Here is a 144,179-nt window from a genome sequence, read left to right as displayed (position 1 = left end):
GTTTCTTTTCGTTCTTTCTCTCCTTCCATTATTTTCTATTTTTTCGTTCTCTTCCCCTTCATTCTTCCCTTCCATTCTTTATTCCTTTCTTCATTTTTCCCTTCTTATTCTTTTCCCTTATTTTTATTTCTTTCTTTTGTTTCTTTCTTTCTTTCAAAGAATGAAGGAAACATGTTTATTTCCTTCATTCTTTCTTTCCTCCTTCTTTTTCTCACCTTTCCCCCTTTAATTGTCTCCTTTATTTTGCGAGACATTTATTAATCTTCCCTTCCTTCCTTTCTTTCTTATATTCATTTCAAAGAATGACGGAAACTTTTTTTTATCTCTTTTATTATTTCTTTCATCCTTTTATTCTAACTTTCTGTTATTTTTTCTGTTTTCCTTTATTTTCTTTCCTTCCCAATCATTTCTTTTCTTTCTCTCCTTCATTCTTTCGTTCACCTTCCCTTCTAATTCTTTATATTTTTTTAAAAAGTCTTATTATTATACTATGGATTCTCAGAAGCCCACACTTTGTGTGGGCTTCTTTGTTGATCTTCGTTTGTCAATTGTCCCGTATTTCATTTTGTGAAATCTGGTCACCCTGAGTGAAATATACAAATGACGCTACAGTACAACCCCGGGGTACAATACACAGAATGATAATTCCTAAATGCACATGACAATTGGCATATACCGGTACTAGTACACTGGCAATCTGCTACACGAAAATTAACCTGCACGAAACACAGCGCGCGCCTTTGAGTCGAACCCGGAAGAAGCACGACACAATGACGTCATAGAATCATGATTCAAATCACAATATCGTTTATACGACCCTTTTCGTTCGTGATTCTACAGAAACGTCTTTCCAAACGCCCCTTTTTCCGTGTTTCATGTTTGTGATTTGAAAGACGTTTATTTCCACTTTCGACTAAACGCAATCGTGATTCTGCAGAATCGTGATTTGAATCATGATTCTAATCATGATTCCAGGGTAAAAAAGTGTCGAATAAACGCACCCATACTTGAAATGTATCATTTTCCATTTATCAGGTTTTTGAGGTTAACCATAATAATATCCCTGTAATTGATCTCTTTAGAGCAAGAAGGATGAATGATTAAATTCTTGATGCATAGCCCTTCTTTCTTGCCACAAAGGGACTATGAGTGAACTTTTGCATAATTATGCAAGATCTGAAATAATCATGACAATTGATATGTCTGTTTCGGATTACTACAGTTTGATACAAGGACGTACAGATGGGGGTGGGGGGCTTGGGCCACTTGTTTCCAACCCCCCCCCCCAAAAAAAAAAAAAAAAAAAAGTTGTGACCAAGGAAAAAATGAAGGGTGAAATTTATCATTTTCTAGATATTAAGTCAAAATCTATTACAAAATTAGATTTTTTGTTTACACATTTTCGGCATTACTCTTATTTGTTTAAGGTCGGTATGCTTCATCTGTAATGAAAATCATAAGTCAGAAAAAAATTTGGATTTTTGTATTAAAAATGACAAAATTTTGGCTTGCTCTCTCGATAATCAACTTTTTGTAAATGTTGCCTGATACGTCATATCTGGTCCCCCCTCTCTCATAATTTTTGGCTTATTATGCCACTGGTTTGATATACTGTTTGATTGTTTGCTATTAATAGTTGTATGACATTTTTGAAAATATTGGTATCAGACAATTCAGATACTTAGATGGTTAATACTCATGAATTAGATTATGAATTCAAGCTATGTATCTCATAATTTAAGGCCTGTAGGCCTACATGTACCTTACTTTGAAAAACACCTGGGAGTTCTCAAATTCACTTCAAATTTCGGTCTTCATCGTGAATTATTAAGAGTGGTCAACAATCCTGTGCAGTGGTTGAATCAGTGCATATTGTCTAGTTCGGTTTGTGGTTTAATCACCACCATCAGTGTCAGAAATATCCCTGGAGGATTGTGTTGTGAATAATAAAGTAACGGGTAGTCATATGCATAGAATCTTGGGACAGCGAGAGCAGGGGGGTGTTTCATGAAACAAATAATCAGTGATATTCACTAACAAATATGCTATGAGCCAATCAGATGCAAGGATTTCAGTAACTTATAACAATAGTCAGTGGAAATCAGTGATAATTTGTTTCATGAAATGCCCCTCTCCCCGTAACCCTGATGGTCAATTTGAACAGGATACCTCTAATTACCGGAGTCGTCCTTTCCCTCATCTTATCAGGGGATTTAGGGCAGGAATCCCAGAGTTGATGACACATATCGAGGTATTAGCTTCTCTAATGGTTCTATTCTACCTGTTAAGACGTTTGCAAAAGCTAGGGCATAAATTGGTGTACTAATACTATAAAGGTGTGGGGTATGGAGGCTCTCACCTCAAATAAACTGCGTTAGTAGCCCTGCTTCATCATGAACAAATTACACAACTGACCAGGGGCCACGGAATTGTGTACAAAAACGTAAAAACGTAAAATTCACCATATGATTGTGATTTTTAGCATGGTCAGCCCCCCCCCCACTTTGAAAACTGTCCCGCGGCCCCTGCTGACCAAGCAAAGAACTCAAAATTCAACCTAACCAGTGGGTTTCAATTGGGTATGTAGTTGGCTTCATCACAAAATGCTGTAGTCATGCCAATAAGGGCCGTCTGCACGAGCCTGAAATTTTTTCAAATTAGCGCGCTATTTCTGATCCTGCAAATTATCACTATCTAAACAATCTTGAGATTAATTGTAATGGAGATTAGTGATTGGAGATGCAATTATCGCGCTAGTTTGCTTGATTAATCTCAAGATTGCAATCCCAAGTTAACTTGGCATTATTTGCAAAATAGTGCCCTTTTTAACGAATTATCTTGCTAATTCGCAGGTGGACGCACTCGGGATTATTTGTCCACACCATCACACCATAATGCATCGATGCCTCGCTCGAGCAGAAATTCGCTCTTCTTGCGATGGCAGAGACAGGGTTTCTTGAATCTCGAGATAAATAGTGAAGAGGGCCGATCGGGCTAAAATCTCGAGATTACGCAAACTTGGGCTGGTGCAGCACCGCCTAATGTGACTGACTTGAGTCTTGAGAGCAATCAAAGATATCATGTTATTTCTTATGGCATATTATCAGTCTGTTTGGCGATGGTTATGTTGGTGTGACGTAAGTATTGGGTCTGAGCCATTTGATATAGACACAGGTTTTTAAAGGTCAAGTCCACCTCAGAAAAATGTTGATTTGAATCAAAAGAGAAAAAAGAGGCGAGCACAATGCTGAAAATTTCATCAAAATCGGATGTAAAATAAGAAAGTTATGACATTTCAAAGTTTCGCTTATTTTCAACAAAATAGTTATATGAACGAGCCAGTTACATCCAAATGAGAGAGTCGATGATGTCACTCACTCACTATTTTGTTTTTTATTGTTTGAATTATACAATATTTCAATTTTTACGAATTTGACGATTAGGACCTCCATGCCTGAAGCACAAAATGTTAATATAGTGGAATTTCACGTGTTCAGGGAGGAATGAAACTTCGTTTCACATGTCAATGACGAGAAAATAAAAATATTTCATATAATAAAGTACAAAAGAAATAGTGAGTGAGTGATGTCATCAGTTCCTCAATTGCATACCGACCGAGATGTGCATATAACTGTTTTGTGAAATGAAGCGAAACTTTAAAATGCCATAACTTTCTTATTTTATATCTGATTTAGATGAAATTTTCAGTGTTATGCTTGTTGAATTTTTCTCTCTTTATTCAAATCAAGTTTTTGTTGGGGTGGACTTGTCCTTTAAATACACCATAGAAACTGTAACATACATATAAAGTTTCTGTTTGAGCTTTTCATAAAAATTGTTGAAATGGGAATAAATTTTGATGAAGTTTATCATTCTAGTTTAATGAGACATTTTAGCCAGGATTAAATGAACTGCTGCACACAAGTCCAGGGCCCAGTTTCATTATATTAAGGTTTGGCACAATTTCTACTATCAGCCAATCAAATTGAAAGATTTCAGTGGCTTTAAACTTCCATTGCAAATTTGTTATTATGACATGTTCTGTGAAACGGGGCCCCAGGTTTTTATTGGGAAGAAAGAATAATGTTGCTTGTGGGGATGCATACGTGTACCTTAAACTACATATGAGGGTAATGAGAAGGCTCCTGTTTTATCAGCCGACTAGTGATTGCATTAGTGTAGGGTAACAAGATTGTCAGTAATATACCCTCCGTCCTTACTGTCGCCAATCTTGTATCCTCCTTTCCTTCCCATCTCATCTCATTATCAGCTCAATGTATTAAAGAGTTTTCAAAAACACATGATAATTAACTAGGGCACCAATCGAATCCTGGCACTTGTTAATGCATTTCATGTGATTGAGAATTAATTAAAACTTTTTTATTTTGTGAAGACTTCAAGTAGAATCCTGTTTATTTTACTCTTTTCTTCATATTTCAGCCAGGAACATGTTAGCACATTCCATGCCAGGTATATAGACAATGATATAGGACTACATACTCTTTTGGGGTTGGTCTCATGATTATTATCATTAATTTGTTTATTTATAACTGCTATCAAACCAGGGAAGTGGGAGTTACAATTCCCTGATTTAAGACATACCTGATATTGAACAAATTTTTAAAGGCTCTCATCACTGTGGCAAATAGAGTTCTGGTAAATACCATCGGGAAGGCGTGAATGTACTGATAAAATAGAGTGAAACTCTGAACACGTCTAGGCTATTTTTATCAGAATTGTATATTTGTGGCATTGTTGGAATTTCACTTGAATATTTTCTTCTCTTTTTTGTGCATTGGATGTCCCAACACACACCAAATGAATATAATTTCTATGAAGTTTTCTTCATTGGGTCTAGATATTAAAGTAAACAGTGTTGATTCATTTCTCTACCTGCCACTATGAGTCCCTTTTCATTTGACAGGCTAAATCTTAATTTATTGAATCTTCAACTAGAGCCTGTGTTTGATAATACCCATCATCCTTTGACCACCCCTTCCCCTCCCCCATTTGTCATTAGTTTATGATACCAATGTTTGTTTTCTCTATCATTCTTTATAAACGAGACATGTTTGTTGTGTCTGGTTTTCTGTGAGATTGAAGGTCGTGCTGCAAATTTATGAGATTGAAAAGGAAGCGTGACTCATTTGTCATCCAATTTCAGAGCCTTTGATATTTTTTTTAAAGAAATTTTTATTATCTTCATCTTCATCATTATCATCACCACCACCACTACCACCATCATCATCATCATCATCACCATCATCATAATCATCTCACCATTATCACCATCATCATCATCACCGCTACCATTGTGTATCAATTGAAACTCGCCTGGAGAAAAAGGAACAAGTGACTCATTTGTCATCCATTTTCAGAGCCCCTGAATGTTTTTTTTATATAAATGCTATCATCTTCATCATCATCTACATCATCACCATCTACATCATTATCACCTACATCATCTACATCATCATCTACGTCATCTTCATCATCATCATCTACATCACCCTTTTATTAGCTTTATATAGTACCAGCCATGTGTTTAAACCTGTTTTCTATTGGTCACCCAAATTTGAAAGTAATATCTGATATTGAACCTGTCTTTAAAGGCCACCTGCCTTCAGTGGCCATTTTTTCTGTTTCACTTGGGTAGCTTTATCAGACACATGTCACGCTCATATCAAGAAGACTGATTATGATCTTTAAAAAAAAATACCATGAATTGATGAATTACCAGGTCTGTTAATCTTTCGATGTCCCTACGTCATAGCGATATCACCATCAGTCTACACTGTAGACTCTACAAGGACCTTCATTTTTATTCAGTCATGACAAGATATCTGCATATGAGTATAGTTGATATTAAATCAATCCATGTCCTTGATCAATAACTCATTGTAATTTCTTTAAGCAGCGATCGTCATTGTCCTGTGTACAATCTTGGAGTGTAGTCACTTCACGTTCACCTCAGAAAGAATTATTTCCATAGCAACGGGGCTAGGGTAAACAGAGTTTATGTTTATCTGGCATTGTAATAGTTTGCTTTGTGTCCAATCTCAGCATGTTAGTCAAATATAACTTGATGTCACCATATTATGAGGTGTGAGGATATCGATGGAGCTGTCATATCAGATATTAGTAGACAGTATAGAAAAGCAATCTGCCAACAGAGTTGTTCTTCTCTTCAAGGCTAAGGGTGTTGATGATGCATTTTGAGGGTGTTGTGCTGGCTCTAAGTTGGTTTTGATAAAAGTAGAAAATGATACAAGGGCCTTGGTGAAAGTTTAACAAGAAATCCATGAAAAAATGAGATAATAAATTTTCAAGGGTTTGATTTTGTGACATCATTCATACTATCTTTCCAATAAATTGTGGTCAGGGACCTATCGAAAATCGGATCATAATTTTTAGCTCATACGGCCCGAAGGGCAAGATGAGCTTATGCCATGGCGTGGCGTCCGTCGTCCGTCATCTGTCGTCCGTCGTCCGTCCACAATTTCAAAATGCTACTACTTCGCCATTTCAATTCTGTTTGCTTTATATGATAGCACTAGGTGGCGCATTCAAAACTTCTACACAGAATTTTGAAATTCATTAAATATGCTAATTTATGCGCATTTTTCAAAATTCACAAAAAATGCTACTTCTTCTTTATTTGTTGACCGATTTTATTTTTTTGCTTCCATCTGGTAGAGCTTCATGAGGTTCACCAAACTTCTACACAGAATTTTGAAATTTTGAATGGAACAATTTTATGCTAATTTATGCATATTTTTAAAACTTCAAATAAAATGCGCTTCTTCTTCATTCGTTGACCGATTTTGATTTTTTGTCTTCCATCTGGTAGAGCTTCATGAGGTTCACCAATATTTAACACAGAATTTTGAAATTTTGATTAGAACAAGTTTTAGGCTAATTTATGCATATTTTTAAAAATTAACATAAAATGCTTCTTCTTTATTTGTTGACCGATTTTAATTTTTTTTCTTCCGTCTGGTAGACCTTCATGAGATTCACCAATCTTCTACACAGAATTTTGAAATTTTGACTAGAACGGCGACCGTACACCTTACGACTGCTCAGCGACCCGATTTCAGAATAAAATGTAGTAGAATTTGATGCTAATATTGAGACTTGGAATATCTTATGTTCTAAATCATCGTACAAATACCTATGATCAAATCTGTGACTTTGCTATCATCCTTCTTAGAATAAAAGCGAATTTGATATCTAGTCGTAATAACGTCATATCAGACATACGATTGGCTATGATATGAAACTAATTTGGTCTTTATTCCAAAATAGAGGCTTTCAATCTTTCAAAATGGTTATATTATTATTCTTCAATTAATTTAAACCTCAAATAAACTGATATGTTCCCTTCACATCTTCAGAAAATGAGCAAACTGCGATTTTTTTCCAAAATCGGATCGCAAACAGTCGTAAGGTGTGCGGTGGCCTTAGGACATAAGAGCAACCATGTATCCCTGAATATCCTCATTATCCTGTGCCTGTCTTCAGGTCAAATGACCAAGATCAAAGGTCATATAAGCTGTAAGGTCAATAAACTTTTGCCATGTAGGGGGTATTGTTGAATTGGCAAATACTTTGAAAGTTCATGAAACACATACCCTTTTCATAAACCTATCCTCCAATTAGCCGCCTAAGAGTAATGCGGATAATTCAATAAAATTTGCGTTCATAAACTCCGAAAATAAGCTGCATTATTTTTACGAGTGCCCGTCCTGAAAAAGGCGGATAATCGCCATGACAACTGGACACGCCCCCTCCGATGCGGTTATGTTGGAAAAGGGTGACCTTGTGACCACACCATGGCAATTATCCGCATTATTTGGAAATGCGTTCATATTATGCGGATAATAGCAGCATCAGAGTAATGCGGATAACTCTTGTCCTCCTCCAATTTTACGACCAAATTATGCTGCTATTAGCCGCCTAATTCATAGTAATTGGGTTTATGAAAGGGGTAACAGACATAAAGGTAATCAAGTACAAATGATTGTTTTGCACACATCTTGGGTCTCATGATCATGGTCAAAGGTCATTTTGGGTCAATGGACATAGTATTTTTTTATCATATGAATGTTTTCTTTTGTGAATAATTATTCAATAGGCCTAGCTGTTGAAAGTCAGCTCTGCGGCTATATCGAATCGTGTATTAATGCAGGCAAGACTGCCAGAGGCATTCCACTTGTTAATGGTTCATAATGACTAAACAATTTTATGCTTATCTAGTGGGGCTTATGAAGTTGTAAGTACATTTTGAATCATTGACCATAAAAATTGGGATGTGAATTAAATGGTGAGAAATTGGAATTTCAGAATTAAGTGGAAATATTTCGTCTGTTTTGAGATAAGGCTTACACTGACATACACCTGGAATCTTTGGCTGTCATGACAGGTAAAATATGCATAGCAACAGTGACAAGAGAGAGGTATTGATAGCTGCCTTATTGTGTTGTTACATCTTGTGAAGATAGCCGGAGAAATCTATCCTCTCAAGGTCCGTCTGCACCAGCCCAAGTTTTCAAATAAGCGTGTTTTTTCTGATCCAGCTAATGATCCCGATCTGAACAATCTCAAGACTATTTGTAACGGAGACGCAATTATCGTGCTAGTTCGGTGGATTAATTAATGGAGATTGCAATTCCCAATCCTCAAGTCAACTTGGGATTATTTGCAAAGTGGCACGCTATTTTACAAATTATCCCACTTAATTTACTCTGGATTATTCACACACCGCGGCAGGGCATAATGCATTGATGCCTCGCTATGGAGCAGGAATCGCTCTTCTTGCGATGATGGAAACAGGGTTTCTTGAATCTCGAGATGGATCTCGAAGAGGGTCGATCGGGCTAAAATCTCGAGATTGAGCAAACTCGGGCTGGTGCAGCACCACCTTCAGTGAGTTGACAGAAGATGACACCCAACCAGCCATAGTAATTAAAGCCTGTAGCAATTAGACCATGGATCATCAAACTTGGCTTTCTGTCCCTCATCACAAGGTGGCCTGATGAACATACTCCTTAGGGGACTTCAACCCGGCTCAAACTCCAAAATCCCTGCAAAATTTAAGAGATATTGTTCCGGCCTCAAAGTAATCGGTAATACTTATTTTGCAATCATACCCACCCGAAACGAACCTTTTTTTTAGTGTAAGTTCTTGAAGCTGTGGTCATCAGTAAAATGGCCTGTGTCCTCTCACGTCCCTGGTGTATCAGATGAGGTGCATATTTTAAATTTGCAAGCTCAGCAAAACAATCGAAGCACCCTACAGTGCCCGTACCCAACATACCTGCTGTAAGGGACAGTCTCGTAATTGCTTTCACACTACAAGAATATCCATGACTTTGGGAATATCCTTGCAAAAGTTCTTGTAATTTTGACGAGTACCCCCTGTTTAGCAGGTATTTTCCTTTGGAAACTTTGCCCCTAATTTCCTTATACGCTGCTGAAAATAGCTGGTAGTTTGTGATTGGAGAAGATCAAAGATTTTTTTTCCTGATCAGAGAATATCTGGTATTTTATGTGTTTGAGTTGGTCTAAAAGCACCTATCTGCCGTGATTTAGAGATTCATTTCAGATGAACTCTCATGATGAGTTCGTTCCTGTCTCCGTAGGTGAGGTTTGGGATGCACTAGATTGAGACGAGATTTGAAGCTTTGTCGGTAACAACCCTATGGCTTTAATCGCTCCCAGTTTAATTATTTTAATGATGAAGTTGTTGTCATTCCATTTGGTAAAAGTTCAAGGAAATTCTTTCAGGTCAGCATTACTTCAGTGCATTCATGAAGATGCAGAGGATATTTGTGACGCATTAGGTGGTTTCAGACCGCCTCGAAGTTCGCCAGTTCCAGGTATTCTCTGATCGGGAAATTTACCCCGATCAGAAAATACCAGGTATTTTGGTAATGTGAAAGCAAACTACGCGTAATATCCCCGAAAGAAAATACCCGCTAAATAGCAGGTACTTGGCGAAATTACGAGAACTTTCGTGGGGATTTTTCCAAGGTCGCAGGTATTTTGGCGATGTGAAAGCAAATTACGGGAACTTTTATCCCAGCGTGTCGTTGGGCGCGGCGGCGTGGGTGGCTGCTGGGCTAGTGATTTTGAATCTCCCACCTTGCCTGCTTATCAGACCACACTGCGCATGCTCGTAACTTCGGGAACTTATCCCGAAGGATGTATTTCGGGGCGGTGTGAATGCAGGAATAATTAACGGGTATTTTGTAGCCTTAAAAAGTTCTCGTAATTTAACGGGGATTCTTGTGATCGAGGCGGTTTGAAACCACCTATTGAATGAAAAGTATTATGCGTTTTTAAATAAGATTTTAAATATTTTTTTCACTATAATCAACACATCTCTAGGTGGTTTCAGACTGCCTCGAAGTTCGTCAGTTCCAGGTATTCTCTGATCGGGGAATTTACCCCGATCAGAAAATACCAGGTATTTTGGTAATGTGAAAGCAAACTACGCGTAATTTCCCCGAAAGAAAATACCCGCTAAATAGTAGGTACCTGGCGAAATTACGAGAACTTTCGCGGGGATTTTTCCAAGGTCGCAGGTTTTAGCCCAGCGTGTCGTTGGGCGCGGTAGCTGTGGGTGGCTGCTGGGCTATAGTGATTTTGAATCTCGCGCCTTGCCTGCTTATCAGACCATACTGCGCATGCTCGTAACTTCGGGAACTTAGCCCGAAGGGTATGTTTCGGGGCGGTGTGAATGCAGGAATAATTAATGGGTATTTTTTAGCCAAAAAATGTTCTCTTAATTTAACGGGGATTCTTGAGATCGAGGCGGTTTGAAACCACCTTCTGAGTATATTGTCCAGTTTGATATGATGACGGTATCAAAGGGATCATAAAAGTGGGCTCCTTGTGGCTTAGCTCAAGATAATTACTACATGTAACTCCTTTTGTGATTCCAGTGACGGGAAGAGAATAAAAAACAAAGGATGAGAAGATGCAAATAGATTTAATAATTTAAAATGAAAGAAAGAAAATTGAGTGGGCGATGACATTCAAGGAATTTAAGGAAGTAGAAGCTTATTGGAAAGAATCGAAGAACGGAAAGATGATAGACTCTGTCCAAACAGAACAACTCTGAAAAAAGTCAAGCTGGTTGAAGCGCACTTTGATGTCAATGATGCACGATGATGTCTCCATGACCAAGGCTATGGGTGCTCATTAGACATCATGCATGAAATGATAAAAGCTCATCATCCTATATCTCATTCCAGCTTTAATGATACTTATTCCCCAGATAATAATTTATCCCGTTTCTGTCATGATACTGTAAATTCATTCTCACCCCACCCCCCTCCTCCTCCGGTCTCGTTCTCTTTTCCATTCTCCCCGGTCATCCTTCCATTACCCCTTCCCTTCTTATGTGCAACCTACACTCACCCCTTTTCTTTTTTCTAACTCCTCCTACCCCTTTTGTTTGTCATCTTCTTGATGTTATTACCTTATTTTCTTCAGACCTTTTGCTTTTCCCCTTTTTTCTCATTTGAAAACTGCTATATCTTGAATTCTCAATGTTTACTCCTAGTCCTTTTCACTCCTTCCTTATTATACCCCCTGTTTCATAATCCTTTCTCTTCTCTATTCTTTCTTTTTTCCTTCCTTCTCCATTCTTTCTTTTTTCCTTCCTTCTCCTCCATCTTTCCTTCCTCCTCCTCTTCACTCCATTTCAGTTCACCCTTTTCCTCTTCTTTCCCTCGAATGCTTGGGTAACATTCTCAAGTGCAAGTGGGCTAAGGTTTCAGAATGATGCTGCACTGCATAATTCATTGGAACTCTTTGTAGAATCCCATCCGTGTATGACATAGGTTATGTCCACATTCGGTTTTCCATTATCAAACAAGATGTGGGCCAATGCAAAGTGATCATACCAAAAAGAACTACCCTCAATCATGAAGGTCCATGCTTGAGTAATTTACCATGAACCATGTGGAAGCGCTGTGATGTAGCGGTTCTGACTCTCGCTTTGTAAACATGGGGTTGTGTGTTCGAATCCCACCATGGCCTAACGTCCTTTAGCAAGACGTCAATCCACAATTTGCCACTCTCAACCCAGGTGTTAAATGGGTACCCGGTAGGATGTGAAAGCCTATGTAGTATGCCTAGCAATTGAGTCTTGGAACTCTTGTTGGAATGCTCCCCAGGGAGTGGAGAAGGTGCATGCATTGTATGCAGGCATGCAAGGATCTGATGACCGGTGTAACAATATATCTGTAAAGCGATTAGAGATGTCGCTCCTATGTGTTAAGCGCTATATAAATGCGAAATGCGAAAAGCATCACGAATTTAATGGAAATATGCAGTTTTTCTGAACAAACAAGCTACATGCATAGACCTCATTCTAACATACTCTGACTACTTTTATTTATTCATGTGCATGAATGTCATGAAATGAAGATGGGCAATCCGAGTTAGACATTGATCTTCTAATTATCTTGTTCTTAGTATCCTAGGATTTGTGAAGATAGGGGAAAGAACATGCTGATTTTAAAGATCAAATGCAATCACATTGAGAGCAAAAGGTTCTTAGAATATTTCATTATGCATCGCAGACATATATAAGAAAAAAACTTTATATAATTCAGGATAAGAGTCATAACATACAAGCACTTGGGGCTGTATAGTTTTCATTCCACATATTGAGAGCAAAAGTTTCTTAAAATATTTCATTATACATCGTAGACATGATATAAGAAAAAAACTTTATATAATTCAGGATAACAGCCATAACATACAAGCACTTGGAGGCTGTATAGTTTTCATCCCACAGTTATTCATCCGTTAGTAGCTCCATGATCAAATGTATACCAGGGAAGTGGGAGTAATCATTTTGCCTTGCAAACACTTGTATAGAATGACCGATGTGCTCATTACCATGGCAACCAAACAAGTATGCTACATATTGCTATCTGCATGTATTCACTTCACAACTTGATATGTGCTTTCTAGTGCCCCTAATACAAATAGATTCAATGAAATTTGTTTTGCTGGATTTTGTCACAACCCAATTAGATAATTTGATATTTTTACATTTTTAATATTAATTTAATTCATTTTTTTTATTGTGCCCTCTCCAACTGATCAACATAACTTTTGTAATGGGCCTATACACCTGTGGTGTAATTGTTGCAACTTGTCTTTCAATCACAGGCTTTGGTTTCAAATCCCATTTCATACGTTCATTTCCTCCGGCAAGAAATTTATCCATAATTTGCTGCTCTCAACTCAGGTGAAGTAAATGGGTAACCACTGTTACTATTCCTCGAATTCTCTTAGAACTGGTACAGCGGCAGCTATATCACATCAGTGACATCACAATTTACAATACAATATCATACATTGTAAAGTGCGAGAGAGTTTCTACATGTTCTAAGGCCTATGTAATCCCATAGAATTATAGATACACACTTTATAGATGATTGTTAAAAACTCCTTTTTGTTTGCGTTTATTTACTGTCCATGAGAGAGCCGTGAATGATTCAAGCTGTAGATGACCTATTGTTCAGACTGCTGCAACGTTTTCTTTTTGACCTTCTATTTAATATGACATAAGAGCATCAGTGTTCAGGTTGATCAATCCCTTTATCTAGTTGTAGTGACAACATGCTGTCAGATTTGTCAAAGAGATTGCATGACCATTCATATGGATCGTTGATTCATTTTCCATCGGCTCAGCCAACGGATAGGAAACAGTATTAAATATATTGATGGATAAGATCAATCAGAATTTTCCATAGTTAATATATAGTTTAATCTGTTCATACCATGTGGTCCATTTACACAAACAAACAAGATTTGTTTCCTTTTATCAACGCTCGGCCCCTTGGAGTGTCAGTTGTCTTTGTACACTGGCTCTGTTCATTTTTCTATTGCCCCAGTCACATCAGTGGGCTCTAGGCCGATTACACCTATTCCAATGAAATACAATCTGTCGGTTGGGTCTTGTTGGTGTGGCAGCAGCATAAAGGATCACTCCAAAATGAAATAAAGTTTTAAAAAGAGCTTTTACCATTCTATTTACTTGTGGTTCAGTCAGAAGTAAATATGTAGGGCCTTAACTCCATTCAGCTACCTTTTAAACAGTGACAGTAGGTGGTTTCAGACCGCCTCGAAGTTCGTCAGTTCAAGGTATTCTCTGATCGGGAAATTTACCCCGATCAGAAAATACCAGGTATTTTGGTAATGTGAAAGCAAACTACGGGTAATTTCCCCAAAAGAAAATACCCGCTAAATAGTAGGTACTTGGCGAAATTACGAGAACTTTCACAGGGATTCTTCCAAGGTCGCAGGTATTTTAGCAATGTGAAAGCAATTTACGGGAACATTTAGCCCAGCGTGTAGTTGGGCGCGGGTGCCGTGGGTGGCTGCTGGGCTAGTGATTTTGAATATCGCACCTTGCCTGCTTATCAGACCATACTAACCGCCTCGATCACAAGAATCCCCGTTAAATTACGAGAACTTTTTAAGGCTACAAAATACCCGTTAATTATTCCTGCATTCACACCGCCCCGAAACACATCCTTCGGGATAAGTTCCCGAAGTTACGAGCATGCGCAGTGTGGTCTGATAAGCAGGCAAGGCGGGAGATTCAAAATCTCTAGCCCAGCAGCCACCCACGCCGCCGCGCCCAACCACACGCTTGGATAAACGTTCCCGTAATTTGCTTTCACATCGCCAAAATACCTGCGACCTTGGAAAAATCCCCACGAAAGTTCTCGTAATTTCGCCAAGTACCTACTATTTAGCGGGTATTTTCTTTCGGGGAGATTACGCGTAGTTTGCTTTCACATTACCAAAATACCTGGTATTTTCTGATCGGGGTAAATTTCCCGATCAGAGAATACCTGGAACTGGCGAACTTCGAGGCGGTCTGAAACCACCTATAGTGCATGCTCGTAACTTCAGGAATTTATCCCGAAGGGTATGTTTCGGGGTGTTGTGAATGCAGGAATAATAAATGGTTATTTTTTTTGTAGCCTAAAAATGTTTTCGTAATTTAAGGGATTCTTATGATCGAGGCGCTTTGAAACCACCTAGTGGTATTTTCTGAATGTTCGTATTGACATAATCATTGTACATGCAATAGAATTGATCATATAGGTAGGCCTACATCATCATTTTATTTTCAAACATTGAAACATTGAAACTTTATTTACCACAATCTTCATAAAAACATACAAATCAAGAAGTATAAATATTTCAATAAAATAAATTATAACAAAAGTGAGTATATTTCAGAATAGTGGGAGGATCACTGAAAAGTTATAAGGAACTTATAAGTTAATGATCCTGAAATTAACACAAAACAACACAATTAAAAAACAAATGCAGTAAGGAAATACAGAACAAAAAACATAACAAAAGTATACAATTGTATCTATATCAGTATTACTATTAGTATTAGACTTTCTGCATGAAATATATTTTTAAATGTCTTTTAAAGCTTTGAAGGGTTTTGCACTGCTGGATATTTTGAGGGATCTTATTCCAAATAATGGGACCCCTACATAAAAATATGTTGTTTGAGAAAGAATAATGGCCATATATTGCACATGAAGAAAATCTCACTAATTTGCCTACTAATAATGGTATGGGCATACTATTTGATCAAAAACATAAAACTGGAAATAGTTTGTAATCGTAGAAAAGCATGATACACTCAAGGGGTTTTTGTTTTTAGTTTCGTCCATCAGCTGAAATCCAACAGCTGGCTCATCGTTCAAAAGCTTGCACCAGACCACCCTTTTGAGCCAACACAGGACTTCAGGTTGAGCGAGATTGCAATTTACAAGGGTGGAACTGATGAAGATGCAATTGCACGCTTCACCTGCGATTAGTCTGAAGCGTGCAATCCGCTTCAGACATCTCTCTTCAAATGGATGACAACCCATCTATGCAAGTCATTTAAAGATGAGCCATTTCCCATCGTTAGCGTTATTCACACCAAATAAGTGGACACAACAGGAATTGAAATGCTCCTTAGTGTTAAAGCAAGGAGTTCCTGAATAAAGAGTGAATCATAAAGTACTAACCAGTCAGTGCCGTAATGAGCCAAGGGAGCCAAGCGTGGCAAATTGGGCAAAATTTTCTTCGAGTGAGCAAAGTGAGCGAACAAAAATTTTGACCTTTTTTATATTGAAATCTAAATTTGTAATAGATTTGGCCATATTTTCAGAAAATTATATCGTTTCACCCTTTTCCTTTTAATTTTCTCCTTTTTTTCTCGGTCATGAAAATTGGGGGGGGGGGGGGTTATGTCCCCAGGCCCCCACCATCTGTATGCCAGTGTATTCAGTTATCTGTTGTAAGGTTGGTACCATCATGACGTATGGTCCATTGAAGCTCCTTGGTTTGATTCACACCAGCAGTTAAGCAATCTGTTTACAAAAAATGGAACATTTATCTAATAGCTACTTGTTCACAGACACTTATGCTACATCTTTTTCACACTATTCAACCATGGATATACAACTAACTGCCTTTCACACTGTAAAAAAATCATAATTTGAATGATTCCAGTGAAAACTAAGGCTGATTATGAATTTTTAGCACGTGTGAAACCAAACCAGGACATGATTATAATCACGAACGCTTATCACAAATTCAAATTTTACTCCAGAGGTGAATTCCAGTTAAGTTTCACTCAAATCACAGTTTTCGAGTGAGCATGTGAAAGGTCCCATGATTCGAAAGAAAAAAGGTTTTCAACCACAAATTAAGGATATTTCGTACTCGAAATAATTTGACGAGCAAAAAAAAAAGAAGGTATTCACCTCTGTGTAATGGCATTTTTACATTTACAATTTTTTTCATTTGCTTCTCAAAAGGCACGTGCCCCCCCCCCGGATTCACGCCTGCCGCTGAAAATTGTAATTTCGCCCTTTAAATCGCTGGATCGTACCATATTTCCAGAGTACTTGATGGCTTAGTTCAGGTTTAAGTAGTGGGGTTGCTGAAAATATGCTAAAATGAAAAAATCTGTGATTTTGTTCCAAGATCACGAGCTTATCTCCTCGGCAATTTAGGATGGTATCTTCAAATGCAATAAAAAAGCAAATTTACCGAAGTTACAGTGAAACACTGGTGCCGCATTATCCGCATTACTCTTAGGCGGCTAATTGGAGGATAGGTTTATGAAAAGGGTATAATTGAGCCCCACTTGACAGCAGTCTGAGGGATCAAACATTTCATTACACTCAGTACTCGTATAATCTCATTCAGGCCATCCATCATTGTCAGCATCCATTGATCAATCATACTCTATTAGCACCCCCAATTACAAATTTATCTCTCATTACTTTGACTAAAATGGCTGTTTGATAGTCGTAATGGAGGTTTTATTACTCATAGTCTTTTGTAGAATGTAACAGCATTGGAATGATCGATTGCCATTAACGAAATATCAAAGTATGTTACCTTTGACGTGTTGGGGCAATTTTTCTCTTTATATCAGATTAATTTATGTTAAGTATTGATATTAATTAGATTAATTCATATGGCAACCAATTATTTAAATGCATCCTAAATGGAGTGATAGGTTATTTCAGATTAGATGCTTATTCTTTTCTAGTTCACATGCAGTCAACATTGATTTTATATTTTGGAGTGACACTCATATAACCCAGTTACATTTATTTTTCTTTTATTGTTCAATATTTCTAAACTAATTATTCCTTTATCACCTTGATTATATTAAAAAAAATATATGCTGTATGTCTGATGATCAAACTATCAGAAAAGAACAGAAATTCAGTAATAATTTTTGATTCCAGCAATATTACTGAAATGAATGCAAAATTGTGCTCTTGATCATAATCTGTTTGTATATCCACTTGTCCAAGGTCAAAGGTCATGAATTATAAACTGAAGGACTTGATACTTTCGATACCAGTATATTTATCTAGTAAAGTGGAAATACGGTGTTCAACAGCAATGCCACTCCAAGTTGAAATTTTATTTCTTTGCAATATGTCTGGATATTGAGGAAATAGCTTTGCAGTTAAAGGTACTTACATGTAATATTCTTACGAGAATTAATGAAGAAGAAATTGTTTTTAATCGTACAATCTTGGTGCTGTTGTCCCACTATCTTATTTTGTTGAAAACCAGTGTTTTTTTATATTGCTGGCATCGGCGAATGTAGTGGCACTGTGCCTACAAACGTATTATTGTGTATAATAATTGTGTTTTATGATTAGGGATGTCTATTTCCATGTTTAACACTTGTATGCAGTTTAGGGAGCAAAAGAAAACTTAAAAAGTCATATTGGTTTGATTTAATCTAGTATGTACCACCTTTGGTTAAAAAAAATGGTTTAAGGCCTGGTCACACCGCCTGAGCATTGTTGGAGCGGTCGTGGAGCAGAGAGAAAAAAGTCATCACCGCTCGCTACAGTTCACCATTTTCGATTTCGATCGATTTTTTTTGTTTTTGATTTCGTTTTTGATTTTTTCCCCAATTTTGTGAGCGAAATTCGACCCTCTTTCCCTACCGCTCCACGACCGCTCCAACAACGCTCGGGCGGTGTGACCAGGCCTTTAGATTGGATATTCCATTAATGTTAGTGTTTGTATGAGGTATTTCTTCTTTGAAAATGACCCTGGCCCCTCATTAATCACTATGCTGAGTTAACTTCCCCTATCAACAGAGCTATCATTGGTTTGACAAATTCACAAACAGGTCCCCCCCACTCACATACCCCTTTCATAAACCTATCCTCCAATTAGCTGCCTAAGAGTAATGCGGATAATTCAATAAAAATTGCGTTCACAAACTCCGAAAATAATCCGCACTATTTTTATGAGCGCCCGTCCTGAAAAAGGCGGATAATCGTCATGACAACTGGACACGCCCCCTCCAATGCAGTGGTGTTGGAAAAGGGTGACCTTGTGACCGAACCATGGCAATTATCTGCATTATTTGGAAATGCGTTCATAAAGTCAAAATCTGGTCCCGATGCTGCTATTATGCGGATAATAGCAGCATCAAAATAATGCGGATAACTCTGGTCCTCCTCCGATTTTACGACCAAATTATGCTGCTATTAGCCGCATAATTGGGTTTATGAAAGGGGTAACAGACACCATGTGTAAAAATTTCTTATTTTAAGATTTAAAATGAGTAGGAAATTCTTCACATGTTAGTATTAAATGCTCTCATGATTAGCTGAGTGAGAGCAAGGAAATCTGGCAAGTCTAGTTATAGAGGGCCCCTTTGAAATAAAATTAAGATTAACCTTCAAAGGAGACAAGCAGACAATAGCAGAATGTCCATGTTGCCTTCTTCTCAAGGAAAGATATGAATCATTTATCTTACTGAAATAATCACGATCCTCCCCTAGGAAACAGCCTTTTTTACGAATCTTCTGGATTTGGGGATTTCTTTGATCTCTGAGGGGATTATCATTGGATTGAACAGGGAGAGTGTAAGATAAGCTACTGTGTTCAGAATTACTAGTCATTATCATTTATCCCACAGACCAGCATACACATTTCAAATAAAAGTCTGACATTTTCCTTCCTGTTTGAAATATTGTGAAAACAATTTTTTATACCATGCTTTACAAGATGTTTGTATTCTTATAAGGCTTGGTATTATTTTCTTTCCGTATCAGCAGTTCTATGGACTTACTTAATACCTATTACTTTGAGGCTGTTCTCACTACGCTCCTAAAACTACTTTACTGGAAACCGATTCAGGAAACCACTTTGGAAGATTGCTTTGCTAGCGTTCTCACTTGATCACACGAAAGTGGTTTTCAAAATCACTTCAAGTAAAGCGCTCTTGTTGCTATGGAAACGCTCTCAGTGGGGTGACACGTTTCGCGCGAAATTCGAAACCGCAGCGTAGGCATTCTACACCTGTCGTGTGGAGTAGCGCGCTCAAAATGTGCAAAGATCGCTTCCCGAAGAACGGTTGTGTCCTCACTTACGCTAAAACCTGTTTAACGAGGCAAAGTGATCTTGAAAACTACATCGCGAGGTGGTTTTCCAAACTGGATCGCTTCCAAGACCGCTTTGACCGTTCTCACTACGTGTTAAACTAGTTTCCACTAAACTAGTTTCCAGTAAACTAGTTTTAGGAACGTAGTGAGAACAGCCTCTTTGTGATCGGTCAGCTATTTACATCTCTTTATAGAAGAAAAAACATATTTTTATTGCAATGTCTTCAAACTCTGTAATAATGATAATAATAGACACCGTCCTTACTACCAACCTAAAACCAGTTTACTGGAAACTAGTTTAACGTAATGAGAATGGTCGATGCGGTCTTGGAAGCGATCTTCCAAACTGGTTCAGAAAACCACCTTGCGATGTATTTTTCATGATCACTTTGCCTCATTAAACTGGTTTCAGCGCAAGTGATGACACAACTGTTCTTTGGCTTTGGGAAGTAATCTTTGCACATTTCGAGCGCGCTACTCCACACACTGTGAATCAAATTTCGCGCAAAGCGTGTCACTCTACTGAGGGTGTTTCCATAGCGACAAGACCGCTTTACGTGAAGTGGTTTTGAAAACCACTTTCGGGTGATCAAATGGGAACGCTAGCAAAGCGATCTTCCCAACTGGTGTCCTGAACGAACCGGTTTCCATTAAACCAGTTTTAGAAAGTATATTGAGAACAGCGTCGTGGCGATCTCCTCCATTATATTGATTCATATTTCATTCAAAATTGATGCTTGTTTTTATGGTGTGTTATCTGAGTCAATATGAATTCAACCATGTCTTCACCATTTTGCTCTTTGTGTAAGATGAAAGTTATCATCTTTTTATTCCTGGTGAAAATCATTATTGTGATCCTTGAGAAAATAAAACTAGCTTGATTAGTTGACTGTCCATTCATATGACAATAATAGTACCTTATCCATATAGTCAAGATGTAATTGAAAGCGGTTGCCATGCCATCGCTTGACCATTCACTCATCTTTCTTTCTCTCTTTCATTTTGCTTCAGATGTCATAAGAAAGCCTACGATGTCTCAAGGCTACCTTCAACGTCAGTCATCATAACGTTCCACAATGAAGCTCGGTCGACTTTATTAAGGACAATAGTTAGGTAAGTCTACATATGATAGCAATTAGCTTTAAAAGTCTGCGAGCCATAGATAAATACCATAAAATCACATTGAGATATGACAGATCTTCTCTTAAAAAGATGCAAAAATAATTTAATGTGCTTTCAGATCAAATCACAAACCAAGAGTATACCAGGGGCCTGTTGCAGAAAGAGTTGCGTTTAAACGCAAGCCAAAAAATCAATCGCAAGTCCCAAATGCGCGCTGTTGATTGGTTGAAAATCAAGTTGCGCGTGATTTTTAGAGTTGCGTTTGATTGCAACTCTTTCTGCAACGGGCCCCAGGTGGGCATTTCATGAAGCTGTTTGTAACTTTACGAATGACTTTCATTTTACTCATGAAAGGTGGGCCTTTCTTATGGTATATGATTATCCATATAACTAACCTAGCAACTAAGAACATCTTCGAGTCATTCATAAAATTTGGCGTTACATTACAAGCAGCTTTATGAAATGCCCCACAGGTAAGCTCTGATCAGGAATATACCCATTTAATCCCAATTTGAAAATACCTAATATTTTTCTCCAATGTGAAAGAATATTACTCGCAATGTTCCAAAAAGAAGGTAACGGCTAAAAAGAAGATATACAATAGGATAATTTTTGCTGGGACTTTTTCAATGCATTGGTTGTATCAGTGCTCCGAGCTACACTAACACTTTTTTCTACTGGTGCCCCAAATAAATACAAACATTAAAAATTATTATGCTTTCGTTTATTGACTTTATTCCCCCCCCAAAAAAAAAGTAACAGTACACACTCACAACATTGTTTATGAGAGCAATTTCTCAATTTTGGAGAGCCATTTTTTATAATTTACAAAAAAAAGGAGAAAATATCATTTGTATCAGTATGATATATTTTTACTGATCATGTTGGACCAGTAAATCTGGGTATTTCTGAAAAGTTACTGGCCCAACAGCAATTTTTACTGGTCTGGGACCGTCGGACTAGTGCTAGTGTCGTGCTGGTTATATTTTCGGTATGGGAGCAAATTGCAAAAACTTTCCCATCCCAGCCAGGGTTAGAATAGAGTGATGGTCTTACGATCCCCCTTCTATGAAACAAAGAACTTTACATCAGACAGAATATTGACGTTTCACATAACAGCATCAGACTCATAAGGATGAAGACGAAAGCTACGGCCTCCGCCTCGATTAAAGGCTAGGTTACGAGTTAAGAGACAAATTTCTTTTGCAGATTTGTACCCAGTTCTCTCTAGGAACAAGGAGATTGTTTTTATACAACATGAAGTTGCAACCTGCTACTATTGTCATGATTGTTATGGGGTTTTTTTTTTTTTTATAGCTTTCTTCTCTTTTTTTAATCTTAAAATATGTGGTATCAAAAGCCAAGCGACAGTTTGACAACGTAATTGTAATGTCTTATACTGATATTTCTTTTTTCAGTGTACTGAGTAGAAGTCCTCCACAGCTTATTGAAGAGGTCATTCTGGTTGATGATTGCAGTGATGACGGTAAGCTCTCTCATTTCTAATCCTTATTGCTTCTTAAATCCTTCAATCCTCTTGGAGTCCATCCATTCCAAATCCTCACCCTCATCGGTATCCCTATCCATCCATTATAGCCATTTTCTCTATTTCTCCATCCAATATTTGCATGCAAAAAGCTTTTGAAATAAGATCTTCCTTCACGAAAGATAAAGTCAAGTAGAATCTTTCTCTTATATTTTGAAGGTCTGTCTATTCCTTGGACTTGACCTTTATAGTTCATCTTTGATTTTCTTTCAGTGATCGATTCAGTTCACCATTGTTTCTATTATAGTATTAGAGATTGGAGTTCAGTATTTTGATATTTGATGCTCATTGCAGGATTTTGACTGATAATAGTGCATTTAGATGAAAGATTTTTGAAGAAAGGATTGAGAGAAAAGTCTATACGAGGAATTATAGACAAGTTTTTTGCTTACAAGTGACCTAATAGTAAGAGTGAGGTGATATGTTTATTAATAAATGAAAATTATTATAATATTCAAGTTTTTTCAGAGTTTCAGATGAAGTCAGTTAGATTATAGTAGAATTTAAATTTGAATTTAGATAAGAATACAATAAAACGTAATAAAATCAATACATTAGATTATATTTTTTTAAATTGAGAAAGAAATTGTATTGGTTCATTGTATAAGCACATAATATAAATAGCCCAGTGGATGGAAATGGTGAAATGAAAACAAAACAATAAATTTTATTGATTATTATTTATGGTATTATAATTCACAATGGAGTCAACATATTACAAAACAAAGTCATGGAGTGAATTAGATGAAAAACAAATATTAGTGATATGATTTGTTTTCATTGCAAACCTTTTCTTGTTTAGTATCCAGTTCAAGCTGATAGATAAAGCACTTTTACAATGTTTCTCGGTGTATAAACACGCTGTCTGAATCACATGAAGGAGAAGAATACAAACAGTGTTATTTGTATTTCTCACTATTTATTGATTATTGCAGATCAAAGTTAATGTTTGTATATGTCTTGTAGTGTATTTGTTTTGCTTAACCTCTTTTTTTCTTTTCTACTAAATTAATGATGCTACATTTGAAAGCATGATCATTTTGTATGTGATAAGATATTCATGTTTATCCAACACAAGCAATTGCAGTGTGATGTCAGTCTGGAAAGGATTCGAACCCACATAATGGTATTGTTGGAGAAAAATGAATATCGTATTACTGGTCTTAAAGACCCAACAAATTAATTATTCGTTTGATATGATCATGTATGATGTGTTAAATTCATTTATCTTAATATCTAGGGCCATTGCAAAGCAAGACATGCATTTGAACGCAGCTGAAAAAAAATTAAGCGCAATGCACTAATATGCTTTTTAATTGGTTGGAAATCAGTTTGTGTTTGATTTCTAGAGTTATGTTCGATTGCAATTCTTTATGCAACGGGCCTCTAGATATACTCAATATTTGAACTTGCTCCGAGTGGAAGTGAAGATTTCAGAATGATTAATTCAAATTTTCCAATTTCTAATTGAAATTTCAGCCACTGATGGAGAGGTTCTAACAAGTATACCCAAAGTAAAGCTTATACGCAACAACCTCAGGGAAGGTATGTACATTAATTGTTTTAACTATGAAAAAAGTGAATTTTGAGAAAATGCAAGGCAAAAACTTAGGTGTTGATTTAACACCAGCTCGGAATCTATATCTGTCCACACCAGAGAAGTGTTGAAATAACACCAGTTTGGTTTTGGTCTCACACCAGATATGTGATTATACAACAAAAATCAGTATTAAAACAGCATCTGTTTGATTCTAAACTGGTGTTATTTCAATACTTCTCTGGTGTGGACAGATATAGATTCCGGACTAGTGTTAAATCAACACTAGAGTTTTTGCAGTGTGAGAGGAATAAGATATAGACGGGTGAGGGGGGGGGGGGCTGAATGAGATGGGGAAAGAGGGGAGGAGGAAGAGTAGGTGAAGGAAATAAGGGAAAGAGCAATGAGAAGGTGGGGTGTGTCTTAACAATGCATTTTGAGAATAACAGGATGACTGAAAAGGACGGGGGAGGGGGGGAGGCAATGAGGATGGGTAGAAGGGGAAATGAGGACGGGTAGAGGAGGGGGGATGAGGGACAGAATGAAGATGAGAAAGGGATGAGGTGGAATGGAGGTTTACAGTGGAAACAGGAGAATAGAGATGGAGGGTGGAAGAAAGTTTGAAGGAGATGAGAAAGAGAGAGAGTGGTAAAGAAAGAGGAGGCGAAGGGAAATGATAGGATGTATGTTTACAGTGGAAACAGGAGAAGAGAGATGGTGGGTAGTAGAGAGTTTGAAGGAGATGAGAAAGAGAGAGAGAGGGGTAAAGAAAGAGGAGGCGAAGGGAAATGATAGGATGTATGTTTACAGTGGAAACAGGAGAAGAGAGGTGGTGGGTAGTAGAGAGTTTGAAGGAGATGAGAAAGAGAGAGAGAGGGGTAAAGAAAGAGGAGGCGAAGGGAAATGATAGGATGTATGTTTACAGTGGAAACAGGAGAAGAGAGGTGGTGGGTAGTAGAGAGTTTGAAGGAGATGAGAAAGAGAGAGAGAGGGGTAAAGAAAGAGGAGGCGAAGGGAAATGATAGGATGTATGTTTACAGTGGAAACAGGAGAAGAGAGATGGAGGGTAGTAGAGAGGTTGATGGAGATGAGAGAGAGAGAGAGAGGTAAAGAAAGAGGGGAGGAAGGGAAAAGATGGGATGTACATTTTCAATGAATGTGGGGAATAACGATTGAGATTGAGGGGGGGGGCAATTGGAGTGGGGTAGAGGAGGAAAAGGGGTGAATTCAGGAGTGAAGGAAAGAAAGAGGAGAAAGGGATGAGGTGGGATGTGTGTTGCCTCACTATGGGAGGATTGAGATGAAGGGGGTAATGGAGGTGGAGTAGAGGGGAAAGTGGATGAGGGGAAGAAAGAGGAGGAGTAAGGGACGAGATGGGATGTAGATTTGTTATGGATTTGGTGAATAATGGGAGGATTGAGAAGGGGAGCAATGGAGGTGGAGTAGAGGGGGAAAGAGAAGGTAAAGTGGATGAGGGAGAGAAAGAGGAGAGGGGGGGAGAAGGTGGGATGTAGATTTGCAATGGATTTGGAGAATAAAGTGGTTTCAGACCGCCTCGAAGTTCGTCAGTTCCAGGTATTCTCTGATCGGGAAATTTACCCCGATCAGAAAATACCAGGTATTTTGGTAATGTGAAAGCAAACTACGCATAATATCCCCGAAAGAAAATACCCGCTAAATAGTAGGTACTTGGCAAAATTACGAGAACTTTCGCGGGGATTTTTCCAAGGTCGCAGGTATTTTGGCGATGTGAAAGCTAATTATGGGAACTTTTAGCCCAGCGTGTCGTTGGGTGCAGCACCGTGGGTGGCTGCTGGGCTAGTGATTTTGAATCTCGCGCCTTGCCTGCTTATCATACCATACTGCGCATGCTCGTAACTTCAGGAACTTATTCCGAAGGGGTATGTTTCAGGGCGGTGTGAATGCAGGAATAATTAATGGGTATTTTTCAGCCTAAAAAAGTTCTCGTATTTTAACGGGGATTTTCTTGTGATCGAGGCGGTTTGAAACCGACTATTGAGGAGGATTGAGATTCAGGGGGGCAATTTGGCTGGGGTAGGGGAGGAAAAGGGGTGAATTCAGGAGTGAGGGGAAGAAACAGGAGGAGAAAGGGACGAGGTGGGACGTAGATTGACAAGAAGGGGAGCAATGGAGATGAGAGAATCAAGGAAGATGGAAGGAGGATGAGGAAAAGACATTGGAAGAGAAGGAAGAAGAGGCGATGAGAGAATGAGGACGTGCTAGTTGGAAATAAATTTCATTTCGTTCAGACAATTAGATGAATTAATTTGTTTGCAAATTTCAGCAGTCTATTCCTTGCCTGTTCACCTTCATCCATTTCAATGAGTGATATATATCATCAATATTTGATTTCAAATATTGTGACACTCTGCCAACCTTGGGTTGATAGAATGGCAGCTAGGGTTTCGTCTTTTGATTTAACTCCATACTAAATCTCTCCTTGTCGCCCTATAGGTGTGGATATCAAGCCAGTAAATATGATGAGTAAGCATGCATGGAGCATTAGTGTTCGGTTGTAAAGTGGGAAGTCAAAATATAATGAAGAAAATATTTGCGAAGAATATCTTAGTGATGTCTTGAGTGGAGGATTAAAGATATGATGGTTTTAGTCTCACTCTATCGGTATGAAATTTTGAAATGGATCTTTCACAAAGTATGGATTTTTAGGATGTATTTTGAGAGTCTACATTCACTATAATCATTCACTCCAATATGCTTTCACACTGCACCTTTTTTCCTTAAAGGTCAAGTCCACCTCAGAAAGATGTTGATTTAAATCAATAGAGAAAAATCAGACAAGCACAATGCTGAAAATTTCATCAAAATCGGATGTAAAATAAGAAAGTTATGACATTTCAAAGTTTCGCTTATTTTCAAACAAAATAGTTATATGAACCAGCCAGTTACATCCAAATGAGAGAGTCGATGACGTCACTCGCTCACTATTTCTTTTGTGTTTTATTGTTTGAATTATACAATATTTCAATTTTTACGAATTTGATGATTAGGACCTCATTGCCTGAAGCACAAAATGTTAAAATAATGGAATTCCACGTGTTCAGGGAGGAATGAAACTTCATTTCACATGACAATGACGAGAAAATAAAGATATTTCATATAATAAAATACAAAAGAAATAGTGAGTGAGTGATGTCATCAACTCTCTCATTTGGATGTAACTGGCTCGTTCATATCACTATTTTGCTGAAAATATGCGAAACTTTAAATAACTTTCTTATTTTACATCAAATTTTGATGAAATTTTCAGTGTTATGCTTGTTGAATTTTTCTCTTTTTATTCAAATCAAGTTTTTGTTGGGGTGGACTTGTCCTTTAACCTGGGAAATTGGTGGGGCTAAGGGGGGGGGGGGTCAGCTTAGCCCACTTCGTTTTCACACTATGTTTTAGCAAAGTGGGCCAGCACGGTAATAGTACGGTACTATCTGGCCCTGCAAAAAAGGAGGGTTAGCCGGCTTATTGTGGTGCTAGGAGATGCAGTGTGAAACGAAACAGGGCTTAGGAAAAGTGGGGCTAAGCAATAGCGAATCACAGAAGTCAAATTGCATGTTAATCACGCTCTGTCTGGTAAAATCATCAATATTCATGAGCCGTGTGATAGTACAGGGTAAAGGCGTTAACTCCGGCTAAGCAAATAATGGGGTTAAGAAAGACAGTGTGAATCGAATAAAAGATAGTGTGGGGTTAAGGAAATGCAGTGTGAAAAACATATGAGGTTGTTTTTTGTCAAGGTTCTTTCATTGGAGACTGAAAAAATACTTAATTATATACTTATCGAGAATGAGCATTATAAGACTGCAACAAGTATCCTATGTTTATGAAATGAAATTTTTCATCCAGCTCATTTTATATTTTGAAATGTGAAGTGAACTCCTGTTTTTTACCTTTACAATGACTTAAAGTGATTGGTTAACATTGGTTTGACTTTTAAAAAATCTGAGCTAGAAGGTCACACTTGTCACCTGTGTCTGTGATATGTTAAAAAAATGAAGCCCAGAAAAAATTGAAAGAAAAAAATTGCGTTCAAAAATAATTATTTGGTGCTTCAAAAATTGAAATATAAAGTGACCGGAAACACCATCTTAATTTCATCCCATACACTTATGTGTACTATTTAGGCGTCTATAAGACGCCTATTTACAAAATCCGGGTTTGCCTTGTAGTTTTCGCTTTTCATTCTCAATAATGGTTGTTTTCAGGGTTTATTAGTTCTAATACATGCACTTGTACACGTTTCATCTTGGTTTTAGATTTTTTTTAATCGGCTGCTCACAAAGTTAAACAATACCTTTAATACTTCAGGTCTGATCCGATCAAGGATAAGGGGAGCGGATGCAGCGAAAGCCAGTGTTCTAACCTTTCTTGATAGTCACTGTGAAGCCAATACAGGATGGCTACCTCCTCTCCTAGAACGAGTTGCTCAGGTTAGTAAAAGACTTTCATCCTTACAGAATATCTTGGGTAAATGCAGGCCAAACCTCACAGAAATTCAAACCAGCCGCTAGCTATTAACTAGCCAGTGGATAGTTTCATAAGCTTGTAATTGTCTTACAGACATATAATTAGGTGATCTCTTAGCAAACATTTATTGATTGCTAGCTTGCAATTGCTTATTAAGTGAGCTACCAGCTATTTTTTGGCTTGTAACATTTTTGAATTTCTGTATGGGACTGTGTAAAGTGAAATTTAGGAGCTATGAAGATTGCTGTGAAGAGTACGTGGATGAGATATTACACAAATATGTAAGAAAGCTCTCTAAACATTTCTCATAAAACTATTACCAACGTTTGAAAAGTTTACGTTACCAAATGAATCATGCGCCAGATACTCTTCTATACAGGGATTTTAGTGACCTCAGGCGTACTCAATGTCTAGTTTTATTAGGATTGATTTTATACAACAGGTTGCTGAGGGAGAGAAAAACATCTCAGAAAACTGGGAAGTTTTAAGACAATTTGTATCACTTTTTAGATTGTAAAATCTCTCATATCAGCCCACAAGGAAAGCCCATATATTGTCATTTGATTTGAAGTAATCTCAAGAATTTATCAACAACATGTTTTTTTTAATTAGCATTCTCTTCTGTCCAATGAGAATAACAAATATCTCAAGTTTGCTTACTTTGATTCCTTCAAAGAGAAAAATAATTTTCAAATAATCCTTTTTTTTTTGTCTTTCATCCAATGGCTATTTTTAGCTGATGCTGAAAGTTTAATGTATTCTTTCTCTCTTGGTAATTTATCTCAGTTTTTGCCATCTTTATTTGTTCTATAGTATCTTTTTAAATAAACAAAAAATGAAAGATGGTAATCTGGTGTATTCTCATGAAATGAGGCAGAAATTGAACCAAATAACAGAATCTAAAGGCTGACACCTGCAAGGTTCTTCCCTTAGTCAATTTGAATATATTTTCTTTCATTTCAAATACGCTGCTGAACATTTTATCTGGAAGGAATTATAAGAGGAGATCAGATAATGCTTCCTGATCAAGATATTTATGGAGGGAAGGATTTACTCAAATCCCGTATTCCCAGCTGAGTCTCTCCTATATACCCATACATTGAAGAGAGATCTGTATTCCCACTTGGGCAATAATTGATTGTGATTTGGTGAAAATCTATTCAAATGGAAAAAATAGGAAATAACAAGTTGGGCTTTCACTAGGCGATGATAGACATAGAATTTTTCAGAACCAGTTTGCATTGGCTGAAAGATGTCGATCCTGTATTGAGATTCTAGCACAACTAGAAATTTGTTTTGAAAGGAGGAATGAAGTATGATCAACTCAAGCGATTGCTAAAAGTGTATGATTTTTCCATAGTTGTTATTGTCTTTAAGACTTTTAAATTGAATGCATACACCATGTCAGCGTGATGTAGCGACCAATTGGTAGTTTTGGGAAGGAATTGTTTCAACTTAAAACGTTGATTATTGTGGGGGAGGGAGGAATGCCAGAGAAGTCAAATTCAGGCAAACAATACTTAAGTTATGACCCCGGGGGGGCCACTTCCATTCACGAGTGGATACCATGCGCGACCATGGGGTCTCGAAAAGCACCCTAAACACGTAATTTCCATAATCTGAAAATGCACCCCCTTAACAAGTATTGGCGTGTGAAACCCTACCCTTAACAGGTATTGGAAACAAAGATACTCTTGGCAAATATTCCCTGAAATGAAACCCTAAACGAGTACAGGAATGTTTTATTGTTGCGGGTCCTTCGGCCGTCGGCTTACCTTATTTGGTTTAGTACGACCCCACCTTCTACACCTGGCGCAAATAGGACTCTAAACACGAATTGTTGGGGCAAAAAGGACATCCTTTATAAAACATTTTAATTTTGTTTTGTCATCCCCTCAAATTCGACCCTAAACACGAAATTTTCATAGTGAAATAGATACCCTTTTTTCATTATTTTTGTGTTTTTGACACCCTTATCACGTTACGTACGTAACGTGCCCTATCGTGAAAAAGACATCCTTTTTACGTGTTTTTTTGGTCGCGCATGGTATCCACTCGTCAATGTAAGTGGCCCCCCCGGGGTTATGACGTTTAAAATGTTATTATCGCTACACCGATATCAGAACCAATGAATGTCATAAAGACTGCTCTTGAATTAGCTCTATAATACAATAAATGACTAAATACCGCCAGGATCCTGTAACACAAAGGTTAGCAATTAATTGCTAAAAGTGATTGATTAACATTGGTTTGACTTTTAAATAATCTGAGCTAAAAGGTCACACTTGTCACCTGTGTCTGTGATATGTTACAAAAATGAAGCCCAGAAAAAATTGCGTTCGAAAATAATTATTTAGTACTTTAAAAATTGAAATACAAAGTGACCGGAAACACCATCTTGATTTCATCCCATACACTTATGTGTACTATTTAGGCGTCTAGAAGACGCTTATTTACAAAATCGGGGTTTGTCTTGAGGTTTTAGCTTTTCATTCTCATTAATGGTTTTTTTCAGGGTTTATTAGTTCAATACATGCACTTGTACACATGTTTCATCTTGGTTTGAGAATTTTTTAAATCGGCTGCTCACAAAGTTAAACAATACCTTTAAGGAAATGGCCTATTGATATCATTGTTGCATGGGCACTTTGCTTCGTTAGATTTACCATTAGCCAATCAGAATTGTTTTTTCATATAAACGGCGATTAATCGATAACCTCTGTCTGACGGGGCCCCAAGACCAATCAAAGCTATCATTTCATTATTCTCAATGACATACCAACTGTTAGTCAGTATGCTGATGTGACTGCAGTATAAATGGTAGAAGTTCTGTTCTTGAATTAGATTTAGATTTTAGATTTAGATTTATTCATTTTCCATTCACAAAGCACAACAAAATCAAACAATACATAGTCAAATTTAAAGCCTGTGTATAGCTTTGGTAAAGGGTCAATAATGTGATTGATATCGAATATCATCTAATATGACAGTCTTACTGAAGCGTAGAGACCATTAGATATTTTTCCAACTGCACTTCTCTGAGAAAATTTTAAATATTCAAATCTTGGATATATAGCGCCCTCTCTCGGCGATGCTTGTTTTAAATTTTAAAAATGGGCATTCAAGTACTTATCTTATAAAGTTAGTGATTAGATATCCAAAAGTTACAGACAAAGAACATATCTTGAAAGTTTCGGCCCATTCCATGATTTGGAATAGGATTTAATTGAAAGACAAAAACACACAGATATTTTAATTTGATCGGGTGACCCGATCAAGTTAAATTTCCATGTAAAATCGCAAAATTTATCCTGTAAAACACATTTTCATTTCATATCCTCCACATCATAACTGTAATAGGGCATATCCATTTATATTAGCTAGCAATGAATTGGAATAGTGATAGGTGCATTTTGGTGGATTTACCAAAACTATACACAAGCTTTAAAGTACAACATCAATCGAAATAAGGTATAAACAATGAGAACTAATGCAACTAAAGTAACTTTGACTATAATAACTATATAAAACAGAACGGATTAGCTCTAATACAAAAAAAAAATTATTAAAGGCGACCGCACACCTTACAATTGGTCTGCGACTCAGTTTTGGAATAAAACGTAGTAGAATTTGATGCTAATATTGAGACTTGGAATATCGTAATATGATGCACCACGCCGTACACCGGGTACCGTAGTACCCCGGGGTACGGCGTTGTGCAGCGCCATCTCGTGTTGTAATAGTGTACAGTTACATTGTTGTCATGTTGATCACGGTCGTACGATCGGTGCGACAATCATGACAATGAATGGGGACAATGGGGGACAATGATCACAACGCCTATTTCCTTTCTTTGATACAATCTAATGCCAATAATGGTAAACAAATTATGTTATACTTAAGAATTTAAGTATACTTTTCGACAGCTAACTTACACAAAAGATTAGCTTATAGTCCCAAAACTCGCCCAGGTACACGCACGCGGTGGGGGTGGTGTTATTATTGAACAGTGAAGATTAGAACAGAACATGAAAATAAGAATAAAGTTATCATTTGCATGCATTAATTGTTACATAAGATCACTAAAACGAAAAAAAAATCTGTACAAAACATTAAAATATACTTGTACACATTTTTTGGTAACCCAGGGTACTGCGCAAAAAATAAAATAAATAATTCAACAAAATGGCGGATTATTATTTGGTACCCCAGGGTACCAAATACTGCATCATATTCAAAATTATTGTACGAATACCTATATTCAAATCTGTGACTATGCTATCATCCTTCTTAGAATAAAAGCAAATTTAATATCTAGTCGTAATGACATCATTGCAGTCATACGATTTGCTAGGATTTGAAACTTATTTGGCCTTTGCTCCAAAAATAAAGGCTTGCAATTCTTCAAAATGATTATATTAGTATTCTTTCAATTAATTTTAACCTCAATTAAAATAATATGTTCCATTCACATTTTCAGAAAATGAGCAAAATGCGATTTGTTCCATAATCGGATCGCGAACAGTCGTAAGGTGTGCGGTGGCCTTAAAATGTAGAAGTCCCAAAGGTCGTTAGTACACTGCAACCTTGGTCCTTAAGCACAGAGAGTATATTAAAAAAATAACCCATTTTCTAAGAAGTGAATAAATTGTGCTATATCTCATGAGGAGTATATTATCCGATTCCATATCCATGCACAGGATACAGGGTGGTTGTATCTGTAGATGAATAGGGGATTAATTTCTTTTATCAAAACCCGTCATCCGAGTATCAAATTGCATGTTATGACTGGTAGGAATTTGGGGATTAGCGCCTTTTATGGTGTATTCATATGGATATAAAAAGCAAAGAAATGGGACGGCACACTAACATGCGTAACCAACCGAGGGAGGTCACAGTTTGACGGATGAGTTATATTTGTTACAGACTAGATATAATAAATTTGGTTCATGGCATAAAAGCTCTGTTGTCAATAAGTATTTTCAGTTGTTATCAGACTACACTTAATCATATTCCTGTCATGTAAACTGTACTTTTCTGTAAACTGTTATTTTTTGTTCCTTTTTTATTTTTTTGCTGAGTTCAGCAAACTGAATATTGATTGTCCTATCCACTATATTCTCAGGTCTTAAATTATAGAAATGTTACTGCTTTATCATATTGATTAAAAACTTATTTTTGCTCAAAATAAACCGAAATAGCATACTTACATAGAAGAAGTTTGAAAGATGAATTCTTGAATGTGATAATTATTTAATACCAAGCCATGGGGTTTTCATGGCATTTTTTAACGCCCATATCTATTTTAACCATAGATCTACATGTGTGAAGCCAGATGCTTTGATATCTTTCTCCTTATTTTCTTCAGGTTTTAAGGTCTTTTTCAGGGTTTTAAACCCTCTCAGAACCCCAAAGTTTCTTTCTTCCTCTTCCCTGTCCTAACAAGGGAAGAACACCTTGACAATAAGTTGTTCTTGATGAAAGCAGAAAAATTAAAGAAAAAATATTGGTGTGAAGTTCTTATGAAGATCCATCAAAAATAAGAGTATAATGTTCTGTATTTTTTTTAAATTTGTGATGTCATGTGCAATCAGCTCTCTCATCTATCATGCAATATGAATTTCATAATTTTATATTTCAATGAAACATGATGGTAAAATATTTCTTCTTACAGAAGGGGATATGAAAGGATGTATCTCATTATAAATCATCCCCCACCCAAAAAAAAGTAAATGAATAATAATAGAATTAAAAAATAAAATGAAATTCTTTTTTTTTAATAGAAAATTCTGTTTTGGTTACATCACAAAATAAAAACTTAAAAAATCATAACTCCAATAATATTTTTTGACTGATTTTCATCAAACCCTCGTCATTATACTTTTTCTCAAATCTTTCTGCTTATTTTAAATGTAATTCACTTATCAGGAGAAACTTTAAAGGGTAAGTTCACCCTGAAGAAAAGTTTGTTGTAAAAAATCTGTTCTGATTAAGAAAGTTATTTTTTGGATTTGTGACATCATAAACGAGCAGCTGCCCTATATGTTATGTAATATAAAATGCATGAATTCTATTTTTAATGGTTCCTGATGACTTTTTTTTTCTCTTTTCATGATAGGGTGTGGAATAGTTTGTCTATTGATATTAAGAAAGGTGCAATATAAACTATCTTCAGAAAATGACATTTCATTGGCTTTATAGGAATACTGCTCACATGTGACGTCAAGAATGAAATAATGAAAATTCTAATAACTTTTTAGTTCTTTGATGGATTTATCTCAAACCTTCAGCAATAATTTTTATCATTTTTTCTGCTATTTTTACAACAAACTTTTTGTCAGGGTGAACTTCCCCTTTAAAAAGTCAGAAGCAATATCTTCCTTACATCGTCTGTCTATATGCCACATATTATCTCCCGAATTAATAGCAAGGAGGGTTTTTTTTTGTACTCGTCATTTTTAGCCTGAGCAATCATCGTCATTTTTCTCTCATCTACTCTTATATTACAATTTGCATCATTCTTTCAAATCTTCTTAGCATCATCACTCCACATTGATTTTTCTATTCCTTTTTAGTGTCTCTCATCCCAGTTTTGTCAATCTTGGTATTTTACAGGAGACCATTTTGCTTCTGTCAAGTAAAATGTCTCTCTTCCTGTGATGCTCATTTGTAGTCTAGCACAATTTTGTGCTTAGATGTTTTTTTTATCATCATTATTATTATTCAATAACCTCTTACTGCGGTCTTCAACCTCTTAATTGCATCCTCGTTCTGTTTGGGGGAAGAAAAACATCACTATTGCAAGAATAAGAATTGCCCCTGCCTGGCTTCACTTGAAAAGGCGGTATTCCTTTACAAACCACGTTTTGAAGAAGTCAACAGGCTTGTTAGAATCATTGTGAAAAATCCCTGATGCATTGCCTTGTTCTGAAAAGCCTACAGACTGGTCCAGACACAGATTGAAAGGACACATGATCTTCTTCTTCTCCTAAGCTGATTATTCTGTCAATATTTTCTTGCTTAAAGGATGATCTGTAATTGAGACTTGTATGGTGTCAAAAGAAGGATAGAAATGAAAAATCATCTATCATCACCTCAGCTAATTTCTTTTTTTAGCAAAGGTCAAATTAGATTAGAATCGTAGCTAATCTATGATTGCTATGACATTAGTATTATTGTTATTATTATTTGTTTGGCGTAACCTGTGCCTGGGAGGCGAAAAGCAAACTTAATCACTATGACCCGCAGGTCTCTCCTCCTGATATAACTGATTGGGGGAATGCAGGTGGACCACTACACCAGGGTTTCCCCCTACTCTTATGTGAATAGTGCAGTGGGTTCTTAACGTGCAAAGGTGGTGACTCTCCTCTACACGGGGCCTCCTTAACGTCCTATCTGAGGGATGGAGTGTTTTCCATTGTAACATAGCCTGCATCTATGAAACATGCGAGAGACGTTTACACACAACGCACTGGCTTAAGTCATCCGCCCGGGGTGGACTCGAACCCACGATCTTTGGTTCGAAAGGCAAACGTGTTACCGACTGAGCCAACACCGCTCTGAGTAGATATGAGTAGATATTAAAATATTTTATTCTAATAAGGATGATACCAAAATCACAGATTTGAAAAAAGGTATTCGTACTCTGATTTAGAATATTACATGGTAAAATACTCCATCTCTCAATATGAGCATAAATTATTCAAAAATTGGGTTGCAGACCAATCATAAATTGTGCGGTGGCTTTAAGACATACAAAACAACTTTTTATAAGTAAGAAGTAAGGCATTAAAGAGTAAAATATTAGATTAATACCTTGGTCACATTTGCTCTACAGCGGCTGTACAGCGAGTCAAAACAACTTTTTTTTTCAATTTATACAGTGGTAAATTTACATGGCCTATGCATATTTTAAGTTATTATTATTTCTCATAACTTTCTTTTCTTCTTTGTTTTTTCTTCAATTCGTGAATAGTCTTGGGGGGGGGGGGCGCATCCCCCATCGCCCAGTCCTTCCTGTGCCCCTGCCTCTAACATCCAATGTATCATGCATTTATGATACATATTACAATGTTTTCAAGGTTTATGCTGTTTGATATTGTTTTTTTTTGTGAGACTATAGGCGCCGCTTTTCCGACGGCGGCGGCGTCAACATCAAATCTTAACCTGAGGTTAAGTTTTTGAAATGACGTCATAACTTAGAAAGTATATGGACCTAGTTAATAAAACTTGGCCATAAGGTTAGTCAAGTATTACTGAACATCCTATTAGAGTTTCATGTCACATGACCAAGGTCAAAGGTCATTTAGGGTCAATGAACTTAGACCATGTTGGAGGAATCAACATCCAAATCTTAACCTGAGGTTAAGTTTTTGAAATGTCATCATAACTTAGAAAATATGTGGACCTAGTTCATGAAACTTGGACATAAGATTAATCAAGTATCACTGAACATCCTGCATGAGTTTCACGTCACATGACCAAGGTCAAAGGTCATTTAGGGTCAATGAACTTTGGCCGAATTGGGGATATCTGTTGAATTCCCATCATAACTTTGAAAGTTTATGGATCTGATTCATGAAACTTGGACATAATAGTAATCAAGCATCACTGAACATTTTGTGCAAGTTTCAGGTCTAATGATTAAGGTCAAAGGTCATTTAGGGTCAATGAACTTTGGCCGAATTGGGGGTATCTGTTGAATTACCATCATATCTCTGTAAGTTTATTGGTCTAGTTCATAAAAAGTGGACATAAGAGTAACCATGTATCACTGAACATCTTGTGCGAGTTAGAGTAGTATTCAAAGTCAGCACTGCTGCTATATTGAACCGCGTGATGCAGGTGAGATGGCCAGAGGCATTCCACTTGTTTCAGATTCATATTCCTTGTAAAGCCAAATCCCTATGATAAGAGTAAGTTTTCAGTCAACATATTCTTCTTCTTCAAGACAGGGCCATGTATTTCTCGTAAAAGTGGGTGGTCATTTTATATAATTTTGGAGCGTTTCTTTGATGGAGTAGGACTGCGTGATGAGAGCGGGACAATAACAGATCTTCACAGCTTGTCAATAGTAATCTTGTCATCTATGCTCATTGTAGAAACCGAGCGGTATGGTGTCAAAACTTGTAATGGAACAGTCAAAAAGAAGCTGAATTTTCAGATTGTAAAATGGTCTATTAATCCTTACCAAACAATAGGTGTACAGAATAAAAGTTACTCGGTCATTTCATGACATCAGTAGTCAGTTGAGACTGTACTTCTTAGCCTCGTTGTTTATTCAACCTTTTTTTTTTCAAAATATCAAGACATGCTGATGATGAACACAAAATGTTTAGCATGGTTGTGTTAAAAAAAATAATGTACAATACTGAAGGCTGATTTGTTTTCATAGGGAATAAGAGAATTATTGGGATTCTTTTGCCTGATGTAGGAGGTTTATTGCATTTTGTAGGAATTTTGTTGTACTACTTGAGCCAGATTTCCCTTGTATAATGTGTGGAAGTGAGAAATATTCGTTCCATGACATTTGTTCTGGCGACAATCGCTCTGCTGCAAATTCAATACACTAATGGAATGACCAACTTCAACCCTGGATTTAACACTAACCCTACACCTAACATAAAACCTTATTGCAACCCTAGCCCCTATATCTTAGATGAAATAAAGCCTGGAGCAAGTGTCGTGTCACAGAAATATTGTGGTAAAATATTCTGAGGTGCTGAGGAATGAGATATTTACAGGATGGGTTTAGATATCACAACAGCAGCAACAACATTTTTATTTTACAATATTCAACAAAATTACAAAGGAAAACATTAAAGGACAAGTCCACCCCAACAAAAAGTTGATTTGAAAAAGGGGACAAAATCCCACAAAAACAAAACACTGAAAATTTCATCAAAATCGGATGTAAAATAAGTTATGACATTTAAAATTTCGCTTAATTTCACAAAACACTTATATGCTCGTCCTGGTCGGTATGCAAATTTGCAGACTGATGATGTCACCCACTCACTATTTCTTTTGTATTTTATTATATGAAATATTCTAATTTTCTCCTTGTCAAGTGAAACAAGTGAAAGTTTTATTTCTCCTTATCCAGGTCCCTTGGAGAGGACCTTAAACTATTGATCCTCTGCTTGTCCTCCTAAGTATTAGCATTCATGCTTTCTTAGTAATTAGAGGATATATAGTCACCACTATCACCAAATATGATGAAAAAGTCATATTGTATACCTCTCTATCTTTTGAGGACAAAAGTAATACCTCGGTCACATTTCCTCTACGGCGAGTCAAAAACAGCTGCTTTAACATATTTTTGTACCAGCTAAATATAGGTGGTTTGAATAAAAATGAACAAAACGGCTGTTTTCGACTAGCCTTACAGCCGCCGTAGAGCAAATGTGACCGAGGTATCAGGTTTCAATTTTGTCATTCACTTTTCAGAGCACGGGGGAGGTGAACAACAGTTGAAAGAGTAGCCTCTGTACCATTAGGTTTCTTGGAGTATTTTTAGGCTACTGTTGTCTACTTGATGTAGTGTTAATCTGTTTAAACTGATGCGCAGGAGTATTTATGAGTTTGGACAATGTGTGCTGATTATACCAAGTCAGACAGGGAGGAGCAGGGGCTGATGGAATAAGAGATGATTACAGTATATATTGGCTTCACGATGAATTGGTAGATATCAAGATCTTTATTAAGTCTGATAGACACCAAGGATTAGTGCCTAAATCTACAATAAGAGCACTATAAATTGTTTCCCTTTTCACAAAAAAGGTATGAAAAATGCACTGCTACAAGCTTTTTCATGTTGTTAGAGGATTTCATGAAGAACATAATAAGTCCATAGATATACCTAGATTTATCCATGAGTGTGAAAGCAAATTACGCGTAATATCCCCGAAAGAAAATGCCCGCTAAATAGTAGGTACCTTGGCAAAATTACGAGAACTTTCGCGAGGATTTTTTCCAAGGTCGCAGGTATGTTGGCAGTGAGAAAGCATATTACAGGAACCTTCTTAGCCCAGCATGCAGTTGGACATGGGCGCCTTGGGTGGCTGCTGAGCTAGCGATCTCGCTCCTTGCCTGCTATGATCGAGGCGGTTTTGAAACCTCCTGTACACGCTGCAATTATTACTTATCTTCAATTTGTGGGCTGTCATGATTTAGGTTAAAAGCGAGTATGTAACTGCATGAAGTTGTTGGTTTCCAAGTAAGCGTTTGGCTGGAATAGGATTGGTTAATGGCCTTTCTCATCTCCTTCACTCAATACCTGTTTACTCTCTCCATCAATGATGTCAAGATAGGAAACCGACTTAATGCCAGATCACTCCTTCGCTCTATTAAATCTGATCTTGCGTGCAAGAGAGACGTATCCATTACAAGCACACACATTTGCTTAGTGCTGCGTTCAGTGGGCTCCGTATACCTCCTCACATCCAAAACTGTCAATTGTTGTATCAGGTAGCGTTCTTGTGGGAACGGTAGCCTCACAATCATGTATCCCATCATGTAAAGCAGTCTCGTTTCCAGGATGAAATTCAGTTGGGACGAACATGAGATGTGATTAAAATGTATAATACATCGGATTTAAATATAGTCTATTCCCCCATGAGCTTCAGGCCTCATCGTTGGAGGATCACTCGTGTAATGTGGTCTGTGTATTTGTCATCTCAAGGCTGCCTACTTGTGGTAATTACTATTTATTTCATGTTGAATCAGGGGCCCATTTTCACATAACTTTTTCTAATACAAAATTGCAATAACAGTTTAAAGCTACTGAAATCATTTGATTTGATTGGCTGATAGTATACTCTGTATAATAGATATTGTTTACATTTTATTGTACAACGCCTACTTAGCTTGTTGTACGCGATCAAATGGGAGGCTGAATGTCACACATTCGTACCGTTGCACACAAGACGTACCATCCAAAATGTACCATTGCACGGCTTTAGAGGTGACGTCACAATGCGATTTCATTGAATAAGGTGACAATGCGCGTACAGCCCGCTGGCTAAATGCGCAACGCTGTCCAAGATCGATCATGTGCGCTTGTGGGATTTTGCTTTTTGCTTTCAATATTTTTGCTCCCTTTTCATAGATTACTGGAGGGAAAAACTCTTGTTTTTTTTCATATTTTCGCTAGATTCCGAGGCGTTGTACAACACAAATAGCGAATATTCTTATTCGTGCAATGGTGCAAGATTTTGCATTCGGTGAAAGAAAGAAACGCTCTATTCAACTCGGCTACCGCCTCGTTGAATAGAGCATCTTTCTTTCACCTCATGCGAAATCTCGCACCATCGCACTCATGCCTATTCGCTATTTGTATATTACAAGTCTTTATGTAACGGAAGCATGACTGGCTATCATCATAGCATTTTTCTTCAATAATGATGATTTTTTATAAATCAATTTCTAGATTTTCATTAAGAATTTACTAGTTTTTTGCCATTGGGTATTCACATGTATTGGGGGGTTTTTTTTTAGAGAATAATATTGGTGTTCATTTTTTTTTCGCAGTAGAATGAGTCATTAAGTGTGGGTTTTTTTCCCAATGACCTCTCTAATTTCAATATGTTTATTCATTATGAGATTACTCCTATTCAATATGACTGACAATTAAATCCTATCCATAAACCAATACATCCATTTGGATTTAACAACTGTGCCATCAATCTAACCATGGATTTATTTGCTGAATCACAAGGATACACATATAGGAAATTATCAGATTATGTTGAAAGAAATATGACTGTTTAGGAGGAAATTAATTGTACATTTCAATTAATAATGTGTTTTATGAAATAATTCAATATAAAGATAATAATAGGCCTATATATGTAAGGGATGGAACATGGATTTACCAAGGGGGGGGGGGAATCCCTTTGGAATCACTTTTCCCATTGAAAAACACAATCTTAAAGCCCCATCATTAAACAAAAAAATATAGATTACCCCTTGAATCACAAAAAATATTAACAACGTTCTCTTCAAGAAATTGTATAAAAATTGAAATTGTGCATTAAACAAATAAAATCAAGACAATCATGGAAATTCATACAATAATGAATGATTATCTCCCATCAAAATAGCTACAGTTACATCAATATTTTTTCCTGCTGAAATATTTTGATAAAAAAAGCTGAATTACTTTATTCTTTAAAAAAAAAAAAACTCATTTGCATTTTGCATTCAGCACTTCTAGACCATGTCCACATTAATGTCATTAAATGATCAATTAAGTGTGTAAAATGGGGGAAATACTTTAATTATGCGCATGAAATGAAGAGTGAACGAGTTTGTGAGCATAAGCATCATCAACGAAACAAAAAACAACCCACTAACGATTCCCAGGACAAAGTAAGAAAAGACGTGAAACTCTAATGAAAATTCATGTGGATGGACGGACGGCTAAGACCCATTATTAAACTTTGATTGCTCCCAGTGGTGATATTGGGGGATGCAGTAACTTTCACAACACTGCAGCAATTTTAAAACCTTCCAATAACTGATAACCTTTGTAGGTTTTGGCTATGTATGGCTGTTTAATGACACTTAAGGCCTGATCCGAGCGTTGTTGTTGCAGTTGTGCAGTGGAAGGGAGAGAGGGTCGAATTCGCTCACAAAATTGGGGAAAAAATTGAAAAAAAAAATTAAAAAACAAAACAACAACAATCGAAAATGGTGAACGGTAGCGAGCGGTGATGATTTTTTTCTCTCCGCTCCACGACCGCTTCAACAACGCTCGGGCGGTGTGACCAGGCCTTAAAACTATGCATGCAAGGTGTTTCTTTTTTGCTTAAAATATCATTCGTGATGGGGTTACCTTAATTACAATATCAAATCTGACAACCATTATCTACAAAATATCTATGCGAGGGAACATTTGGTGTTATTCTAAATGAGAATACTATTGAAGCTGTTTCAGTCCTTCAGTCTTTTACAAAGAGCTCAATAAAATGTCCCTTTTGACTTTATGAGTACAGTAAGCAATGGGTTGTCAAGCTAGGAAAAGAATCAAAAGTTAATAATAATAATAATTATTATACTTGCTTATATAGCGCTTAAACTTACTTTGTCAGAAGTCTCTAAGCGCTCTACAGTATATGCAGCATAATTACCCTGGCTTTAGCAGTGCAGCTGTTACGCACGCTGCGTTTCAAGGAACAAATTCCTGCCAGGTACCCATTTACCTCATCTGGGTTGAGTGCAGCACATTGTGGATCAATTTCTTGCTGAAGGAAATTACGCCATGGTTGGGATTCGAACCCACGACCCTCTGTTTCAGAGTCCAGAGACTAATCCACTGGGCCACAACGCTCCACTGTTAGCACCGAATACTGCACATATGTAAATAGATTTCAGATTACTAAGATAGGTCACAATCATTTTAAATGAAAAATTGATATGAAAGGTAGCCTATATATTGTATTTCTATGTAAGATCTTAAACACATTTAAATGTGTGGGGCTGTTTTTTAATTTTGCTTTATTTGATTAATGTAACCATGAATTTCCCATCAAAAACAGGTTCTTGATATTTTTTCTTTGTCTTTTCCTTTTCACCCCTCCTAAAACCCTATCTATTTTTACCACTTTCATGGTATTTTGCTGCATGTTGTCCATTTATTTCCAATTCAATATCTTTTCCAATCTATTCTCATATGGCCCTCTTCCTGTCTTTACCGCCTTCAATTTTCCTCCAATTTGTGAGGGGGTGAGATAAGTGATGATGTCTTGAAGCTACTCAACACAATTTACAGAAGTAAAGTAATCAACTTGTTATTCAACATAGCTCTGCCTGGGAGATATGTTTCATCAATTTCAGATTGTTTTCTAGGGAAGGGCAAATTACAGTTGAATGAGAAATAAATTTGACCATAGCCTGAAACTAAGACATATAATTGATCCCTGGTTGAATTCAAAGGCGGCCAATTGCCAGTGATGGGCAATAAAACAAACTGATTTGACTAAATTGGCAACCTTTCTGTAAATTTGTGCCTGTAAAAATCAAGAGAAGCTACGCTCTTTAACATGTTTTTGCTTTTTTGAAAAAGGCAAGTTTTACTTTTTAAAAGGGGATATCGCCTACCACAAGACTTTGTAAGAAAAACAATCTTGGCTGGGTAACTTATGAAATACAATAGATATTTAGGGGGAAGTTTTCACTAAACTTACGGAAATTTTCTAATGATGTATCATATCACATATCATACATCAGATCAACATCTCGAAGTACTGTATACATATATTATTTCCCCCAGTCTCACAAACTATGAACTTCTTCACTTCCTGAGGAGCATTTCATCAAGGTTTTACAACTCAATAGCTAGGCATATTATGTAACAATTACCAGGTACCCATTTAACACCTGGATTGGGAATGGCAAGGTGTGAATTGATGCGTTGCCAAAGGACGTTTGGCCGCAGGGGGATTGCTGATAACAAGACAAGAGTCAGAACCACGGTACCATGATACGTCCATGTCCTTATAATAATAAATAAAAGTTACATTTATATAGCGCATTACATTAACATTTCAATGCGCTTTACAATAACAAATTAATATACAGGTATATAATACTTTACAAAAATCTAAGTTCAACATACATTCATAATATAGTCATAATAATAATGAAATTTAAATAACTTAAGTACCACATAATAAAGATATTAAGAAATTAAGGAAGAATTAAACAGAAATGTCTTTAGTCTGCTCTTGAAAGCATTCACAGAAGGAGCATCACGGATTTGGGTAGGAAGTCTGTTCCAGAGCGTGGGTGCAATTGAAGAGAATGCGCGATCGCCGTATCTCGTGCAGGTGCGGGGTCCAGGTGCGAGATCTAGGTGTGCATGTGCTGAAGAACGAAGTGTACGGGAACCAATAGTCGCTTTGGATGTGATCAGTGAGGTGAGATATGCAGGTGCAATGCCGTGCTTGGCCTTGAAGGTGAGGAGAAGGATCTTGAATTGCAGCCTTTGTTGGATTGGAAGCCAGTGCAAGGATTGGAGAATTGGGGTGATGTGTTCAAATTTCCTTGAGCGTGTTATGAGCCTTGCGGCGGCGTTTTGGATGTGCTGTAATGGGGTTATTTGAGTTTTGGGAAGTCCGATCAGAAGGCTATTGCAGTAATCAAGATGTGTTGTGACGAAAGCATGTACAAGTTATAACAGTCTTAATTTATAAACTGGCCCCTTGAGTTGTTCTTTTCTTTACAGTTTGTTTGTTTCAACTTACATTGTACACTGTTTATACTCATGTTTGTTATATGTTTGTATTTTTGTTGTAGGGCCTCCAAGGACAACAGTATATCAATTACTGATGGAGCTACCCTACTAAAAAAAGACTTATAAATAAATAAATAAATAAATAAATAAGTCTTTCCGCACTCGCACTATCCAGATACTTCCTAATCTTTCCTATTTTGGATAATCCAAACCCTGCAGACCGACACGTGTTTCTGATGTGTTTACAGATCTATATTCAGTTATCCCTAAAACTTTCTCATTTCGTAGGCGGTCATCCAAACCGTCATATCACTCTTATGACAGTGCGAACCCTTTTGAGAGAAAATCTACTTCATAGTTTACTATAATTTCCACACGTGAGTTCCCCCTCCTCACAAAATAAAATAGAAAAATACATGGTTGGAAAAATCAAGACAATTGCTTGACATTGGTATCTTTATTTTCAAACAAAACCAGGAATAAAAGAAAATATCGCAGAGAGCCACATGCTTGTAATAGCGGTTCGAGCAGTTTAGATTTTCCCTGTACAAAAACGGCATAGGGAACACAAAACCCCTGACTGCGATTTCATGTGCGAATAGTCAAAACATCAGTGCCGATATGATGGTTTGGTTAGCCGTGCATTTGCATATTTTTTAAATGTGTGCAGCTGTGGGATTTGCGCATTTTATCAACAATTTGTATGGCATAGCCGTAAAAATCCCAACATGTCTCAGAAACTAAAATAATTTGCTGCCTAGAAATTCAAGTATGTATAGAATAAGACTTTTACTTTCAATTTCTGCAAAAATCTAAAAATAGTTTTTTTTCACCCCCCTCCCCTATTCTTGACTATTTCTCATTCCACATCTACTTTAGAAGGGATAGATCACAAAAGCTGAGAACTCATCACTAATCTGATAAAAAAGAAGCTTTGGAGAGATTTTCTCAGGTGGCATTATCTTCCGTATTTGAAACAGAGTAACCTTTTGAAAGGTTCTTCTCATTAAATAAAGATCTAGATTCATGTGACTTTGATACACTAATGGAATTTGGATTGTGAAAATGCATAGATGATTCCTACTCCTTTTCCCCTTCTGTTTTGTATTACCTGGTTTTCCACGGAGCTTCTTAGGCCATGTTTATGCTTCCACTTTTCAGGCCAGAATCAGCATTTCCAAATGTGATTAGTCCAAAACACGGTTGCGTCCATGCTTACTTTCATTTAAATGCTGTTTCAAAACGCCGATCGTAAACTCACACAAAAAAAGATGCGTTTGTAAACGTGGTTTGACGAGAATCAGTGAAAGTATAAACAGAACCATGATCGTAAATGTGTTTAAATGACATGATTTGGAACATGCTTCCGGTGAGATGAAAATCCGCCTGCAAATACAGTCGCATTTTTCCATTTTATCTCCAGGTAATAACAACACTCGGAAAAAAAAAAATTCGAAAAAAGGCCCACTTAATTTGACCTCGCTTTCCTGCTCAATGAAAATTACAAAGCGAAGCCAGCTGGAAATCGTGATTTCGCCTTTGAAAAGTTAAGCATAAACAGCACTCCCAGAACCACGTTTGCAATTGGCGTTTTTTATTGATGTTTGAAAACGCTGATTCTGTCCTCGCAATGGAAGCATAAACACACCCTTAATTGTATATGGGGTTGTCATGATCTAGTGGTTCCGAATCTCCTCTTTCAGTCAGAGGGTCATGGGTTAAAATCCCAGACATGGTGTGTTTTCCTTCTGCAAGAAATTTGTTGCTGCACCCTACCCAGGTGATGTGTATGCGGTCATTTGTCTATTGTATTTGTGATTAAGTTATGATAAATCATTGATAAATCTCGGTTTTGCTTTTTTGTTGGAGGCTCTGTATATATGCTGTGAAGTATACCTAAGTTTCAAGTAAATAAATGTTTGGTATCACAAGATCGTACAATAGCCTTTAAACAGGACATGCTGAAGCTTTTCAGAAGTTTTTAATGCTATTGTACGATTTTGCGGTACCAAACACTTATTTATTTACTTGAAACACAGCCTATGTACATGTAGGTACACTTCACAGCATATATACAGTGTGTCCCACAAAAAACGATACCAAGATTTATCAGTGATTTGTCATAACTTAGACAAATGACTTACCATTGTAAAGCTCCTCTTTCATCTGGAATTACTTAGATTATTTTTCATTTACACATGAGTGAGCAAAAAATTTGAATCGGGGATACCAAAAAGTCACTTGGTGGGCTGTATCTGGGTTTCAAAAAGAAAACCACAATTTTAAAAAGTTCTGTATCTGCTCTTTAATTTGATACTTCATGAAAATGGTCAACAAAGAACAAAGTTCTGGTTATTTGAAATAAGGCTTGAATTTCAATCATTTCATGAGATGAACAGGTTTTACAGGCTAGCGTTCAGACTCACTCAGTGCATTAAGTCTTTTGTTAGCCGTGTGAAAGCTTCTGTGCGAAACTGGGAAAAACATGTTTTTCTAATGAAATGGAAATACAAGCATTGTTTCGAGGGAACAGAACTCTTTTACTTCTTGACGATTTTCTGTGATTAAAGTATCAAATAAAAAACAGATATTGAACATTTTAGGCATGTGTATTTCTTTTTAAAATTCAAATCCCCCCCCCCCCCACCAAATGAGTTTTTGGTATCCTTTCTTCAAATTGTTTTTGCTCACTCATGCGTGAATGGGGAATAATCTGAGTAATTTCAGATGAAAGAGGAGATTCTAAGCTTTACAATGATGGGTCATCTGTCTATTGTATTTATGATTAATTTATGATAAATCATCGCTAAATCTCGTTTTGGTTTTTGTGGAACGCACTGTATTTAAGTGTGATCATTATTGGTGATGTTTGTGTACGGGTCTCCTTCATGATTATATTTGAGATCAATAGTATATACGCGCTAGTATGCAGCTCTATTATACATGATACAAGTGCGATATAAACGTTGCATATTATTATCATGAATATTAATATTATTTTTTTACTTGGTATGACCACGGAGAACAGCACTTACTGAAAAACAAGTCCCATCCTTCATATATTCCAAACAGAGTCCAGATTTGATGCAATGTGGTATCAAGATGTGTTTATGATGTTTGGAGGAAAGGGTTAGGTCAAAGAGTATACCCTACCTGTCTGCTGCTGAGAAGTGATTAGTATCCTACCGATATCAAGAAACAGGTGGCTGGGTAGGTGAAGTTCATCACTTTCATAACTTGCTATGGTTGCAATTTCCAGCCTCATTCATGCCAATAATATGAAATTTGATCCTATGCAGCCCATTTTTGACAGCTGTTTTTAGTTTCACTGCATTTCATTTCATTTATTTATTTCACCACGGTTAAAAGCCCATTCAGCATAGCTGTTCTGCAGGTGTGGGTTCTCGGCTGACCTCATTTATTGAGTGCAATTTTGAATATGATTAATAAGTAATGACATATATGTTTGGATATATTGAATATGAAAATAAATGTATAGGCCAGAATAAAAAAAAGAGGTGTTAACCAGGAGATGGTAAAAAGTCATGGAGTATATACAGATTTCATGTATGATAAAATGTAGCACCCTTTGCAAAAGTGTGCATTAATTATTGGACATTTCTCAGTGAACCTACTGGAGTAAACGCAAATCTGCATTTGCAACATACCCCTCATACATAAACTTCTATATCCACTCACAACCGGTGTGTTGGCTCATTTGGTAGAGCGTCTGTCTCACAACCGGGAGGTCGGGGTTCAAACCCCAGCTGCGTCTGACCAAAAGATGTTTAAAAGATGGGAGTTGCTGCTACCCTGTTTTGCGTTCAATGATGAAAGGGATAGAGCCTTGTCAATCTGGCGCTGCACAGCGGCTGTCGGGCCCATGATCAATTGGGCAAAACAAATTTTCGGAGTATTTCATTTTATGTCTATTTCAAACAATAAAATATGGCTACAAAGCTCCCCAAACCCTGCCACACTAATATCTACCCATACAGATGGAAGTGTGGCGCTTCAAGGTATGCTCATGGTTTAAATCTCTTATGAATTCAGACAATAGAGGTTCATTTCCAGGCTGTTCTTTCATTCCTTAAGGCCTGGGGAGCATTTCATCAACATTTTTGTCCGACAAGATGTCAGATCTGACAACTTTCCCTGATTCTGATTGGCTGAGAGGTGCTGTTACTATGGTAATTGTCGGATAAAACAGGACTTGTCAGATAATATCCTTTCATGAAACGCTCCCCTGGTCACACCGCCCGAGCGTTGTTGGAGCGGTCGTGGAGCGGAAGTGAGAGAGGGTCAAATTTCGCTCACAAAATAGGGGAAAAAATCGAAATCGAAAATGGTGAACGGTAGCGAGCGGTGATGATTTTTTTTTCTCCGCTCCACGACCGCTCCAACAACGCTCGGGTGGTGTGACCAGGCTTTTACTTCATTTGTAAGTTTGAGAATACTTCATTTATAATTTTCTCTTTTCTTTGTCATTGAATTTACTTTGACTGTAATGATCACAGGACAGGTCATCGATTATAGTTGGCCTGTACACTGTTAAAAATAATTAAACAACGCTGTCTACTATGTGAGTCGCATAGTAATTGTTTAAACATTTTAAACAAGTGCTTAAAATCTTGAACAACCATGTTTAAACTGTTGATAATAGATATTTGAATTAAAACTTTGTTTAAGATTCCTAATACTTGTTTAAACTGTTGAACCGTCAAACGATTTAGGTCAAAAATTGAAATCATTGGCCGCTCAGAAATTGGTTGATGATTTCGGGGCGAAATTCAATATCGGCCGGGCGATTTGACCCAGCTTTGGCCTTGAGTAATGGGTAATCAACAGGGCACCGCTCAGCCTCCGATAAGTATTTTTACATCCCACTCAACTTCTACGAAAATCGCTTGGTGATGCCTTAATTCCAGCGGCACCTGAGCAGGCTACTAATCGGTCGGTTGCTGCTCTGAGTTATGACCGAAGCATAACCTAGGCTCATATAATTTGGTGTGTATGAAACTAGCATAGATTCCAGGAATTCTATTGATTTTGATGTCAGAAGGTCAAAGGTAAAATCGCCGCCTTCCACTGTACTTGCTCGACCAATAATAACTCGCATTTTCTGCATTACAGGTGGGCATATTACATGTTCGCCTTAGCGACACTCTTTTTCCTATAGCCCGGATACCCATACCACTATGCTATAATTCCTATGGATCAAATGGTTAATTGCCTCAATGAGATGAGAGAGATAATAGTCCTATCAATAATGTCATCAGTTTTAAGACCCATTCTGTTCAAACCATATCATAGAAATGCTATGTAGGTAATGAGGATGCAGTCACTTCCAAAATTAGATGGTGACATTTGCATCCGAGAGTTTCCGACAATTTTGTTCTATATCTTTTTTTCTGATAAAATTCGACACTTTATTAAATACATGGGCTGATGCAAACCTGATCGCAATTTCAAAATCAAACTACCCATCTCCAAGTTCAGGATTATATTTCTGGTCATGGAAATTAGGATGTTTTTCACATAAAATCGCTATTTTCCGTTCAAATTTGCTGTCTCAGGGTGGAGGTGCCGATCAATAGCTCCTATTTGGTATTCAGCTCATGACTATTGTTTGATTTTTCTCTTTAGCGTGTATATCTCTCTCTGGACATGCATAAAATATGATTTTGACTTTAAGCATTTGTGGACTCGCACTTCATTTGTGCATTTCTTGAGATTTCAAGTGTTTTTACGGCCCTTGATGCTTGCTCTGGAGTAGAGACTAAAAAAGACGAATTAAATCATCTCATATATTCAGAAAATCCCCTTCAGCATCGTACTGCTTGAAAGGAACAACTATATTCATTACAAGAGACAGGAAACCGTTCACTACTTGCTAAAATACATGATTCAATAATGTTTCTTAAAGGGAAAAAAGATTACCATGAAAATAGAAAAAAAGTGATAAAGATATTGTCAAAGATTTGAGAATAAAATATATCAAAGATATAAAAGTTGTGAGAATATTAGAGATATTATAAAATGCATAGATTTAAACCTTTTTCAGATTTTGATTAAATGATATTTCATCAAATTTTTTTACTACAAGATATTGTATGGTATATGGGGAGGCTGCTTACATACGACGTAACAAATAATAAATATGAATTTCCAATAGCTTTCCATCTTCGATGGATTTCCCTCAATCCTTCAATATTTTTAAAAATGTCTTTTCTCCTGTTTTTACAATAATCTTATTGTCTGGGTGAACGTTCTTTTAAACGACACAGTGATGAACTGACCAAATATATGTTATTTTTCCAATGTTGTACCATTGGTCAGCTTGGACTCAGTTTTACCAATATGCCTGAGGCGTTAATAATTATTATGTTGGAATGATACATCTTTTATCCTCCATTACTAGACTTCATACGCTGCAGGCGAGATCGTCAAACTGCTGATGGCTCAGTTTGATAACAATAACGAACATCTTTGATGTTTTGCGTCTCGCCTGCATAGCAGAGCGAGACTATAGGCGCCGCTTTTCCAATGGTTGTGGCGGCGGCGTCAACATTGAAATCTAAACCAAATTTTAGTTTTGTTAATGTCATCACAACTTGAGAAGTAAATGAACCTAGTTCATGAAACTTAAACTAAGGGTAATGGTGTATCACTGAAGATTCTGCCTGAGTTTAGGTCACACGACCAAGGTCAAAGGTCATGCGGGGCCAACAAAATTTGGCCATGTTGGGGGTATTTGTGCAATTGTCATCATAACTTACAAATTTTATGGATTTAGTTCATGAAACTTAGGGTGTGTTTATGCTTTCATTGCAGAGACAGAATCAGCGTTTTCAAACGTCATTTCAGAACGTCAGCAAACGTTCTGGGAGTGCTGTTTATAATTATAATAATAATAATGTGACTTATAAAGCACCAAATCCACTCTGTAGAGTGTTCAAGGCACATAAAGAGCTGAGAGGTAAATAAAAAAAGTTTTTAGAAGATTTTTTAAAGTTTCGACAGAGGTATTTTTTTATGCTTCATTTTTCAGAGGCATTGATGGGTTTTTCTCAAATCTTTTGGCAATTCTTAAAATAATTTTTCTGCTACTTTTACAATAATTTTTTTTTGTCAGCGTCGATTTCCCCTTTAAGCTTTTTCAAGTTGTTTGAGCATAGATTTTGTTGTATTTGACATGGGGAAAAATTGCTCAGTCATCACAACTGAATTCGTGCAAATGATGATATTTATCAAGCACGATTGCATCCTACCAGTATTCATCAGCCTTTGAAGTCTAAAACCCTTTTAAATCCACCCATTATTGTCAGTGTATTTTAGCTTCTGATATGGAGTCCTTGTCTAGGGGGCTTTTTTTTGTCATGTGAAACCTGATCGATAGAACCAGTGCCTCGGCTGTATTTGTCTAAAAATCAACCCTGCAAAGTCAACGCCATTGTCACTCTGTCCCCTTCAACATTTTCTTTTCCGATGAAACATTAGAGAGGAAGCGGGGAGATTCATGTGTGCTTAATTGAATTTTGACGACGAGCGGTTGCAACGCCAGTTTGCCCGTAGGCTTCTTTTGTCACTCGCAGCATGGTCGATGTGCGCCGGGAGTACGATTGCTCTCTTTCGTAGATTAGTAGAATGTGTCGCCTTTGGCACCACTTTCCCAGAACATGAGGTTGTGTCTGACCCTGTTCACATCTCAAAAAAGCTAATAATGTTGGAATCAAAAGTTCATTGAAGTAATGTCCCCCCCCCCCCTCACCCCCTCTCTCTCTCTTTCTCCCATGGGCGAAATTACACCTCTACATATGTCCTTTGATGGAATTTCCTCAGGTGGAGTTCATAACATTCTGGAATTGATTTTTCTTTTACATCACTTCCGGTATTCAAGTGTGAAATAATTGATTGATTCACTCTTGATGCATGGCTTCAAACTGATTAGATTATGCAAAACATTTTTAGAAATACCTCAAACTTAGCCAACAATACTGTAATGATCCCAATGAAAACGTGGTGGACTGGAGATGAATTTGTGATAAAAATCAGTTCTCTATTTTTCTTAATTTCAGAATATTAGTTGAATAGCGCATTGTATGTTTGTCAAGGCAGTGCTATGGCCAGAAGCAACGTTTGTGCATTGATCTGTCTTTAGAATAAGAGAAGAAATGAAGAGATTAAACGAAAACTTTCCTGTTTGAAGTTTGATCTCCATTTTATGAAGTAGGTGTAGTGAAGAGCTAATGTGAGAAGCCCGCCCCGCGCATGCGCCTTGCCACAATTCAACGTGAGGACAGAGTTTAAAAACCCCACGTAGTGCCCACTGGATTAGTTTTCCAATTCTGGGTAAAATTTCCCATCCACTACGTGGAGGTATATAGTATGTAGGTGTGTGAAGCTATAACCCCTCTTAGACCTTCAGTTAACCAAACATGGGAGGGAGTGGAGGGCACATTAGCTCTTCACTACACCTACTTCATAAAATGGAGATCAAACTTCAAACAGGTAAGGACGCAGATTATCCCAAACCAACGGGTTAACTCGAGGAACTAGCAGGTGAGTGGAGTTAGCAGGTCTCATATACTTCTCGCATGTCACTGCCAAATATTTTTCCTCGAGTGGGTGTGTAAGAAGAAAATCAACACTCCGTGCGTGCTCAGATCCGAGAACGTCACCTACCTCAGCAGAGACAGCGAACCTAGAAGCGAACCCAATTTTTTCCTGACCTTCATCAGTTTGCAGGGTATTAGCAGTTACATGTTTAGTCAGTCTTCGTTTCTTGGCAACTTCAACCTGCTGATCTGGAGCAGTGTCAACCGGCTGCATAGTTTCAGAGGATGCGTAAGTAGGAGAGTCTGGGTACCCCATCTCTATATCTACGTCCATTTGAGTAGATCTATCATAATCATAATCATGTTCTCCATAGTCTGCATGTTCATAAACATCCCCATAATCATATTCTTCAGGGTCATAATCACGCGTATGATCCCGCTCAAACCTGTGAGTACGTGCACTGCCTGCACCACCAGGCCTAAATCTAGATTTTTGTTTATCACTCTGAGTCTGAGGTTTTGTTTGTGACTGTGAGCACAAAGTCTCTAACATAGACTTGATCTCTATCCGCTCCTCCCGGGAGCGTTTCAACTCCTCCTCAAGTTTTCCAATCCTGCTTACCAAACTTATATTCTTAGCTTTCTTCATACCTGGCTCCGCGGAACCGGTACTTGCCGTACCGGGCGAGCTTGAGCTCCCTCCCTTGGCGGCAGCGGTAGCTGTAGCGGCGGCTGTAGTCCCGGGCGCACCCGAAGCTCCGGCGGAGGACCCGCTCACGGCGTGGTCCCGAGAAACAATGCCTGACCCCGCAGGATCGACAGACAATTTCTTCTTTTGGCTTGGGCCCGCAGGCTCGCCAGTTTTCCTCTTTGTGCAGGAGCCCGCAGGCTCCACTTTCTCCGAATCCTTCATGATGTTTTGGTCGAAAAAGGAGAAATTTTCTGAACTTTTGTAGGTCCACAGATCTTCAAAAGTGTAGTGGCAAACGCAAAAACGTAGCGAAAGTGGCAAGGCGCATGCGCGGGGCGGGCTTCTCACATTAGATCGAACGTACACCGTTTGAAATAAAATACATTATCGAAAGACCACAAGACCCAGTCACACTTCATAAAATAGCCTGCATACAGTGCATTTCCCACATACAAGCATAGTTTATAGTCACAATGTGAAGGACAATGTAACATGCTCACTTGTGCAGGCTAGTACTTTAGTCTGTGCTTACTGCTTACTAGCTTGTCTAATGCAATTAACAGCGCTTTGTATCCTCTGGAAAAAGCGCTATATAAATCCAATTATTATTATTATTATTATTATTAGCTACAAATTTTCAAAATCATTGCAAGTATAGAGGTAGGAAAACTTTATCTGTTTTAGGGCCGGGACAAAAACCGATACCTGGTCCGGTCCAATACCCAAATTTGCTTACCAGTATAACATACCTGTATTTGATTTGTATTGCGTAGTGTAAGACATGATTGTAACTCATCACAAAAGTATACAAGTGTTATTTTTAATCTCACCAATTATCCTCGAAATATCCATAAATATACAACTTTTTCAAGTGATGATGTGACTGAGATCGTTCAGTCGTCGCCATGTTTCTTTTTGCCGCTTCAGCATACGAAGCGCCAACCAATCACGTTGGTGTTACCATTTTAAGTTCATCATAAACCGAAAATGGTAACACGATGGTGATTGGCTGGCGCATTCGACGCTCCAAAACCCGGAGATCAATCGACTTTGTGCACGTGGCAATAGATTCTTCAAACTCCAAGAATACCGTTCATAATTCATATAAAATATAGGAAAGAGGAATTCTAGATTGATTTTGGTACAAGGGGGTAGAGTATTGCAGGCTTGTTTTGATGGAATACTGCATGGGGCACGGAAGGCTTGCTTATTATTATTTTCATTCATAAATTGGCTCGCGACTGGATGACGTTACCTATGCCACTGTGTTATGCGGGTTGTTCCACCAGTCATATTTCTTGCGACATGATTTTCAGGTACCCGGGTACCTGCCCGAATATTACCACGGGTACCTGAAGACAAAAATACCCGAAAGTCCCGGGCCCAGTCTCTTGACTAGATTACTGCTTTTTAAGTTACATATGTTGAATAGTATGTACTTGGAAACTGGATTCTTTCTTTTGCTGCGCCATAAGGAATAGGCTAAGCCCCACCCTCTTGATAGGGAGGGTGGGGCTTTTTTCATATAAAGTAAATATGAAAAGAAAGAGGGTGAACTTTAACCCTTGATAAATACCAGTTGTACAAACTTTCCTATGGACCTAGCTTGTTATCATCAGAATTATCGATTATAAGCTGAGATTTCATGATATTACTCAGATAAGTATACCAGATCTAGATGTATGATAATATTTTAACAATTAACCTTGATTTAAAAGACTCCCATGAATTAATTGTTTGCTGCAATTACTGTCTTTTACCTTAAATCTAGTCTATAATAAATGACATACGTTTATCTAGGCCTAGAATGAAAAGCAGGGCTGTGATCAGCAATGGAAGCATGCCTTGCTTATAAAAAGTTTGAGATTGAATATGAAAAATATGAAAGGTAAAAATCACCAATCACAGTTATTACAGCAGTAAAAAAATACATTTAGAGAAAAAGGTTAGATGAAATTCCAAATATATATTTAGTGCTTAATACATCTGAACGACGTCTCTAAACATGTAATAGATATATTGGATAGATGTGGTTAATTGGAACAATATTACGATAAAACCATGTAAGGTAAAAGACTATTTCAGTTTTCACAAATATCTAGAGGAAAGGGTACTTGGGTCCTGATTGATAAAGATACAGCTACTGTTCATGACTGCTTTTTCATTCAGAATTAGGCATTGATCAGTCCTATTTTCAACAAAAACCTTTCTTGAGGGCATTAACAGTTTAATGATGTTGTTGAACCGCTGGTGGAATAAAAGCCAACAGTTATTTGCTAATTTCCGCTTTAGAATGCACATTACTCTGGCCAATCCTTGAACATGGTTTTGTATTGTCATGTGAGAGAAAGAAAGGCGTTAAGTCGTTGTCCTATTATGAATTAATGACCTTCTGTCTATGATATCATGGTACGATGTGGGTGGATACACCCTGAAGACAAAATCATAGAAAAGAGATTCAGGTCAACATTCAAGTGCTTTGAATTTATGAAAATAATCTTGAATCTAAAAAAGACAACACCTGCCTACAATGATAATATGGGATTAGAGTAAGTGGAAGGGTGGAACTATCACAATGTGTTTATTTGCCATAACATGACTCTAAAACCCTTTTTAAAAGTTTGGATTGGAATATTTCCAAGTTTTTAGTGTTGTAGTCTTCATGAGTTGTGTTGTTTTTTTTGCTTTGTGTTTTGATGAGATATGAGATGAGATGATGGTGAAGTAATGGTTTACCTGCAATCCTTTAATCAGTATAATATAAAGAGTTCAGAGGAGAGAAGGGAATAGAGGAAGAGAGAATGGGAAAGGGGGAAAGAGCATAGAAATATACAAGAAAATGGATGCATTTTGAATGTTTTTAATTGTTCAGTACAATGGACAATAAATCAACGATCCTACATGATTGCATTTACTAAGCTTTTTATGAACACAGACATAATCCTGTTGTTTCGCTGTCATGCAAATCAACTAATAACAATTTTCCTTACAGAATCAAAAGAATTTACTCCTAATCTTTCTATTTTCAAGAAATTGGCAAGTGATGCAAATTTGTAAATATTAAGAAAAAAAAAATTCAACGCAATTATCTTTAAAAGCAGCGGCAATTGTAATACGACAGGAGAACAGAAATCAAGGGATATAATTTTCTCACTGTTTGTCTTGTGGCAATTCATTACAAGGGTATTTGTTTTTGATGATACAATTTTTGTAAGAACAGTTCATGAATATTTGATATCATAAGGGCCGTCTGCACCATCCCGGGTTTTCAAATTAGCGCGCAATTTCGTAGGATTAATCTCGAGATTGCAATCCCAAGTCAACTTGGGATTATTTGCAAAATAGCGCGCTATTTCACGAATTATCGCGCAAATTCGTAGGTGCAGACGCACTCGGGATTATTTATACACGGCAATGGATCGATGCCTCGCTCGAGCAGGAATTGCTCTTCTTGCGATGGTGGAGACGGGGTTTCTTGAATCTCGAGATTATCCGCGAAGAGGGCCGATCGGGCTAAAATCTTGAGATTGTGCAAACTCGGGATGGTGCAGCACCGCCTATACACTCCCACAAATGTTTTGATGTGAGGTGGATGTTTAGTGCAAGCAAAGTTTATGGATTTTTTTTCTTCTTTTAATCATACAAATTGTAATCTGAAGACCATTGATTTTCTAACTCTTTATTTGTCCATAACTTCAATTCAACCTTGCATTTTGCTTGTGCCAGCTGTTCTTCCAATTTCCAATTAGTGGCAGGTCCATGATTTTATGAACGAGAGGCCTGTAGAAGAGGTCGACCAGGGATAGATCCAGGATTTTCCAAAAGGGGGGGGGGCAAATTTTTCGGAGGGAAATTTTGACAAGCCCCCCCCCCACCCCTCCAAAAAAAAAGGTTTTCAACCACAAATTGAGGATATTTTGTACCCGAAAAAATTTGATGAGCACAAAAACAAAGGTCTTCACCTGTGCTTTAATGGCATTTTTACTCTGGGGTGAGGCCAAACATCTTGTATATTTCGTTTCAACCATTGCAGTTTCTTTACATCTTGAATCATAACTGAAATCGCTATTGTGTTCAATTGATATTGAACATCGACGTTTCTACAATAACTATCTTCCAAACACGCCCTTTTCAGCCATATATGATTTCATGTGAAAAATATTTATTTGTACATGACTGATCATGATAGATTGTTTTCATGCAACCATTTAAATTAAATTAAATGTCTTTGAAAAATGTTTTTTGGTATTAAAAAATGTGTTTTCGGTATAAAAAAAGAGGGTTGATTGAACATAATCCATTACAAATGAGGCAAGCCACCTACAGCAAATATAATTATAGAAAAATATTGATTGTCATTTGGGCCTACTATTCATTTGGGCTCGTCTCTCATGGTCTAATTCTATTTGTCTACAACCAGTTAATCTACTAAACATTTGGTTTAATTGTAATTTAGCCTGTTTAACATTTGTCTTCTTTCCAGATTGGTTATATCTGATTTGTGTTATCCACTGGGTCTAACACACCATTTTTGTAAATGAAATATCAAATTTGAACAATTTTCATCTGACAAACTAAGAAATAACATTTATAAGGTAGAATCAGACTAACGAGGCATTAGACTAAATGAAAATTGGATTTAGTGGGTATTAAACCCAGTGGCCCGTATTCTGAAAGCAGGTTTAACCTAGCCCATGGTCTAACTCTGTGCTATAATTATGGGAAGCCAAAAGTGTCAAAATTGTATTAAATTGTATATTTCTTATTTTTACTGTGCTCTTTCCTGATTTAACGATGGTAAAGGCAATCATCTATTTATAGTTCCTAGACAATTATGAATGACTTGAGAGCAAAATGTGCTGAATGTGATATTTCTACTGTAAGTGATCTATGTGACAATTGGCTATCCATACTTAAACCACGACTTTAAATCTGAGTTTAAGTTAAACCCGACGTCAGGATACGGGCCAGTGTGGTTTAGACCAAGCAGCAATTAGACCAAATAGGTTTAGCCTAGATGGTATTAGACTCTCTAAGAACTAGACCAACTGCTTGAAGTGAATATAAACCTTAAAATATCTAATGAAGATGTGAATATACTATGTATTCATATTTCTTTGTTTCCATGGAGTTTTCATTGGGGTAGAATACATTTGTCATTGTTTTAGTAACATACTAGCAAGAATTACATGAATGTATTTTCAAACAGGTTATTTACTTCAATAACTCCATACATCTACTTGATTTGCTAGTTCAGCCCTCTGGACTGCCATACCCGAATAGAACTCCCAAGGATTTAAAAAGCGCGAGCGCGCCCTCTCCCGTTCAGGCTTACTACCCATGATCACCGCGCAATTAGCGTCCATCTTCCTCTTTTGCTTTCGGCAAGCCACCTGTCAAGACGTGCTCAGATAAGTCTCCTAAGAGCTCAAATCTTTTTGAGCTTTGGTATATTATTTTCGCTTATCTGTGGTGCATTCTCCCTTTTAATTTCAATCTTTCCATTTGTGTGTAAGATTGTGTTCAGAATTACACTTGGCGTGACTTTTTAGACGTGTTTTTGGTGACACTTAAATTGTTTTTCTAACGTTTGAGTTCTCGTCGCGCCGCATCGCTAGCGCGTTCGCGAGGCACCGGGCTTGGCCTGCCTACGTGGCAGCAAGCCTTCACCACCTGTCATGGTTATTGTTCTTCACGTTCAAAGCGTGGTGGCTTTTGGTGCCGTTTTTGAATTAAATTCTAGACAGCCTCTACACTTTGTTGTCGAGGGTGTTATTGTTATTTCTTTTTGCAGGTTGGGATCTTCAAATTTACTTCAATAACTCCATACATCTACTTGATTTGCTAGTTCAGCCCTCTGGACTGCCATACCCGAATAGAACTCCCAAGGATTTAAAAAGCGCGAGCGCGCCCTCTCCCGTTCAGGCTTACTACCCATGATCACCGCGCAATTAGCGTCCATCTTCCTCTTTTGCTTTCGGCAAGCCACCTGTCAAGACGTGCTCAGATAAGTCTCCTAAGAGCTCAAATCTTTTTGAGCTTTGGTATATTATTTTCGCTTATCTGTGGTGCATTCTCCCTTTTAATTTCAATCTTTCCATTTGTGTGTAAGATTGTGTTCAGAATTTACACTTGGCGTGACTTTTTAGACGTGTTTTTGGTGACACTTAAATTGTTTTTCTAACGTTTGAGTTCTCGTCGCGCCGCATCGCTAGCGCGTTCGCGAGGCACCGGGCTTGGCCTGCCTACGTGGCAGCAAGCCTTCACCACCTGTCATGGTTATTGTTCTTCACGTTCAAAGCGTGGTGGCTTTTGGTGCCGTTTTTGAATTAAATTTCTAGACAGCCTCTACACTTTGTTGTCGAGGGTGTTATTGTTATTTCTTTTTGCAGGTTGGGATCTTCAACTCTGTTCCTTCCTTGCTTTCTGGAATTGATTTATTAAGATTTTCGTTTGATTATTGATTGATTAATTCTTCAATTCTCTTTCCTTTCTGTTCTGAATAAATTTCTTAATTGATATTTTATTCACAGGCGGATCTTAAAGCTCAATTCCTTTTTCCTTCTGTTCTGAATAAATTTCTTGATTGATATTTTATTCACAGGCGGATCTTAAAGCTCAATTCCTTTTCCTTCTGTTCTGAATAAATTTCTTGATTGATATTTTATTCACAGGCGGATCCTAAAGCTCAACTCCTTTTCCTTTCCGTTCTGAATAAAATTCTTGATTAATATTTTATTCACAGACGCTTCGGGGATTGTTTAATTCGGCTTACGCAATTATACCTGATGATTGTTTGGTTATTCAATCCCCCCTAAAAAAAAAAAAAAAAAAAATTTTTTTGTTCTTTACAGGTGGGGTCTCCTTCCTGTTAGAAATTTTTTTGACCTGTCCCGGAATTGTTTTCTTCGTTCAATTCCCTCTTCCCTCCTAGTCTTATATATTTTTTTATTTCGACAGGCGGGCTCTACGATTCCCTTTGAGGATTTACTGTGTCGTTCTTCCTCTTGGAATCGTTACTAGAGACGTTCCTCCTTCCTCCTGTTCTGAATTTCTTTACCTTTCCACAGGAGGTTACTTTTTTTTTTTCCTCTTGGAAATTATCGTAAAATTTCTCTTATCTGGAATTATTTGTCTCTCAATCCCTTTTCTTCCTGCTCTGAAATGCTTGTTTTTGTGTTTCTTCGCAGGTGGAAACTTCGTTCTCTTCTGAACTTGCATTCATTTTTGAATTTTTGTTTCGAATTTTTCCTTCGGGCACAAAAAAGAGAATATAGTAGGGGAACCTTGTAGGAGTTTCTTTTTTCAAAGTCTCCGACCTCCTTTTTATTTTCTTACAGGCAGATACCTAAACTATTCTTAGGTTCTTCTTCCTCCCTACCCCTCCCCTCTTGTTTTGTTCTGTTTGCTCAAACAAACTCCTTTTAGGAGGAGGGAAAGACCACTCCGGTCTCCACTTTTAATCTAAGCGAGATCTTTGTAAAAAAAAAAGAAAAAGAAAAATTCTTGTTTTTCCTTTTTCAGGGTAGAGAGAGGTATCTTTGAATGGGACTAACACAGCCCCAGAGGACCTGGTGCCCTCCACGGGGACCGTCCCGATTGCAAGTTACAGAAGTCGGCCGCCTCCAGGCGAGCAGGAGGGACGCCGCGGTGAGCGCCCAGCGGCGGTGAGTATGAGGGTGCGTCGATCAGCATTCCGAATTTGCGGTCGGATGCTAAGAGAAGGAAGGCCGAGACTGTGGTGCCACGGTCTCGGACAAAGGAAAAAGTGGTAGCCAAGGCTTCCAAGCCTAAACTAGGTCCTGCCGCCGCAGCACCCATAGGGCTATGCGACCCACCGGCTACCGGGTCACCAGAAGTCCGGAGGGAGAGTGCGGTTCTCTCCCCCCGGCACAGGTCAGGATCTCTGCCGTATAAGTCGTCCTCCGTTGACAGCATCGGGAGAGATCGCCCAGCCCCTGACCGCGAGAGGCGTCACACAGACTGTAACCACAATCTGATCGTGACCACATTCTGACCCCGTCAGATTCGGGTGAAGTTTCGTTGTTGGCGGCCGCCCTGCCAGGGGCGGCAAATCGTAAGAGATCACCCGTGCCTCTTGTGCCTTCTTCTGCTCCGGCCACGCCGGCGGAGCCCGCAAAATAAGAAGAAGAAGAAGAGGTCGAAGGAGAGGTCGGCCAGCCCTGTTGCCATGGGCATTCCTCCTTCAGACCCTCTTATCGGTGGCCAGATGTTACAGTCATACATGTTATGCTGCTATATTCTGCTACCGCGAGAGGCGTCACACATCGGGCTGTGACCACAATCTGACCCCGTCAGATTCGGGTGAAGTTTCATTGTCGGCGGCCGCCCTGCCAGGGGCGGCAAATCGTAAGAAATCACCCGTGCCTCTCATGCCTTCTTCTGCCCCGGCCACGCCGGCGGAGCCCGCAGAAAGAGAAGAAGAAGAAGAGGTCGAAGGAGAGGTTGGCCAGCCCTGCTGCCATGGGCGTTCCTCCTTCAGACCCTTGTGTCGGTGGTCAGATGTTACAGCTATTCATGCTGCTACATTCTGCTACCGCGAGAGGCGTCACACATCAGACTGTGACCACAATCTGACCCCGTCAGATTCGGGTGAAGTTTCGTTGTTGACGGCCGCCCTGCCAGGGGCGGCAAATCGTAAGAAATCACCCGTGCCTCTTGTGCCTTCTTCTGCCCCGGCCACACCGGCGGAGGCCGCGAAGAAGAAGAGGTCGAAGGTTAGGTCGGCCAGCCCTGTTGCCATGGGCGTCCCTCCTTCAGACCCTTGTGTCGGTGGTCAGATGTTACAGCTATTCATGCTGCTACATTCTGCTTTCGAGTAGTGCGGGTTCACCCCACCCTCGACGTCTACTCACCCCGCTGATGCCCCTGAGCATCAAGCGAGACAAGTGGGCAATAACCACCAGACATCCGGGAAATCCTCGAGCGATTCTGTTAAATCGCCAGCCAGTGCACCGACTAACCGGGTGCCCCAAGATCGCGTGTGCTTTCCAGCATTTTCGTCGATCTCAGAGCACGTGCCCCAGCCGACACGCGGGGCCACCCCGGCGCTTACTGGACAACCCCCCGGTTCAGTCCATAGAGCGAGACTCCCTTTACGAGGACAACCCCTATCCCGCGGTCGACTTTTCAGTAAGCGCTCAGGCGCTGCTTGACAAGTATCTACCTCACATCTACCCTCCGAGCGGGGGTATTGATGAAGCAAGGGAGTCCATATTTTCTCGCCCCGCCTCTTCAGGCGCTCCGAGCTCAATCGGCCGAATTGGGGGTCTCGGAGAGTGACGGGGTCGCTCTAGACGAGGCGGCTCCTACGACGAGGAAGCCGCCAGCTCCGTGGGTGTAAACCCACCCCCGCTCTGCTGCTGCCCGGAAGCGCCAGGCTACGGCGCCGTCGTCTCGAAATTTTCAAGCCTCTCGAGGCTAGCGAGAAGGCAGAGGCAGGGGGGGGGGGGCGATTATTATACAGGTACTCCCGAATTCGCCCTCTACGTCAAGCTCACATACGGCGACGACTCCTTCAGCGGTAACTCTCTCCATTCTTCCCCCTAAGCGGGCCCGTAGATTGGAGGTATGAATCTCTTACATACCGCATGCCGCACTTCTCTCGTGAGAATGTTTGGCTGCTTTGAGAGGACAACCTATCACGTCCGCGGACCGTCCGCCCAGGCGACGGGACCGTCGCTTTTCTGGCCTGAACCTCACTTTCTATTCGAAAGTAAGGGTGCCCTGTCTTACTTAGCTCCTACCCTTGCAACGCCAGAGTCAGGGCTAGTACAGACACCCGTTCTCCAGCGATCGCCGCTGAAGAGAGGGCGACTCTGATATGAGCACCATCACCGCTCAGCGGTATGTCTCACTATCTCATAGCTCTCCGAGCTTATGAGTATGTATATCGGATCTGAATGTCACGGCGATTAAAAGTTCTCCTGTGCTTAATAATCGCTATGCCTTCACCACCCGGTGCATTATGGTTATGTTAACCTATTTGTCTCGTATTCGGGCGGCTCGTACGAACCCTGCCCGAGCTGCCATCACCGGTCGTCCCCCCGGACACCGCCGGCAGCATCCGCACCGAATACATGGAAGGAATCAGCTTTTCATATGCTAGATATCCCTCCTGTTGACATTCACAGCTGTTCCCCGAGTCTTTCCCGGTTGGGTAAACATCATCTCGGAGGAAAGTAACCGCCGTACATCTCATGAGATTGTTGGCTATGTACGCGCGTTCAAACTTGTTTAAAGCCCCAGGATTCTCTGTCGGCATTCTATGCCTACTTTCTGGGCACACCCACCGTACCGGGTCGGCGAGTTCACACCAAACTGTACACCGCCAGACCATCGGTCGAGCTCTAACTGTCTATCTTATAGACTGCCCTCTATGTGGGTCAATCTTGCGGGCGTCTCCGCCGCTCCCTCCTTGTGCGGAGTGGTCTACGGTGGATGTCTTTACCGTGCCCGTTAGTCGAATCGGCTTCTTTCTTAGAAATTTTTTCACGGCACACTCGAGTCGCCCCGCATGCTGCTTTCATCCTCCTTCCATGCAAGGCATGTGGCCAGGGTCACCGCACGACCGAGGATGATGTAACAGTGGATGGATGTATGCTTATGCCTTCCTAACCACGATCACTACGACCCGCCTTCTCTCGGGCCGACTGTGGATGAGCCTCTCCATGTAAGTGATTTACTTCACTGGAGTTCTTTTAGAAATTTAGATTCTCATCCCCCGCTGCTTAGGGCGTCATTTTTGCCGCCCCCCCGCAGCTTTTTGGAGCTCCTTATCTTACCGATATCGGACTGTTCCACGCTGCCGCAACCGGCGCCGGCGGTGCTCGCTCTTACGATCACCTGAGAAACAGGCCTTGTGACTGTTTTCATAAACAACTGGTTCTCACCGCAGACTGATGGAAATTTTGTGATTACTTCCTCAAGTCTTCTTCGCTTGTTTCTTCAAGCGAGGACTTCGACACTCTTAGCCAGTTTCCGTCCCTAACTTGATAGGACAGGGCCGTTGCTACCTCATTCGATTCCGTTGGGAATGTAACGGTTGAGGTATCATATCTGGCGATGTCTGTTCGTTTAGAGCATCTCTTGATGGTCGTTTACACGTAATATTGTGACAGATTTTTTTTCGCCAGCTCCCTCTGGCGTACACTTGCTGCTGCTAGGGATTCCCCCGCCCAGCGGACAGCCATCGCAGCCTAGCCTCACGGGCTCTCTCGGCGATGGTGGCTTGAGCCAAGCCACCTCTTCCACCGCGGGCACTGCACCCTCAGATGGGTGCTTCAATCAGTATGGGAGAAAGGGGATCCTGAGTTCTCTCTCGATCACTCGGTCTAACACACTTTTGTCGTGATGTGTACCGCGCTGTATCCCTGACACGCCCGGTTGAGCTGTTTTGACCAGACTGCTCTATTCTACATAGGCAACATGTCCGCGGCATTCCTTATTAACAGGATGGCACCAGTCGCTTTCTCGACCCTTGTCTGCCTTACGAGTGGTTTTCTTCCTAAATCCCTACTCTCCGTCGTTCCTGGTCCCCTTCGGACCGCTAGTAACTTTTTACCACAGCTCTCTATCAGAATTCTGCAGATTTCTGCCCTCACGCATTTGAGACAGATATCGAATTCTGGGCGCTTTCTCCCACGCGGAGGCTTCCCCTACAGAAATTTCCAAGCTTGCGGGAAGCGTGCGACTAGCTTGCGCAAGCTTGCGGCATGCTAGTAACTAGCATGCGGTTAGCTTAATAAGCGTGTGATATGCGTGCAGAGTAATAGTTAAGCGATCTTTTAGCGAGCAGGGACTGTTCGCTAGCATGCACTCGCTTATTAAGCGAGTGCCCTGCTAGTCGCATGCTAGTTACTAGCAAGCGGCACGCTTAAATTTCGGTAGGGGTTCTGAGATATCTCGCCTTCTCAGATTGGTCGATTGATCACTTACTGAGCCTTAAAAGCTTCAGTTTTCCGATCACGATTCTTGTTGAAATTTTCAACAAATTTCAATTCTTACGCTCTAGTCAGCAGGTGATGTTGTTCTCCTGACACTAGGCCGAGGGCCCATGATACTTAGTATTCCTGAGTATACAGGGCATTCCTCTCGAGGACATTTTTGAGGGCCGCCTTTTGGCGCTCAACTAACTCCTTCACTTCTTTCTACTTGAAGGACATTCCGTCCAGCGAGGCGAGATTTGCTGCTTCGGCGCTTAAAGCAGCTGCGGCTTTTCCCCCTCTCCCTAAATTTCGTTGTTTTTTGTTTTTTCTTTTAAATTTTCTTAGGCTTACAATTGAAAACATGCCTCCCTACGGTTTGAGTCCGTGCTGGTCTAGCAAATCAAGTAGATGTATGGAGTTATTGAAGTAAATTATGAAAATACTTACCTGATTTTCTTATTTACGAGATAACTCATACATCTACTTGATACCCTCCCACCGACCCTCCGCCTTGCGTAGCAACATGTTTCAACGTATGGGCTTGCGAAAGGTGAGGAAGATGGACGCTAATTGCGCGGTGATCATGGGTAGTAAGCCTGAACGGGAGAGGGCGCGCTCGCGCTTTTTAAATCCTTGGGAGTTCTATTCGGGTATGGCAGTCCAGAGGGCTGAACTAGCAAATCAAGTAGATGTATGAGTTATCTCGTAAATAAGAAAATCAGGTAAGTATTTTCATAGTTCCTCACGCCGCTATCTTACTATCGACCTCCCCCCCCCCCCCCTTTAAAATGAAAAGAAAATTGTGAGTTTTTGTCATGATTCTTAAGTATTTTTATCTCAACCTCTGTATTTTCATAAAATCTACTACTCTCTTAGTAGGGACCCCTTTCTCTTAAACATCCCCCCTTTGTTTTAATTTCTGTTTTTCTTTCATTAAACTGGGCGAGCAGAAGCCAGATGTAGTAGTTAGCCCAACTATTGACATCATCAGTTTGGAAACATTCAACTACACAAGAACCATGGAGAACCTTCGTGGAGGTACAGACTTGCGATTTGGTTTGATTGTTGAGAGCCCAAAGGTCATTAACTATTATCTGAAAGTTACTACCTTGTGTCTCTCACGTGGGTATGCTTTTTGGTAACCTCTTTAACGTGAGCTGATCTACATGTGCTTGAGCTGCTGTTCTTAAAACTTGCTTTGTGGGTTTAACATGTTTGTTAGGTAGCAAAGTAAGCAAGCCTTGACTGTTTTGTGCATTCTGCAGAAACTCATTGCTCTTCATCCATGCATACTGTGCTGATATATCAATTACATTGCAATTCATCATTCTATCTCCAAGTTATTCTTCCTAGAATATGTAACTGGTTCAAACAAGTCGTGCATTATATGTTATTCTAATAACAAGCAAATTGTGTGAAGTGTGTGTAGTTGAGATACAGCAAGTGCAAAATGATGTGAATCACAAACGGAGCTAGAAGGGGGCTATGTTTTCAATGACTAATACAGTTATGTTAATATACTTATTGTCATCGTGGTTATGCGGTAGTTTTCTTGCATATGTTAATGACATCCCCGTTCGTGCAGTTGAAGTTGAAGTAAAATACCATTCTCTGTGATTGGTTTTATATCTCTCAAGACTCAAGGAGACCATGGAGTGATTCCAGAATTATGGAAAAATACCTTGAGAATAGTATCCTGAATTTACCTGTCCACACCATGATCCAAGTTATCGTGTTTCGCCTGGATTTTGATATTAAAGACTAATAGGAATCTGTGCATCATGAGCTATTTGAAATCTTTAAAGGCAAAAAAAAAACATTCTTTCGAGGCATTTTGAGCCATTTCTGCTCTTATTTTAAAATGAAAATATGCTTGCCCATAGACCATGAGAGGTAATGATGCAAAATATTCATGTATAAATTTGAAAAATCAGAGTATGAGTAATGATGTGACACCCTTAAGATGGAGAAATTATAATTTTAGTACTCAAACAGAGACATATTCTTGTGATTCAAACATCTGTGCCCTGATTGAGTAAATTTGAAATATTGATTTATTTCTGAGATAAGGCCTTTTACGTGCTTCCATGGGTTTTAAGCTGACCCATTTTGTGTTGATTTAATTGTGCAAAAGATATGGATAGGTCCCACCATAAGTGCTCTGAACTCTTTGATGTTTAGGTGATTGAAATTATTTTTTAGGAGACCAGGATAGGCATGGTGTCTTGGTGTCAGAAATGTTTGTTTAGTATTCATGTATGGTTCCTTTTGAAATATTATATGATAAAATAATTCCAGTGCTTGTCAAACATGATCAGAATGTACAGAACTATAAAAAAAAATAGATTAGGCCATAATTTATGAATAATTTCTGATAAACATCTAAGTCACCTGATACAAGATTTATCAGGAAACCCTCTCAAATGTTTCATGTATAGCCTGGAGCTCAATTAATAGCTCTCCAATTTTAGAGTCAATTATGATTTAGGCACTTTGACAATTGGTGTGATTTTTTTTTCTCAAGTCTTGTAATGGTCAGATTTACACCTGAAAACACAATGACTGGATCAGCACTTTGGTAAAGTCAGAAATAATCAGTGTTTCTATTCAGTTCTGTTAGTTATTGTGAACCATGCAGATGCACAATGCATTGCTGTTCTGTACATTCTAAATTTATAGGACTTTAAAATGAATCTAGAAAAGCGGTGAATTGACCATTGGATTTAATCAAAACTTTGTGGATTTGAATTTTTTTATATGAATAGTGATAAGCAAAACATTAATTTTTGATTGAGATCTTGTGAGGTATAAAGTATTTGAATTGAAATTTTTTGACATTTAAAAAGAATTCTGTTCATATGGAAATATATAAACATTGTTTGACCAGGCTCTATTTGCAATTGCTCTGGATTTATTGAAGTCCTTGACAAATAGAGTGTATTTTCCAGTAGGGCAACACCAAACTAATGTGTTCTAGAAGTGCGTAGTGAGTAAACATAACGCCTCACAGTTCATTGTACATGTGTCTTGGACACCAAACAGAGAGAAACACCCTGGATTAAAGGTGTAAGTAAAATGGTTTCTCCCATGCAGTTATTTGTAGTCCACTGTATATTCCAGTTTCACATTTAAAGTACTTGAATTTAGGAGAAACAATGTTTTCACTTACAAGATGAATGTCACTTCTAGTGCAAGAAATGTTTTCTTATTGTTTGGAATTAGTTGATATCCTCTCTCAATTTGTAATGAAATTTGCTGGAAGCAAAATGCAGGGAGGGATACAGAGAAAATGTGGTATGATTAGGCATGCGAAGGCAGAGGATTTTATGTTCATGAAAAAAAACTGACAAAGAGATAATCAACTGTGCATTATTGTACTGGAATCAAGTAATCATGTGCGTTTGGATGAAACAAAAAGGATTATTGTGGTAGGCTTCTCTGGCAGATGATGAATGGATATTGTTTCTATTAGCATAAAACTTCAATAATAGGTGGTTTCAGACCGCCTCGAAGTTCGCCAGTTCCGGGTATTCTCTGATCGGGAAATTTACCCCGATCAGAAAATACCAGGTATTTTGGTAATGTGAAAGCAGACTACGTGTAATTTCCCCAAAAGAAAATACCTGCTAAATAGTAGGTACTTGGCGAAATTACGAGAACTTTCGTGGGGATTTTTCCAAGGTCGCAGGTATTTTGGCGATGTGAAAGCAAATTACGGGAACTTTTAGCCCAGCGTGTCGTTGGGCGCGGCGGCGTGGGTGGCTGCTGGGCTAGTGATTTTGAATCTCGCGCCTTGCCTGCTTATCAGACCATACTGCGCATGCTCGTAACTTCGGGAAGTTATTCCGAAGGATGTGTTTCGGGGCGGTGTGAATGCAGGAATAATTAACGGGTATTTTGTAGCCTTAAAAAGTTCTCGTAATTTAACGGGGATTCTTGTGATCGAGGCGGTTTGAAACCACCTACTATAACCCTTTACCCCCAAATCTCCTGGATTGTTTACATTTATGTGAGTGCAGTGATCAGTATGTGGGAAGTATACTTAGCTAATACTGTTTGACATTCTCTCAAGAAGCTCTTGTTTTTCTTCAAGGGTTTTTGTGTGAAATTTTAACAATATTTTGTTGTTTGCTGCTTTTGTTTGAAGTGAAAATAAAGGGTTGATAACTTGCCTTGGCTGGTTATTTTTTTTATTCTAATACATCACATAGTGAAATGAATTGCAACTAACAAAGTGTTTGTTCATTTTCTTTTGTATTCCTTACCCCTCCCCCTCTTCTTTCTCTCTCTCATTTTTCCGTTCCCCAACCTACCTTCCTTTCTCTTCCTTTCATGTTTTGCCTTACACCATCACCCATAATATTTCAACTAATTCTACTGCTTTGTACTGTTGCATATACGCATGCATTTGTTTGCTACTGATATATTGGATATATATATATATATATTCAAGCCATGTTTATTGTTTTCTCTATTTCATACCAATTACCATGGTAATCCTTCATCTAATAAAATACACTGATTCCTTTGGAATAATAAACTAATTGCTTTTGGATATATGTTGATATTTGCTTTCATTTGCTCTTTGGTCATGATGAAAAATGATGCAATTTTGTTTGCACTCTGGGATTTATCTCTGCTTACTCTCTCGTTCTCTTGCATTCATTCTTTTATTCTTTTCAATCTGATGGCATTTTATTCAATTTTCACAACTTGTGTTTTATAACCCTGTGTGCATTTGAAATGTCACTTTTCTTATACCATTTTATTACTCTTTTTTCTCTCTATCACACTTGGTACTATTTGTAACAATTTGCTTTATAAATCTTGCTCACTCTCAAAACTTGTAACCCTCTTGCATGACTTTCCGTTTTCCCATCACTTCTCATTTATTTCTTCCTAAAACATACTATGTTTTTAAATCTTTACATCCTACCCCAATATTGCTTCTAGCGTCTTCTCCCTATATCCGCTCAACTTGACTTCCAATTTGTATTTATCCTTTTTAATTTCATTTTAATCAATATTGATGCTAATTGCATTGAAACCAAACCCCCATCTTAATGCATGACATCCAATATGTTCTCATTAAATTATTGAAATTAATCCTCTGTCGACATACCCTATCAAATGTGTTATCATGTATCTTGATGAATGTTTAATATCAATCTATTAAAAACAACGTCCCCAAACACATACCCCATTCATATCCCACGCTGCATGATGCTTTATAACCACATGAAAACATGGTGTACAATATGTTGAACTATCTGTCAATTCACAACATCAAATTGCTTTCATCATGTTAATTTTTCCATTAAAACAAAAACTAATCACAATCACTGACACGCAATGTTGTGTTCTAAATTACGATCCTGCATCTTTGTTTATCTATTCTTTCTAACCTTTACCACCACCACTGTCACTGCCACCTTGCTATCCCATAATACTCCTACCACCCGTGCTCCCCCCCCCCCCCCCCCTGTTTCATTACCCCCCTCTTGCTTTTCCTTACCCCTCAAAGGATCCAACAAGAGTAGTGAGTCCAATCATCGATGTCATCAACACACAAACGTTCAACTATGTTGGAGCGTCGCCGGACCTAAGGGGAGGTAATGTTCATGAATGATGATATGTAGTCGCAGATCCGGGGAGTCAAGAGACATAGTGGGGGAGGGGGTGCGCAACTGTCTTTTTGCTTACTTAGGAATATCATGATCTTACCATAACATCCAATGAAAGAATGAAACCAAGAAGTATTAAATATCAGATGTGACGGTTGTGATGTTTTTTAAATCAACACTGAGTAATTGTTCAGATATAAAGTAAGTATAAATGTATGTTTGTACATTTGTTTGTACATTGTTTCTCTTGTACTTCAGATACCTGAAGAAAGCCAAAATATGGCCAAAAGCTTGTTGTAAATAAACTTGATGCACTAAACCCCGGCAACGCCAATTGCTGTATATATAACATCCTCTCAATTCTATATATATACATCTAATCATTTTGTGCTTTTCCTCTTTCTATTTTCCTGATGGTGTATTTTGAAATCATTGAAATTCCTATCGAGCCAATTTGCATTCACAGCTTCAGGCAGTCTGAAAATCTGAATTTAAGATTGCAAAATGCGTTTGCAATTTTGCTTCAATTGTTTATTTAAAATGGTTGGTTCTATTGAAAGGACAAAGGATATTGCCTTTGCTATCCAAGAATTGTAGAAGTGATATAATCAATGCTCTAAAAGGAAAAAATATGGTGACAAATATTGATGCCTTTTGGTAGCTGCCAACCACTATTATTTCTTTTCATTTTCATTGTATTTCATTATTATTTAATAGTATGCTCTCTCTCTCTCTCTCTAAAAAAAAAGAAAGTGTATTTTCAATCATTTTTAACTCCCATTGGTAGTGACATCAAGGATCACACAATTTGGAGCGAATTTAGAGTGAACATGCAATTGCTTCACACAAATGTCACTTTAAGAATAGGGGTGAAATTCAGTCAACAACTGAAAGACACTATTGATCGAGGGAAATTTATTCACATGATATTTATAAGGAGTATGGTGTGAATATGATCTAGAGAGACTCATAATTGAAAGAATAATTCTCCATAAGTTCTCAAAGATAGTATAAAAAATCAGGGGGAAATGAAATGTGATAAAAAGACATAATTTGGTATGAATTTAAATCTTCTAAGAGATTGAAAAGGTTACCTAATAGGATTAGATTATAGCTGTACGCAGAATTTGTTCGAAGGGGGGGCAGGATAAGTAGACCTTTAAAAAAAAACTTGAAAGCAAGGGAGCGAAGTGGCCAAGCTTGTTATTTGGGCGCTTTTGCATTTTGTAAAGTGAAATTGGAGGATTTTGTGCATAGTTTGGTGAATTTTGTGAATATTTCAGTAAAAAATGCAAGTATTCAAATTTTCTTGGGGGGAATTCCCCCCCCCCCCCTTCCCCACCCGCTGCATATGCCCATTGTTAAGACCTTGAATTACCCTTATTAATTGGCCATCATCTCATCACCATCCTCTTCAGTATAGGTCCTTGAGGTATAGAGCCTTTGGCAACACTATTCTCAAGTACTAAGCAAACACAACCCTCTTCTAAGATATTTAATGAATAACTCCATCTAGTTGGGGTCAAGTATCTTTTTCTTGAACTAAATGCTATTATTATTATATGATTGAATATTGTATCATAATTGTAATTTCGATGATTTGATAATGGTACAGTAATCATGATTTTACAAATTAATAACGGATAAATACCTTCTTGAAAAGTGGAAGAGAATCTAAAATATATTATCATCATGAACACCATGAAAACAATGATTTGAATATGCATGGACCTAATATGGAACAGTAATTTATGAATTTTTAAGCAACAGATGTTAGATATATTCAATGCATGTAACCTAAGATCACACTTAAATTGGAAATGAATCGACCTAGCACACATTTGATTGCTACAAGGTGTTGATTGTATAAATTGAAATGTGCATTTTTAGTAGTCGTTTTATTAGCAACTTTTATTCAGCTCATCAAGCAATTTTTTGCAAATGTAGCACTGCTAGACAGTATTTCAAGTTTGACCTATATCGTTTGGCTTGAACTATATACCATCAATCACGAGAAAGGTCTTGAATTACCGTTATTTACACGTTTTGCTCTCAAGTTTGCAAGTAAACAGGCCGCAGAGCACGAACTTGTCGCTGCAGTGAATTATCGTAACGCGAGCCCGGAAAGCTTGCCATTATCAATCAGACAATTGCATGCTCGGTTCATGAATATGCTCTTGTGCTCTCGTAGACGTGTATGATTCTATTTCCCTGGCGTTATTATGTATTTGCATTTTAGATTTATAGAGGCACTGTGGCTGTGACAAGGGCTTGGAGAAAAAGTCAAGATTTAAGAAAAATATTTTTGATAAAAGGAAAATCTTTTTAATCCAAATCAATTAAAAGGACATTATAGTAGACTATAGAAGAGAAAGAAGACAATGGTATGGAATTCATTTGAGTGGAACAAAATCTTGAAGGCAAGTTTTTATGGTTACCTTTGTTATCTGTTTTTCTAATAACCCTACCAAAAAATATGTATTTTGCAGGTTTCGCACTGACAGACAGGAGTGTATTTATCTATCCATCCATACATCAGTTGAATTTATTTAAGAGATTTCCTTTCAATAAACTTCCATTATGCTTTAATGTGATATTAAAAAAGATGTTGATTTCTACATTTGGAAATTTATAGAAGAATAATATTGCGAAAAATAAGTATGCTTTTATATAGCTTGTAATACCTAAGAATGACATCTGTAAGTGCTTTACAGATTATTCCTTCCCACCTTGGATTCTGACTTGCCCACACACAATACACTCCCTGGGGAGCATTCCAGTGAGAGCATCTGAGCTTGAGTGCTAAGCATATTATCTCAGCTTTCGTAATGACATATGATTGACAGAACTTATAATATAGGAGAACCATATGATTATATGTGTTAAGATATAAGGGGGTTTTTTTAACAGGGAAATGAATTAATATCCATGCTGAGATGTACTATACAGCAAAATGATAAAGAGTATTAAGTTTCTGCAGATTCATAAAGCTGTTCTTTTGTAACCATGCTTTTTGTGGATATCTTTCAACCCCTGTTTTGTTTAATAACCTCCCCTGAGCCAATGTCAGCATGGTGTCCTTTATTACATTTCTAAAATGCCATTTTAATCACAACCCAATGCAATGCTATTTACCCCCTATTTAGTATTATTCAATATATTAATTTGGAAAATGGAAAGTGAGTTTGGAGCTTGGTCCCCTGTTGCTCCAGACACTTCATACACACACTCTCCTCATAACAAGCACTGCTGGTACAGGGGCTACTTTTATCAACTCTATTTTCTGCTCGATGGGGTAGCTCTATTTATTATTTGGGTCAGGAAAACAGTAAGGTTGCAACCAGAAGTGTTTAAGTGCGAGGAAAATGCTCAAAATCTTGCAATCGATAATGTGAAGAGGAAGGTGGATGCGCAGTGTTTGTGAGCGAACTTGGTACTGTACCACTACCAATTTTATTCTGTACAATGCCTGCAATGTAGTAGGTAATATGGTGGTGGTGGTGATGATGATGAAGATGATGCTGTTGGTGATGATGATGGTGGTGGTGATGATGAAGATGATGCTGTTGATAATGATGATTATGGTGGTGGTGGTTGTGGTTGTGATAATGATGATGAAGATGCTGCTGTTTATGATGATGATCATGATGATGATCATGATGATGATGGTGATGATCATGATCATGATGATAATGATGATGGTGATGATGATGATCATTATAATCATGGTTATGATAGTGATGATGGTGGTGGTGGTGGTGATGATGATGATGATGATGATGATGATGATGGTGATGATGATGATGGTGATGGTGGTGTTGGTGATGATGATGATGATAAAGATGATACTGTTGATGATGATGATGATGGTGATGATGGTGATGGTGGTGTTGGTGATGATGATGATGATGATTATGGTAATGATAGGATGATGGAAATGGTTGGGTGCGGCACAAGGTATTTTGTTAGGGAAAGATGGCCAGAAGGTGATGCTCTCAAGGAAGTACTAGTAACACTTGATATACAAGAATTCTCTTAAGAGCTCCACAATAGTACAGCATAATTATCTTTGGCAGAGCGGCTATTACAAGTTTCTGTGTTGCAAGGAATAACTTCCAGTCAGGACCCCATTTAGCTCACTTGGGGGGAGAACAGCACAATGTCAATAGACTTCTTACTGAAAGAAATTATGCCATGGGTCAGATTAAAATACTTCTTCACTTTGTTTATAATCTGTTGATGTGATCATTTTAGCAGTATAAACTTTACAATCTAAGATGTTAGTGATAATACATAGTTTATTTATAAAATGGAAGCATAAACACGGCCTTATGATATATGATGTTATTATTATTACTATTATTATAACAATAGCAGCATTATTGTTAGGGGTAGGCCTATGTGTTTAATCAATTCTGTATAGCACTTAAGAAATACACTTTAAAACTTCAAAAACTTCAATCAAGTAATCATTTTCAGCAGCAACACCAAAGTGAAATGGGGTGATGAACTTGGGAGGAATGTGAATATGTTAAAGGAAATCCTGTAATAAATATCCTGATCAAAAAAAAGTCTTGAAATACCCCCGTATTACAAGAATGCTCTTATAGGATGGTATACATAACTGCAGTGCTCAAGCCCCCCCTTCCCCCCGGTCTACAAGCACAGACTTTTTTTTATACTTAAACTAAAACCTTGTTTAGAGTGAAGTCTAGACTAGTCTCTCTCTCTCTGTCAAATATTTGGTGCATCTTTAATGACAATGATGAAGAAGTTTTAGGAAAAGGACCTTTTCTGGGAATACAAATTTTTGCTGGGGATCGTAATTAGCAGGGGCAAATGTCCTATGCTTCTCACAGAGAAACGTGCAATGACTGCTTTTAGGATGGTATACGTAATTGCCGTGCTCAACCCCCCCCCCCCCCCCGGTCTACAAGCACAGACTTATATCTGACACTTAAACTAAAACCTTGTTTGGAGTGAAGACTAGACTCCACCAAAGTCTCTCTCTCTGTCAAATAACTGGTCGAGCCCGCCACTGTGCATAATGAATCTAGTCTCACAACTTCAGACTCTGCATTTTATCACGATACATCACAAAATACTATACAACAGATGTTTACTTCTTAACTTTGGAATAAGGTAGTTTATATTCATGGATGAATGAGTCCCATCTGGATCACAAACCATAAGACATTATCTATTCATAGATAGATTGCTAATTATGAGGGATATTGTTTAAATGTAAATTATTTTCATGCATCTTTAATGACCATGATGAAAAAAGTTTTAGGAATAGTACCTTTTCTGGGAATACAAATCTTTGCTGGGGAATCGTAATTAGCAGGGGCAAGTGTCCTATGCTTTCTTGCAGAGGCACATGCAACGAATGCTTGAAATAAGAAAAAAAACCTGAAGAATATCAAACTTATTTTCACAGAAATTATGAATATATTTTGCCCCTGTACTCATGGAGTAAATATTTAAATAAGTATTTTGAAAACTAAAACTTTATATTTTCAACTGATCAGACAATCTGCCCCCTTGTATTGTAATTTCCTGTCATGATCACACGATCAAGAAAGGTTCACCATCAAGAAAGTACTCCCAGTTAACATGTAACATTTGAATTGTATCTCCTTTAGCATTCAGATAAAATCCTAGATCCGAGATCACTAATGTTTTGAAATAATTTTATATAAAACTGCACCTGGTTCAGTTGTATGCTGAACATCACAGGGCCCAAGGAAAAATGTTTAAAACAGCTTTCATTGTGAATAGGAGATCCACTGTTGTATAACGAGAAAAACAAAATGCCATCTTGATTTTTGTAAAGAAATTACATGTATCTTTAAAGGTCAAGTCCACCTCAGAAAAATGTTGATTTAAATCAATGGAGAAAAATCAGACAAGCGCAATGCTGAAAATTTCATCAAAATCCGATGTAAACTAAGAAAGTTATGACATTTCAGAGTTTCGCTTATTTTTAACAAAATAGTTATATGAACGAACCAGTTACATCCAAATGAGAGAGTCGATGATGTCACTCACTCACTATTTCTTTTGTTTTTTATTGTTTTAATTATACAATATTTCAATTTTTACGAATTTGATGATTAGGACCTCCTTGCCTGAAGCACAAAATGTTAAAATAATGGAATTCCACGTGTTCAGGGAGGAATGAAACTTCATTTCACATGACAATGACGAGAAAGTCAAAATATTCCATATTTCATATAATAAAATACAAAAGAAATAGTGAGTGTGTGATGTCATCACTTCCCTCATTTGCATACCGACCGAGATGTGCATATAACTGTTTTGTGAAATGAAGCAAAACTTTAAAATTTCATAACTTTCTTATTTTACATCCGATTTTAATGAAATTTTCAGTGTTAAGCTTGTTAATTTTTTCTCTTTTTATTCAAATTAAGTTTTTGTTGGGGTGGACTTGTCCTTTAATGATTGTTTTTGAAATCAGGTTTAACTTTTGTTCAAAAGACAAAAATGCCTACACAGTTAGAAAAAATGGGTTTTAAATTTGTCCAGTTATCCAAAATGTATATACCCCCCTTGTTTTTTTTCCAAGTTTTGCATGTATTTGATTTATGATTATTTTATTTATTTGTTTTCTGGTCAGGACTATTCTGTCATTGATATTGTTCCTTATATTGATGGTCTCATTTATTGTTGAACTCTGACTGAAGATCACAACATGCATTTATCAAAGCCAATAAACAATGGTGATTTATCATTCAACCACCGATAATATCTTAATGTATTATGCATGTGATGTAATGTGCATATTAATGGCAAATTCTGTAAATTATAAATTTGTTTTGAAGATAAAGTAAATTGTTTTTAAGTATCCCTTCATTTAGATTTTTCATTCTTCTTACGATCATAGCCCTCTAGCCAGGGGGGCGGTCGCCCCCCCCCAAAATGTCCCCAAAAAGAAAAAAAAGAAGGGAAAAAAGAGAGGAGAAAAGAAAAAGGGAAGGGAGGAAAGGGAAGAAAGGTAGCTTTGTGTTTTTTTTTCTTTTTATTCTTTTTTTCTTAAAAGAGGAACTCCATCACTCTTGCTCTAAATTTATATATGAATTTTTCTTTAAATGACAATATTGCAATTCTCCATTGTTTTCCCGCACCCTTTCTCTATACCCTGTTTTTCAACCTCAGGTATATGTGTTTCTTACTGGTTAAAGTTCAAATGTATCCATTAGGGCATATAAGAGGAAGGCTACGCCAAAGTATATGAAGTTATCTTTTTTAAAAATTGATTGCGCAATTTCTGGTCGGGTCGGCTCCGGGCGGGTAAAATTTTATATCAATTTCTGCCGCCACCTCCATAAAGTCAACTTCTGCTTTTCAGCTCATTACCAAACAACCATAATTCTGGGGCAAACAGGTTCCTAAAATTCGCGTCGTATTAAATAAGAAGTACAATATTTTTTTTATCAAATTCTATTAAACTTCATGTCATTTCCCTTCACATTCATCTCCTGCCCTGTTTTGCGCCCTCAGTTTGAAATTTTGAATGACACTTAAGTTTCTTTATTATTCAAAATGAAGCACTTCAGGATAAGTCAAAGAAATTAGGAATCCTCTTTTTTTAAATTTAATTTCAATAAATCACAGAAGTTTCAACTTTTTGCGCACTATTTCCTCAAAAAGAAGTTCAATAATCTTAGAAAATCATTTTAATTAGAGCCGATGGTGGTATTAGACGTATCTGCATTATTTTGATGAAACGTCCGCCCTTTGAAATTTCAGAGTTTCATTGCTCTGCGCGGGGCTGAATATCTTTCTCCCGGCATATATACACTTCTTCTCCTCTGTTTTGCGAGTTAAAGATATGCACTGTCGCTAAATTGTTTGTAATCAAATCTGATCTTTCCAAGGGAAGTATTCAATATATCTTTGAGAAGACCCTTTAGTCGGGACCCTTTTCATGGCAAAAAAACTGATAAAACGCTTTAGCTTCCGCGCTTCGCGCGAGGGTATTATTATTTTAATTTCCTCCAATGTATTCCTTTTTTTGTGCGTTCACAATCACTTTTTGAAAACAAATTAAGGTTCATGAAAACACAATGAGTCAACTGAATTGGAGCTGAAATAGGCACTAGAGACAAGAGAGACGGCTCCTTTTCATTTTAATTTATGAAACACCAAAAGCTTCGCGCTGGAGGGGGAAACTCCCCCTCCCTGCACCCACCCCCTAGGGAGCGCACTTTGCGCGCTCTGTAAGTGTTGGCGCGCTTTGTGTGCATTTACCGCCCCCTCCAAAATGAAATCCTGGCTACGCGGTTGCCTCTAGCTTTTCAATTGTGCCCAATTTTGTGTGTTAAAAGGAGGCATGCATCATTTAGTAGTGTTGGTTTGCAATCCGGAAACCCAGGGGCTCGTTTCAGAAAGAGTTACAACTGTTGTAACTTTGCCAATATGGCAATTACCATGGAAGCCTTGATTGTGATTGGCTGCTGCGCTCTGTTACCATGGTAGTTGCAACTTTTTGTCTCGCCCACCAGAGGTGAAGGTCCAAATGTCGTCCGTCATCCGTCCGTCCATCACAAACCTGCAATGACACATAACTCCACAACCGTAAGTCGCTTTTCAACCAAACTTGGATGGTAGATGGACTTGGGGGACCTGCATGTTATGCTGCAGTCTGAGGTCACATGGTAAGGTCAAAGGTCATTTTCAGGTCAACGTTAAAGTTTACATGCAAGACTCTCTTATGACACCTAACTCCGCAACCGTATGTCACTTTTCAACCAAACTTGGATGGTAGATGGACTTGGGGGACCTGCATGTTATGCTGCAGTGGGAGGTCACATGGTAAGGTCAAAGGTCATTTTAAGGTCAACGTTAAAGGTTACATGCAAGACTCTCTTATGACACCCAACTCCGCAACCGTAAGTTGCTTTTCAACCAAACTTGGATGGTAGATGGACTTGGGGGACCTGCATGTTATGCTGCAGTCAGAGGTCACATGGTAAGGTCAAAGGTTATTTTCAGGTCAACGTTAAAGTTTACATGCAAGACTCTCTTATGACACCTAACTCCGCAACCGTAAGTTACTTTTCAACCAAACTTGGATGGTAGATGGACTGAGGGGACCTGCATGTTATGCTGCAGTCAGAGGTCACATGATAAGGTCAAAGGTAATTTTCAGGTCAACGTTATAGTTTACATGCAAGACTCTCTTATGACAAGTGTTATTCCATCCCAGTCATTTCACAATGAAGTTTCGATATAATTCTCTTTTCATAAGTGGGCGAAACACAAAATTGCTTTTGCCTTGTTTATGATACGGGTCCCGGGTCTGATTCCCAATGAGTGTGCTAGTGTCCTTTGGTAAGGTGTTTATCCTCAGTCTCGGGTCCCTTGGAGAGGACCTTGTACCTTTGGTCTACTGTTTGTTTGCTTACAAGAATACATGCTTTCCCAGCAGTCAGGCAAACAACACTTCCACCCAGTGAGCCATGTGTTTAGAGACAGTGGTAGCATCAAAATTATTTTAAGGGGAGAGTTCTTACTCAGCCCCACCCCCTCCCTCTCCCTCTGGTGTTAAATATAGTTCCCATTTTTTTGTGCATTAATAAATGCCTTACTTTCACCAGTGCTCAACGTTCTCCCTTGAGAAGGATCACGGTGTGCTGGGAGGCAGTGGTGGCATCAAGTATTTATTTGGGAGAGAGCATATTGAGGGCAAGCGTCCTAATTGAGCACCACCCCACCCCCCTCCTAGGTGTTGCCACCAGCTGGGTGGAGGGAATCAAAAGCTACTGGCCCTATCCTCCTCCTCTGGGGGGTGTTTCACAAAGATTTAAGTATGACTTAAGAGTCACTCTTAGATGCCGACGCGTACATGAAATGCAGCACGCAATCTTATTGATCAAGACAGAGCAGTGCGTACCCACTTGGCATGATCTGATCAATGCACGCAACTAGGCATTTAAGTGCGGCTCTTTAAGTCATAACTTAAATCTTTGTGAAGCACTCCCCAGGACCTGTCTAATCTTGGCTAGTGATACAACCACTACATCATGACACCTATACCACACCTCGACTTTCAACGAACCTGTGATTTGATCAATCTCGTGGCGTGATATCAACGAGAGAGATACAGAGAGAGAGAATAAAGATAGAGACAAGGAGAGGAGAAAAGGACACAACTCCCATCATCACTTCATAAAGTATTCATGATTTTGCATCGAGGAGCGCCACTTGATAATGAACTTTGGTTTTTGATCGGAGTGATTTAGAACTCTAGACAGTTTGACTATCTATTGATGCATGGGAGATGCAGCTAATCTCTGAGTTATGTTTAATTCAGAAGCGAGATGGACTACATCCTCTTTATTTCAAGGCTTTTTAGAATCAAGGTTGAAACGAAAGTCATCAAGATATTCCCAATTTGCTTTCTGCTATGACATATTAAAAGGACAGTAAGCTTCGATCGGAAATACTCTTGTCAGAAACTTTGCACAATCATCATCAGGCATTCATTATCAGTAACTATATATTCAGTAGTTTGAGATTTCATGTTTGATCTTAAACAATATTTCAGACTATACTTGAGCATTTCAAAGCGTACCTGGTAAAATGATAACTACATTTGTGTTATGTTAATTTTCATTATCCTTGAAAGCTTTGTTGCCAGGGGTGCACACCACCTCCTGAAAATTCAGTTGGTATGCTATAATTATATTATATTGGATGGCTCAGAATGGAATACCAAAAATATTCCAAGAGTTTGGGCAAATATTCTCTGAATGGCAGATGAGTGGAATATTGGCCCTGGTGTTCCATTAAAAAAACCCATCAAATGTAATTATTATCTATCCCACCCCATCCCTCCCCCCCCCCCCAAAAAAAGAGGGAGAAATTAGATAAAACTAGTCATATCACTTATCACATTATGGCTTCATCATTTCATTAGGATCAATTTTGTCATTAACATGTAGTTCATTATGACATCATTGAGTTTCATTGTGCTCTATGCTGCGCATTGCATTGCTTTCATTGTTCTATGCGTTGTATATTTCACATATTCGCGCATGCGCACTATACTGTTGAATACAGTCCAGTCTCAAAGTCGGTTGCAAAACTTGTACAGGCGCTTATGGGACATTCGTCGGATTTCGGTCCTTTTTAGGGATACGCTCTGATACTGCACGGCCAATTGATGCTGACCAAAATACGCGCTTTTAATGCATCACTAAGATGCTCTATATCGATGATAATGTATGATATTTGGCTTTGCCAAATTAATGCAAAGGCCAGAGTTACATACTCCTCTTTGGAAGGGTTTGCCCAGAAATCACCTTCACTGAAACCAGCATCCCCTTTTGGAAAATACTTTCCAGAAACCAGAACAGTACCAGTAATGAACTTGTTCACAGCAACTCATGTAATGATGGTTATGATGTGAAGGAAACGAGAAACAAAATATTAGCAGCAATAAATGCAAGAGACAAAATTTAGATCATAACAATGAAAATATATGTATTTTTTGTAAATATGGAGGTTTCAAGTTCAAGTTTATTTAAAAAAAAAAAACATTACATCATAATCAAAATAGATGTACATACAACGAAAATAAGTACATAAACATACATCACTTAGACTGTCGCATATACGAATTGGTTTTAGGACCCCTTTAAATGCAAAGCTTGTGAGTAGGGCTCTGGAATACTTATGATTATTAACATAAAACATAGGATATAATAATCTACAAGATACAAAGTAGAGGGGGAAAAATGTTTAATAAGGTTAAGATGCTAAAAATAGAATGGAAAACTATTACAAACACACATATAGACACACAACCACATCCACCCACACATGTACATATAAACATAGATTCTGAGTAGGTCATCAACTTAAGTGCAAATACATCAACTTAAAAAATACATATTGAAGGAAAATAATCATGATCTGTCAAGAAAGTAAGTTTTTGATGATATTTTGAACATGAAAAGAGTTTTACTATTTTTTATATCAACAGGTAAATTGTTCCACTCTTTATTATGTGATATATGAAAACAAGGGCCTTTAATATTCCACAGTCTAAATGCAATAATAACCCCAATTAAACTTAGGTTTCAAAGTTTACATATTCACTTTAGTTTATATGCACTTGAACTTGAATTAAGTATAAACAAATGTGAGAATATTTCTGTGAAATCCTATCCAGAAGGGCATACTTATTGATGACAAAATTCTAGGAAGCCCATCTCATGAAATCATTCCCTCAGTCGATACCTCTTAAAATTTGTGCTTTGTTTCATGGGTATATGTCAGTACCTCTATGGGATTGTCTAGTTTGTCTTGGAGAATTAAAAGGAGTGTTCATGAAACAAATAATCACTGATTTTCACTGATTAATTTTCTCTCAGCCAATCAGATGCAAGGATTTTAGTAGCTTGTAACAATACTTAGTGAAAATCACTATTTTTTTCATGAAATAGTCCCTAGGTTTGTCGAGCGGCCCACCTGGGCCCCATCTTAGAATCGTGATAGATTTAAAGGGGATGTTCACCTTGAAAAAAACTTTGTTGTAAAAATAGCAGAAAAATAGTAAAAAATATTGGTGAAGGTTTGAGGAAAATCCGTTAAAGAGTAAGAAAGTTATTAGAGTTCAAAGTTTTGGATTTGTGACATCATAAATGAGCAGCTGCCCAATTTGTTATGTAATATAAAATGCATGAATTTCAAATTTTGTATGGTTCCTGATGACTTAATTTTGTAAGAAAGTTATTAGAGTTCAAAATTTTGGATTTGTGACGTCATAAATGAGCAGCTGCCCAATTTGTTATGTAATATAAAATGCATGAATTTCAAATTTTGTATGGTTCCTGATGACTTAATTTTGTTTTCTATTCATGATCGGGTGTGAAATGATTTGTCTATTGATATACAAAAGGTACAGTGAAAACCATTATCAGTTTTCTGAGAAAATGACATTTCATTGATTTTTAACCATTCACTATGTAGGAATGCTGCTCGCATATGACGTCACAAATCAAATCATTGAAATTCTAATAACTTTTTAATTATTTGATGAATTTTTCTCAAACCTTCGGCAATATTTTTTATCATTTTTTCTGCTATTTTTACGATAAACTTTTTGTCAGGGTGAACTTCCCCTTTAACTCAAATTGCGATTGATCTGATTATGTGTAGTTATGAGATGAGAATTTTAAATCAATCACAATTCAAGTTTGAATTCTATCCATTCAAACCTGTTGTAAGATGGCTCCTTTTTCTCTAATTGGCTACTTTTGTACTCCATTCCAGTTTATAGTTGGTATAATTTCAGTCAGTAATTACAGACAAGCCAAATATCCCAAAATGATGAGGTCGACTCAACCTCAATTTCTGCCAGCTTTTCATTGCCGAGACAGCAATGAATCCCCAATTACCCTCGATCATTGGAGTATAAAATTGAAACATTCAAGCTTGCTTAATATTACTTTGTCATGTACTAATTTGCCAGAAGGGACATGAACTCTATGAATACCCTTTCAATCTTAACAAGTTATCAGAGAGGGTTGCTTGGCTATTTTGATGTAAATTATTATGTGACCACAGGATATTTAAAGGACAAGTCCACCCTAACAAAAACTTTATCTGAATAAAAAGAGAAAAATTCAACAAGTATAACACTGAAAATTTCATCAAAATCGGATGTAAAATAAGAAAGTTTTGACATTTTAAAGTTTCGCTTCATTTCACAAAGCAGTTATATGCACATCTTGGTCGGTATGCAAATGAGGGAACTGATGACATCACTCACTATTTCTTTTGTATTATATTATATTTTTAACATTTTGTGCTTCAGGCTAGTAGGTCCTAATCATCAAATTCCTAATAATTAAAATATTGTATAATTCAAACAATAAAAAACAAAAGGAATAGTGAGTGAGTGACATCATAGACACTCTCATTTGGATGTAACTGGCTCGTTCATATAACTATTTTGTTAAAAATAAGCAAAACTTTGAAATGTCATAACTTTCTTATTTTACATCCGATTTTGATGAAATTTTCAGCATTGTGCTTGTCTGATTTTTCTCTATTGATTTAAATCAACATTTTTCTGAGGTGGACTTGACCTTTAACAAGTTGTCAGAGAGGGGTACTTAGCTATTTTGCTGTAAATTATTGTGTGACCACAGGATATTTCATTTGTCAAAAAAGACTAATTGTTGAATTTCCACATACTACTGTTGTACATTGACCTCAAACGAGTGTAAACCTTATGAAACATGCAACCTGCTTGTTATCCAGGAATAATTTATCACACAAAAATTATGACTAGTATGTGGGATAGGATACCCTAAATGGGGATGACTCTAGAATATACATTTTCCTCTTTGTGTCTTTTATTAAAAAATATAACTTTATTTCTCTTCAGTTTTAGCCAAAATAACATGGCATTCTTAGTTTGTGGGTCATGTGTGTGTGTGTTCATTCATATATAGTGGAGCATTGTGGATCAGTGGATTAGTCTTAGGACTTTAAAACATAGGGTCTTGGGTTCCAATCCCAGCCATGGCGTAATTTCCTTCAGCAAGAAACTGATCCACAATGTGCTGCACTCAACCCAGGTGAGGTAAATGGGTACCGTTAGGAAGTAATTCCTTAAAAAGCTGAGTGCACTATGAACGCCTAGCTTAGCCGGGTAATATAGGAGCGCCTTGAGCACCTAACAAGGTGGAGATGTGCGTAATATAAATACCCTATATTATTATTATTTGGTTGGGTCACCCCCAAGGTGAGCTATGAAATATTCTGTAGCCAACTGTTTCGAAGGAGAATGTACTATAACTTTTAGAAGACAATTTGAAAATTTAGATCAATTTCTGGGTATTTGAATCATGTCTCAAATGATCATATTTTCTGCCAGTCAAGTTCCAATGCAACACTTCCTTTGTAACAACTAAAAAGCTGTTGTATTGGATATTTTTTCAACCAGACAACACACTGTGTTCAACATGTAAACAAATTTGATATTCATCATGCAGGCAGGGTTTTCCATTTCACCAGCTTTCTAAACTTACCCAGACACCTCATAACAGGACAGACAGACAAAGCTTTCCCTCTATCCACTCACCACACCCTAGAGTTCAATTTTGTTTAATATTGATGACGTTCAGTGGCTAATCCTTGGGGGTTATCATGGAAATACGATTGCATCTCAGAAATCGTATCAATCATAATATCAAACATGGTATTGTCGTGAGCATAGTGTGATGCAATGTTGTATTTTTGGAAGGGGAAGAGAAAGCTGGAAGTTGGAAGGTAACGTAAGTTCAGGAGTTTATAGGGCTTCCTCCAAAAGCCATGCAGGTGGAAGACTCCATCATCAGAAAGGCCACTAGATGGACAAAAAGTGTGTATGGGATGAGTGACCTTTTCTATGCCCGTTGAAAACACAAACAGAAGTCTTTTGATGTAGTTTATATATTATTCAGTAAGCACCAATTATTCATTTTTGCTTTGTGGTGACATAAATATTTATATACAAAGATTTATGCCTCTTGCTGGATGGACCTAAAAAAAACGGTGAATTTATAATAAGATTTACATCTCCAGAATGAATACAGTGGTGAAGGTATTGTCACAAACAAGTTATTTATATCGACTGACTTCAGAGGATCTCATAGTACAGCTTAACACATTTTCATCGCAGAAGGATATTTATAGTTCCTATTTTCAGTTTTGATTGCCTTGAACTCTGAAATTCCGTAAGTCCTGGAGTAACGCCTTTTGGAAATTGTTGTTTCTTTCAGTGCTGAAAATCTGCTACAATGTGTGACTCTCGAAGTACTCCCTTGAGATGGAAACATAACTAGTTTGCTGGTGAGAGAGGAAACTTTCCAATTCCTGTCCTAGATCATAAAGATATGATATTAATCTTCAGGAGTCCTTTATAGTCATGAGGGAAAGTTATTCCAAGGACTATAGCTTCATGGTTATTCCCATCAGGAAAAATTTCCTCTTCGATTTCATTGGTCATATATTTTAGGGGGTTCAAAGAGAGTTTTCCCTTTTTGTTCCCTTTAGTTTCAATTGATATACCACACTCGCTGAATTTAATCAGGTTTTGCAGACATGCTGCATTCTCGGAATAAAAGCTGAATTAATGCTTATATCAATTCATCTTTTATTTGAAATTAAACTGTGTTTGATGTAGTTTCACTTTTTTTGAAAATGCAATCGAATTGAATTGAATTAGTTACCCAAATCTGACTGCTATGTACCTATACATCAAAAAGAATATCACATTTGAACAAAAGCACTTGGCTATTAGAGCTAACATTGTTAGTTCAAAAGCATGACATTTTCCCTATAGATATGGGCCTTATTTGCTTCTTTTGTCCCCCCCCCCCCCCCCGAGTTTGTGGACACCCAGAAGTTTCTACTTTTATTAACTATTTTTTTTTTTGGGGGGGTCACACTTGTGCACACCGGTAGAATTCAGACCCCCCCCCCACCCCATCGGCCAACAGATTAAAGTTGTATAAATCTATGGTAAATAATATTGGACACGAGTATTATTGTAAAAGCATGAAAAGCGCCTTATATTACTAGTATCATATTTCACAAACACTCTAATAAAACATTATTTTTCTTTTATACTAGGGTGTGTTCTCCTGGTAATATCTGGAGAGTTTATTTTTCCCTTTTCAACTTTGCCTGTAATGTTTTTATTTAGGGAGGAGGTAGGGGAGAGCAACCAGGAGATTGCTAAAGCACTGGGGGAAAATCATAGAAATTCCTGTGAGTAATGGAGGTCACATGTCAGTCTGCAAGGTCAGGTTTATTTTCACAACATGGTCTCATGGATCAATGTCAGAATCAACTCTCTCTGATCATCAATCCATCACAAGGTGGTTTCAGACCGCCTCAAAGTTCGTCAGTTCCAGGTATTTTCTGATCGGGAAATTTACCCCCGATCAGAAAATACCAGGTAATATTGGCAATGTGAAAGCAAATTACGCGTAATCTCCCCCGAAATAAAATACCCACTAAATAGTAGGTACTTGTCAAAATTACGATTACTTTCGCGGGGATTTTTCCAAGGTTGCAGGTATTTTGGCAATGTGAAAGCAATTTATGGGAACTTTGAGCCCAGTGTGTAGTTGGGTGCGGGTGCCTTGGGTGGCTGCAAGAGCTAGTGATTTTGAATCTCACGCCTTGATTGCTTCTCAGACCATACTGTGCATGCTTGTAACTTCAGGAACTTACCCAGAAGGGTTATGTTTCGGGGTGGTGTGAATGCAGTAATAATTAATGGGTATTTTTTAGCCTAAAATGTTCTCGTAATTTAACAGGATTCTTATGATCAAGGGGTTTGAAACCACCTACAGACACCACCACATTGGTGCTCGAGTCACACCAGCGATACCCACTCCTACCAGACCAATTGTATTTCTTTCAAAGTAAATGTAATAGCTTTTGTGGATCAGGGTCCTGTGACACAAAGGTTAGCGATTAATCGTATGCTTGATTTTTTAGATGAATTGTACATTGTAGTCAATGCAATCAATTGTAAATACATGTTCTGCAATGGTTGTTAAGCTTTGTGTAACTGGGGCCTCTGGAGTCTGTTTCATTGGTGTGACTGTAGCACAAATCAGAGCCCTTCGAACCTAGTCTTCAAACACAGACCCTTGGTTTTCGCAATTTGCATATTGTGCATAATGCCGAGTCTGAAGTAGTGAGACTAGATTCACTATGTACTGTGTGGCTGGCTCTGATACATACAGAGAATTTGGCTCTAGTCTTTACTCCAGACATGGTATAATTGGTGAAAGTGTCAAATGCAAGTCTGTGCTTACAGACTACTTCTCACCATCATTCCAGGCACAAGCGTCCTTGAAGTATGACAAGATTCATTGCTTTCTGTGGTCTTGGACATGACAACTATTGAACAAAACAAAATTAGATATATAGAAGTTTTCAGGTGGCACTGTTGGGGTTCAAGGGACATATGTCCTGTGTGTGACACGATCTTGGATGGGAGTAAAAATTAAGGGAAACTAAAACAAATTTAAAGAATAAGAAGAGAAGTGGAAGGAAACATCAATGTAATTGACTGGATTGATAATGAAGGTGCCATCACATATAAGCATAAGGGTGGGATTTCAGCTCTCTATCACAGCTAGTAGAAGCAAAATAATATAGGGTATTTATATTGCGCACATATCCACCTTGTTAGGTGCTCAAGGCGCTCCTATATTACCCTGCTAAGTTAGGCGTTCATAGCGCACGCAGCTTTTTAAGGAATTTCTTCCTACCGTTACCCATTTATCTCACCTGGGTTGAGTGCAGCACATTGTGGATCAGTTTCTTGCTGAAGGAAATTACGCCATGGCTGGGATTTGAACCCACGACCCTCTGTTTCAAAGTCCGAAGACTAATCCACCATGTGTACATAGGCCTAAATTATATACAATAATAGTAATATATAGCATTTATGACATGCCAATTATATTATTTGCTATTCAATGGCGCGCTATATAATACCCTGCCTGTAGCTCCAGCTGCTAAAGGTGCTTGGTGCATTCAAGGAATTGAACCTGCCAAGTACCCATTCACCTCACCTGGGTTAAGTGCAGCACAATGCGGATAAATTTCTTGCTGAAGAAATACATGCCGTGACTGAGATTCGAACCCACGTCCCTCTCATTGAAAGACGAGATCCATAACCACTAGACCTCGACGTCCCCATAAGACAACCTGGGTGAGAAAGATAAAGAGATATGATTGACATTGATGTACAATCGATAGCAACTGTTAATGCATGCTTTGCCAATGACTGACAGCTAGGATTGATTTTACTGATTGAAAAATTAATTGCATCTTTTATGTTATAAAGCCCTGGCTTACTATTCAAAATCTTGTATGCTTTAAATACTTTTTGAAATTTATATAACAGTAATCAACTTTTTTTTAATAATTATGTTCCACTTATAAGCAATAAATATTACAAATTGAACATTGCTTTTTAAATGTAATTGTTTCATTGTATAAACCATTTTGTACTTCTTGGTGAGATGCTGGGAGGCAGGGTGGGTAATAATTTTAATTTTTAGGGCTTTCTTTTTTTCCACATTAGGGTGATTGCAAAAGATTGCAGAATTTTGTGGGCTATTTTTTCATTTTAAGGGCTACTTTTGGGGGGTAGCAAGAAATTATGCAGTGAAAGCAAAATCATTATTCTGCCATATTTATTGATTTTCTAAAAAACCTTGAATATTGTTTGTGACAGATCTTGGGGCAATTCTAGAAAGAATGATTGCCCCAAAGCATGAATTCTGGGGGGAATTTTTTTTTTTTTTTTTTTTTTTTGGGGGGGCTATTTGGGCTGTCATCAGGGTAAAATTGCCCCTCGCCCTCTTGTAATTCTTACGCTATTAGAAGGGGCTTATAATTATTTCATGCGTGCCCCAGGTGCTGTTTCCCCCAGATACGCCACTGGAAGTTATTACCGTGCTCTTGAGATTTGACGAAGACTGTCATTAAGTGTGAAAGTAAAGGATATGTTGTGTGTGTGTGGGAGGCTGTTTTCTGCCTGCGATTCTTTACTTTCCACCTGCTCCCGTTCTTCACACTTATCTGATTATATTCCAGCACACCGCAGCTTGTTACAAGAAGACCGATTTATCTCTGGATGTGGCGTTAAACCACATAATTGTTTGTTCACTGTATTGCCAATGAAGTTACTCAAAACTGCCGTAACTTCATTTCAAGAAGATGGTGGAGGTGTTTCCGCACTGGGCCATAAATCAATGTTGATTTTGTTTTAAAGGAATGCCCAGTTGTTGGTAATAAAGGGAAGGTGACTGAGAAAATCTAGAATGGATTATAAATATGTTGCTGAAAGAAAACTTGTCTTTAAAGAAATCCATGGACAGGTGCTTAATGATAAAAAAAATCTATATCTTCATCATAGAGGCCGTTCTCATTACGTTATCTAAAACTAGTTTACTAGAAAGCGGTTCAGGAAACCAGTTTGGAAGATAGCTTTGCTAGCGTTCCCACTTGATCACACGAAAGTGGTTTTCAAAATCACTTCACGTAAAGCGATCTTGTTGCTATGGAAACGCTCTCAGTGGGGTGGCACATTTCGCACGAAATCCGAAAAACCGCAGCGTAGGCATTCTACACCTGTTGTGTGGAGTAGCGCGCTCAAAATGTACGAAGATCGCTTCACGAAAAACGGTTGTGTCCTCACGCTAAAACCAGTTTAACGAGGCAAAGCGATCTTGAAAACTACATCACGAGGTGGTTTTCCAAACTGGTTTGGAAGATCGCCTCCAAGACCTCTTAGACCGTTCTCACTACGCGTTAAACTAGTTTCCACTAAACTAGTTTTAGGAATGTAGTGAGAACAGCCTCATATTGACTTGGTAAAATTCAAACTGCTCTTTTCAGTTCCATGCTTTTATACAGAAATCAACATTTTATGACTTTCAGCTGCATTTAGAACGTGAAAAACAGAGTTTTCTCCTGGAAACGTCCCAGTATCAAAACTGAAGCACTTTTTTCAACCTCAAATTCAGTTTGGAATCAGAATATGTTCCCATTAGAAATCTTAGATCTTCAGGAACCAGTTTGTTGACAGCTCGTCGGGTTAAATGCTCAATTTTGATGAAAAAGCTTTTGCGAGTAGTGCTTCCATTCTATGGAATGCACTCTCTTTAGCAATACATCAGATTTAGAATGTGAACTACCCACTTTACTTCATTCTACATCTACCCCGGTAGTATGCCTAACATGTAGGTCATCGTAAAACCTTCCACCGACATTATCATACATCAAATATCCTACCATCTCTTCTACTATAAACCATTTAGTGACCCATTTCCATCTAAGAAATTATCCAGCTTTTAAGCCTTTTATCTCCGTGGGCATCAATCTTTTCCAAGAATATTCTCTCCATTTCATCACTGTATGATATGTGTCATACTGTTGGTTATCAGCATTCTGAAATGACAGTGTATCCTCAAATCTAAAATGCCTCATAATTAGAGGGTGTATACATTAGGTTCATAGCTTTACTTCATAAATTTAAATTTTGCTTTATGTCCCGTTTTCATTACTTTATATCTAGTTTTGTTTTCTGCTTGCTAAAGATGTTTGAAATACATTGATTTTATTAGTATTTATCAATGTTCTAGATCCCTAGGGTGTACAGCGTGGTAATAATGACCATTCTGAGTGGGCAATCCAGCCATTCATTCTGTATCCATTTTGTATTTTATTCTGTAATTGTTCCTGATGTCACTTTTGTTTGTATTTTGCATATTTTTTTATTAATGGAAAATAAATGCAATACAATACAATGTTTTCAAGTTATTTAAACACATAGGCCCGTATTCAGAAGTCGGGTTTAACTTAAACTCAGGTTTAAAGTTGTGGTTTAAGTATGGTGAGCCAATTGTTACATAAATCACTAACAGTAGAGATATCATACTTCAGCTCATTTGGCTCTCAAATCATTCATAATTGTCTAGGAAGTATAGAAAGATTATCGTCTTCACCATCGATGAATCAGGAAAGAGCACAGTAAACACAAGAAACATACAATATAATAACAAATTTGATACTTTTTGCTTCCCATACTTAAACCACAACTTTAAACCTGAGTTTAACTTAAAACCGACTTCAGAATACAGGCCATAGGTTTTATTTATGAAAGAGTCAAGCCTCATCATATTAGAGCCGTGTATTTAAATATTTTGTATAATTTTCAGATTTGTTGAAAAATAAGTATCACAAACTCAAGAGAAGGGATACTATAATGCTCTTTATTGAGGTGTTCACAGTATAATGTATGATAAAAGGAGTTATGCAAAATTTGTTATTCTTTTGTGTATACAAAATACAAATTAACCATGTTTTCCACATGTTTTGACATTGTATTACCAAAATAACGCATGGAATTATGAACAAGCTTTTAATATGCTATGTTTGTAGGTAAGATTCATTTTAAAGCAAATATATTAAAATTGCTTGCAATATAATCTCTTTGACTACCTCGCTAATTGCATCTTGTGTTTTGAAATATGCAGTTATGGGCCTATATCAGACTTGGGAGTGTTGCAAATTTGTGCACTTATGAATAACTCTAACCATTAGTTTATCTTTGCTAACATCTTTCATATGTTATTTGTCTGATAAGTGCCACCGTTAAGAGAAAGATAATTGATTTGGCACATTTGATTTATAGCTACGCTCATTATCATTTTATTACCCTATAATCTCAATTTACCCTGTGACTATTATAATTTATCACAACAATAAACATTTAGCACGCAATTATGGGGCATTCAAACTGTATTGTGTTCATATAACAGGAAGCTGATCTCCATACAACCATACTTAATTCTATTCACAGTATCCAATTTCAGAGAATGAATATATATTATAATCATTTGTTAGTTTGCAATTTTGTTGCTATATTTTGTTATTATTCTTTGTTTTGGTTGTATGTAGGTTTTGATTGGAGTCTTCATTTCAAATGGGAGCATATGTCATCAGAACAGAAGTATAAGAGAAAAGATCCAACAATGCCTATACAGTAAGTCCTCCCAGCTTTTGTTTGAATTGTGTTGAATTAAATTGAATCTCTATGTATTGTATTTCCACAATACATGTGTCCCATTTTATAAAGGACCTATGGTTTTAGAATACCTCTCTTTCTTCATAGTTTTTCCTTGTTACAGATAACAAACAATTATAATAATGATGTCCTTTTACCCAGGGTAGCCACTTCAGTTCCGAAAAACTGTTCTACCAGCTGTCCCTATATACTTAAGATGATATTGTTATTACAAACATTATTGAGCTGTTTCTGTATTGTTTCTGGTAACTCCTGTTGGAATATGGCAGGACAGCTATTTGCTGGTAAAGCCAAGCTGGTATATCACCAATTTTAATAGGAAACATTTTAAGTCTATGTTAATCGGTCATAGTGGCTGAACTTATATACCCCTTTCATAAACCCATCCTCAATTATCTGCCTGAGAGTAATGCGGATAATTAAATAAAAACTGCATTCACAAACTCCGAAAATAATCCGCACTATTTTTTACGAGCGCCCGACCTGAAAAAGGCGGATAATTGTCATGGCAACTGCACACGCCCCCTCCGATGGAGTTGCGTTGGAAAAGGGTGACCACACCATGGCAATTATCCGCATTACTTTGGAAGTGCATTCACAAAGTCAAAATCTGATCCTGATGCTGCAATTATACAGATAATTGCAGCAGCGAAATAATGCGGATAACTCTGGTCCTGCTCCGATTTTATGACCAAATTATGCGGATATTATCTGCATAGTTGGGTTTATGAAAGGGGTATTAGACGACAGATATCACTCTTGGGACTTTTAATCAAAGTTGAGTCAATGGCAAAGTTGGGATTCGAACTCACAACCTTGCGAATATGAGTCTGATCCTCTAACCACTGGACCACAAGGCTACATGTATATCAGTTAGTATAGAATTCTACTTTATGACGAAATTATTATTTCACTTCAGATGTGTTTTTGTAAATAGTATAATTTCTTAAAGCAATTGTCTTCTTTCTTTACTCGGTCCGTGGATTTTCAGATTACATTGATCTGTAGGCGTCTAATTGCTTTCTTCAAGGACTGATTATTTTGTATTATTATCAGGATATAAGTACATGTAGTGGGAACAAAATCCCTGGCTCATTTCTTTAATACAAAAAAATAATATTAAGAAAGACTGTCTTGTTTTTTTTTCCTGAATTTATATTTATCTGAGATTCACAAATGTAATCCTGTATCTAATATATTTTTTTATTATCATAAGGTTTATTGTTGCACTTAACGCTGTTACTTTAAAGGGGAGAAGGGGTATAAAAGGTTTGATAAAGAATTTATCTGTTGATAACATATGCACGTATTTTGTTATCATGGGTGGAAATCCCAGGGGGACATGGGGGGACGTGTCCCCCCTACTCAAAATAATAGGGGGACACAATATCAAATGTCCCCCTATTTCTGGTGTTTTATGATGGTAAGAAATTCATCATTCAAAATCGAAATAAAACATGTATTTTAGGATGAGATGACCTTACTTTTGGGATGATAACCTTTTTTTTTTGCCTGTCAAATTTTCCAGCCCCTTGGCCCCCCTACCTTTTGGGAAAGATTTCCGCCCCCGTTTGATATCAATCTATAAGTAATAAACATTGGGAGGAGGGGACAGGAAAAGTTTTTCCAAATCAGATCAAGGAGGATGGAAAGGATGTTGAGTATGTGAATTCTGATGACAAGAACGCGTCTTTGAATAGAACAATAGGACGGAGACGATGTCAAAACTTAAATCTTACTGCTAACTGTATACATTAATATTTTCAAAGTTCATGAAAAGACCTAAATTAGTTTAGAACCATTGTACTTTTGAGAGAATGTGAGAACGTTAGTCAAGGATTAATACTACGTAACATTGTCTTATGATCCAATATTTACTCAATTAATATTCACCTTGCTTTGATTGTTCCCAGTTGCTAAAAATGTTATATTTTATTTTTTCTCATTGTTTATTGTGAATGAATATTTTAAAAGATTATGATAAACCCTATATAGATGACCATTGTTACTTAAATAAATGTGATATGCAGAGATGACGAATGAGAGGTGATGATTAAACATTCTTTGTATTTTCCATTTTATAAAAATGAATTTAAACCCCATAGTTCCATTACTCCATCAGTGTCGTAATTTTTCATACAGGAAATTTGCACAATGTGCTCTTTGTAAACAAAGAGAAGCACAGCAAATTTTCAAGGAGACAGTGAATGCTTGAATATACATCAAATCTAGAAAACATTTTGAACAAACATGAATAAAAGATGTTGACGTTGCTGGCCATCCATAGTTGTGATTGATCGGATCAATCGCAATTCTTTGTAAGACGGAGCCCAGGTCTGTTAAAAACTTTGAAATATTATAGCCCGAAAAAGTTGTGGTTTAAGTATGGAGAGCCAATTGGGGCACAAATCCTTAACAGTACACATCCAATTTATTAACTCATTTGACACTCAAAATGTTCATAATTGTCTGGGAATGATAACTAAAGGATTTTTCTTCATTGTGAAAGCAAAAGGGAAAAAAATAGTAAACATAAGAAATATACAATATAAACAGAATTTTTGAAATTTTGGCTCCCCATAATTTTAGCTAAGTTAAACCCGACTTCAGAATACGGGCCTATGGGTTTATTCGGTCTACTTGTTTATTCTGTGCACTACCACATCTTTGCACCACCTATCCACAGTTTACTTCTCTTTATTTTGTTTATGAAGCACCACAGGTTCTTTGACATGTTTATTATGATTTCTGTTGACAGGACGCCAATGATTGCAGGAGGCTTGTTTGTGATCAGTCATGATTGGTTTGATAAACTGGGAAAGTATGACAGCTTGATGGACATCTGGGGAGGAGAAAACTTTGGTAAGAAAGGGGGGAACATGGAAGTATTGTGTATTAAATGTGATATCCTTTCATTAGCAATCCCAGTAAATTAGATTCTTCCGCAATACAAGTAGATTTCTGTGCAGGAATTCTTTCCTGCTTTGAGGGGGAGGGGAAGGGGTGTTGCAAGAAATGCTTAATTCATTTTTTTTGGGGGGGAGGGGGGGGAATGTGCATGCAATTGAGTTGAATGAGACTGCCCTTGAGATGTTACATTTTAAGAATGGTAGAATTTTCTAGTGAAATTTTGAAAGTTTCCCAACAAAATAGTGAGAAAAATAAATAATGCAACCTGGTTTACCATATGACCTTATGATTGTACTGTGAGAGTCTAAAGATAGCTTAAGTAAATGTCCCTAAGCATATTGCATTTCTAAATTAGAGATCTACTGGAAACTTTAAATGATTGGGGTATTTCTCTGTAAGTTTCAATGAAATTAGCAAGGAAAGATAGTCATTAAAAAATATTGGATTTCAACTGCCTCCTGTTCATCTGTTCGTGTTGATGGAGTTGAGCCTAGTCCTTTTGTTTTAGTACACTCGTACATTCTGTGGATGTGAAATGTTAGCAAGGTATCCCATGAAGACTTGTATCATTTGAAAAGGTTTGAGAAGGAAATCAAGAGGAGGAAAGCAAACATGAAATACACATTAACTGTCACTCAATATCAGTTTGCGTTTCCTCGATGTTAGAGGATGGGTTTCAGAATATCTTAGCTTATTCTTTTGGATCAGGAGGTGCTGATAGTATCATGGGTGCCACTTGTTAGACTAAAGGCTAAAATCAGACTCTTTCATCAAATTTTCTGGTATAGAAAACACATTTTTTTATGTAAGAAAGTGACTCCATTTTATATGTGACTTTCAGATTTTTTTTATCAAGCCTAAGTGGAATTCCTTTATCCTAGATCTGACTAGTTTTAAGCTCATGTTTTACAGATGATTCAAATTTTTTTTTTTTTAATGTATGGGTCATGTAGATGTTATTTTTCAGGTTTTTTCCCTAATGCTAATTTTCAAAGGGATAGTTAACTTTGTCAAAAACAGGAACAATAATGAAAGGTATATCATGTGCAATCAACAATACATAAAGGTTTGATACAAAATAAAACCTATTAAAAATCTAAAAAAGGAAAGTGGTAATTGATTGCCATTCTCAGTATTCTGAACTGAAGTAAATCTAAAAGGTCCAATCCACCTCAGAAAAATGTTGATTTGAATCAATAGAGGAAAATCAGACAAGCACAATGCTGAAAATTTCATCAAAATCGGATGTAAAATAGGAAAGTTATGACATTTCAAAGTTTCGCTTATTTCTAACAAAATAGTTATATGAACGAGCCAGTTACATCCAAATGAGAGAGTTGATGATGTCACTCATTCACTGTTTCTTTTGTTTTTTATTGTGTGAATTATGCAATATTTCAATTTTTACGAATTTGATGATTAGGAACTCCTTGCCTGAAGAACAAAATGTTAAAATAATGGAATTCCACGTGTTCAGGGAGGAATGAAACTTCATTTCACATGACAATGACGAGAAAATAAAAAAATATTTCATATTTCATATAATAAAATACAAAAGAAATAGTGAGTGAGTGATGTCATCAGTTCCCTCATTTGCATACCGACCGAGATGTACATATAACTGTTTTGTGAAATGAAGCGAAATTTTAAAATGTCATAACTTTCTTATTTTACATCCAATTTTGATGAAATTTTCAGTGTTATACTTGTTGAATTTTTCTCTTTTTATTCAAATCAAGTATTTGTTAGGGTGGACTTGTCCTTTAAGGTGTAGCCTGGGAGGCAGGCCTGACTATCTTGACTACTTATTTTGTTATATCTTGTAGAAATCTCTTTCCGAGTGTGGCAATGTGGAGGTAGTTTAGAAATCATTCCATGCAGTCGGGTAGGACATGTCTTTCGCAAGAAACACCCTTATACATTCCCAGATGGAAATGCCAATACTTATATCAGGTGAGTAAATAGAAAGTTGCCATCTTCCTTTCGACAACATTAGGTGTTCCAAGGTCACAGGAATTTTTGCAGTGTGAAAGCAGATTATGGGAACTTGTAGCCCAGCGTGTAGTTGGGCGCGGGTGGCAGCTGAGTTAGCGATTTTGAATCTTGCGCCTTGCTTGCTTATCAGACCATACTTCGCATGCTTGTAACTTCAGGAACTTATTTCCGAAGAGTATTTTTTGGCAATGTGAATGCGGAGATAATTAATTGGCATTTTTCAGCCTGAAAAATCTCATTAATTTAACAGGGATTCTCGTGATGAAGGCGGTTTGAAACCGACTATTGTGGTTAAGAAAAGATTCAATTTAGAATCCTCAGAGATGTGTCTGTCCACATGATTAAATCAATATAACAAAATAAAGTCCTTCTTGTGTTAGGATTTTTCGTAACCCTTGAAATTAAATGACATTCTTATATCATCTTCGGCCTACGTAATGTCGTGAGCGAGTATTGGTTTGTGATTCTAGGGTAAAAGTTCTAAGGGTGCGTTTATTCAACACTTTTTTACCCTAGAATCATGATTAGAATCATGATTCTAATCACGATTCTGCAGAATCATGATTGCGTTTAGTCGAAAGTGGAAATAAACGTCTTTCAAATCACAAACATGAAACAAGGAAAAAGGGGCGTTTTGAAAGACGTTTCTGTAGAATCACGAACGAAAAAGGTCGTATGAACGATATCGTGATTTGAATCATGATTCTATGACGTCATTGTGTCGTGCTTCTTCCGGGTTCGAAACAAAGGTGCGTGCTGTGTTTCGTGCAGGTTAATTTTCGTGGAGCAGTATTGCCAGTGTAGTACTGGTATATGCCAATTGTCACGTGCATTTAGGAATTATCATTCTGTGTATTGTACCCCCGGGGTTGTACTGTAGCATCATTTGTATATTTCATTGTTTTCATCAATCTTGTCTTCAAGTTCCAAAGGCAACTATACTTCCTGTGTCAAACTGCGCACTGTGATGCGCACTGGATCGGCCCGAATTCAGGGAGAAACAGCGTTAGAAAGATGGTCGTATAAACGCTGATTCTGTCGGATCGTGATTCATGTTGCTGTTTTGAATCATGATTCAAATCGTGATTCAAATCATGATTCTGGGTTGAGGTCGCATAAACGCAGCCTAATTGCCCTAGGGTTTTTGAGGGTAGTAATACTGTTGAGTAGTTATCCTTTCATATGTTTTGTTTGTTTTCTTCAAGGGAAACTGCGTGATTGTTATCATTGAGTTTTAATTATCTTATGTGTGCTGTCCTAGAGATATAGTCCGTAAAGAAAGGTTACAATCTCGGGGATACTGATCCAAGATTGTTCCAGAGCCCAAATCAATGCAGAAGTAATTGCCCTGAATGTCCTTTTCCAAGAGAGATACTTGTTTGATAATTAGTTCTGTCCTAGGCAGATAGAGTCTGCATATTTTTTTCTAAGTCATACTAAAAGTAAATACCCAAGGAATGCAATAACCCCCAGGTTATCTCCCTGAAAGTTAGCGGCTGTAGTTGTCTTGGCAAGCAATTATCCCGACAGTATTCCCAAGCGAAGTTAATCTTAGGGTGTAGTCACCACTGGCTAATTGTTTGTCATTAGATTTCTTAAGTAATATATTTCAGAGGAGTATTGCTATCCTGTGCAGAGAATAGCCAAGTGACCTTACTGAACAAAAGGGGAATAAAATGATGAATAAAACAAAAATACTAACACATTGCAAAATCTCTTGTAAAATCATTGTCTTGAAATGTGCAAGATACAATGTATATTGTAAACTTAAGAATATCACCATTGTTAATCCTAAAGTTGATGTTAGACAAAGCTTATACACCTATCAATTGTAAGACGCACCCCTCGACCCCCGGGAATGGTGCGTCATGGGTGGGTCATTTACCAACAAATTAGTGACTCAGGGTACCGTCATGGAGGCAATTGGTCAGTCAGAGCATGGAGAATAGGTGCGTCATAGTCAGTCATTTTACCGGGGTGCGTCATAAAGCCTCAGCATGGTACGAACGGGTCTGTCCGCGCACTTTACTCACGTCGTTGGGCGTTTATATTTCAACCCTGCATGCTCATCCTTGGATTAAAATCTTGTCTTGAATTTTCTGTCACCTTGCATAAGAAGTTATTTCACTTTTCTTTAGATCCATTTTTATATATCCAGCCCGCAAGCCCGCACGATGGCTCAGGATGAAAAACAAGTTTTTCTTGCAGCGCGCGTCTCGTACGTCGTTCCTCTCAGATCAAAAACTGATTCTCATGGGGGGGGGTGTTCTTTGCAAAGGACGTCTTTCGTGTTGCGGATTTATGATGCGCCGTAGGACATTGTTTTTTTTAATGCCTGCCAACATATTTTATTCATTTGTTGGTGAACAAAAACCGTTGCTTAATAATACCGTATTTGCCGGCGTAAAGGCCGCACCCCCATTTTGCGAATCATCTTTGAAAAAAAAATGCATGACAGAATTCCCGGCGAAGTCGGAAAAAATCTTGGTTGGAATATTGTTCAACAATCGCCGCGGAATGAGAAATAATAAACACGCATGCTGTAATTCTTCTTACTATTTCATCTTTTTCGGAAGGCGACGCAATTAGGAAAATAATCCACCATCGACGTGAAGAAACGGCCGATCGAGGTAATCAAGAGCTGCAGATGAAAACAAGAGCTGCGGAGGTAAACAAGAGTGGCGGAGATAAACAAGCGCTGCGATGGTAAAAAAAGCGCGGCGAATATATTTATTTCTTTCAATTAACGATTTCTTTTCGTACAAATAAAGTTGAAGGTCAAGTCCACCTCAGAAAATGTTGATTTGAATCAATAGAGAAAAATCAGACAAGCACAATGCTGAAGATTTCATCAAAATTGGATGTAAAATAAGAAAGTTATGACATTTCAAGGTTTCGCTTATTTTTACAAAACAGTTATATGAACGAGCCAGTTACATCCAAAAGAGAGAGTTGATGATGTCACTATTTCTTTTGTTTTGTATTGTTTGAATTATACAATATTTCAATTTTTACGAATTTGACGATTAGGACTTGCTTGCCTGAAGCACAAAATGTTAAAATAATGGAATTCCACGTGTTCAGGGAGAAATGAAACTTCATTTCACATGACAATGACGAGAAAATCAAAATATTTCATATTTCAAACAATAAAAAACAAAAGAAATAGTGAGTGAATATTATCATCGACTCTCTCATTTGGATGTAGCTGGCTCGTTCATATAACTTTTTTGTGAAATGAAGCGAAACTTTGAAATGTCATATTAACTTTCTTATTTTACATCCGATTTTGATGAAATTTTCAGTGTTATGCTTGTTGAATTTTTCTCTTTTTATTCAAATCAAGTTTTTGTTGGGTGGACTTGTCCTTTGAATAATACACAAGCACGAGCAGTGTTTCAATGTTTTTTTTTTTTATTGAAGTCGATGATGTCACATGAGATAAATAATCTACAAGATGTACATCAGGCCATTGAGTTTGCCGTGCCTGTTTGGGCATTTAGCATTACCTGCCAACAATCCGCTAGCATTGAGTGGGTTCAGAAGAGGGCTCTGCGTATCATTGCCTGGCCAAATGTCTTGACATACATTGAACTTCTACAAAGTATGAATGTGTCATCTCTTAAAGACAGACGGAGTGAACTTGTTGAAGGATTTGCACGCTGGTTGCTAAAATCGAAACGACATCACCACTTCTTGCCTGAAACCTGTAGGGTTAGAACTGGTCTTTCCCTAAGAAATGCACATCATCTTGAGATTCCTCGGACTAGAACAAAAAGATACCAACAGTCGCTAATCCCCCACTTTGTGCAATTGTTGAACTCTGTAATATAATGTAATTTTATATGCAGCTTTATTTTTTTAGCAACGGTAACACTTTTTGTACTCCCCTTTATTGTTTATCTTTAATCTTAATGATTTTATGTTAGGTTTGTCACCTTTTTATTCCAATGTTCTTTTTTTTTACTTACTTTAGTTCCACCTACATGTAATACGACTATTATTTTTTGTTTCGTTTATTTATTTTACTATAAAGCATATACTGTACCAGTCACATTTCTTTGACTATATACCTATTTGCCTGTTTCGGCCGGAGAACATTGGATTCAGTGCACTGAATTTGCTGTTCTCTGGTTTAGGCAGGTAAACGGGTGGTCAAGGGATTGTGACTGGTGGTGTACTATCTACAGTATATCACATGGTTAATTCCAGACTTCATACCAATCTATTGTAACATCGTATTTATTTCGCTTTAGTTTTATGACTGTCATACAAGGCTCAAACTAATTTGAAATTGCAATTATTCACAACATTGATTTGGTTTATATTTTTATAGGACTTATATATTATTTAATTTGTCTTGCTATTTACATTTTTTTATATACATGTACATATTTTTCTTGTTTTAAATATGATATTTTAAAAGTGTAAATGTTAATTTATATATGTTTTTAATACTCGCAACTTTGCTGATGTGATTTTGACGATGATAGTTTTGCAATGTTATAATTTCAATCAATAATCTTTTTTTGAGATTGTCCAAATTATTTTTTCTGGCTTTATTTGTTGATTATTTGTCAAGCACTAGAATTGTGATATATTTTAATCTTTTAATAATATACATGTACATTTTTACTTTGTAAATATGATATGAGTCTTCGGACTTTTGTCAAGTACCATTTTCACAATAAAACCAGAATTGAAGAGAGAGAGGTAAAGACCAAGTGAAATAAATTCATTGGCGGCGGAAGCCCAAAGAATTAGAGGGGGTCTACCTTAGTGATGGACAAATGTAAGTAAAATAATTTGACAAGCAAAAAAAAAGGTCATCAACCTAAATTTTAGGGGGGGACAAGAGACATTTTAGGGGGGGTCCACCAGAATTTAGGGGAGGGGGATGCAGGAAACAAAATTGACAAGCAAAAAAAAAAATTATCAACTAGAAATTTAGGGGGGATCGTCCCCCCATCTCAATTTTTTTTGGGGACCTGCCCCCCCCCCCCCCGCCGCCTATGAATAAAGATGAACCCGGGGGGGGGCACTTACATTGACGAGTGGATACCATGCGCGACCAAAAAAAACCACATAAAAAGGATGTCTTTAATCTCTAACGTGATAAGGGTGTCAAAACACAAAAATAAGGAAAAAAGGGTATCTATTTCGCTAGGAAAATTACGTGTTTAGGGTCGAATTGTCTGATTTGCGCGAGGTGTAGGAGGTGGGGTCGTACTAAACCAAATTAGGTAAAGCCGACGACCAAAGGACCCGTAATAATAAAACATTCCTGTACTTAATTGTTTAAGGGTTCATTTCATCAGGGAATATTTGCCAAGAGTATCGTTTGTTTCCAATACTTGTTAAGGGTAGGGTTTCACACACCAATACTTGTTAAGGGGTGCATTTTCAGAAAATGGAAATTACGTGTTTAGGGTGCTTTTCGAAACCCCATGGTCGCGCATGGTATCCACTCATAAATGGAAGTGCCCCCCCCCCCCGGGAGATGAACACTGATTCTTTCTTGGAAGTTTGTGGTCTTGAAAAAGACCGTTATTAATTCACGCACAAAGCAATTTTAATTGACATACCTTGTCATGTTCCCTCGGTCTCTTTCAGCGGGAAAATATTGAAGGCGGCATGATTCTTTTTAATACTTACGCTATTTTTCCACCTGCAATAGAATATTAAATTGCATGCAAACTTCGTGTATCACCGTGTCATCTTTATCGTTGCACGCAAATCGTGCATCATCATTTACTATTGTCAACATAAACGTGCTCTATCATCATCATCCTCGTCGCCATCATAATAATCCCGGATAATAATCCATGCCTAACAAGTTAAAATCTAAATCACTCATATTCATCTCAATGTTGTAACTTTAATTATCATTTTATGGCAATTCATTGACGAAATCGTTCTTATATCATTATTGTCACCATTATCATCACACAATTCATCCAAAATAATTTGTATTCACAACCAACCAGCCAATCATCACCACTACCGCTATTTCCCGCAGCAGACCACAGCACACATCGCAAGGTAGGTTTTATTATTTGGCCGATGAGACTTGGAGATGCAAAACAATAGAAAAGATCAAAAGGTAAATATTTTAATTTCATTATCCATGATCGATGACGATGTAAAAATAGAATTTAAAAATGAAGAGCAAGGTGCTGCTAATCTTCCTGGCTCCTGCAAGGAAGATAAAAATGATAACATGTTAAATCAATGTTCCACATAATTTCATAAATAGTAATGACATTCATTACAATTAGATAGGTTGTTAATGTTGTTGACAAAAGTCTTCCAATACATATTGCAAACGTACTATTACACATGCTATAGCCAGGGAGGCCCCAGACCCCCAGACAGAGTCAGGTCGCTTGAGTTGCACGGTCTCTGACTGAGCTCTGCTACGTTAAATATATGGAAACAAATTTAGACCTAAATAGAATTCAATTTGAAAAATAAGTTATCACGAAATGTTTTCTTAGTTAAGTCATGCTTTTTACTATTTCATCCTATAAACGCGCTGTTTTAAGTAACATTACAATGGAAGCGTCATTGTAGTCCCAAACGTACGCATACGTGCTGTTTTGACCACGTATTCAGCGTTCGCGGGCGCCGGGCTCGCGGGACACGGCTTATGACTATGACACGTATAGGCCGCACCCCGACTTTGCTTCTTTTTCTCATAAAAAAATAGTGCTGCCTATATACGCCGGCAAATACATGAATACGGTAGTTCATGATTAAAATGCGCCTCATAAAATGGGCGATACCAAAGACAGTCCTTTCAAAGACCCTCTCGTGCATTCGCCCCCTGAATGGGTATTATTCCATAGTACTTTGCAAGGTTCCTTCGCGAGAGATGTACGCGGATATACGTACAGTACAGCGGCACGTTCGTGCCCGCGGCACGGAGATTTACTTGACGGGGTGCGTCATGGAGACAGTCGATGGTCAGTCAAAATCTAGCACTGGTGCGTCATATTTTTTCGTCCAGGCACAGTCATCGTAAGAAAAGGTCCGTCACAGTCGAGACACACAGGTGCGTCATGGTACATGAAAATCCGACTCACATCTGACAAGTGACGCACCATCCCCGGGGGTCGGGGGGTGCGTCTTACAATTGATAGGTGTATTATATTGATTGAAAGAGGCATAAGAATATGTTTTGGGGGGTGCCTGCCTACCTGGATATACCATTCCTTTTAGAAATTAAACCAGCCCCCCCCCCCCCATCACCTTATTCCTCCTTTCTTTCAAGTTGTTCATCAAAAATGTTATGATGGAATACTTTCCTTTGAAATCTTATCTTTGAAAAATTCTACACTGTATAATTTATTCATTTTGATATTTGATTAAACTGATCATATCCCGGGGGGGGGGGGGGGGGGCACTTACATTGACAAGTGGATACCATGCACGACCAAAAAACATGTAAAAAGGATGTCTTTTTCAAGATAGGGCACATAAGGGTGTCAAACACTGAAATAATTAAAAATGGGTATCTATTTTGCTAGGAAAGTTACTTGTTTAGGGGTTCAATTCAGGGAATACTTGCCAATAGTATCGTTTTGTTTCCAATACTTGTTAAGGATAGGGTTTCACACGCCAATACTTGTTAAAGGGTGCATTTTCAGAATATGGAAAATATGTGTTTAGGGTGCTTTTTGAGATCTCATGGTCCCACATGGTATCCATTCGTCAATGGAAGTGCCCCCCCCCCCCCCCCCGGATCATATCACAGAAATATTTATGATTACATATTTGTTTGTTTATTTGTTTGCTTGTTCTAGGAATACGAGAAGGACTGCAGAAGTATGGATGGATGAATTCAAGGTTCTTTTTTATAATGCTAGACCTTCTGCCAGAGGAAAATTTTATGGAGAGTAGGTATTAATTGTAGGAAATACATGCTTATTAACTACAATTTATTTTTTTAAAACTTAGATGGTCTAGTGAAAAGTGCATTGTAATTATTCTATATCATGTTTCTCACATTGATGAAATTAATACTTAGTTCTTTAAATATTCTGTGAGTGTAAGCTAATTTGTATAGGGTGTAAGTGTATTCAATTATCTTATATTTAAATATAGATTTAAAGACACTTATATTCTCATATAAATTAGCTTACAGTCATTATGTTTAGAGTACTTCTATTATTATCATGATCTTCAACATCTGTTAATTTCCATCAGCATTTTCCCTCTCACGAAGGGTTTCTACCGCCTCTTGCACCATGGTGACATTCACTCGTGATGACTTTGATTAATGTGGAAAATGTGACAAAGAATGGCAACAATGCAATTTTCACCTAAAAAGTCAAGTTTGTTATACGTCTATTCATATGTAGGTTGTAAACAGTGCAAGTCATGAACTGAAATCTTTGCAAATTTCCCCTCCTAATCCAAACTCATGAAAGTATATATTAGGCATATTACAAATAACACTTGAATGGAAATGCTTGCTTCTGTGACCTTTCAAACCGCTATGAAGTCTCCTGCAAGAATAGGATATATAGTCAGAATAGTCGGGCCAGGCTCAGGAAATGCACAGTAGTAAGTAGCTTCCCTCTCATTGAGAAATATATGATTCAATATGAATCATTTCATATTGACCATCGTGTACGGCTGTCCCTTCACACAAGATAGAGGGCAGTATTTCCTTTCGTATGCGTGTTAATTGCAGTGAAAATGTGGATAACATATCAAATTTTTGTTCTGCTTTGAAAGAATTTTTTTCTGTATTTTGCCCTTTAGTTCATATGATTCAACCTCATGTTGCGTTTGTAAGGCCTGTATCATTTACTAATTCTTGGAAGCCCTGGTTGTATTAAATTAATAGAGATTCGCAACAAGGCCACGATATCAATATTTATTTAGTTTTGATAGCAGGCTTGTGAACTGAACCATCTGTTTCAGTTTACATGCTGTTGTCTGGTAGATACTATGCTATGTATTTCAAATTTCTTTATATGTTTACTTTGACTGTTTCATGTCTAAGTATGTTTACACATGGAATAGCTTGTTCAACACTTTGAGCCTTAGCTCTTATTTTACCCCTGTCACAATTTGGCATGAGATGATATTTATACAGCCCATAGAGCTTCAACCAGGCATGTTAGAATTTGATATATCTCTTTGTCTCTACTGCTCAGTAGAACCATATCTCCTTTTCTGTGTCTTCAAATAAAAATAGTGATTGGCATTTATATGTGGGTGCGTCGTGGTCTTGTGGTTCTGACTCTCGCCTTTGAAACAGAAGGTCATGGGTTCAAATCCTGGCCATGGCGTGTTTTCCTTCAGCAAGAAAATTATCCACACTGTGCTGCACTCGACCCGGGTGAGGTGAATGGGTACCCGGCAGGAGTTTTGGATCAATGCCAAGAACTGATACTGATAGAAAAGAGTAGACTTCAGTTTAGAATTGAAAATTGATTATCTTAAATTATGCTTGAGCAAAATTGAATGAATGTTCAGGAAATCATTATTGCAATGTTGATAGCACACTCCATGTTGACTTCAGTTGATTTGATTAAATAGGACAACAGAGTTAACAGGTAACTGACATGATTTGTAATATGAACAACATCAATTCTTACCTATATTAACTAGAGAAAATCATATCGGGGCATTCAGCTAGAGTGCTTAAAGACTACATCTGAAATATGATATATTCATACATAATTGAGATTTTACAACAACAAAATCTAAGGTAAAAGATAATAATAATGAAAATAATAGCACTCAGTTTTGATATAAACACAATTACAATCAAGTCTCATAGGGCTCAAGATATGTTTCTTCAGCTTTGTTTTGATGATATTGGACCTTGTGTTGTTATGATATGACATTGTTTTCCTTTTTTATAGCGTGAGCGAGAGGAAGGAGTTACGGAAACAGCTGAAATGCCAATCATTCAAGTGGTATCTAACCAACGTATATCCTGAGCTCAAGTGAGTGTTTTGATTGAGGGCCCTGGGATTACAATGTTTAGTCTACCAGGGTAGTCCTGACCTCTGGCAGATCCAGGGGGGGAGCAAAGCCGGCCCCTGCCAGCCCCCCCCCTTGAGAGGACAATTTTAATTTGTAATGTAAAAAGATGTCGTGAAAACAGAACTGTGTCCCCCCCCCCCCTTTGAAAGTGATGACCTTTTTTTTTTCTTCTTTTTTTTTGCTTGTCAAATTTTTCCTCTGGAAAATGTGCCCCCTCCTTCTTTTGGAAAATCCTGGATCCTTCCCTAGTCCCGACTATGCCTCCAATATCCCATCTTTGATGATGATATGGTTACTCGGTCATGTTTCATAGAGACTCAATGTACTAATCAATTCACAGTTCCTTTAAAAAGTTCACTGTCGGCCAATCAAATTGAATGATTTTAAGAGTTTAAAGAGGTTATTGCAAGTTTGTTATTATAACATGTATTATGACATTGGCCCTTAATTTTTTTTTTAAGGTGAATAGGATTCTTGCTTTATAAGGAGTTATATCATACTTTGTTTCTCTCTCTCTTTTTGTGTCTCTTGTTTGTCTGTCTCTTTCTCTCTCTCTCTCTCTTTCTTGTAAATTACTTGAAATGGGAAAAAATTATTTCCAATAAAAGAATAAATCTTGATTCTACATTTACATATTCAAATTCACTTATTCACACACGGTAAAAAACAGCAACAGTAGTATATACATTGCATATACATGTAATATAATATGACAATTGACCGATACATAGATTAAGCAATAATGATAAATAAAAGATACAGGGAAAAATAAAAATGCAGTGGAATAAACCAGAATCCTGTAAAGCTTGTGAACGTGATATATAGCAATGAATTGCTGCTCAGCAATATTGAATTTAACATTGAAAGATTCATATTGTTTGCACGTGGGTATGTGCTCAGAGAAAATAGATGAATTATAATGTAATACCCGCCTGTAATATGTATTGCATGCATGAAATAAGTGTGAATTGTTATTACTGTATGGTTATCATCCTGTATTTCCTTTCATCTGTTTAATGGGTTATATACCCTTAGGGGCAATCATCATATTTTAAAAAAAATTGTTGGTTTTAACCTGGGAGAGAGAGATCAATTTGCATTCCTCATTCTCTCGACAAGAGGAAAAAAATGATAATCCGCTAGAAATAGAATAAAAGGAATACATAGATACAGAGGGTCTGCAAAATGATTTGATGCACATGTATATGTGACAGAACCCGATATAGCATTGATATCGTCCTTGTCATCCTTGCTTATGATACAAGTTAGCTATTAGGTGTTTATAATTCCCCAGTACATAAGGGTTTCAATTGAGAAAACATTGAAGCACTCATGCAATGATATTTAAAGGCCACCGCACAACTTACGATTGTTCGCGCTCCAATTTGGAACAAATCGCATTTTGCTCATTTTCTGAAAATGTGAATGAAACATATAATTTTATTTGAGGTTAAAATTAATTGAAAGAATACTAATATAACCATTTTTAAAGACTGCAAGCCTTTAATTTGGAGTAAAGGTCAATTTAGTTTTAAATCGTAGCCAATCGTACAACTGCTATGACGTACTAGATACTAAATTTGATTTTATTCTGAGAAGGATGATAGCACAGTCACAGATTTTAACATGGGTATTCGTACGATGATTTTGAACATTACACAGTAAGATATTCCAAATCTCGATATTAGCATCAAATTCTACTACGTTTTATTCCAAAATTGAGTCACAGGTGTTCGGTCGCTCTAATGCATATGGTAGCTTCCTTTCCCCTGTTACTGTTAAGGTTGTTTTAAAGCACATTTGGAATCCCATACAATATGTTCTATTTCCTGGAGGGAGGGGTATTGGACAAAAAAAATCATCAAAAAAATCCTTTGAATATAAGATTATTTTACTTCACATTTATGACGTGTCTTTCACCTTAATAAAAAAAAATACACATATGAAGCATTTCAAATATTTTAATAGCATGTAGCATTATTCTCTCTCTCTCTTTCTCTCTCATGGGAGAAGTGTAAGTTCATCAAAAACATTTTGTCACTGCCACCCCTGCCAAAGTATTTGACATTAATATTATACAACTCTTTTTCCATTTTCCCTGTGCTAAATATAAAAGGGCTTAGTATTCAATGTCAATGTTTTAACACATCTTTCCATTACATCCTTTGCTTGATATAGGGGCCAGCATTCAGTTATAAAAGTATAACGTATATTTTCATATTCCATCTGCTTGGTATAAAAGGGTTTGATATTCAATAGTAATCACTCCTTTCCATATTCCCTTTTGTTAGATATAAAAGAGTTTAGTATTCAATGTTAATGTTATAATACAACTTTCCATATTCTCCCATTCTAATGTAAAGGGATTGTTATTCAGTGGTAATATATCACAACTACCAATATTCCCTGCTAGATTTTTTTTGCCTCTTAGAGGATTTATTCACATCCAAATCAGGGGTTACACAGTAAATCACATTCAAATCAAAGGTTACACAATTAATCATAAATCATGAAACATGAAGTATTATTACAATAATTACAAAATCATATCTATGTTACATAGATTCTTCTTACACGAATTAGGCAGTTCTTCTTTTTCTTTGGTCTTTTTACTAGCAATGCTAGATATGAAAGTGGTTAATATTCAATGGTAATATCATTACCCACCTTTCTATATCACCCTTCGGTGGACATGAAAAGATATAACATTCATTGGTAATGTTATTACACACCTTTTCACACTCCATCTGCTAGATAAAATAAAGGGCTTAGTACATCACCCTTTCAAATTCCTCTCTGCTAGATGTGAAAGGGGTTAATAGTCAATGGTAAAATTATTACACACCTTTTCATATAGCCCTCCGGTTGATATGAAAAGATTTACTATTTATTGGCAATTGCACACCTTTTTTACACTCCCATATGCTAGGTAAAATAAAGAGCTTAGTGCGTCACGTTTTCAAATTGCCCTCTGCTAGATGTGAAAGGGGTTAATATTCAATGCTAATATTATAACACAACTTTTCATATCGCCCTCTGGTGGATATGAAAAGATTTACTATTCACTGGTAATATTATTACACACCTTTTCATATTACCCTCTGGTGGATATGAAAAGATTTACTATTCATTGGTAATTGCACACCTTTTCACACTCCCATATGCTAGATTGAAAAGGATTTAGTATTCAATACTTATATTGTAATACACTTCTTCATATTCAATTCATTTATTTTCTCTTTCAATCCTTTTACATTTACAATGACAGTTCAATATACATATTTACAAAACAATAATACTATGAAATCGAAAGAGAAGGAGACCAACTAAAAAGCAGAGCTTGTAGGGTGAAGGCCCCCTTTAATAAGTACATTTGATGAATCAAAAATAAGATGAAATAAAGAAATTAACAAAATATATATAATGACTAAAAAATAAACAAATGAAAATAAATAAATAATAATAATATTCCTTTTTGCTAGATATGAAAGGGGTTGGTATTCAATGGGTTTAGGTGGTCGTCCCTTCATCCATCCTTCCTAGAATGAGGTTAGCCATCGTTGTTGTTTTAAGTGGTCAACGTCATGGTCTCTGCTTTCTGAAGGAGCCCTCATTTGCATTTTGTGGTCGAGCTTTCTCCGCGTAGGGATGATTTCCCTGGATAGACGGCTTACTCCACACCGGGACTCTACGGTACATCTTAAAAGCATGCCATCAATGAAATAATGCTTCGGGCTACTTTTAACGGTTCATCAAAGGATGGATGCGGATGAGGTGATAGAAAAGGGATAAAACTGTTCACCCGTCATGTGCCCCCGTTTGACACAAAGACAGTCACTGAAATGTACATTAACAGATAGATCTCTCTCTTTGCTTCACTTTTAGTCATTTAAAATATCAAGGTGATTATTAATGGCAGGTGAAAATTTGTCAGGTTCCTCTCTTTCTCTATCTCTCTATATTTGTTTTGTTTTTGTTTTGTTTCTTTTTGCTTTTCATATTATCGTCCCTTTTTTTTCTCTCCTGCACTATTTCTAGCTCTTCTCTCTTCCTCTCTTTCGTTCTCATTATACTCATACTATCCTCAAATATTGTCTTTTAGAGAGGTAAGTTTAAGGTTACATAACATTTGTCTTGAAGAAGAATGTTATGTGCAGCTAAATTTTTCTTCCTATTACCTTAATACCCTGTCTCCCTCTTGTAATCTTCATAGCTCTCCCCCCCCCCTTCTCTTTCTCTCTGTCTTCCAATCGCTTTTGCCTATCTAAGCACAAAGGGTGTAAGCATTAAGTGTCCTGACATTTGTCTTGAAGAAACTTATACCATGCAGCTTTCACTGTTAGCAAATATCTAATAGAGAAAAATTATTAGATATGGGTTGATATCCATTCTTTTAATCATAGAATTTTTTCTATCCATCTGAAATATTGTTAAGTTTTCTTTCAAGCATGAACTCTCATTACACTATTCAATGCCATGACACAGCTAGGCTTCTTTGTTTAATACGTCACATTTACCAAATTCCAAATGTTTGGCTTTTTTTCATCAGCTTCAACCCCAGAAAAAAGTTGATTTGAATCAACAGAGAAAAATAAAAAACAAGAATAACGCTGAAAATTTCATCAAAATTGGATGTAAAATATAAAGAAAGTTATGACATTTTGAAGTTTTGCTTATTTTTTCACAAAACAGTTAAATGCACAACAAATGAGAGAATTGATGATGTCACTCACTATTTCTTTTGTTTTTTATTTTTTGAATTATATTATATTTCAATTTTTACGAATTTGACGAATAGGACCTCCTTGCCTGAACCACAAAATGTTAAAATAATGGAATTCCACATGTTCTAGGAGAAATAAAACCTTGTTTCTCATGACAATAAGGAAAAAAATTGAATTTCGTATTTCATATCATAAAATACAAAATAAATAGTGAGTGGGTGATGTCATCAGTCCCCTCATTTGCATACTGACCAGGGTGTGCATATAACTGTTTTGTGAAATTAAGTGAAACTTTAAAAATGTCATAATTTTCTTATTTTACATCCGATTTTGATGAAATTTTCAGTGTTATGCTTGTTTGATTTTTCTCTTTTCATTCAAATCAACTTTTTGTTGGAGTGGACTTGTCCTTTAATGCATAAGTTCAGATCTTATCCTGATGATGATGATGGTGGTGATGATGATGATGATAATGATGATGATGATCCACAGCATTTATATTGCTCCATATTTCTGTTCAAAACATTCCTAGGCCCAGGCTCATCCTTCAAGAAATTAGTGGATTGACTGTTGATGGTAAAGAAAGACCCACAAGCATTTTCCTTCAATTGCTGATAAATTGTGAAGCTCTAACTTTTACATACATCACAGAAATATTCTTATCTTGGATGTTACATGTAAAAAGGTTGAACATTAATAATAATGATAATAATTGCCAATTTTTATATAGCGCTTTTCCCACAATGGCTCAAAGCATGTTACAGCATATTTTTACCCTGGTCATTGGATTCATTTCAATCCCGCATGACAATTGCACGATTTCCACTCCCCGGGGAGCATTCCATTCCCGAACATTGTGCATTGTGGGATAAATATCGTTGGCTAATTCATAAATGGTTAATAATAAGTATGATCACTGTGTTTAACTCTGCGATTAAGTATTACACTTTTTGTTTTGATAAATTCCAAAATTAAGTAAGGAGTATAAACAAACACTTGTAGCTTAAATGGTATGTGAAAAAAATCAAGACACCTGAAAAAATCAATCCCCTTACTACCGACACTGTATAGTGTCATTGTAAGTCACTGAAAGTCATTGTAGCTTGTCGAGTGCTGTGTGCGCCTCACCAGCGACTGACTGGAATACTCCCCAGGGAGTGGAGGATGTGCACACATTGTGTGTGGGAATGGCAGATTGAATCCCATGACCGGGGTAATAATATATCTGTAAAGCGGTTAGACACATCGTTCCGATGTATTAAGCGCTATATAAAAGCGGATTATTATTATAGTCTTTTTGATGGCTAAGCGGTCTCGGTTACTAACAATCACTTTCTTTCTCGTCTCATCTCTCTGTGTAGGATTCCTGGTCCTAATGAGTTAGTATATGGTCAGATCAAACAAGGTAATACCTGTTTGGATTCTTCGCCCCATCCGACTGGCTCGGCATGGCCTCCTGTCATGGCTCGATGCTCAAAGAAACAAAAACGTCAGGTAAGTTTTCAAGAATTACTCAATGCGAGCATTTCATCAGCATTTTTCATCCGGACAAGTCGTCGGATCTGACAACTTTCCTCGACTATGGCTGGGAAGCCACGGTTCCTATGGTAACTGTCGGATGAAACACACTTTGTCGGAAAAAAAATCAAATGGGTCCTTTCATGAAATGCTTTCTTGGTCAACAAGCAGTTGGTCTACTTTTCATGCCACATGGGTTAGACCCAAATGGTCTTCTATCACTTTGGTCTACATTACAATTGATCTCATACCCGCTTAGTTGAGTTCTCATTTAGTCTAATTCCAAGTTGGTCTAATGTTCACTTTGTCTATTTTTTATGTTTAAAGTTGTTCAAATTAAAATTTAGTTAAACTTAGTTTCATCTAACCTTTTATATATATATATATATATATATATATATATATATATATATATATATATAGTTAGACCACATGGAATAGTAGTTGAAAGTCTAAATGGAAATGGGTTAATTGGCAGTTAGACCAATTTGGAATTAATCTTTTAAAACACTATCTAGCAAATTATCTCATAAATGGTGACTTGAGTAGTTTTCCTGGCTTTACCATGGTTACTTGGCTTTCAGATGCAGCCTTTCTCAAAAGAAAATGATTACAAACACTTTTAATAGGCAATGGAGTATCTTTGCAATATTACTCATTTCCTTTCTCCATTAGCTCCATGATTGGAGTTGTATAGATCGATATTGCACTGTCAACATATTATATCTTCAGGGCTAGCTTGATGTCGTCCATTGTGAATACGAGAAGTATCAATAAGGGTGATTAATAACACAGCCCTAACACGACAGACTTACATGTACAGTATGTAAGGTAAAAGGACTTTCCCTGATTGCCATAATATGTTTGTTACCATGGCAGCGCAGTACCCAGCACATTACAAAAATTGTGTTTCACATCTTCATTCCCAGACAGACGAAGGAAACTTGTTCAAAAAAGTCTGTGTCACTTCTTTTTGCATGAATCCTGCTTTAAAGGTCAAGTCCACCTCAGAAAAATGTTTATTTGAATCAATAGGGAAAAATCAGACAAGCACAATGCTGAAAATTTCATCAAAATCGGATGTAAAAAAGGAAAGTTATGACATTCCAAAGTTTCGCTTATTTTTAACAAAATAGTTATATGAACGAGCCAGTTACATCCAAATGAGAGAGTCGATGATGTCACTCACTCACTATTTCTTTTGTTTTTTATTGTTTGAATTATAAAATATTTCAATTTTTACGAATTTGATGATTAGGACCCCCTGGCCTGAAGCACAAAATGTTAAAATAATGGAATTCCACGTGTTCAGGGAGGAATGAAACTTCATTTCACATGACAATGACGAGAATATTAAAATATTCATATTTCATATAATAAAATACAAAAGAAATAGTGAGTGATGTCATCAGTTCCCTCATTTGCATACCTATCGAGATGTGCATATAACTGTTTTGTGAAATGAAGCGAAACTTTAAAGTGTCATAACTTATTTTACATCCGATTTTGATGAAATTTTCAGTCTTATGCTTGTTGAATTTTTTTCTTTTTATTCAAATCAAGTTTTTGTTGGGGTGGACTTGTCCTTTAAAGATGATTTTTGATTGCAGCTTTCCTACAGTTATTTCATCTATTGTCACCGTTGTCACTGTGATGATTGGTAATGAAAAGCTGCTCTCAGGATTACGGTGAGAGAGACACTGCTCTGACTTTGAACAAGATGCCTAATATGTATGCCAAGTCTCATGGGGCACTGGATAAAAATTGAGGGAGTAGCTCATTCTGCAAGATTTGCAACCACCTGACCATTGGACCAACTACCCGTACACTATGTATATGTATATACATGTATTCCCCTTCAAACTCGTTCAAACTCTTTTTTTTAATAAGACCATTGGTAGAAATTTAGTTAAAATACTGTATTTATAAATAGTTAAATATACAGTGACAGCAACAAGGTAAAATACTCCATCCAGGCCCTGTTACATAAAAAATATAATCGATTGTATAATTAAGCCTATGACAAACTGTGTTCAAAATGTTTTGATCAGTTGTGAATATCAGTTATCTTAATGTTAAATCCATTCATTGTAAAATTAGTTTATTGCTTGCAACAAAATTAAAGTCAATGCACCTCTCCCATTAGTACTTTAGTGTTTGTGAAGATTCATCTTTCTAAAACTTGACCCCCCCCCCCGGAGAAATTTGTCTTTTTCTTCATCTTATGATGATATGAATGTGTGTTGAGCCAAAGTCTGCAGGCCTGATTGAATTTGCTTTTTATTTCACTTTCATGAAAAACTACACTGAAAATGTAATGATGATGCAGTACTGATTTAATATTTGGAATTGAAAAAAAAAATAATAAAGAGGGTGACATTTCTTTTAGAACACAAAACCTGAAATATTTACTCAATTGTGAATGTGAGGTCAGGAGACAGGACCAATGATGATGATTTGAAATAATTTTCTAAAAAGTTGTCTTCATATTTCTTCCGTCTTTATTTCCAGTCGTGGATAATAACAAAAGATGACACAGTCGAACAGGATTCTATGTGCTTGACTGTCACCTCAACTCATGAAGACTCGCGGGTTTATATCTCTAGCTGCATTCCAAATGATATCAAACAGGTGAGAGATCATTGTCCCATCTATTTATTTCCATGTTGTTACCTTTGTTTCATATTTTGGAGTGGTTGAGAGGAGGGAATGGGTATTGGAAAAATGAAAATTGATTGAACACAGATGCAGCAATTTCATTTGAAGTGTAATAATAATGATAATAAATTTACATAGAGTTATGTAGTTCTTTATCCATATTAATTACATGCTCAAGATGCATGTCGATAAAAAAATACATCAAAAGTTCGAATTTTATCAATGAATGAATAAACTTATGCCTGTCAAAGAGCACGCTTATACTAATCAGGGGTTTGTTCAAATCTTACACTGCAGAGTTAAGCAACAAATCTATAGAGCTGTTTAAGAAAAAAAAATCATTGATAGATGAGATGAGGTGTAAAAAAAAATGTTGTAGATGCTAACCATATTTATGTTGCTTGGCTACAAAATAGTTTTTTGCAAAATGAAAGGATTCTTGACATTGTAAGGATATTTTTATATCATGAGTTTGTTCCTTTAACTTTAATATGTACTTGTAAACATTAGTGGGGCTATTTGTTTGCCTGAACTTTAAGAATGTTGTTGGTATTTGTTGCACTTATTTCAGCAGCAGATTTAAATAACTAATGTTTCCTCTTTATTTTTTTTTAAATCATTCTAGAAATGGACGAGAATGGAAAACTGTCTACAGCATACTCTAAGCAAATTGTGTCTTGATAATCAAATACCACAGAAAGGTCTTATAGTCAAACAGTGTAACGAAGACTCAAAAACGCAATCCTGGTTTATACTACCATCTTCCACCCTTAATAGAGATGAACACTCGCTAAGGTGACCCTAGTGGAACAAGGTCATATGTCTGATCAGGGAGGTATTACAGGACTAGCAATTTCATGGATGGGGAAAAAATGTTATTTTTATATTTCATTATGATATATCACCTGTATTGTGCATTATACTTTATGCATATACACATAGTTTGTCAGATTATAACATGTTGAATATCGAATTAATGTGCCAAAATTAGAAATAAGTATGTATATTTCAGCCTGCATTCATACAAGTTTCTGGTGCTTATGATGGTTCACCGCTGATGTAGACATTGTTTATATTTTCTTTTGTTGTTTTATATTATTTGTAAATGAATTGTGTGTCCTATTTGTTATATACTTTATTTTTTGTATTGTTTTGTATGTACTTTATTTTTTGTATTGTTTTGTATGTATAGATCTAATATATTAGCAGTAGACTGCTAGCTAGTACCCTTACATTGGACCGGGGCTGAAATAAAACAACTCGACCTTTAAAAACAAAATGTCAGATGTATCAGATATTGCTGGTTCTTTAAACCCCTTCTGTTTTTTTCCACAACTTTACTTTGTATCAATTTTTTTTCTTTTAAGTAGAAAAGATAAGTTTTAAACATTTCAATTGCCAGTCAGTTTTCTTTGATGGTATTCTTTGTATGGTTTTACATTTTATTTGAAAATGCTATAAATGTAGGATTTTACATTAGCTAAGAAATATGGTTATGATAACAGTATCACATGATTTTTACTGCATAGCATGTTTAGGTCAATATTCTTTGCCGTTATGGAATTAGGCATTGCTTGCCAATATTTTTTGCATGTGACTCAATTCACATCTCGACTGCATTTCAAGAAGTGAGCGAAAATAGCAGCTCATAGACGTACAATAATAGTTTTTCCTGTATGAAGAGGCTACAAAGTATCTTGACAATTATGCTTCACAGACAGGAATAGGAGTTGTGCTTTTACTTGATTTTTTTTTGTTCATTCTTAGGAATTGGAATTTTATTCTTTTAGAAGAAATGTAGAGCATAGCAAGTGGTCATTAGAAAATGTAGAGGTAATTTTCTAATCAGCTATATCTCCCTGATCAGATTTTTATATATGTATATTTGAATGAGTATCTCAGGACAAAAGAGGTTTATTGTAAAAAAAAAAGTGGTTAATTCACTAACAGGGTTACACTGGGGTGAACAAAATAAATAGTAGTATGATCCTCTGCTCTCTGAGGCATGTAACATGAAATTCAAATCCCAATTTCATCAAAATAATATTGTTTCAGCCAAGAGGTTTCTTTTATTTTTTTTTTAAATGACCAGGTTAAAGAAATATTTAATTATAAAGGACTGGAATCTGGAATATTGATTCCTTCTTCCATTAAAAATAGTTTTAGATCATTCTTAATCCTGCTATTCCACTGTATGTACAGAATAAGAGAAGTTTGGATTTTAAAAAACTTCCGGAATGTCAGAATTAAAGATATTTGATGCAAATTATTCACACACCCAATTGTGATTACATCTTATATTTCATGTAATATAATTCATAATTTCATTGCAATTCATAAGTAATCCAAAACTCTAAAGATAAATCATTGAAGATAATGAAGCTTGAAACGAGAAGTTTACACTGACCAGATGCTCAGGTGGATTTGATAATAAGCAGAAATCAGAGAAATTTTTTTTGAAAGGTTGCGGAAAATCCATTGAATTATAAGAGTTATAAATTGTCAAAAGGTTTGATTCTGTGAAGTCATTTATATGAGCAGCTGCTGAATTTATTGTGTAATATAAATTCATTAATGCATACACCTTTTTGATTGTTCACGATGGCAGAGCATTTTATCACAGTAATTTTGTATTCAAGAATGTGTCTGATAAATGCTCTGGAAAAAAATTGATACATTGAGAAAACAAAAATTATGGGATTTTTATCACAAGAAGAGGAAGTTGCTCACATGAAATGTCATAAACTCTTTCGGTCTCTGATGGACTTTTACCGAAGATTAATGTTGTTTTTCTGCTTATATCCAAACATATGTAATGTCAGGGTGAATTTTCCCTTTAAAACATCAACAATGTATGTAATAATAACTTCACAGATTGTATCCTATCTCGTGTGATTCATTCATGCTTGCCTACTTGCAACGTATGCACTATATGTATTCTATATTAATTTGTTCTTCCTGTTAGGATTTCTTGCATACCATATTGTGTACATTTATTTGTTGGTAAAATATATATTATAAACGCTTGGCTAATATTACCAGGTTTTAATTAAATGGCAAGTGCATCAGCTGCCGTTGTATAATTTATTAAATTGAATTGATTTATCACTAAATCTTTTAAATAAACATATTTATATATCATAGCAGTTTACAGGGATTTTAATGAATAATTATTGTGTTTGGTATCCCCTTTGTATTAACTTTGTGAATGAAAATTTCCATATCCACCATATTTATATCAAGCACAAAGAAAACAGTTGATTCTAACTAACAATTATTACAGGTCAGTATATTCAGGGAATTATCAACCAGTGCTTGAACATTTTAACTGGCAATTTGACTACAGTAAATAGTACTGCACAGTTTTCATTTTACGTTGTAAATTTGTTGTATTATGTAGTTAGTTTCAATACCCAGGATATGGAATAAAACTTACCATTTTTAAATATATAAACATTGAAATTAGACAAAAGTGCAAGTTGATGATAATACGCCTTAAGGAGACAAGTTTCACGAGTTGCTCTAGGAGCAGAATGAATATTAATATATGTTGGATTGTATATAGAATGGACACTTTGAGTGCAAATTATTTTAAACAACAGTGCCATTGGTTTATATGTCTTCCGTAAGTTGATGATAAACTTAGTTAATATATGTGTACTTTGATATCAGTATCGACAATAATCAAATCTTGCCTGTAATTGTCACAAGACTGAATATCTGAAGGGTTTATTTACAGGATTGCTGAAACCTTTGATTGTTTTAAAGAAATGAATTTTATCCTCCATATCGAGAATTAAGATTTGTTCTAATAAAGGTTATTTATTTATAGAATGAATGATATTTGTAATTTCTATGTTACTGAAAGGGTACAGAAGGACATTTTTTGACCGGGGTCAACGTAAGCATTTCATATGAAGGGTAGTGATCATTATACCTTACACATTTTGAAACTGACTTGTGTATTGTAGGAATATCTAATATTTTTGTGCAATTACATTCTTTGGAAGAAATAGAAAAATAATACAGATATCTGATTAAAAAATCATTTATTTAATGTATTTCATTGACATTAAATATAACATGGAATGTACTTAAAAAACTGATGTCATTGTCTCTTTTTTTTCGTCAAAAAGTAAAGTTTACAATGTTGCATATTTAAATGATTATGTGACAATAATAATATAGGATATTTATATTGCGCACATTTCCACCTTGTTAGGTGCTCAAGGCGCTCCTATATTACCCGGCTAAGCTAGGCGTTCATAGCGCACACAGCTTCTTAAGGAATACTTCCTACCAGTACCCATTTACCTCACCTGGGTCGAGTGCAGCACATCGTGCATCAGTTTCTTGCTGAAGGAAATTACGCCATGGCTGGGATTCGAACTCACGACCCTGTTTCAAAGTCCGAAGACTAATCCACTGGGCCACAACGCTCCACTAAATAAATGAATGATTATGTGACAATGGAATATGTTACGTGCATCATTTTAAAAACATTACTTTACTCAATAACTTGCTGCAATTCCCTTGTAACATTATCATTTCAGGTGGGTTGTAACCATTTTTTGGAGACAAGATATAAACATATTTCACAAAGAATTCAGTCTAATGTAATATAACGTAATCTGAACGAGCACGATGTGACCAATGTGGTGAAGCATTATATACTACGATATTTGTGACCCCCCCCTGGGCAGTAAAGTTGTTCGAACCGTTTAAAAGAAAACTGTATCTTGTGTCGCAGTGTGCTTAGTCATAATTACTGTTCACAAAAAAAATCTACACATTGCCAAATGCTTTGATTTGAGATTGTGGCAAATTCTCTGCTATTTTGCCCATTAACAAATTATTCAATATCCAAAGGCTTTCATGAATGAATGGGGGGATGTGATATTACACCAGGGGGCCGTTTCATAAAGCTGTTCAATAGTTAAGAGCGACTTTAAGAAGATCCTTTCTCTTGGTAAATGATATTCACTATCAAATATTCATTGGCGATTTAAGCGCGTAAGAAAGGATCACCAGTCGTTCTTAAAGTCGCTCTTCACTTACGAATAGCTTTATGAAACACCCACCAGCTCAGATATTTAAATAATTTGAAAAAAAGGAAAAGAAAATAAGAGTGATATATACCATCATTAACAAACAGTGTAATATTTTACCTGGTGTCTGGATAAACATCTTTTGGCAAGTCTTATACAAGTTTTGATACACCAAAGTCTGATATACCATACAATAAACCAATTTCATATTCTGCTTCTTTAGGTCAAGAAACTCATAGTATCAAAACAATGATACATTAAGTGAAAAATGCTTTAATATGCTTTAATAAAATATCTGACTACATGAATTGAACTTGTTCAATCTTTATTCTCTAAAGCATCATTACTTTAGTGAACCAACGCTCGATGAAACTTACAAGCAATAAACGTCCATCTTGCTTTTCTAATTTCTGGGCACCATTTATTAAAAATGTATTGAGAATTGTTTTCTCCACAGCTGTACATATGTATAAATGTATACATATCTATAAAAACAAATGTATAAACATTGAACACAAAATTAGAAAAATTAAATATTGACATCTTGCTACCCAATTGAGGGTAATGTGACGCTTCACGAAAAAGGGAAATTTTACATATACATGAATACCTCATCTCTTTCTCTTCTACAATAAATTTTCAAGAATATTACTTTTGAAAAATTTCTGACACATTCTAAAAGTTCATTGTATGTAAATGGGCAGTGACAAGATTATTACACAAGTTTGTTTGTTGAATGTTACACCTAAACATTACTCTGCAATATTTCATATGAAACGCAAATGAAAATTTAAATTTCAAAGGATTGTTGTCTCAAAGTCGATTGCACCTGATGCTAAAGCATTCGTCGCAGTATTCAAGAGGTATTTCAACTAAAAAAAATACTGGTAATAATTATTACACAAATTTGCATACCTGGGAGCATTTCATCAACATTTTTCGTTTGACAAGTTATCAGATCTGACAACTTTCTTAGATTTTGATTGGCTGAGAAGCACTGTTACCATAGTAACTGTCAGATGAAACCGGAATTGTCAAAAAAACATCTGACAAGTCCTTTCATAAAACGCACAGTGCATACTTTGTAAAAGATAAATTAAAAAACATACAACATATATGAGGTGCCAATTATATATTATGGCAAATCACACATCACTATTTACTCACTCATTACGATGTACTAAGTACAAACCTGCTATATGATAATAAAACAATCAACAAAATTTGATTCTTTGCTTCCTTCAATTTTTTTTCTGTTCAGTACTGGACAATACATGCATATACGAAAATGAATCTGAATATCATGTTTGTCAACTTGCTTGTATTGTTTTTGTATTTCATGGCTAAACAATAAAATTGAATTGAATCATTTTGGCTTAGGTGATCAAGCAGCAGTGATAGAGAAATTGTAAAAATGTAAGTATTCAGCATGGCATCAATCATTAAAAAGCTCTTTACCCAAACAGTTCCTTCATATCGATTAACAGAGCAGTTCAACATAAAATCTGTCAATGATATAATTTTCATAGATTTTTCAATAACATTTTCAGTTCAGATAAGTTCAAATTATTGTTGTTTCTTAATTTACTAAACAATATATACACAAATTACAAATTAATAATGAAAAGGAAAATAACCTCCCCCCCAAAAAAAAAAAATATATATATATACACATTTTAATGTATCATAGAGTAGTTCCAAGTAAAGGAAATCATTTGAATATTTTTTTATAAAACCTGGTACTAAGATTCTCCAAGGAGGGTATTTCATACACCTATTCATAAAGAGAGGCAGGACACCATAAAAACATTACATATAACTGCAATATGTGCTCATGTCACTGTAGATTCCCAAATTGATTGCTGTTCCAATAAATACCTTCTTTTTTAGCCTGAAGTATAAATATGCATAGTTGATGCTACAAAATATTGATCCTCAACCTTCTTAAGTTGTGCTAATATTCTTATACTATTAAAATTGTTGAATGCCCCAACTGTCAGTTTGTTAACTTGATATTTTATAATTTTGTACAAAGTAAAACACATAAAAGTAAATATTTCTAATTATTTTTTTAAAGTAATCATTACTTTATTATTAATTTGAAGAACCCAAACATGAGCAAAAGTAGTTTCCTGACTTATCAACAAAGAAATAAAAAATATAACAACCTTTCTTCATATAATTTCGATTCAGATGAGGCAAAAATAACAATTTACCCAGAAAATGAGCAGTAATATATGAATCAATATCTGCATATTTAAAATCTTAGCTAATGGATTTAAAATGATTTAGCTTAATATATTCCAGTAGTTCTTATGATTGAGCATAACTTTACAAAAGGGTTAATGACACAACACCCCCTGCCCCCCCCCCATCATATCCCTATAGCTATCATGAAAGACACATTAGATTCACAGAAGATGATAATCTGCTTACAATGAAATATAAACTTTGCTGAAAATACTACATTTTAGTCTGAAATACAAATGTATAAGCCCTTGGCTAATAAATGGTATAAAAGGTCGACTGCTTAGCAGGTGTGGAAATTGTTTCCCAAATTATTTCTAAAAATGCATGAAATAAACATATTTCAAAAATAAACTTAAAGCTGTATGAAGCCCTGAATATTACGAGGAATCAACTCACATTTGGGTTCATAGACCTTATAGCCCAGAGAATCTTCCCATAGAGTTAATAAATGAAGCCCATGGTTCACTATACAGAGCGTATAAAAAAACGGGACAGATTTGAAAAGTCTATAAAATTTTTGTTTCAAATTATGATCTATATTTTGGTGTCAATACATGCTCTGGAGTCTTATCCTTCAAATGCCATTAAAATAATTTAGTTTCGTTCATGCTTGAGCGAACACGGAATGTTTTTGTCCGGGTAAAAAAGGATGCTTGCGCCAAAATGGCATAAAATGATAAATATGGTGGTCGGACTTCTTGCAAATCAGAAGGCTTCCTCTTAACCTTTTCATTATCTTTGCCATAATTTTCTAATTATGGCAAATTCATTTCCAAATCTACTTATTTGCTTGAATAGTTCTGTTGTTCCTTTTTAATCTGTTCTCTTTTAGCTTTGAATATTCCTTTAGGCAAGAACATTTTTTTTTAAACCAAAGTATGGGAGAGCGTGTTTTTTGGGTTTCAAATCCTTTCATTATGTGCTACAAAGGTTATGGTGCCTTTGAGCAGTGGCAAACTGAGGGTGGGGGCTCGGGGTGCTCCCCCCAATGAAAAATTATTACCAAGGAAAAAAAAGGGGAAAGGAAAATAACAGAAAACATAGAAAGTGAAGTATGATATCATTTTCTGAATATTATGTCAAAATCACAAGATTTGATATTTTAATAAAAATGTGGAAATATTTGCTTGCTCGCTTCACAACTTTTTAATACATTTTACCCAATCTGCTGTATCTTGCTCCTTCAAAATTGACTCAATACACCATTGCCATTGAAAGACATGAATCCTTTCCTGTTTGTCCTGTCAAGCACATAATTAAACTTGGTGAAGGATTCAATAACCCCTTGCAAATAGGATTCATGTTTTTATAGGTACCATAGCATAATTTATTAAATAATCAAATCAAATAATTATTAAAGGTATCATAACATATTTTGTTTCACATAATAAAAGGATTTGAATAATTACAAATTTTCCCAATTAACAATGCAAATCTTCTTACTTGGGTTGACAAAAAGTCTCTTCTTTTCTTACTTATGAAGGAAAATTCAAGCAGGTTGAATTCGCAAAGTTAGGCCAGTGATGCCAATTTGCTTTTGATCATATTTCAGTGTGTACAGGGCAAATTAGCAGGGACTTTGAAATATATGTTAATATGCCAGTAATTTATTTTGATCATTTGAAAGATCTAAAATCACTGTTAGTTTGTTGTTATGGCAGTACAATTTCTTTGAGGTCACAATTATCTTGTAAGAGCAAGATTTAGATGCTTGCGTACAGTATACATTCATTAAAACAAGCATATCAACTCTATTCATTTTTTTTAAATCAAACTTCCTATTTATAGTGGTTCTCCATGTGGAATATAAAGCATATGATCGACCCTTGATTTCAAACTATCACTTCCTCAGCAAGCTGGATGTAGCCATCTTTTCCCATCCAGCTTGCCTCAAAAGTGATTATTTGCTTTATTTTATTTTCTTTGTTAATCGCTTGTATTGTCTTTATCACCTAGGTAGACTTTCCCATCATCTTATAACTATACAAGCCAAAGGGTCTCTGTATTACCCCTATGGAAGGAGAATTGAAGAGGTCCAAAACCCCCTCCTCTTTAAGAAGTTGCTATTAAAGCCTCTTAGAGTCTCTAGAGAAAGACTTAAATAGCAAAATGATACACAATTAAATCAATTTCATAGTAATTATGTTTAAAACATATAAATACTCATTTAACTTGAATACAAATAATCACTGGTTTATTACATAAAATGAATTTGTACCACCTTATAAATTTACATAATTTTGCTATGAAGGGACCTTAACTCTATCTAAGCTAGTTATCATGTAATATCATACAACAATACACACGATAGACAAATGGAGATAGCACATTCATACATCTGAATAGATGGGAGCATAAATTCAAGCATCGATAGCATGACATTGGATATTCACGCCCTTGGATGGGTGGGATTTGTAAACATGCATGGTAACCAACATGCACCTTGTGCTAGCTGAGCAGCATGGTTTGTAGACCTTTTACCCTATATCTGATCTCAGTCATATCTCTGCAGAAGTTCTTTTGCTTCTTACTGTACTTGATTGATGGGGATTTTTTACCTGATTGCTAAGAAAGCATGAATGCTTTGTAAGCAAGCAAGCAACCAGAGGACCGACGGCTTAGGGTCCTCTCCGAAGGACCTGGTAATGAGGATTAATGCCTTACCAAATGGCACTAGCGCATCAAGTGGGAATCGAACCCGGGTCACCGGAATACGAATTCCCGCTCTACCAGCTGAGCTATCGCACCTCCAACCTCTTTCCGATCTCATTCATACCTCTGAAGAAGTTCTTTTGCCTCTTGTCGTACTTCGTTTTCCTGCAGACAGATACAGAAAAAATGTGATATAATAAAGAATGACTACAGGAACCTGTTGCATAAAAGAAAGCGGAGGGTTGTGGCCCAGTGGATTAGTGTCCGGACTTTGAAACAGAGGGTCGTTTGTTCGTACTTTCCTTCGGCAAGAAATTTATCCACATTGTGCTGCACTCAACCAAGGTGAGGTGAATGGGTACCTGGCAGGAATTTATTCCATGAATTGCGTGTGCGCTGTAATCTTAGTAATTAAGGCTGCCAAGCTACAGCTGGGGTAATACTATCCAAGTCCTTTGGAAGCGCATAGACACATTCATAATTGTGATATGCGCTATACAAGAACTGTTTATTATTATTATTAAAGAAAAAACACTGGTATTTTGGGGGCCAGCTTTTGAATGTATAAGTGAATAATGGCATTATTTTAGTTTGCCATTTTTTTTGTTGCATAAAAGTTTTATGCAACTGGCCCTAGGAATCAAAGGAATATTGATAACTCTTGAAGTGCTTCCTTGTCTTCAATGTAAAATATTTGCAATGAAATTAGACTGTACCACTCCTATACAAAGCAATGTATCCGTGACGTAAATTAACAATTATAGTATACAGACCTATCTATTCACTGAAGTCACAAGAATTCTTACAAAAGTGAGACATAACCTAGGCCTATTAAAAGGGGGTAATGGTACACTCTATGCATCAAAATACACCTTAGTATAGATGTTCCTTCTATGTTTCATGAGATATTTACTTACACCTTATCAGATATTAGAAATAGGACATAGGTCATATCAAATATTATTCTACACTGTATTTCTTCCTCATCTCAAGTGAATAATTTGGATGACACAGCAAATCATTTGCACAGGAATATTTCAATATATAGGATCATGAAACTGCTATACACCATCTTGTACACACCTCGAAACTCCTGCCAGGATCGGAAACGGCCTTGCGCAAGAATTCCACTGCAACGTCAGTTTGTCCTTTGGCAATGTAACACTGTTGATGAATGTAAAAAATGATGCATTAGACACCTTACCAATAATCTCCCTATCATCTTTTTTTTTACTTTTAACAGGAATTACTCTCAGTGTCTTTTTTCCAGCAGTTCTCCTGACATTCCCAATTGTTTTGTGTATGGTGAATGGGGAGGATTAGATGTGGTAAGACAATTGAGATTCTCGCTGCAAAGGCGGCTCAAGGCATTTGTTAAAAAGCCTCAAGTGGATTATCTACCCATTTAAAAAAAGAATGTACAAAGAAAAAATAAAAAGTATGCAATGGATTGGGACACCCCCCAAAAAAATGATAAAAAATTTTAAAAAGTATGCAATGGCCTTCCTCCTCTTCATTTCATGTCTATAGAAAATGCGATCAGTTATGAGCTTCAGTCTACGAATCCCATATTTGAATTCAACCTGAATTAACATATCACTTACATGCACAAAAAAATAAGTATCTCAAATATTCCCGAGTGTATCAAATTTTGCAAATGTAAGCTCAATAATTCATGTTCAATCAGCTGTGACATTCTCAATTCAAATAAGGTCATAAAACTTATTTCATATCAAGTAAAGGCCCTAAATAGGCTAATGAAAAAAAAAACATCCTAAAAAGAGTTCAGTGTGTGGCTTGATATGATTTAGAGAAAAAATATTTCCCCACTTCTTTGAAAACTTCTCAGGGATTGAAGTCACTTTTACTTTTAATGCAAGGAATATGTTAAGCTTTGTCATTTTCTTTTATTAACTTTAATGCAGAGTTACGAGTTGGGGGAGTAAATATTGAATAAGCTCCATTCATGAAAAAATATGTGAACAGGTGCATATTCATGCATTGATTTTATCAAAATGTTGAATATCATACGAACTTTTGCTGAATAGAATGGATTGAGATTGGAAAAACCAGGTTGAAGTTCCTCTGCCTTTTCAAACCAAGCGAGGGCGTCATCTAGACTGAGACTTTGAGACAGACCGTACATCATAATAGCAGCCTTTCGTTGCATCCACCCTAAATTTGCAATCTAAGGGGGGGGGTTCACAAAGAAATACAAGTCAGTGATTTTATGATTACAACTATCATACACGATACATTATTTTCATATAAGCAATTTCATTCACGTAAAAAAATTGTATCATCATGAACTAATTGACATTATTTCATAAAGAGTTTGATACTGAAAAATCAATCTTAGGCATTAGTAGGTCTTGTTTTATAAACATTTACATAGAATTATTGGCATTAAGTGTCCTTCAAGTTTGCTGATTACTGACAACATAACATGACAAAGCTGACTTAACCCTATCTTGGCCGGGGTATTTTGGGAGTTCATATGGCCGGGGGGGGGGGGCCTTCAGATCTCGGCCGTCGACCGCGCGATCGTGCCGAAAATTGGCATGCAGGTTGTCTGGGATATAATCTACAAAATAGTATAGTAATTTTTTTCATGCGAATTGTCATTAAGTAATTATGCTAATTTATGCGTATTCAGTACGGGAAATCATACTTTTTGCTCTAACTCCATAAATAAAGCTCCAAATGTTTTAATTTTTGGCATAAAATCTCTTTGTGGTGTTCTTAGCAAGTTTACATGAAAAAAGTTGTGATATCAGATCAATTTCTTATGTATTACATTGTTTTTTGCAATTTCTTATGTATTTCTTTGTTTTTTTTACCCTTTGTTTTTTATTGCTTTTTCAATAAAATTTGTTGGGGACTCTTCTAAGATCATAAACAGCAAAAAATACATACATTTAGACCAGCAAAACTAAAAAATAATGATTCATTTATGATTTTTGGTTGAAAACACAATTTACATTGACTTTGTACACAAAATCACGTTTTTGAGCAATTTTTGGTCTGACATGCACTTACATAACATTGCGTAATTTCGGAACCGTGTACCTGGGTGACACAAAATTGGTCTCAAAAGTTGCGCAAGACTTGAAAGTAAAAAGTCAGCGAGCAGCGCGGTTAAAAAAATTTGCGCAGCGAAAATATTGCGCGACTCGTTGAGGGGGCCAACGAGGCCCCCCTGGCCTAGATAGGGTTAATACGCTAAACAAATCGATTGTATTTTAATTTATATTGATAAACTGCTTTAGGGACAGAAGTTGAATTATTGAATAATTTCATTTCAAGTTTTCAACTATCCATAAAATCAATATCTATACATAAGAATGCTTATAAGGTTATACTTCTTCAGCCACTCTAAATTTCAGAGATGCTAACTGATAGCTCAAAAAAATCCTGAAAACCCAGGCCGGGGTTCCAGGGGCCCGCCCAGGGCCCCTGGCGGGGTCAAGGGCGAAGCCCCCTGAAGCTGGAACGTTTTCTTATTTTTTAGAGGGCTGAAATCATTAATCTACAGTAGTACATAACAAATAATTAATGACATAATAAACTTCATATCATAGGCAAGAAAGGTGCTCAAAAAAAAAATCATGTAACCCGTACTCATTACGGTACGGGTTAACCTGCTGCGGGTTAATATGCTGCAGCCAATGGGTGCGACTCGGGACGGGTGTATGTAGCAGCTGGGGTGCCCTTTTTCACTCACTGTACTCATCAACAAGACAATCCTATACTATTGAAAATCCATAAATCACAAGTTCACACATATGAATTGATGAATATGCACCAGAGAACACATATTTCATGGTAGCAAATAGGTTTTCAGCTGAAAATACAGGAAAATTTGCAGTTTTCATTTTTTGGTAGTGAGTGTAGCAGCTACATGTTCTGATAGCTAGGTAATCCCCATTCTCATCTTTGATCTCGAGCCAGGACCATCGCCATTTGTTTTTTACTCCTTCGTCTAATACCCTTTTCATAAACCTATCCTCCAATTAGCCGCCTAAGAGTAATGCGGATAATTCAATAAAAATTGCGTTCATAAACTCCGAAAATAAGCCGCATTATTTTTACGAGCGCCCGTCCTGAAAAAGGCGGATAATCGCCATGACAACTGGACACGCCCCCTCCGATGCGGTTGTGTTGGAAAAGGATGACCTTGTGACCGCACCATGGCAATTATCCGCATTATTTGGAAATGCGTTCATAAACTCAAAATCTTATCCCGATGCTGCTATTATGCAGATAATAGCAGCATCAGAGTAATGCGGATAACTCTTGTCCTCCTCCAATTTTACGACCAAATTATGCTGCTATTAGCCGCCTAATTCATTTTAATTGGGTTTATGAAAGGGGTATAAATCTCTGACACATCCTTCTTCTCTCTCGATGATTTCAGACATTTGTAAATGGTGACTGGGAAATAAGGGTAGAAATGCAGTCCAAGCCGATTAGCTGAAATCCCGCAGCAGACAACCAATCACTCACGCAGCAGCAGGCAATTGCAGCCACACCGGGCCGTGCTTCGAGCGGTTCTACCGGGCGATCGCCCGACTGGGATAGCGCTGACACCCGTATCCCTGCAGGGTATAGAGCGGCGTTTGCAACTGCTACAATGTATTGCTCGCGCGTACCGTGCAAGTACAGTACCAGCTAAACTTCATGCTGTGCACAACGCTAATAATTTTCCGTCTGCGCAAATTGGCCATCCAAAATTGAAATTGCGCTCTCCGTAGCGAACACCGTGACAAGATTTGGAGGGATTTCACTTTGACAATCGATTTTTTTTCCTGAATATTTTTCAGCAAAGGAAAAAATCCGGAATTCCGGAAAAATCCGGAAAATTAGCAACTCTGATATTTGATGTTTTAAGTATGCTTAAATAAATTATGAATGATAGATGAACTGATCGAACAAAGTCAATTAACCCTCTAGGGTCGATACTCTGAAATGTAAGAATGGACATATCACATACATTCTACAAGTAAATACCAGTTAATTTGAGTGATAATGGACTGATTTGATGAAATTGAGACAACCTGAAATATTCAGACTTTAAAGACTGATCTACTGGAGCGTTGTGGCCCAGTGGATTAGTCTCCGGACTTTGAAACAGAGGTTCGAATCCCAGCCAGGGTGTAATTTCCTTCGGCAAGAAATTTATCCACATTGTGCTGCACTCAACCCAGGTGAGATGAATGGGTACCTGGCAGGAATTTATTCCTTGAAATGCATGTGCGCTGTAATCTTATTAATTACAGCTGCCAAGCTACAGCTGGGATAATAATATCCAAGTCCTTTGGAAGGGCATAGAGACATTATTCATAATTGTGATATGCGCTATGCAAGAACTGCATATTATTATTATTATTGTTATTATTATTATTATTACTGGTCAAATTCAGAATGCTTACACTAAAAAGGAACCTGCCATACAGATGATTGAGGTAGGGCTCTTCTGGTCTTAACTCCAATGCTCTCTCTATATGTTGCTAAAAAAAGTTAAATGAGAAAGAAATCATCAATACCGTTAACTTGTTCATATATCTAAGGCCTAGTCTACCTTGACAAGATGAAAAGAAAACAGAGAATATTAATCATAATAATGCTCAGTTCTTGTATAGTGCATCACACATAGCATAGCATGTCCCTATGCGCTTAAAGAAGAAATAGTGAAAGGTAAGAATAAAGTAATCAAGATATTTATATTGGACCATTAGTTCAAAGTTGGTATTTTATGCATCGAATAGATATGTTTTGAGGGATCTCCTGAATGTACATAAATCACTTTTATATCTCATTATTATTAGAGGATTTTATCAAATTCAAATGTAAAAAAAGAAAGCCTTGCTCAATTAAACAAAACGGCTGAATTCAGTTCCCAGTCAGCATGCAAATGAGGAAGACATTCATTATTTCTTTTGTATTTCATCATCGATTATTTTAATTTCAGCGAATTGAGGATACAAATGATCACATCCAAATATTGATAAATAATATATTTATTTGACATTTCCATGTGGAATCACACCAAAGTTTTATAGTACTGAAGGAATGATTATCAATATGTCACATTTCATATAATGAAATATGAAACAAATAATGAGTATGACACTGATTGATTCCCTTAACACCATATTTCTTCTCAACACGTTCATTATCACTTTTTTTGTACAAATACCGGGATTAAAGCAAAACTTTGAAATATCATTAGTTCCACAAATAATTTTGATGACATACAACATTCAGATTGTCAATTATAAAGGGGCCGATTGCATGAAAGGGTCTTTCCAAGGACCGTCTTTATATATATATATATATATGTTTGTAGGCAATTTATTTAAAATGCGTTACACATGGCGCATCATAATAAATGGGCGACACAAAAGACGGTTCTTGCAATGACCCTCTTGTGCAATCGGCCCCAGGTTACCACAATTCAACCTTAGGCTTGGTGATTTTGTATTCTGTAGCAACAAGCTGTTTTTTATTTAGTCATCAAACACCTTTGTCTGAGTATGACCAAAGCTTGATCACCTCCTTAATTATTTTGATCATGCAATTGAAGACAGATATCCACAATGCAATACTTTTGTTCTACTCAACCTGATTCTTTTGTGCAACCACTGGTCTGAAGTTCATTGTTCAGTAATGGCCAAGAATTTATTTGTATGTAGTCCAGAATGGATCTTTATACCATCAACAATGTAGTTTATACATGTACAGTCAACAGTGTACTTTTGTCAGCAAAGGAAATGTTTAACATTTTTCTTCAGCTACTGTTGCTACATGTTCCTCAATTAGCAACAACCACACCAGAATGAAGCATAAGAGAAACCCCATTTCACTGCACTCACTCAGTGTTGACATTACAATTCTACTTGTCATTTCCTTGCTACCCTTATTCTCTCTTAACTCAGCAAGAAGCTTGTCAACATTTGTGGATTATTACACATTGGATTTTCATCATCATGAGAACAAGCTTTCTTGATGAATCTTTGGTTAACATCTCTGAATTATCATTGCTTGTGTAATCCAAGTGAGAGTTGCGCAATATTATTGTGGAGAATGCTTCGCTCAATGTCATCGCAACGCACTATGTCAAGGCCTCATGTGCAGACGTCATTGCAGCATGACCTCCATACTCTTCATTCGTATCATACATACATTTCGCACTGCTGTTGTTAACAGACATCATGCCATCAGGCCGGAGATGTGATTTGAATATGTGAATTGATATTATCAGAATTCTTTTACATTGGGAGAATCTATCAACCAATTCTATAGCAAGTACTCAAAAGCTGGTGAGTTAATTTATATTTGTCTATAATCTTATATTTCCACTGTTTATAATTGATTTTGATATTGATTAACTGCTAACCTTATTCTCATCAGTGATTGGTCAAAACTACATCATGTGACAGTACACCCTGAGTGATTGCATTGTATTTATGACTATCAGACCTCCTACCTTGTACTCATTGCCAAGTGTAGCTGCTTCTGAGAAAGACACCCAGTCTGTTATAATACCCTGAGTGATTGCATAGTATTTATGACTATCAGAACTCTCCTCATTCAGATCTATTGCACACTTAGCATGCTCCCTTCCTGCAATGAAGACATAATCATAAAGTCAAACCTGTCATTGAACATACAATTATCGTGGTAATGATGAAAAATGACTATGACACAGAGCTGCCAACCTTAACTGTGAAAAATATGAAACAGAAAATAGATTCCCATTTCATTGATTTCAGGAAGCAAAACATGAAATTTTAGCAACTTTGGGTGAAATTTCCTTTCTTTTCACCCCCGCTTTTATCCATAAATGCCCATTTATTAATAATGTTGAAATGTTCTTTAAAAATGAATGCAATGACTCGAGCCAGGTGATTTTTTTTTCTTGATTTCTTTTCATCTCATTTTCAAGTCTAATATCCCATTTTCTTAAAATTTTGAAAAACATACGAAAAAATTTGTCATTCGTACAAAATGAAATTTAGTGTCACTTTCCACTTAAAATCCTACTTAACAGGATAAAAGTCCTACTGATTGGCAACTCTGATTACATTGAATGCAAAGTTTCTTTTCTTTCTGATAGATATTTTGATGATAACTTACTAAAGGATAGAATGTATAGCGACAAGAATTAATGATGTTGATGTCTCACAATGCCTTGATATAATAAAGCACAACTATTAACAGCTAGATCAATGAAAAGGTTTGGTTTCATGACATCAAATATCATTCTCTTTTCACCATGCTACAACAGAAAAACCATCTACAATAAAGGCCTCATGAAGCTTGCAGCCTCGCAAGTGAATGCATGTACCGAAACAGGTAATTTCAAGACTGTGGAACAAAGAAAATTATCTGAATTACAGACTGGATATTTATGCATTTGATGATGAAAAAAGCAGGCATGCCAATCATTTTACAATAATTTTCCCTCTGGATTTTTTTTCTTGACATATTTTCACTCAATTTCTTACCTTCAAAAACAAGTCTCTTGCGCTCCTCATCATTACCTTCAATTCTACAAACCTCAGAGACTAAGATCTTAGCCCTTGTTAACCGCCATAAGAATTCTGACTCTGACGTATACTAGGGGGATAGAAACACAGACGTTGCTCAATACATTGAATTTATTTCTTTTTTTAGAGTCACTTCTAAGAAAAAAACATTGAATACATATACATAGATAGTCCAGATCTCCAAAGTTTATCTCTGATGGTATAGTTGATGTAATTTTCTATTTTACAATCGTTTTCAAATTTTAAGAAATTTAAAACCTCATCAAATACAAATATACTTTTTTTATCGTACAAAATGTCAAATAAATTATTATTTTCAACAAGTAAAAGAAAACTTATTGATTAAACAAGCATGGATTTGTGGCAAGAGTTCCATCCCCCATTAAAATATATGGAGCCAGATTTTCAAGTATCATTATCAAATCAGGGGCATACCTGAGACTCTTTAGCTAGCATTCTCCGAAGGGCTTCCTGGTGATCAGATTGGGAACCATCAAAGAGTTTGTCAATTTCCACCAAGAATTCTTTCAGCTCCTCTGAAGTTGTTGCTATGCTCTGAAACCTCTGTTCAGGGGCATCTTTGTAAAGGAGTGGATACTCGGGGGTAGTGAATCTGTGTAGATAAGATAACAGGGGGATAATTTTCATTTCACTTTTTTTTCAGCATGTATTCAGGGCTGAACTTAATCCAAAGCTTGTCTGCAGGCACAGACCCTATGTTTCCACAATTTGCATAGTGTGTAATACATAATAATACAGAATCTGAAGTAGTGAGACTAGATTCACTGTAGGGGAGACCGGGGTTAGTTGGAACATGGGGTAAGTTGAAACATTGTAATTTTCTTGAACGCCTGTAAAATAAATTTACGCAATACTGCCCTCAATTTATTGCAATAATAATTTAACACTTGTATTATTAATAGCAATAAATTGGGGGCAGTATTGAATAAATTTATTTTACAGGCTTTAAAGAAAATTACAATGTTTCAACTTACCCCATGTTCCAACTAACCCTGGGGCCGATTGCACGAAATGGTCTTTCCAAGGACCGTCTTTCGTGTCGCCCATCTTTTATGATACGCTATAAGCGGGGCGTTTCTGAAATTTATGATAAAGAATAAGATTCGTAAGCTGGCTTTTAAATCAAATTTTGTACAATTTCATGATATCACATCATTTTATAAACAAATATTTTGTTTATTTTAATGGACGAATGAAATATGTTTGCAGATGATTTATTTAAAATGCGTTTCACATGGCGCATCATAAAAGATGGGCGACACGAAAGACGGTCCTTGCAAAGACCCTTTCGTGCAATCGGCCCCAGGTCTCCCATACTATGGCTGGCTCAAACAGAAAGTTTGGAGTCTAGTCTGAACTCCAAACATGGTTTTAATTAAAGTGCCAAATTTGAGTCTGTACTTGCAGACTAACGCAAGGCCATTGGATGCCATATGTGGCAGTGGATAACCTGTTGATTGGCTTTCATGCCCCTATTTATATTGGCATTATTGATTTCTCATGCTCTTTTTTTCATGTGCTGCAATTTAGAAATGTGTCTAAAAGAAAAGTGGCATTGCTCTACAATAATTGAAACTGAAGACCAGATTAATTTGCTATTGTTGATTTTCCCTTATGATATTCAAATTTGAAATCTATCTGAAATATGTTTAAGGCAAGTGGTTTTCTTGATACAGATGGCTGGTAGTGCATGTCTTTTGTTTTTCTTCATGAATAGCTACATAAATCATTAAATGAGATTTATCAAAAACACTTATCTTCATTTGACAAAATAAAGTTTTAAGGTTAGTTTTGGCCAGGCAAGTAATGAGACAATCCTATAAGTTATGTCTACAACTCATACTGCTGCATGTAGGGGAGATCAGGGTTAGTTGGAACGCGGGGTAAGTTGAAACATTGTAATTTTCTTTAATGCCTGTAAAATAAATCATGCAATACTGTCCTCAATTTATTGCTATTAATAATACAACAGTGTTGTATTATTGATAGCAATAAATTGAGGGCAGTATTGCATAAATTTACCCATAGAAAACACACGTTTGGTGATGATATCATACCATTTTCAAGTCACCAAAATATTTCACATGCAAAGTCTGAGGGGAGTGAGGGTCTGATTGGAAGCTGATAACGTGAAAAAGAAAAATGATTTCGGCAAAAATTTTATGTTTATATTTTGTAAGTATATGAGTGTTTATGGTGAAAGTTTGGTGAAGTAAGTTTATGAAAATATGATTATTTTATGAGAATATTGTGTTTGTTATGATTGAATTCATAAAGTGTTCGGAAATACAATCCACTAGTACTAGTAGTAGGCACTAGTACTTAGATTATGCAGAAATCATGGAAATAAATTTGGATTTTTATTCACCCCTCGTAAGCTTCTTCAAAGTCAAGATCTTCATCTTCATCACTTGTGCTAGGGTGCAATGATATTATCTCTGATCCAACTCTCTTCATACCACCGCCCCGACTTCGAGGCCGAGTGTCTCCGGGTGTTCTTGGTCGTCCTCCACGTCTGCGAACTTCACCATCCGTCTCGTCGGAGGACGCTCGGAGAGCTGCCCGGAGCTCCCTGCACTCCCGTTGGAGTTCCCTGGTAGCTTCTGCGAGCCTTTGCACATCACTTGGCCAAATATTGTTTACTAAGTGAGTGACGACAATCGTTCCACTTGCTCCTACAAGAAGACCGAGTCCAAATTCTTTCCAGGTCATTAGATTTTTCAGCATCTTTATGTTAAAATGCACGAGAGAATAGTAATGCAAAAAAGGAGAAAATTAATGATTTCCCGTACAATCAGCGGCAGGTCACAGTTCATATTTTCCGCAGTAAACTATGGTAAGCTGCATGTGCGAACTGCGACGCTTTATTATTATTCCCCCCCTTTTGTCTATTCAATAATGGCAGTCTTCGCAGACCATGGACTCTACTAATTATTCATTTAACATGTATTTTTTTTTATTCTACTTCACTTTATTTTTGTTAGATGTTCTGTACCCGGTACTCGTTTGTGTGAGTGTGTGTGTTTTTTTGCTTGTTTTATTTTCAAAGTACTTGTTTGTTTACTCATTATTAATTTCTTGTTTTCAGAGCATATTATGTCTACTCGTGGATTTTTTTTTATTTCAAGATTAATTTAATGTCATTTAATTCATTATAGTACATTTGTATTCAAGAAATGTTTCAATGTATACACGAGAATGTATCCCTGGTGTATATCACAAACCTACATGTGTCTATACTACTAATAAATTAAAATTGAATTTAATTGAATGATTTAGCTGCTAAATTAGTTTGGACGATTTTTACTTTTCGTCTGAAGGTCTGAAGTGTTGATGAGGAGACTTGGAAGCCCGTCCCCCTCCTTACGTCCTAAGTTTCACGTCCTCCCTACTTTGGGTCAATTAATTTTGTTTTCAATTACGGATTTGAACAAGAAAGGTTCCTCTTAGTAGGCCATAATAGATAATAGGTTTAGACTTCCTCTGAATCATGACTGCTTAAAGGACAAGTCCACCCCAACAAAAAAATATTTGAATAAAGAGAGAGAAAAATCCAACAAGCATAACACTGAAAAATTCAACAAAATCGGATGTAACATAATAAAGTTATGACCTTTTAAAGTTTCGCTTAATTTCACAAAACAGTTATTTGCACATCCTTGTCGGTATGCAAATGAGGAGACTAATGATGTCATGCAATCACTATTTCTTTTGAATTTTATTGTATAAACTATGAATTATTCTCATTTTCTCCTCATTGTCAAGTGAAGCAGTGATTAATTCCTCTTTTAACATGTGGAATTAGCATTTTTAATACTATATTGTTCAGTCAAGTCGGTCCCTAGTTCAAATCTGTAAAAAAAATGAAATATTGTATAATTCAAACAAAAGAAATAGTGAGTGATGGACATCATCGACTGACTCATTTGCATGTCACTGTTTTGTGAAAAATAAACGAAACTTTAAAATGCCATAACTTTCTTATTTACATCCGATTTTGATGTTATGCTAGTTTGATTTTTATCTACATATTCAAATCAACATTTTGCTGGGGTGGACTTTACCTTTAAAGATAGCTTCTGTTGGAATAAAACATTCATCCGGCAGCGCTTTGACTTGTCACTACGCCATCTACGACGGATTCGAAGTTTTGTCGTGTTATATTTTGTTTGGGATTTTTTTAACCAGAGGAATACATTGAACCACATTGAAATATATATATACACTGTCTGATTGCTCAGTGGCGGCACCATAGGAGTGGGGAGTTAGAGCCTTTGTTTCTCCATCCTGTCTTTTTCACTTACCCCCCCCCCCCCCCCGAATTCAAAAGCATCAAACTAAAGCTGTAGGTGTTCTTACAAAGACTTTTAAATACAATCTTTTACTCTTCATGAAAAAAAATCTCACATTTTGGGGGTTTCCGGTTACCCATCCTCGACCCTGTCAAAAATTCTAGTGACACCTTTGCACCTCTGCGATTGAGCTGTGTGAATCGCAGCGATCTTATGTCAAATCTTGACATTACATAATTATTTTTTGTATATAGCTCTTAGTGATTTATTGTCATTTTTTTTGTTAAACACATAATCATTATCTGTATACATCAGACTCATTTCCTTTCAGTTTTTACAGTTTAAAGTGGTTGGGATTGGTCAATTATTGATTCCATGTCAAACAAAAATAACTGACCAAGATGTGATTAGGGGAAAAAAACATCTTAGAGTTCTATAAGGGGTCCCACGGTTCCACCTGCCCAAGTCATGTTGAACCCCTATATTTTTTTAGCGCATAACGCCATCTATCGGTGACAATAATATTGCACAATCTTGATATTTTTTTTCGTAATCATCCTACGGCTTTTTTTTACAAAAAATAATGTTTTTCTCCCCGTTTTTTGTATTACCCAATGATTACAAAAATCCATGTCATAAGATATGAAAGAGAACTTACCAAATTGAAATATGGGTATATATAATCATTTTTTATTTAGAAAATGGATGCCTATACATCATAATTTAAAATAGTTGACAGTATAACCCTACTTTATTATTTAGCTGTGTGTGTGTTTGAGTTTTGTCAGACGTGTATCAATCAGATATGATTATTTACGTCTGGGACCGACCTTTAACGTGCTGTTTATACTAACCTCTGGCCTACATTCAAATCGTTTGTGTTTTATGATATAATCTAGAATAAAGGCAACATAAATAGGCATTATATTTTTCGTCTCTTTTTTTTTTCTCTCTCCATAATTTTTTTCTCTCTGTGTATGAATACCCTCTCGCGGCCCACATGTTAGTTTTACCTCTTCCTTTCTCTCCCCCCTCTCTCTCTCTCTCCCTCTCTCTCTCTCTCCCTTTTACCAATCTTCTCATGTCCTCGCTTCACCCCCCCCCCTCCTCCACCCTCCCCCCATCTCTCTCTTTCTCTCTCCCTCTGATAATCTGTAGATTTTATATATCTCACACGTGCGTCCTTCAGGTTTATTCTTCATAATATATTACACATTGCATTGAACGGAATCATTCCTAGATAATCATCCATTGTTATTCTTATCTCCCATGCTTTTTCTCAAACTCATACCCTAAACCTGCGCGAGCCAAGATCACTCGTGGCATGAAGACAATAGACCCTGAATAAAAAGTACAGTCACTTCTTGGTCGAATTTCGTTTTACCACCACCATAAGCAAAAACGCAAGGCCTTCCGCTGCGTCGTCACACGCACCGAGTAAAAACATATTTTTTTTTTGGAGAAATTAGAATACGGATTCCCAATCAGCGAGAAAGCAACATCAAGGATTCATTCGAGAAAGCTAGATCGAGGACATTCTATTCTGTGGTGAAAAGAGGGTTGAATGTTTAACGATGAGGGAGGAGCTTCATGGTTATTCATTCACACCAAAAGAACCGCCTCCAAAACGATTGACTTAATGCCATTCGATATAACGTCATAGCTGTGATCGGTCTGTGATCGACTTCATTGGTATGACTGTTGCATAATAATGGTCGCGGTTTTGAATGATGGAACCGGGGAGAGATCAAGCACTCAACTAATTGCAGATTAAAGAAAAGTTCTGTGACATCTTGAGATATAGAAGTAATTACATTATGGTTAAACCTATATATACAACAACCTATAATTTTATGTACTTATTCTGAACTGTGAACTGATGGGCGAGACTTTCCCCACCCGGCCACCCCCCCCCCCCCCCCCGATCCTCCATTCATGCATACCTACAAAGCCACATTTTAGAATTGATCAAAAATTTGCAAACCAAAATAAGATAATACCTACATAAAGTTTATCAGTATGGAAATAAAGCATTTAAAATAATTCGTCTCCTTAAAGGACTTGGGAGTGGAACATAGAGGGGACCTATGTTGCTTCAGCTAAAATCAGCTTCAATACTTTTGTCCTGTTCCAACGGAATGAAGGTATGATTTTAATCTTTATCAAAGACGAAATGGAAAATTATCATTCAGTCAGTCAAGCATCACAGTAATTCTTGGGGGGAGGGGGGGGGGGCTAAAACACGGAGCAGATGAGGACAACGGGGGTGGATCTGTGCCGTAGAATTCCATCCACGCTGCTGCTATGTCAGAAATATGGAGAACCAATAAGGGGTAGGACCCAGGACTGACAAGAGGTGGGGCACTTTTTCACGCACACCCCCCCCCCCTCCAACACACACACACACAAATGGAAATCAGACATAAAAGGACGGGGAAGAAAGGGCTAGGTGCGCTCAGCCTTTGGATCCGCACGCCTGTTGTTGGAATACCTATAGAGCATAAGAGATTTATGATGAACTGTAGGAAAGAAGAATAAAAGTGTAAATAACAACATCGTATTTTTAAGGGTGCAATTTCTTAATCAGAGAACAATTCACACTAATTACATAGCAATAGCAATTAGTAAAAGTGATTGATGTAACCAGGTTGTAATAACCAAACAGTTTAGTTGTCAATTACGCTATGAAGACAACTTACAATGATCATTACTTTATAAGCCTGATTATGCTAAATATTAATTATCATTTTAGGGTTATATTGATTTTGTCAAAAGAATTATTGGTTTCATGTAGCAACCAAAGGTGTAAAGAGCCAAAAATAAATGAGGGGCTAGATATTGCTTATTAGGTAAAGTTTATAAAATGATGCGAGCGAGCAAAGAGAGCTATTCAAAAATCAACATTTTTATTACAAAAATCAAATTTTGAGATAGATTTTGATATGATATTAAAAAATATCATGTTTTACCCTTCTTTCTTTCCTTTTCTTTTTCCTTTCTCTTTTGTTTCTTGGTCGTGAAAAATTGGGGGCGCCCAAGTCCCCCATCCGTACGTCACTCAGCAACGCCATTATGTAAATGTTTGTTGTAGTACTTAACATACACACTGTTTTATTTTCGTTTTATTTCAATTTAGGGAAGATGAAAATAGATCTATG

The 144,179-nt window shown here is 36.9% G+C and overlaps 2 protein-coding genes across 2 annotated transcripts; one reads left to right on the top strand and one right to left on the bottom strand.

The window, feature by feature from the left end:
• Positions 1–66,979: 66,979 nt before the first annotated feature.
• On the top strand, positions 66,980–120,028 carry LOC121418270 (polypeptide N-acetylgalactosaminyltransferase 16-like). Its single transcript, XM_041612046.1, has 10 exons — positions 66,980–67,165; positions 71,652–71,739; positions 94,270–94,354; positions 97,155–97,258; positions 99,133–99,259; positions 107,107–107,199; positions 109,183–109,266; positions 115,392–115,524; positions 118,060–118,179; positions 118,832–120,028. The coding sequence occupies exons 3-10, from the start codon at positions 94,305–94,307 to the stop codon at positions 119,003–119,005; spliced, it is 885 nt and encodes a 294-aa protein (XP_041467980.1). The 5' UTR covers positions 66,980–67,165; positions 71,652–71,739; positions 94,270–94,304; the 3' UTR covers positions 119,006–120,028.
• An 8,120-nt stretch (positions 120,029–128,148) lies between these two features.
• On the bottom strand, positions 128,149–139,560 carry LOC121418269 (regulator of microtubule dynamics protein 3-like). Its single transcript, XM_041612045.1, has 8 exons — positions 139,098–139,560; positions 137,144–137,321; positions 136,667–136,778; positions 135,646–135,782; positions 133,589–133,666; positions 130,192–130,344; positions 129,240–129,320; positions 128,149–128,321 (listed from the first exon to the last, which is right to left on the bottom strand). Exons 1-8 carry the CDS (start codon positions 139,454–139,456, stop codon positions 128,271–128,273), a joined length of 1,149 nt encoding a protein of 382 aa, XP_041467979.1. The 5' UTR covers positions 139,457–139,560; the 3' UTR covers positions 128,149–128,270.
• Between the last annotated feature and the right edge of the window lie 4,619 nt (positions 139,561–144,179).

The sequence above is a fragment of the Lytechinus variegatus genome, chromosome 7, assembly GCF_018143015.1.
Source record: "Lytechinus variegatus isolate NC3 chromosome 7, Lvar_3.0, whole genome shotgun sequence".
Lineage (NCBI taxonomy): Eukaryota > Metazoa > Echinodermata > Echinoidea > Temnopleuroida > Toxopneustidae > Lytechinus > Lytechinus variegatus.
The sequence above is the reverse complement of the archived record's forward strand: the minus strand, read 5'-3'. Positions and strand labels throughout refer to the sequence as shown.

What these genes read in the sequence shown, in the direction of transcription:
- LOC121418270 (XM_041612046.1), top strand. Translation starts at nt 94,305, where the DNA reads ATGTCATCAGAACAGAAGTATAAGAGAAAAGATCCAACAATGCCTATA. An exon ending in AGAGGAAAATTTTATGGAGA is followed by an intron (nt 107,200 to 109,182) that starts GTAGGTATTAAT and finishes CCTTTTTTATAG; the next exon opens with CGTGAGCGAGAGGAAGGAGT. An exon ending in CAAAGAAACAAAAACGTCAG is followed by an intron (nt 115,525 to 118,059) that starts GTAAGTTTTCAA and finishes CTTTATTTCCAG; the next exon opens with TCGTGGATAATAACAAAAGA.
- LOC121418269 (XM_041612045.1), bottom strand. Translation starts at nt 139,456, where the DNA reads ATGCTGAAAAATCTAATGACCTGGAAAGAATTTGGACTCGGTCTTCTT. An exon ending in TTTGAAGAAGCTTACGAGGG is followed by an intron (nt 137,322 to 139,097) that starts GTGAATAAAAAT and finishes TTATCTACACAG; the next exon opens with ATTCACTACCCCCGAGTATC. An exon ending in ATCCATTCTATTCAGCAAAA is followed by an intron (nt 129,321 to 130,191) that starts GTTCGTATGATA and finishes ATTCATCAACAG; the next exon opens with TGTTACATTGCCAAAGGACA.